This window comes from Neofelis nebulosa, chromosome X (assembly GCF_028018385.1).
Source record: "Neofelis nebulosa isolate mNeoNeb1 chromosome X, mNeoNeb1.pri, whole genome shotgun sequence".
Lineage (NCBI taxonomy): Eukaryota > Metazoa > Chordata > Mammalia > Carnivora > Felidae > Neofelis > Neofelis nebulosa.
The window spans coordinates 43,376,473-43,520,651 of record NC_080800.1 but is presented as its reverse complement, the minus strand read 5'-3'; the positions used below and the strand labels follow the sequence as shown (position 1 = coordinate 43,520,651).

The 144,179-nt window shown below is 41.0% G+C and overlaps 1 long non-coding RNA gene and 1 pseudogene across 5 annotated transcripts; both read right to left on the bottom strand.

Annotated features, from left to right (window-relative positions):
- Positions 1-36,598: 36,598 nt before the first annotated feature.
- Positions 36,599-127,391, bottom strand: LOC131502020 (uncharacterized). Of its 5 annotated transcripts, XR_009256958.1 has the most exons (6): positions 118,209-118,225; positions 45,675-45,786; positions 40,302-40,387; positions 39,718-39,820; positions 38,104-38,230; positions 36,599-36,724 (listed from the first exon to the last, which is right to left on the bottom strand). It is a non-coding gene; the product is annotated as an uncharacterized LOC131502020 (long non-coding RNA). The 5 variants fall into 5 exon arrangements; XR_009256960.1 differs by lacking the exons at positions 45,675-45,786; positions 118,209-118,225 and adding an exon at positions 127,367-127,391; XR_009256959.1 differs by lacking the exon at positions 45,675-45,786 and having other exon boundaries at positions 118,209-118,232.
- A 15,439-nt stretch (positions 127,392-142,830) lies between these two features.
- LOC131502019 (large ribosomal subunit protein eL32-like) lies at positions 142,831-143,473 on the bottom strand (annotated as a pseudogene).
- Between the last annotated feature and the right edge of the window lie 706 nt (positions 143,474-144,179).

Here is a 144,179-nt window from a genome sequence, read left to right as displayed (position 1 = left end):
CAGCAGAGAATCTCTTGCCACAGAGATCAAGGGACTAAGGAACAGTCACGAGGAGCTGAAAAGCGCTTTAAACGAAATGCAAAACAAAATGGAAACGACGACAGCTCGGATTGAAGAGGCAGAGGAGAGAATAGGTGAACTAGAAGATAAAGTTATGAAAAAGAGGAAGCTGAGAGAAAGAGAGATAAAGAATCCAGGAGTATGAGGGGAAAATTAGAGAACTAAGTGATACACTAAAAAGAAATAATATATGCATAATTGGTATCCCAGAGGAGGAAGAGAGAGGGAAAGGTGCTGAAGGGGTACTTGAAGAAATTATAGCTGAGAACTTCCCTGAACTGGGGAAGGAAAAAGGCATTGAAATCCAAGAGGCACAGAGAACTCCCTTCAGACGTCCCTTGAATCGATCTTCTGCATGACATACCATAGTGAAACTGGCAAAATACAAGGATAAAGAGAAAATTCTGAAAGCAGCAAGGGATAAACGTGCCCTCACATATAAAGGGAGACCTATAAGACTCGTGACTGATCTCTCTTTTGAAACTTGGCAGGCCAGAAAGGATTGGCACGATATCTTCAGTGTGCTAAACAGAAAAAATATGCAGCCGAGAATCCTTTATCCAGCAAGTCTGTCATTTAGAATAGAAGGAGAGATAAAGGTCTTCCCAAACAAATAAAAACTGAAGGAATTTGTCACCATTAAACCAGCCCTACAAGAGATCCTAAGGGGGATCCTGTGAGACAAAGTACCAGAGACATCACTACAAGCATAAAACATACAGACATCACAATGACTCTAAACCCATATCTTTCTATAATAACACTGAGTGTAAATGGATTAAATGTGCTAACCAAAAGACACAGGGTGGTATCAGAATGGATAAAAAAACAAGACCCATCTATTTGCTGTCTACAAGAGACTCATTTTAGACCTGAAGACACCTTTAGATTGAGAGTGAGGGGATGGAGAACTATTTATCATGCTACTGGAAGCCAAAAGAAAGCTAGAGTAGCCATACTTATATCAGACAAACTAGACTTTAAATTAAAGGCTGTAACAAGAGATGAAGAAGGGCATTATTTAATAATTACAGGGTCTATCCATCAGGAAGAGCTAACAATTATAAATGTCTATGCGCTGAATACTGGAGCCCCCAAATATATAAAACAATTACTCATAAACATAAGCAACCTTATTGATAAGAATGTGGTCATTGCAGGGGACTTTAACACCCCACTTACAGAAATGGATAGATCATCTAGACACACAGTCAATAAAGAAACAAGGGCCCTGAATGAGACATTGGATCAGATGGACTTGACAGATATATTTAGAACTCTGCATTCAAAGCAACAGAATATACTTTCTTCTCGAGTGCACATGGAACATTCTCCAAGATAGATCATATACTGGGTCACAAAACAGCCCTTCATAAGTTTACAAGAATTGAAATTATACCATGCATACTTTCAGACCACAATGCTATGAAGCTTGAAATCAACCACAGGAAAAAGTCTGGAAAACCTCCAAAAGCGTGGAGGTTAAAGAACACCCTACTAAAGAATGAGTGGGTCAACCAGGCAATTAGAGAAGAAATTAAAAAATATATGGAACCAAACGAAAATGAAAATACAACAATCCAAATGCTTTGGGATGCAGCAAAGGCAGTCCTGAGAGGAAAATACATTGCAATCCAGGCCTATCTCAAGAAACAAGAAAAATCCCAAATACAAAATCTAACAGCACACCTAAAGGAAATAGAAGCAGAACAGCAAAGGCAGCCTAAACCCAGCAGAAGAAGAGAAATAATAAAGATCAGAGCAGAAATAAACAATATAGAATCTGAAAAAACTGTAGAGCAGATCAACGAAACCAAGAGTTGGTTTTTTGAAAAAATAAACAAAATTGACAAACCTCTAGCCAGGCTTCTCAAAAAGAAAAGGGAGATGACCCAAATAGATAAAATCATGAATGAAAATGGAATTATTACAACCAATCCCTCAGAGATACAAACAATTATCAGGGAATACTATGAAAAATTATATGCCAACAAATTGGACAACCTTGAAGAAATGGACAAATTCCTAAACACCCACACTCTTCCCAAACTCAATCAGGAGGAAATCGAAAGCTTGAACAGACCCATAACCAGCGAAGAAATTGAATCGGTTATCAAAAATCTCCCAACAAATAAGAGTCCAGGACCAGATGGCTTCCCAGGGGAGTTCTACCAGACGTTTAAAGCAGAGATAATACCTATCCTTCTCAAGCTATTCCAAGAAATAGAAAGGGAAGGAAAACTTCCAGACTCATTCTATGAAGCCAGTATTCCTTTGATTCCTAAACCAGACAGAGACCCAGTAAAAAAAGAGAACTACAGGCCAATATCCCTGATGAATATGGATGCAAAAATTCTCAATAAGATACTAGCAAATCAAATTCAACAGCATATAAAAAGAATTATTCACCATGATCAAGTGGGATTCATTCCTGGGATGCAGAGCTGGTTCAACATTCACCAATCAATCAACGTGACACATCACATTAACATAAAAAAATAGAAGAACCATATGATCTTGTCAATCGATGCAGAAAAGGCCTTTGACAAAATCCAGCACCCTTTCTTAATAAAAACCCTTGAGAAAGTCGGGATAGAAGGAACATACTTAAAGATCATAAAAGCCATTTATGAAAAGCCCACAGCTAACATCATCCTCAACGGGGAAAAACGGAGAGCTTTTTCCCTGAGATCAGGAACACGACAGGGATGCCCACTCTCACCGCTGTTGTTTAACATAGTGTTGGAAGTGCTAGCATCAGCAATCAGACAACAAAAGGAAATCAAAGGCATCAAAATTGGCAAAGATGAAGTCAAGCTTTCGCTTTTTGCAGATGACATGATATTATACATGGAAAATCCGATAGACTCCACCAAAGTCTGCTAGAACTGATACATGAATTCAGCAAAGTTGCAGGATACAAAATCAATGTACAGAAATCAGTTGCATTCTTATACACTAACAATGAAGCAACAGAAAGACAAAGAAACTGATCCCATTCATAATTGCACCAAGAAGCATAAAATACCTAGGAATAAATCTAACCAAAGATGTCAAAGATCTGTATGCTGAAAACTATAGAAAGCTTATGAAGGTAATTGAAGAAGATATAAAGAAATGGAAACACATTCCCTGCTCATGGATTGGAAGAATAAATATTGTCAAAATGTCAATACTACCCAAAGCTATCTACACATCCAATGCAATCCCAATCAAAATTGCACCAGCATTCTTCTCGATACTAGAACAAGCAATCCTAAAATTCATATGGAACCACAAAAGGCCCTGAATAGCCAAAGTAATTTTGAAGAAGAAGACCAAAGCAGGAGGCATCACAATCCCAGACTTTAGCCTCTACTACAAAGCTGTCATCATCAAGACAGCATGGTATTGGCACAAAAACAGACACTTAGACCAATGGAATAGAATAGAAACCCCAGAACTAGACCCACAAACGTATGGCCAACTCATCTTTGACAAAGCAGGAAAGAACATCCAGTGGAAAAAAGACAGTCTCTTTAACAAATGGTGCTGGGAGAACTGGACAGCAACATGCAGAAGGTTGAAACTAGACCACTTTCTCACATCATTCACAAAAATAAACTTAAAATGGATAAAGGACCTGAATGTGAGACAGGAAACCATCAAAACCCTAGAGGAGAAAGCAGGAAAAGACCTCTCTGACCTCAGCCGTAGCAATCTCTTACTCGACACATCCCCAAAGGCAAGGGAATTAAAAGCAAAAGTGAATTACTGGGACCTTATGAAGATAAAAAGCTTCTGCCCAGCAAAGGAAACAACCAACAAAACTAAAAGGCAACCAACGGAATGGGAAAAGATATTTGCAAATGACATATCAGACAAAGGGCTAGTATCCAAAATCTGTAAAGAGCTCACCAAACTCCACACCCGAAAAACAAATAACCCAGTGAAGAAATGGGCAGAAATCATGAAAAGACACTTCTCTAAAGAAGACATCTGGATGGCCAACCGGCACATGAAAAGATGTTCAACGTCGCTCCTCATCAGGGAAATACAAATCAAAACCACACTCAGATATCACCTCACGCCAGTCAGAGTGGCCAAAATGAACAAATCAGGAGACTATAGATGCTGGAGAGGATGTGGAGAAACGGGAACCCTCTTGCACTGTTGGTGGGAATGCAAATTGGTGCAGCTGCTCTGGAAAGCAGTGTGGAGGTTCCTCAGAAAATTAAAAATAGACCTACCCTATGACCCAGCAATAGCACTGCTAGGAATTTATCCAAGGGATACAGGAGTACTGATGCATAGGGGCACTTGTACCCCAATGTTTATAGCAGCACTCTCAACAATAGCCAAATTATGGAAAGAGCCTAAATGCCCATCAACTGATGAATGGATAAAGAAATTGTGGTTTATATACACAATGGAGTACTACGTGGCAATGAGAAAGAATGAAATATGGCCTTTTGTAGCAACGTGGATGGAACTGGAGAGTGTGATGCTAAGTGAAATAAGCCATACAGAGAAAGACAGATACCATATGGTTTCACTCTTATGTGGATCCTGAGAAACTTAACAGAAACCCATGGGGAAGGGGAAGGAAAAAAAAAAAAGAGGTTAGAGTGGGAGAGAGCCAAAGCATAAGAGACTGTTAAAAACTGAGAACAAACTGAGGGTTGAAGGGGGGTGGGAGGGAGGGGAGGGTGGGTGATGGGTATTGAGGAGGGCATCTTTTGGGATGAGCACTGGTGTTGTATGGAAACCAATTTGACAATAAATTTCATATATTAAAAAATAAATAAATAAATAATACCATAAAAAAATAAACATTAAAAATATTTTTAAATTAAAAAAATTAAAAGTGATACAAAGAGCAAAGATTTTAAAAAGCAATACAAAGGGATACACTTCAAAAACACTACAGGTAAATAAAAATTCACTTCTTTTTTTCTTAAAGTTTATTTATTTAATTTGAGAGAGAAAGAGTGAACGAGCATGGGAAGGGCAGAGAGGGATAGAGTGGATCCCAAGATGTGGGGCTTGAATTCATGAACTGTGAGATCATGACCTTAGCTGAATCCAAGAGTTGGATGCTCAACCAACTGAGCCACCCAGGCACCTGGAAAAATTCTCTTCTTAAAAAAAGTTCAAGTAGCCCACAGGAGGGAAGAAAACAGAATACAAAACAAAAAAAAAAATAAAAAGAGATCAAACAAAACAAAAAATAAATTATATGTCAGGTGTAAGCCCTAACATCAATAATTATGTTAAAGTGTAATGTAATGATCAAAATGGTCAATATACCATTAATTGAAAGTAATACAGGATTAAAAAAAATATGTCCCAACTGTATAGTGTCTGTAATAAACTCACTTCAAATATACCAACATAGGAGTTTGAAAGTAAAAGGATTGTAAAAATATATTCCACGCAAATACTAAATAGGAGAAAGTATAAGTGGCTATACTAATATCAGATAAAGTACACTTTGGAGCAAAGAAAATTACAAGAGACTAAATATCCATGAGGCCATACTGATATAAATAAATGTTTGAATAAATTAATAAATGGGGAAAAGAAATAAAAGTCCCTTGCAGAAGAATTCCAAATAATTTATGTAGATACTCTGCTCTCATGGAGTATAAACTCTCCCTCCTCAACTATGGGTTGCACATAGTAACTTCTTTCCAAAGGGTATAGTTTGGAAAGAGTAAACAAGTAAAGCAGTGGAGAAACCTGACCAACACTACTTTGGCCAGGTGATCAAAGTCGACATTACCTACATGGTTGTAATCTTGATATGATGTCATGAGAATGGCACTTTACCTCTGGGATCTTCCTTGCTAAAACCCATAATCTCAGATTAGTCATAAGAAAAACAGGCAAATTCCAATAGAGAAGTCCTCTACAATATACCTGACCTCCACAAAACTGTTACAAGGTCACCAAAAACAAGGAATGCCTGAGAAGCTGTCACAAAGGAGATTAAGGAGACACAATGACTAAATGTAATTGTTTTTCTGTAACTGACGCTGGGGCAGAAAAAGGACATTAGGTAAAAACTAAGGGAATCTGAATAAAGTATGGACTTTAGATAATAGTAATGTATCAATATTGTTACATTCATTGTGACAAATGTGCCATGTTAATAATAGGGGAAACTGTACAAGAGATATATGGGGACTCTGTACTATCTGATCAAATTTTTTTGTCAATCTAAACTGTTCTAGAAAATTAAGTCTATTAATTAAAAATTTTTCAGATATATTACATAATTATATAAAGGTTAATATACCAGGAAGACATAGCAATCATAAATGTATATAAACCAAACAGTAGAGCCATAAAATTCATAAAGAGAAAACTAATAAAAAATAAATTCATAATGAAAGTTAAAGATTTTAACACATCGGGGCACCTGGGTGGCTCAGTGGGTTAAGCATCCGACTTAGGTTCAGGTCATGATCTCGTGATTCGTGAGTTTGAGCCCCACGTAGGGCTGTGTACTGAAAGCTCAGAGCCTGGAGCCTGCTTTGGATTCTGTGTCTCCCTCTCTCTCTGCCCCACCCCTGCTTGAGCTCTGTCTCTGTCTCTCAAAACTGAATAAATGTTAAAAAAAAAAAGATTTCAACAAATCACTCTGAACAACTGATAGAAAAACTACACAGAAAATCATCAAGGATATAGGAAGAATTCAAAGACATTATCAAACAACAGGATCCAACTGGCATTTATACAGTACTCCACCCAACAATAGAATTCATATTCCTTGCAAGCATTCACAGAACAGTTACCATGATAGACCATATCCTGAACCATTAAAAAAAAACTCAAAAATTTAAAAGAATTAATATCATACAGACTGTGTTCTCTCATCACAATAAAATCAAACTAGAAATCAGTAATGGAAAGATGATAGGAAAATTTCCAAACACTTGGAAACTTAAGAACACATTTCTGAATGATCCATGGATCAAGGAAGAACAAAAAAAATTTGCAAATGCAGAAAATGAAAGAAAATAAAAAGCACAACATATCAAAATTTGCAGGACACAGCTAAAGCAGTACTAAGAAAGGAATTTATATATTACTAAATGTTTACAGTAGAAAAGAGAAAAAGTCTCAAATCCATAACCTAAGCTCCTGCTTCAAAAAACCAAAGACTATCTGGGGTACCTTGGCTGGCTCAATCAGTTAAGCGTCCAAACCTGGCTTTCAGCTCAGGTCATGGTCTCATGGTTCGTGGGTTCAAGCCCTGCATCAGGCTCCATGCACTGACAGTGCAGAGCATGCTTGGGATTCTCTCTCTCTCTCTCTCTCTCTCTACCCATTCCCCGTTCACGCTGTCTCTGTCTCTCTCAAAATAAAAAAATAAACTTAAAAACAAAAACAAAAACTATCAAGTGAAGGAAGGAAATACTAAAGAGCAGAAATCAATAAAATTGAAAATGGGGTAACAATAGAGAAAATTAATGAAACACAAAGCTGATTGATTATTTGAAAAGATCAATAGAATTGACAAGCCTCTGGGGCCTGGGTGGTTCAGTTGGTTAAGCATCCGACTTCAGCTCAGGTCATGATCTTACGGTTCATGGGTTTGAGCCCTGCGTTGGGCTCTGTGCTGACAGCTCAGAACCTGGAGCTTGCTTCGGATTCTGTGTCTCCCTCTCTCTCTCTGCCCCTCCCCTGCTGGCTTGCTCTCTCTCTCTCTCTCTCTCTCTCTCTCTCAAAAATAAATAAAAACATTTAAAAATTTTTATTTTTAAACCTCTAGTAAGACTGACAAAGAAAAATAAGACACAAATTACCAGTATCAACAGTGAAGCAAACAATATCAACTGTAGACCCTTAAGAAATTTAAAAAATAATAGTAATAAGGGAAAACTAACAACTCTATACATATAAATATGACAATTTAAATAAAATGAACCAATTCCTCAAGAAGTAAAAACTACTACAACTCACCCAATATAAAATAGATAATTTGGACACAAGTATAACTTTAAGGAAACTGCATACGTAGCTATGAAAACTCCCCAATCAGAAATATCCAGGCCCAGATGGTTTCACTGAAGAATTCTACCAAGCATTTAAGGGAGAATTAACACCAATTTTACATAATCTCTTACAGAAAATAGAAGAGGAAGAATACTTTTCAAACCATTCTATGAAGCCACTGTTACATGATAATAAAATCAGCCACTGACAGTCCAAAAAGAAAATTACAGACCATATCCCTCATGAATACAGACACAGAAATCCTTAAGAAAATATTAGCAAATGAAATTCATCAAAACATACAAAAATTATACACCATGACCAAGTAGGCTTTACTTCAGGAATGCAGGACTGCCTGAAAATTTGAAAATCAATCAATGTAACCCACCATATCAACAGACTAGAGAAGAAAAATCGTATGGTCATATCAACTGATTCAGAAAAGTATTTGACAAAATTCAACACCCATTCACAATAAAGATTCTGTAAAAATTTGGAATACAGAGGAACTTCCTAAATTTTGTAAAGGACACCTACAAAATATCTACAGGTAACATATTTAATGATGACAGACGGAATGTTTTCCCCCTAAGGTTTGGTACAAGACAAGGATGTTCATTCTCACCACTGCTATTCAACATAGTACTGGAAGTTCTAACCAGTGCAGTAATGCAAGAAACAAAAATTAAAAGAAAAGAGATCAGAAAAAAATACATAAAACTGCCTCTATTTTCAGATGACATGATTATCTACGTAGAAAATCCCAAGGAATCTACAAAAACAAAAACTCCTACAAAGTATAAGTGAGCTCAGCAAGTTTGAAGGGTACAAGATCAATGCAAAAATGTCAATCACGTTTCTATATATTACCAACAAATATGTGGAAATCAAAATTAAAAGCACAATAATATTTGCAATTGTTCCAAAAAGTGAAATCTCAAGTCATATATCTGACAAAACATACATAGGATGCATATGTTGAAAATTTCCAAGTTCTGACAAAAGAAAGCATAGAAGATCTAAATAAATAGAGAAATATACTGTGTCCATGTGTTGGAAGACTCACCATATAAAGATGTCCATTCTTCCCAAATCTATATACAGCTTTAAAGCAGTTCCTATAGGGGCACCTGGGTGGTTCAGTCAGTTAAGTGTCTGACTTCGGCTCAGGTCATGATCTCACCAATTTGTGAGTTCGAGCTCCGCATCAGGCTCTGTGCACACAGCTCAGATCCTGGAGCCTGCTTTGGATTCTCTGTCTCCCTCTCTCTCTTCCCCTCCCCCACTCGTGCTTTGTCTCTGACTCAAAACTAAATAAACATTAAAAAACATTTTAAATAAAGAAGCTCCTATAAAAACTGCAGCAAGTTTTGTTTTTTTTGTTTTTTTGTTTTTTTGTTTTGTACAGATGTAGGCAAGGTTATTCTAAAACATAAGGGTGCCTGGGTGGCTCAGTCGGTTAAGCATCTGACTTCATGATTTCACAGTTCATGGGTTTGAACCCCTCATCAGGCTCTAAGGCTGACAGCTTGGAGCCTGGAGCCTGCTTCAGATTCTGTGTCTCTCTCTCTCTGTTTCTCTTCCCCTTCCCTGCTTGCACTCTCTCTCTCTCAAAAATAAATAAATAAACTTAAAATAAAATGTACATAAAAAGGCAAAAAAATAAAAATAAAAAACCTAGAATAGCTACAATATTGAAACAGAAGAATAATGTTTCAGGAATCACACTGCCTGATTTTAAGATTTCCTTTATACTGTAGTAATTAAGACTATGTGGTGTTTGTGGAGAGATAGACATATTAATGGAAAAAAATAGAGATCAATGACAGAGAATTGATCAATGATCAATGATGAGCAGTGTGAAAGAATTGAGAACCTAGAAATAGACCCACTCACGTGTAGCCAACTGATCTTTGACGAAATGCAAGAGCAATTCTACGGAAGAAGTCTAGTCTTTTCAACAAATGGTGCTGGAGCAGTTGAAAATCCATAGGCAGAAAAAAATGAACCTCTACCTAGACCTCAAATTTTATACAAAAAGTAACTCAAAATGGATCACAAATTTAAATTGAAAATTATAAAACTCTTTGCGGCACCTGGGTGGCTCAGTTGGTTGAACGACTGACTCTTGGTTTCAGCTCAGATCTTGACCTGACCTGAGCCAAAACCAACAGTCAGAAGCTCAACCGAGTCACCCAGGCACCCCAGGGAGATGTAAATTTAGATCATTATGAGATACCACCACACACCTTTTAGAACAGCTAAAATAAAAAATACAACACCAGTGCTGGTACAGATACAGAGAAACTAGATCTCTCATACATTACTGGTAGCAATTTACAGTCATTCTGGAAAATAATTTAGTAGCTTCTTAAACAACTAAATTACCATATGACCCAGTAAATCTCACTCCTAGGCATTCATCCTGGAAACTTATCAAATGAAATGAAAGAAAGTGAAAACTATGTCCACACAAAAATGTGCACTTGAGGGGTATATGGGTGGCTCAGTTAGGAAGCTGCCTCCTGATTTCAGCTCAGGTCAAGATCTCACAGTTCGTGGGATCGAGCCCCACGTCAGGCTCTATGCTGGCAACATGGATTTTCACTCTCCCTCTCTTTCTACCCCCCTACCCCCCCTCACGCTCTCTCTCTCTCAGAATAAATAAATTAACATTTTTTAAAATATGCACTTGAATGTTCATAGCAGCTTTATTTGGAAGAGCTAAATTTGGGAACAACCAAAATGTCCTTTAATAGGTGAAATGTTTAAACAAACTTTGGTATATCTATATGGTGGAATACTATTTAACAGTTAAAAGAAAGACTGTACACACAAGAATTTAGATGGATCTGAAGGTCATTATGCTGAGTGGGGGAAAAAAGCCAGTCTCAAAAGGTCACACACTGAATGATTCCATTTATATAACATTCTTTAAAAAAGTGTTTTTAATGGGGGCGCCTGGGTGGCTCAGTAGGTTGGGCGACCGACTTCGGCTCAGGTCATGACCTTGCGGTTTGTGGGTTTGAGCCCCGCATCCGGCTCTGTGCTGACAGCTCGGAGTCTGGAGCCTGCTTCGGATTCTGTGTCTCCTTCTATCTCTGCCCCTCCCCCACTTGTTCTCTGTCTCTCTCTATCAAACATAAATAAATGTAAATTAAATTTTTTTTTATTTTTTTTTAATGTTTGTTTATTTTTGAGAGAGAGAGAGAGAATGAGAAAGCCAGAGTGCCAGCAGGGGAAGGGCAGAGAGAGGGAGACAGAATCTGAAGCAGGCTCCAGGCTCTTAGCTGTCAGCACAGCGCCCCACGTGGGGCTTGAACTCAAAGAACTGTGAGATCGTGACCTGAGCCGAAGTCGGACGCTTAACCGACTGAGCCACCCAGGCGCCCCTATAACATACTTGAAGTGACAAAATTAGGAGATAGTGAACACATAAGTGGTTGCCAGGGGTTAGGAATGGTGGGTAGGGAGGGAATAGGCATGACTTATAGCGGGTAGCAGGGAGAGCTTCACGGAGATAGAACAGTCCTGTATCTTGATTGTGGCAGTGGTACACCAATCTACCTGTAATGAAATAATGTGGAGCTATGCACACACAGTGTTCCAATGCCAGTTTTCTTTTACATAAAATATTAAGTATTGGGGGAAACTGGGTATAAGGTTACACAAAACCAAAACCAAACCAAACCAAACCAAAAAAAAAAGGTACGTAAAACAATATAATCTCTTGAAAAAGAAATTTAAAATAAAAACAGGAGGAAACTTTATTGTCAGGACTAATTTTCTATTATATCATTTGCAACTAGAATATAAGGATTGTTCTTTTTTTCCCCTTATTGCAGAGCTTCCCAAGTGTCTCCACAAAGTGGTAACCCAAATGCTAAAGATTTCACCAGCAGTGACCAGGAGAAATGTCTGTTGGAAGAGAATGCCCTTGCACGTACAATGATTCTGGCATTTGAAAGATAGGTCAGTGAAGTTGGCCGGTTATTACTAATTTGTATTGATGCCCTACAAAGGGATAATGGAATTGAGGGCTGTTGGCAAGCAATTAATGGTGAAGTATAAGAGCCGGAGGATCTCGTTGATAGATTATAAAGATGCCCTTTTCTCCTTCACTAGAAAAGCATATACATCAGAAGAGCAGACTCAAGCCTTGATAGTAAGAGCCTCAAGATGATTAAATGCTCATCCCAGGCAAATCAATCATGCTAAAGTCAGAGCCCTAGCTGAAAAAAACCTGGGTCCTGAAAAATAGGTTGGAGACATCTGGATGGATACTCCTGAGATGTTGGCTACGTAAATTTCCCTGAACTCTGAAATTCCCCAAAATTGGAGAGGTATCCCACCCTTCCCTAGTAAGAGCCTGTACTTCTGTTATGCTGGAAGATGCCAAGGAGGCTTTGCCCCACAAAGAAAGTGGTTTCCTTTTCAGGAGCTGCCCCAATCTTTTCTCCTCGCTGCCAGGCTAATAGTTTGGATTAAGTTCTGGTATAACCCAACTGAAGACATGCTGGGCCTAATAAAGAAGGAAAGAGATTATGTACTGAAGCAACTGCAAGAATTAGCTAACATATAGTGGCAGGAGCCAGGTGAACAGCACTGGGATTGGAATTTTGAGGTACTTGACCAAGGCAGCTAGAGCATAACATTAAATAAGCAAGAATTTATCCATTTGAGGGTGCTTTCCCAAGAGGTGGATTTAACACCCTGGCAAGTACCCTAGCAGTGGGGCAAACTTACTGCTAGGGTGGCTCTTAGAAACCTGAATAGGCAAAGGCCCATGCTGAGTGAGATGCAAATGCTTGAGTTGCCTGGAGGATGGTAGAAGGAATACAGAGGCTGAAGGAACTGGACATGTTGAAATGAATATATCACAGGTATAAATATCACCAGAAGATCATGTTCCATGGGGTGAGGCAGAAACTCACTATTCACCAAAGCCATCAGAAATGTACTAGTAAGATGGCACCAGCATCACTAAGTTCAGCAATGGCTCTCACCTGCTGGCTAGGGCTGAGGGTAGGCAAGATGGCCCCAAGGTTGGGCTCATTGATGTCCATGGGAATCAGGGAGACTTGAATGTAAGAGGTACCATTATTTTATGTAATGCTACAATAAAAAGTAAAAAGTCTGCCAATTAAACCATACCATAATGTTTTCTTTGTGTGTGTGTGTGTGTGTATTACTTATTGAAATAATTATTTTAGGCTTATATAGACATAGTATCTTTTCATATGTCATTCTTATGATACATGAAAAACACAAGCAACATAAATTGCTTCAAGCTTTTCTAAAATTTCTTCACATCTATAACCTGACTATTCTGAATCACTTTTCTGCTCAGAGCTGAAAGCGTCCATGGTCTTCCACACAGTATAGCCCTCTGTGCCATCAAGATTGTCAATGACACAGAATTCCTTAAAAGAGTGACTGACTTACTGCCCAGGGGATTTTCTTCCAAATTGCTTCTGAGCAACAAGTTTTGACGTGAGTTTTCTTGCTTGGCTTGTGCAAATCAATCCTGTGGAACATATCACACTAATAAAACATAACAGAGTTTTAGCTGCTTGGATGTATCTCCCTTGCTTTGGACTCAAAGTATAAGTGTGAAATTTTAAATTGGTTTTAGATGAAATGCTTCTAATCAATAATTAGGATCCTTCAGCAAATTTGAATGACTGTGGGCTTAGTTTCTAATGATCTTATGAGTCAAGTAGATTTGTTTTAGATTCTTGCTGACTTGTTTCCTTATGGCTCTTTTGATATTCTTGTCTATAGTCCAATTTCATTTTAAGGTAAGTAATTTTATTCTGTTTGGTTTTTAACATTTTCATAAAACTTTTAAGTTTGCAAATTGGCTGAAAACGAGCATCTCCCCACAGCAGTTTATGCTTTTGTAACTACAGATTGTGTTCATTTTTCAACTATTTTATGTTACTGCTCTGGCATCAAAGCACTTTTTCGCTTTGTGAATTCTTAAAAATTAATTTAAAATATTTCAATAATTTTTGCATTGTGTATTTTTTCATATTCAATAAGTTTTCCATTTGCACAATTTTTATCAGTCTCTGATATTATTTTGCTACCATACGCTCTTCTTTCAGAATTGAGGATGTGAATATTCCAGGCTTTTCATTTGAACATTTAGTTTTTAAATCTGGTGTGGCGTTTTCTAAACTTTTTAAAAATTATATATTTGCATGTCTTTCTGAGTTTTGAGAGCTATTTGTATTTCTTTTAATTTTGGTATTTAATGTTTATTTTATTTTTTATTGAGATATTACTGACATGTACGACTGGGTAAGTTTAAGGTGTAAAACATCTTGATTTGATACATTTACATACTGCAATATGATTATCACCACAGCACATTAGTAACACCTCTACTATGTCCCATAATTATCATTTCTTTTTCATGGTGGGAATATTTAAGATCTAGTCTCTTAGTAAGTTTGATAATTATAATACACTATTGTTTTCTATAATCACTATACTGTGTATTATAATTCCAAGACTGTTCATCTACTATTGCTAGTTTATACCCTTAAACAACATCTCTCCTATTCCCCCACCCTCCACCCCCTGATAACCACCAGTCTACTCTGTTTTTACAAGGCTTTTTAAAATTCCACATATAAGTGAGATCATACAGTATTTATCTTTCTATGTCTGACTTACTTCACTTTAGCATAATGTCCTCATGGTCCATCCATGTTGTCACAAATGGCAGGATTTCCTTCTTTCTCATGGCTGAATAATATTCCATCACACACACACACACACACACACACACACACACACACCACATCTTCTCTATCCACTCTTCCCCTGATGAATACTTAAGTTGTTTCCATCTCTTGGCTATTGTGAATAATGCTGCAATAAACACGGGACTGAAAACTCTTTGGTATCCTGTTTTTCATTTCCTTTGGATAAATACCCAGAAGTAGAATTGCTGGACTATATGGCAGCTCTGTTTTTAATTTTTCAGGAATCCCCATACCATTTTCTGTAGTAGCTACACCAATTTACATTCCCACCAACTGGGCTCAAGGGTTCCCTTTTCTCCACATCCTTGCCAACACTTGCTGTTTCTTGTGTTTTTGATACTAGCCATTGTGACTTGTGTGAAGTGATTATGTCACTGTGGGTTTGGTTTGCATTTCCTTGGTGATTAGGTGTTAAGCATCTTTTCATGTACCCATTGGACATTTGGATATCTTTTTTGGAAAAATTCCTATTTAGTTCCTCTGCCCATTTTTTAATCGATTGCTTTTTCTCTTATTGAACTTTCAGTTATCTTTACATATTTTGGATATTAACTCCTTATCTGATATATGGTTTACAAATATTTTCTCCCATTCTACATGTTGCATTTTTTATATTTTAAATCTAATTTATTAAGTCAATTATTCCTGCTCTGTTTGGCAAATATTTCAGCTGCAAGTTCTTTTAAAATGCATGCCTCCTGCCAGTAGTTAACATTTTTGGTAACTTTTATGTATTCTTTATCGATGTTACAAAGTCAAAAGTTGAACTATTCATACCTCACGGATTTTGGCACACTTTTATCATCAGTCAGTACAGGTTATTATTCTCTTTTTTAATTTTATTTTTTTCTCCTTTACCTCAAATCCCTACTTTCATTCCCCTTTCTTCCCCACAGACTAGCACTCTAAGTGTATTTAAAATTTATCTTGACTAAACCTATTGTGGTGATTATTTCAAAATATGTATAGATCAAACCACCATGGTGTATACTTTAATGCTATCCAGTGATGTATGTTAATTATTTCACAATAAAACTGGAGGAAAATAATCTTGGATACATTTGTATCTTTAAATATATATAAGCATATATATATATATTTAAAGATACAAATGTATCAATATACAAATGTGTGTGTGTGTGTGTGTATATATATATATATATATAGTGGTGTTTGATGTCACAGCTTTTTAATGCATTTCTTCTCAAAAATCATTTTTCAAGCTTTAGTTTCTTTTCCAGACAGCAATATTCACTTCAGATATCTAGCTTTGTTATATTTTTGATTATATATATCACTTACGTCAATGCAGGTCTCACTCAGCATAATGTTCCTCAGCCCAGTGACATTATATTGCTACTATTTTCTTTGCTTTCAGAATTGACACTTTTATCTAATTGGGCCTGTTTCATATCATGAAAGGCCCATCTCAGAGTGTCAGGGGCAGGGATGAGGGCTCTTTCTGGGCAGAGAATGACTAATGAACTCTGCAGACTGGCTTGCCAGATAGCTCTCCTGACCCCTCTCTAGTGTGCCTTCCTATTAATGACAGAGTCTGGAAAGCAAAAAGCTCTATTTTCCTACTCCTTTGAAACAAGTAAATGAATGTAATTTAGGTTCTGTTAATCTGGTGTACTCAAATGAGAATTAACTTTGAAAATTTAGTCAAGTGGGGAGGAAGGTGGCCTGTCATATGGCCACCTCCGTTATGCTGCTCCGTTATGCTGCTATGAATCTGGAAAAAACAGATATGATGGCAGCTTCCTAATCTCAGGAGCACAGCAAAGGTAGCAGAGCCACCAGCTGTGGTGGTGAATTCTTGATCCCAGGATTGTGGCTATGGTGCTGTGATCCTGAATCTAGCTTTTGGGAAAGAAACTTCCTGATTCTCCAAGCTCCTGACTGGGGTGGCAGTCTTCCTGGTGGGACAGTTCATTTTGTTCTAGTAGTCATTCCTTGCAACTGAGCCTAGAGATTGCTCCTTCAACCCTTCTGAAGATTTTGTAGGCACATTACCCCCTGTGTTATCCATATCCTGTTAAAGGAACCAGAGTGATTTCTGCTATGGACAACCGAAACTTGACTAATACACACACTGATCAAAATAAAGTTCTTCTTATTAGAATGCTCTGTACTAGGGATATTAAGACTAGTGTCCCTTCAGACAATTATTCCCAAGTTGTTCTTATTATAGGAGTCCTCATTAAGGCACATCAGGTACACAGCCTACCTCCTCACCCACAGATCATAGATTTGTGACCAGATGAAAGGCACCTAGCATGTGTTGGCGGAGGAGCTCATTTCTCTGGGTAATTAGAACCCCTTGTCCTCAATGGAATTTGCTTTTAGGTTCTACATGTTCCCTCTCAGAATAAATGGACTTAATAAGGAAATGTCTCACTCTTTTTTGCCCAGGCCCCTGACACCAGAGGCTTAGGTCCAAACGGGAAAAAATGAAGGGAGAAGAGTAGGCTAGAGAGTCATCTTTAGCAGGCCATCAAAATAAAAAAAGCAAGAATTATAAGCTTCAAAGAGTTCCAGATGTGGGAAGCAGGCTCTGCCCTTCTCACTGGGACCACCTGGAGTTGCACCACGCTCCAAAGAGTCAACCTGCTGAGTGCCTTTGGGATGACTGAGGCAGCCTTCTCACCAGCCCTGTGCCCTGTTTTCCTTACATCCCCAACCCCCTCAGTGTCCCATTAATCAAAGAATGAATAAGGCACACTCATATGTAGAATGCTTGTATATGCAATGTTTCCAGACACTATCTAAAGGCCCAGTGGATTGCGGGTGGGGTTGGGGTGCTTGGGCAGCCCAAGGGAAAATATACAGAAGGCGATAGGCCAGCAGACAACTACACAAATGGTAGTTCCACCAAACTGCCCTTCCCCACCTCTGCATTCATATCATTCCCAGCTGTTTTATTACTTATCATTCTTCTTTTGAAGCTTCACTTGTGTGGGCTGCTATCCCTGTTTAACCTACATTCTGAGTTTTCTACCTTTTGGCTGCATGTCCTAGGCTCTTATTAACCACCTTCCTGTTAGCATTGTCTTTTCCAACTGATAAATTCTTAAATACCCCCTTGGGGGCCCAGTCCTCAGTCCTTCTGCCTGCACTCTTTCTTGTAAGGCAACCATGATAGGATGTGACCCAGCTCAGACTGAGGGTTTACTAAAGAATACCGCTACCATCACCCCAGGCATTTTTTTGGTCTAGTTTTCTGAAATGTATTTCAAAGTTGGAGAGTTTGGAAATGCAGAGTGTATTCCAAGGTCATGTTCCACAAGAATGATGACTAGAGAAGTCCCCAATACCTCTCTCTGTTGGCTAAAGTGATAATGCTCACTATTGTATGAGATAAACCCTGGCTTAACATAATAGAACTTTGTTGTTTTAGGTTTCTTTTTTTAATTTGAATATAGTTGACACACAATGCTACATTAGTTTCAGACATACAACATAGTGATTCAGCAACTCTATATGTGATGCTGTGCTCACCACAAGTGTAGCTACCATCTGTCACCATGCAACACAATTATAGTACCACTGACTATATTCCCTAGGCTGTGCCTTTTATTCCCATGGCTTATTCATTTCATAACTGGAAGCCTGTATCTCCCACTCCCCCTCACCTATCTTGCTCATCCCTCCACCCCTCCCCTCTGGCATCCATCAGTTTGCTCTCTGTATTTATAGCTCTGATTCTACTTTTTGTTTGTTTATTCATCTTGGTTTTTTTTTTTTTTAGATTCCACATATAAGTTAAATCATATGGTATTTGTCTTTTTCTGGTTTATTTCACTTAGCATACACTCTCTAGGTCCATCCATGTTGTTGCAAATGACAAGATCTCATCCTTTTTATGGCTGCATAATATTCCTGTGTGTGTGTGTGTGTGTGTGTGTACCACATCTTCTTTATCCATTCATCTAAACTAAGACAAGTTTAATTCTTGCTCCATAAATGCCATAGTGATGATGTTGTTGCCTGGTTGTGACCTATCTTGTGACCTCACTCTTCTCTACGGCCCCAGTGTTCCTTTCCATTTAGCTGGAAAATGGGGAAAGAGGTCATGGAGAAGGCACAGCCCCTTATTTGACCATGTAGTAACCCTCATATTGCACTAGCAAGTACGAGTTACCTGGATGGAGTTGGGGGTGGGATGGGGGCGCTGAGAACTGTAATCCTGAACTGGCCATGATTCCATGGCATGGAAAGAGAATATGAATCTTAGATGGCCACCAAGCCGTCTTGGCCACAGCCTCTGTATTCCTGAGTTAGCTTCTAAATAAATCACATCTGGGGGCACCTGGGTGGCTCAGTCGGTTGAGCGTCCGACTTCGGCTCAGGTCACAATCTCACGGTCCGTGAGTTCGAGCCCCGCATCGGGCTCTGGGCTGATGGCTCAGAGCCTGGAGCCTGCTTCCGATTCTGTGTCTCCCTCTCTCTCTGCCCCTCCCCCATTCATGCTCTGTCTCTCTGTCTCAAAAATAAATAAACGTTAAAAAAAAATTTTTTTTTAAAAAATAAATCACATCTGGAGATAAAATCTTTAATTTTATAAAAAGGCAGTGAGGCAAACAAAATTTCCTGAAAATAAATGAGAACTAAACCTTAATATCTGAAAATTGGCCCAAAAAATATAAAAGTGGACTTGAAAAGTTTTAAGATTTTTTCATGGTGCATAAAAATAGCACCCTCACTGTTCACCAACATTTAAATAATTGGACACAAAAGCTGAAGGGTAAAAATGATTAAAAGTCCTCCCCACCAAGTTCCTTTTTGGTATACAAATGTTTCAAATATTTTAAAACATTGGTATGAAGTAATTGTTGACTCTTTTTTTTTCATGGAATGCATACTCATCCCTTCTGAGAAGCTGCTCTTCCAGATCTGGCAAGACTATCCCCAGCAGAGGTCTACTCCTCCTGGGCAGCATCTCTGGGGAACATGAAGTCCAGCCCAGGTGGTCAGTTCCAAGAACAGTTCCAGAAGTTTGCAAGCTCACATTCAAGGGGACTCCATCTTGGTCTTCCCCATGTCACTCTAGCCTATGGTCTTCCAGCCAGGCACAGTAAATACCCTCCATCCCAACCCAACCAGTGAGTGGTAAAAACACTAGCTCTTTTCAAGCAACGATGTCCTTTCATTTACCAAGACTGTATATAAGCCCATGTGTGTTTCCCCGATCCATGGGCTCTGTTCTTTTCCATCTCTGCATCTTGAAAACAGAGTTTGTTCATTCCCATCAAACAGTGAGAATTGCACAATTAAATGAAGATTTCCTAGGGGAAGTTTGTCCCCACAGAATTTAACTTGAAAATCCCCATTAGACATTATTTCTTCTCCCAAATCTTTCTTTTCAGTCTCCAAGAATCAGACCCACCTCTTCCTGGTCACCTTGCACCATCTCCCAAACAGCTTGCCATTTTCCCTGGCTTCCTTCTCTCCCTCATGGATCTTGCCCAGGTCCTCTTGATCACTCCTCTTACTCTTTCAAGGAAGTTTAAGTCTATTCTAGCTTCTCCCTCCAAACTTGCACACTCTACCCCCTACTGAAAACTCCTCTTAGATTTGTGACAAGTCATTATATGGAGGTTAATGACTTTGTACCTAGGCACTCCCCCCAAAAAAATTCTTCTGTTAATGGGGCCTACACTCCTTAGAAAGTTGTGGGGTAGGATACTTTTCTTTGTTGCTATCTGTAAAACATAAACATACTGGTACTTTTCAGCTGATTTGTAGGGGAAACGCTATGTTTTGGGGCACTGTAACTGCAGAAACCATTCAACTGGACACTGTCAGGTATCAAGTGAGTAGGAAATACAAATTAAACACATGTAAAATGTAAAACACATACAACATACTTTTGCCAAAAGCTGGTCAATGTGTCTTACTCTTGTGAATGAAAATCACTGACTGACACTTGAAACCAATCAGTCCATAAGGGAATTCAAACCACTCCCCTGAATATTGGCCCAAATATTGTCCCCAGTAACTCCCCCAGTTATTAATCTATTCCAGCTATCAGAATCAGACAACTACACTGAAGTTCTATTAGATGAAGAAGTTGTATAGTCCATAAGGGAATTCAAACCACTCCCCTGAATATTGGCCCAAGTATTGTCCCCAATAACTCCCCCAGTTATTAATCTATTCCAGCTATCAGAATCAGACAACTACACTGAAGTTCTATTAGATGAAGAAGTTGTATAGTAGCACAAATTCATTTAAAAGTGGTTAATTTTAAAACTGGTTGGTAACTAACATAAAAAGACTATGGTCATGTACATTATAGAGCTAAGAATATGAAGGACTATGATGAAAGCAGCATGTTTGAGTTGGGCTGTGTAAAAAAAAAGATAAAAGAAAATAGCCTTGAAATAAGACACTGCCTCAAATAGGACTTCACCTAGGTGATTTCTAGCTCCTGAGTCTCCTCCGGATCCTGCAAAGTTCATGGAGTCCCAGACCTGGGACAGAAAGGACACAGAAACCAACCCTATAAAGGTGTGGGTTGGGACTGAACAACAGAGATTTCTGCAGTCATTTCCTTCCAGTCTAGGAAAACTGAAGGCCAGAAGAGCAGTCTTGAGAACTGACCTCCTTAAATTGTTCTAAAAACAGACAGGAGCTTGTTGGGAATGTCCTCCAATGAGAAAAAAAAAACAATAATAAAGTTGCCCCTGGGAAAGGAATTAGTTCTGTGCTAAAGCAGGCTCCTGTGGGCTCCTGAGAGCATACTGTGGGCATCTGTTTCTAACTCCACACTCCTTTCAAAGACATCATGTTGCTAGCTTGAAATCAGCCATAGTAGGAGTATTTACACCATGGAAATAGCCAAATGCTACAAATCAGGGTTTTTCTCCCCTGAGAGCTTTTTTACCAGCACACCACCACACGCGGGTACATGTTTATCTACGGAGACAGGCATTCCCCCATGCAAGCCCCTTTGAATGCATAGCACCTACCCACCCACTACCTGGAGTGGACATCTTATTTTGATATTTTCTATCTGCTCATCCCTACTTGTCTTCCCTTTGGTAGTAACACCCCTTGTTCTTTCCCTTGGCCCTGATTATTTATAAATTCCTGTTTTGCTTCATGGAGTTGCATTGGGCCCACTAAATCTATGTATGAAGGAAAATGGGACATAACTGTACAAATTAAATCCAAACCGACTGCTACATCAGAGCATTTTACTGCAGAACAAGGAAAGTTATGGATTTTCTCCCATAATCCTTGCAGCTACTCTAGGAGCTGGGTATTATCCCCCCAGTTTACACATGAAGACACTGAGACAGGCTTCCAAATAAATACCTAAAGGTCACATTGAGCCAGATCCCAAAGCAGAATTTGAATGCAAGTCCGTTTAACTCTAACTCCCATGTTCATAACCACTTCATTGCTCCATTCTTGACACATTTATCAGGCATCAGCACTGTGGAGGAAGATAGAAAGTGCTTGGGGACCTCCATCCTCCTTTGCCCAGCCTGTCTCATTATACTTCAGACAGCGTGTGGTGTGAGTGCAGAGGAAAAAGAGCCAGCTGACGCGTGGGATTGCCAAGCAACAGCTTATGAAACGAACTCAAACCATGGCAACCAAACACTGCGGACCCAGCAATAGCCTCATTTCATTTACAAGAGTAAGAGGAGGGCTTTGTCAACAACGGATGAGATAAATGAGAAGGTACAGACTACACAAGTACAAGGAATTATCATTATCCCCATCATCATTATTTTCAAAGCACACAATACCAAATAATCTATGAAAATGAGTCCTTGAAAAAAATAGAGAGTTAAATGCATCATTATGTCACATACAAACTACGTACATGTACATTTTTGTAAAATGTTTATCTCTGATATCCAAAATCTCAACTGATCACCCTTTACTAGAGTAATTCATTTCAGGGTGGTAAGGAGGACAAACACATGAATACCCCTCATTCAAAAATCAATTTATTTACAAAGCACCTCCTAGTTAATGCCTCACAATAACTGGGTGCTTGGTATTGTTTTTCCCACTCCACAGGCAGGGAAAAACATGACGTGGGGACTGCAAATGAGTGTTCATGGGGTGCACAGTTAATAAAGCACATATCCAGGACACCCTCCTGCAAAAATGTCATAAATCTTGGAACCCTCTGAGAATCTGATCACATCTGCAGCCCCTCCCCCTTGAAAAATGCACAAAAAACAACTTGTGCACAACAATTTGCCTGTAATTCAGTGGGACTCACGGTTCCTCCTGATGTACATCCATGGAGCCCAGCTGGAGGAACAATATTCATTTGTTTTTGACCATGATACACAGGGCTCTCAGGGCATCTCTTTTTTCTCCAGAGATTACATGAAGCTTCCCCAAAATACAGAGGGTTGTTAAGGTAGAAACCATGGAATGTTAGTAGTTGCAGGCAGAAGGAATTAGACATCACTGAGTGGTTAATTTCAATCCAAATTGTGGCACTCAAAATTCTACCCTGATATCATGCCTCACTCACCGCCTTGGTCAGGCACACATCCACCAGAAATGAGGAAAGCTGACATCTCTCAGTGAACAACTGATCCCAGAACAAGTGACTCTGTCTTTGTCTGGGTGTGTTTTGTTCACCTGTTGTGACCTAGACATTGTCACCTTGCTGTCAAGAAACCTCATGGTTATTCTAGTAATGGAAGGAATGGAGTCTTCACTTGATGGTGACTACCAAGCCGGTAGGGCAGTGTCTTTTTTCTCAGAGAACCTAAAGTGGTTTGCTGAGGGCCCATACCAGGTAAACTCTAAGTCTTTCACAATATAGGCCTTTGTCTATACCCCTCCCACCCTAGTAGCTGGTGATGGACCTTTTGTAACACTACAGACTCATTTCCTCTCTCAATCCTAAGGCCCAGACTAAAAGCTAATCGAGTGACCCTCTGGTCCTCCAGGCGATACCACCATGATGTTTGGAGATGAGAGAAAACCTAAATCCAGTGGGGAGAGAGGGAGAGAAACAGAAAGAGAGAGGGAGGGAGGGAGAGAAAAGGAAGAGGAGGGAGGGGGGAGAAGGAAGAAGAGGAAGAGAGAGAGAGAGAGAGAGAGAGAAAGTGGAGTATTTCTCCTTAAGTCTTCAATGGAGTCTGAAATGGGGCTTGGAGTCCCCTGGGTCTTGAATGTCATCAGTATCTTTCTGCCTCCATCTAAGCCCTCCCTTCAGTCTTTGGGATCTTTATCTAGTCTGGGATGGCTGGTAGTCCTTGGGACAGACTACATATTCTTCTATGCCTGTAGATAAGCCAGGTCCTTATCTCTTGGTATTCAAAAGACCTAAGATCCTACAACTCAAAAAGCCTTTCTTTCAGTCCTATTTTCTCTGTGTAAATTTCCTGAAGTCTCTTCTGAAACTCAAAAGCTGATCTTGGGCTCTTTGATTCTATTTGCATTTCTGCTAAAATAACTCTACCCTGGGGTAGAAGCCTTGGACCTGCTGTGAATGAGTACAAGGGCAAGCTAGAGCTAGGGGTGAAAAACAAAGGTTAATCATTCACAGTGTCACACTTTCACAAAAAGAAAGAGAAATAAATTTGCTAATAAAGAGAGGTGTTCAAAACCAAGGTAAATCCTAAAAGTGAACCTCTGCCTCTTTTGATTTCTCCCCCAAGAAGAAGCTCTGTGTGGAAATAGGAGATTTCAATCTTGTTTTTGCTCCCACTGGACATTCCATCTCCTATACACTAGCCATTATGATCTGGGAGGTATTGTCTTACATGTGCGTCATGTGCATTTGCTCATTTAAATCTATTAGTGGTATTATACCTCTAAGCAGATGAGGAAATGAGAATCAGAGAGAATGAGTAACTAGCTCTTCACACATAGCTAAGAATTTAAACTAGAATTTTTTTCTGCCAAGCTCCATGCTAATAATCACCACGGCCTAACAGTTTCTTTGACCTTGGTTTCTAACAGGGTTGAAGGGTGGGAAAGTGACAGCCCTGCACAGCCCCGAGGTTACAATGTGTCTGGAGCATGCAGGCCTCTTTGTGAGCTGGGCCTGGTTCCACTTGTCTATGATGTCCAAAACATTACAAGAATGAGAGGGGCCACATACTATTAGAAGGTAGTATCAGCCATCACTAATGATGTCCCTTTGGATATGCACCGGGTGTGCAGAAAGTAATTAATATAGCAGACTATATTAGCAGACTAAGACTATTGTCTTTAGAAAGCCTTGCTTTCAAGGCTGGCTCTTGGCTGGCATCTGAGAACTTGGCACTTAGAAACAGAATACTGGCTGCCTAAAGATGTCCACATCCTAATCCCTGGAACCTATAAATATGTTACTTTATATGGCAAAAAGGATTTTGCAGATGTGATTAAGGTTAAGGGCTTTGAGATGGGGAGATGATCTTGGACTATCTAGGTGAGTTTAATCTAATCACACAACTCCTTAAAAGTGGAGAACTTTTCCCAGTTGTGGCCAGATGGGATGATGGGCCAGAGAGACGTGACTTGAGAAGAATTCTACTCACTGTTCTAGCTTTGAAGATGGAGACAGGGCTCACAAGACAAGGAATGTGGTGGCCTCTAGAGTTGGGAACGGCCTTCAGTTTATGGCCCACAACAAAACAGGAGCCTCTGAACTGAATTTTGCCAGCAACCTGTGAGCAGGAATCAGACCCTCCCCTGGAGCCTCCAGAAGGAATGCAGCCATGCCCACACCTGGGTTTCAGCCTGGTGAGGCTGTGCTGGACTTCTGACCTCCAGAGCTCCAAGATAATAGTTTATATAGTGTAAGCCTCTAAGTTTGTGATGATTTGTCACAACAGCAATAGAAAATTAATACAGCACTTGACCTGTTCCCCAATTGATAAACGTGGCGTGGTGTGCCTAACCTGTTGGTGTAAATGTCATATATGCTGAACACCTGCTTTCCTTCTGAGAGTCTTGAATTTTGGTACATCCCAGGCAGAGGGTGTCTAGTGACCATTCCCCCAGTTAAAAAAAAAAAAACAAACAAACTCTTGGGCACTGAGTGAGCTTCCTTGGACAAAAACATTCCCTACTTGTCATGCACTTCCACTCCTGGGGGAAAGTGTGCTTGGTATACCCCCTCACAGAAGGGAGAGAGCATAAGGAAGCTTGTGCATGGATTCTTTAAGATCTCACCTGTGTCTTTTTTTTTCCTTGTTGACCTTATTGTATATCCTGTTGCTGTAATAAACCTTAGCTGTGAGTACAATCATACACTAAGTCCCTTGAGTCCTTCTACTGAATTCAGTGAATGTTTTGGGGCCCCTAGAAATTATGAGGGATGGCAGGCCACATTTTGAGTGGCCAGTGAGTTCCAAAGCGCTACAGTAGGTGTGATCTGAAGGCAGGCCTTTACATGCCATGTCTCACTTTGGGTTGGTGACTGGAGGCACCACTGGCATTCCTGTTGCTGGGCAACAGTGGTGTTTTCCAGAGCAGAGGAGGAGCAGGATCCAGATAGGAGGTGCCATGATCCTCCACCGAAGAGGCACACCTGCTCCCTCTGGTGGTCTGTGTCTTTCAATAGTTGTATCCAGAGATGGGGACTTGCCATTCAGCGATGGGTAGAGCAGATTTCATCGGAAGCTGCTGGCTGAGCCTACTGCTAGATGTAAAAGTTCAATTCCAATGGGCCTTCAGACCCAGAAATGTGGAGCAATTTCACTGTCAGAATATTGGAAGTATGTCCTGAGTGCAGATTTTTTTCAAGAAAGCATTTAGCTGAACAGTAAAATCTGGTGGTTACCTGCTTGATTGTCCGGTCCCTCTGAATAGAGACATGGAATGTGTCTATTCAGGCAGAATCCTCCTGGAGGGTAGTCAGAAACCGTACATGAAGCTGTAGTTTGGAATGAGGGAAGCTACCTCTCTTTTGATCTCTCTTAACAAGACAACCCCAAAACTGTACATCTTAGGCTTCTCCTGAGATTAGGTGCTCTAAGTATCAGTGAAAATTTACAGCTACCTAAGGAAAGCAGCCAGCTTAACTTGTCCCTTCATTCATATATTGAGGCACCAAGCTAGTGGCTGAAGCATACAGTGGTAGACCAGACAGACGTGGTCCCTGCCTGCCCCTAGGTAGTGTCCAGCCTATAGGAATCCTCCCATCTGGTATTACTGGATAATAAATATGGAACTTAGACAGACCTAGATTTCCAGTGGTGCCTGGACCATATCTACAACCTATTGCTAGACAGGAAGACACATGGGGAAGCATACATGCTCACTATCCTCTCCCCAGGGACAGAGCATCACCCCACCCCCACCCCTGCCCTATTCAGCCTCTTCTGAGTAGCCTTTCTAAATTTCTGGAATCCCTGCATTAAAAGTCCTGCCTAAGGTGGAAAGCAGAACTCAGTCTAGGGGAGAGGTGTGAGCCCTAGGCTCCACCAAATGCTCCCCATCAAGACTTTGGTCAGAAGTGGGGCACCTGGGAGGCTCAATTGGTTAAGCATCTGACTTCAGCTCAGGTCATGATCTCGTGGTCAGTGAGTTCGAGCTCCGCATCAGGCTCTGTGCTGACAACTCAGAGCCTGGAGCCTGTTTAAAAGGATTCTGTGCCTCCCTCTCTCTCTCCCTTCCCCTCATCACACTCTGTCGCTCTCTCAAAAATGAATAAACGTTAAAAAAAAAAGACTTTGGGTAAGAAGAAAGAAACAAGTGAGGAGCCAATTTTCCAGTGGAATCTATTCCCAGTGAAAATTGTACAGCATGGCTAGAGATATCGAGTCCTCACAAGCAGTTGAGGTAGATGTCCTAATGGCACAGTCATGAGGTTCACCTCAGCAGTGCCTGTGCTTAGAGTAGGTAGAATGTCATCAAGTTCTGTCTCACCTGTTGGAGATTTCCTGAGCTCTACCTAGTAGCCATTAACAAAAATACCTTTTCTGCTTAAAGAAGCTAGAATTGGTTCTGTTGCTTGTAACTAGGAAGTCTGATGGATAAAGGGAGGTCCAAAAACAAACAAGAGCCAATGTATTGTTTCTCTTTGACACTGTCAGGGCTGGGGGTCTGGATCTGAGAACAAAAATAAGTAAAGAGTAGAGGACTGTAAGTCTCATCTAGCTACTTATAAAGTCTCATCTGCCTATTTATAAAGTTTCTCATTTATTTAAATTATTTTTCTGTTTTGAAAGTCATAGGTTCACCACCCCACTAAGGCCTGAAGTCATACACTCACCTACAAAGAGGGTACTGGCATTGACATTCCTTCATGGCATATACTGACCACAAGATGGCGAAAGAGATTATCACATCAAGCCAGCCCATCTTCCTCCACACCATTATTACACTAGAGATAACATTTGCTGAGCACTTAATGTGTGTCAGGAACTGTTCCGAGGGCTCTAATGTGTTGTCACTTATAATCCTATGAAATAGTTGCCATTTCATATGTGAGGAAACTGAGGCACGGAGATATAGGTCTACCTGTCTCTAGCTCATATTTATGTATCATTTATCCATTATACCATCCAATATATCCATCCAATATACCATTTTCTATCATCTGTACACCTATATACCAATTTATCATCTATATCTTTTTATTTAAAGTTTTCTTTATTATAAAAGTAACACATACTCATGGTAAAAATACTCAAATGGTAATGGTTGGTTTAAAAAAATATTTATTATTTATTTTTGAGAGAGAAAGAATTTGAGTGGGGAAGGAGAAGACAGAGAGGGAGACACAGGATCTGAAGCAGGCTCCAGGCTTTGAGCTGTTAGCACAGAGCCAGACGCGGGGCTCGAACTCAGGAGAAACATGAGATCATGACGTGAGCCAAAGTCAGATGCTTAACTGAGTCACTCAGGTGTCCCATGATTGGTAAAAGTTTTTAAAGTCCTCTCTTCTCCCTGCTCATGATCCCAGTTCTACTGCCTAGTGATAACTACTGATAGTTTCTTCTGTACCTGTCCATAAATGTTCATAGAGATGAAAATTGGCTACTCTTTGATATTCATAGAAAATGAATATGCAAGTATATTTTATACATATATTCTACACACATATACACACAGGACCATATCCCACACACTGTTCTACAGCACACACCTCTGCTTGGCATTTCCTCTTGGCCATCAGATGCAGACTGGGATTACTCTTGCCTGAGGGCCTCATTTATGGGCCTTGGGTGTGACAGTGGCTGCACTCTCATGTGCACTAGAGAGCAAGTCAGCTGCACTGGAGCCCCCTGTGACAGTAAGCATTGGACAAGAAGGCTATTGATAAACTTCAGGGAATGGGGAGATGTGACACGGTGCAAGGGAAGTTTGTGTGTGGTTCTCAGGTAGGGCTGGACCTCACCTCTGGTGTATTTGGCCTCTAGCCCTGGTCCTAGAGAAAATTCAGATTTGCATACAACCAACATTCACAGTGTGCCTTTAAAACAGGCTTAGGTCTTTCCTTTACACACTGCATTTTTTTATCTTACTTAATCTGTGTGGAACCCCTTGTAAGGTAGGAATGATCTCCATTTTACAAGGAACAAGGCTGAAACTCAAGAAGGATCAACTACATGTTAAAGGTAGACACAGGACTTTTAAGGAGAACCAAGAGTCAAGTCAGTTCTTTTATTCTCTTCCAGAGCACTGTCCACTGCACTTCAGCAAAGGCTGCTGGGGAGAGAGTATCTTATACCCCATACAATATTCCTGGAGTACGGTCTTTGCATCCCCTTGTACAGCCCTGATCTTTCTCCCCTGTCCATCCCTTCATCCATGCAGCTTCCCCTAGTGCTGCAGGGCCGGGGACGGAGGAATAGTCAAGTCCAGAAAGGCTTCTGGGGCTGTGAAATTTCCCCTCAGAGGCCAGGTCCTGAGGAGCAATCAGAAACCATGATAGGCCATCATCTCCACAGCTGAGTCTGCCCCCAGCCCTGTCCCAGGCTCCCTCCCACCCCAGATCCTGCCCTCACAGATAAGGATGAAGCCCCAGGTCCATTCTGAGGGTGGGCCTGGACCCCACATCCGGAGAGGCAGAGCTCCCAAGGCTGCTGGGCCTGAAAAGACACATCCCTTTGATATCTTATTGGTGCTTTGCAGAATCTATGCCTGCTCCTCACCTCCTTCTCAGGCTCCCAAAGCTGTGGGTAAAATGAGGGTTTGGCAGCTGTCCTTCTGACCCAGAAGACACCGAGCCTGAGCCCCCCAGGGGGCAGCAGGCACAACAAGGCTAGGACTACTGCTGGCACCTCCCTACAGTTAAGAAAGGGGCCTTAGCTATAGGACACTACCCCAAGATCCTCAGGTCTGGCAGAGTCCCAGGTTGGCAGAGGTGGGAGTCGGGGGAGGGAAGCAGCTTCAGTAGGAGAGCTGCCAACAGGAGATGAGGGGGTGGGGAGGGCTTGAGGGCCTCAGAGAGCTCCTGCACTAAGAGCTGCTGGCAGTGGAAAGTGGCCACAGGTGCTGGTCCCAGGGAGTCAGGAGGATGCTCAGAAGTAGATAGCCAGTGTTTGAAGATCAAGGGAGAGCATGTTCTAGGAAGAATCCGTTTCCTGAGTCCCGTGATGGCTGGCTTTGGCCCAGTATACACTGCCTGGCTATGGGGCTGTGCTGCCTGAATATACCCTAGCAGTGCTCACCTTGGTTAGCACTGGACATCTCCCTTCAGCCCAGCCCCTTCCTTCGGGGAGGAGGTAGTGCCTAGGCCTCCTGGGGTTAGCAGCAGGAGTTGGCTAAGGAGTCTTTAAGAAGGACAGGATGCCTGGTTCCCATCAGGTTGCCTCTGTGCTGGCTCTCCCAGGGTACAGGGAGAGTTAACACCCCTCATGTGAAGTAGACAGACAAGGGGGTGCCATATTGTCCATGCTCTGGGTTTTTTCCCACACACCAGACACAATGGCAAGAGGGGAAAAAACCACTACAGCTGAGGCCCTCAGAGCTGCCCTGGTGCCTAATCTTCCTAAGCCAACTCTTGCTTCAATTCCTTGAAGCACCCCAGCATCCTTCCAATAAATCCCTGCCCTTGTGTCCTGCAATGAAACACTCAAACTGGTTCCCTGCTGTCATGAGGTACTTAGTTTAGGGGGCCCTTCCCATCCAGCTGGCACCTCTCTCCTGCCCCCAGATGACAGGCATGGAAACTGAATATAGTGTCCAAGTTGTACTAGATTTCCTCACATCTACAGCAATCCAGTACCAGGTGATGGACTGGGAGGGATAAACACCTCAAGGAAGGACTGGAATCAGTGCTAGGTTATCCTAAAAGCCAACTAAGCCAGTGCTTACTTAAGTCACCACCAGGGAAGCCCCACCACCCCCACAATGAGAAAGAGATCATTAGAAACATTTTGATACTTGTATTTGATATTCAAAGAAACATTGTATCATGGGAAAATATAAACATTTTACCATCAATTTTTATCACAAAATACATATGGCAAATGGGAAGGAGGACACTCCATAGTCTTTTCAGGGCTCAGACAGACCCTCAAAGGATCTTAATGTGGCCCTGGCAGAATGTCTCCATTATCTGTTCCTCAGGCCCAGTTGCACCTTGGCCAAGGAAGGGAAGCAAATAAGAGCTACTGTTTCTCCTACTAGGGGCTCCTACTGTGTGTACCCCTGAACACAAGATGGTTGCAAAGTAAGTAACCACAAGCTTCTCTTTAAAAATAGTTTTTCAGGGGCGCCTGGGTGGCTCAGTTGGTTAATCATCCAACTCTTGATTTCCGTTCAGGTCATGATCTCAAGGGAGCCCCACGTGGAGCTCTGCACTGGGCATGGAGCCTGCTTCAGAGTCTCTCTCTCACTCTCCCTCTCCTCCGATCACATGTGCAAAATCTCTCTATCTCTCTCAAATAAATAAATAAATAAATAAGCTTTTCCAATCTAGTAACAGATCTTTATCATTTTAGAAAAAGATATAGTCATGGTCAAAATTGAAAAATCATAGAAAGGTATAAAGGGAAAAGTAGAAATTCCCTCTCTGCTTTCTTTTTTTATCATTTTTTTCAATATATGAAGTTTATTGTCAAATTGGTTTCCATACCACACCCAGTGCTCATCCCAAAAGGTGCCCTCCTCAATACCCATCACCCACCCTGCCCTCCCTCCCACCCCCCATCAACCCTCAGTTTGTTCTCAGTTTTTAACAGTCTCTTATGCTTTGGCTCTCTTCCACTCTGACCTCTTTTTTTTTTTCTTCCCCTCCCCCAAGGGTTTCTGTTAAGTTTCTCAGGATCCACATAAGAGTGAAACCATATGGTATCTGTCTTTCTCTCTATGGCTTATTTCACTTAGCATAACACTCTCCAGTTCCATCCATGTTGCTACAAAGGGCCATATTTCATTCTTTCTCATTGCCACGTAGTATTCCATTGTGTATATAAACCACAATTTCTTTATCCATTCATCAGTTGATGGACATTTAGGCTCTTTCCGTAATTTGGCTATTGTTGAGAGTGCTGCTATAAACATTGGGGTACAAGTGCCCCTATGCATGAGTACTCCTGTATCCCTTGGGTAAATTCCTAGCAGTGCTATTGCTGGGTCATAGGGTAGGTCTATTTTTAATTTTTTGAGGAAACTCCACACTGTTTTCCAGAGTGGCTGCACCAATTTGCATTCCCACCAACAGTGCAAGAGGGTTCCCCCTCTCTGCTTTCTAATCTTACCTCTTCTTCTTTTTTTTTTTTTAATTTTTTTTTCAACGTTTTTTATTTATTTTTGGGACAGAGAGAGACAGAGCATGAACGGGGGAGGGGCAGAGACAGAGGGAGACACAGAATCGGAAACAGGCTCCAGGCTCCGAGCCATCAGCCCAGAGCCTGACGCGGGGCTCGAACTCACGGACCGCGAGATCGTGACCTGGCTGAAGTCGGACGCTTAACCGACTGCGCCACCCAGGCGCCCCAGCCTCTTCTTCTATTCAGATAGAAATTTCTCCTTGAGCCCTCCAATATTAGCCTTTCCACGTTATTGTGGAAATGTGTCCCTGTACATATCCAAAGCCAACCCCTCCATTTGTGTTCAGATCCCATCCCTATGGCCTTACTAAGGTGTTCCATCCTCTCCTATGCCATTCTCACCAGCACACAAACATGCTTTAATATCAATCAAAAAATAATCCCCCTTCCTTGACCTCATGCCAGCCTCTTAGCTAAATTTCCATTTCCCTCTTTCGTGCATTGAAACTCCTCAAAAAACATTTTCTATAATCACCACCTCTACTTGCTCACCTCCCATTTCACCTTGATCCTCTTCAATCAGGCTTTTCTCCTCCTGAGCAAGTGGATCTTATCAAGGTCTCTGGTGACACATATCTTGCCAGATTAAGAATTTCTTATAGCCTCTTTGCATGACCCCTCACCATCATTTTAAATTGTTGACTGCTTATTATTTCTTTCAATACTTCATTTCCTTTAGATGTTCTTGATACCACAACTCACCTAGTTTCTTCCTACCTCTCTGGTGGTCCTTTTTCTTAATCCTTTTATAGGCTCTTCCTTATGTGGAAAGCCCCAGGACTCTGCCTGTGGCTCTCTTCTCTGTATATAATCTCTCCCTAGGTGAGTTCCTGTGGGCCCATGGCTTCAAATGCTATCTATATCCTTAATGAATTTCAAATTTATACCTCTCTCTTAAATTCATTATGTCCAAATGCCTACTGACAACAGGACAATAGGCAATAAGTTACCTCACATTTTAAAGAGATGGGAATAATGTATTTCCTCATTCTGCTTGTCTAAGCAGTCTACATAATGACAGGATTAGTAGAAATTTGAAAGTCCCTTAAAGAGTCTATTGGAAATAAAATACCTAAGTTGCAAGATGTCAACCTAATGGGGGCTGGTATGAAATAAATCTTCCCTACTCTGAGTTGGAGGGGAGGTTATGTTACCCACCTCATTTAAAATCAAATGAATTGAGATTTAAGAGAAACACTAAAAGACATTTAGAATATGTTTAAGAAAGGAAGACTGGCATCTCACCAGCTGTATGCTCTGAGCTATAGGAAATCACAGACCCATCCTAGTGCTGCAACCAGAATGGAGTCTGACGACCAAGTTTTAGAGCCTGAAGTATATCCCCTGGAGACTGATGCTTGGTTTTTGCCTGGAGAAATTTCAAAGAGAAAGTCTTATAGAGCAGCCTAGGAGAGCTGGGAGAAAACAAATCACAGCATAGGGACATGCTCTACTACCACTATATGGCATGGAAAGAATGAATATAGTTTCCTATAGGCCACGTGGATGCTGAGGAAGGCAACAGAACTTGAGCCACTGCCCAAGGGTCCTTGCCTTGTCAGGACAAGGGGACCACAGCACTAAAATAAATGGAGGACAGGAACACAAAGTTAGGCAGTGCACATCACCTACATTCAACAGTGAATACACATTCTTTTCAAGCACATATGTAATTTTTACAAAAATTGACCATATTCTGGGCTGTAAAACACGACAAATTTCTAAAAATTGAAATATACAGTGTAAAGCCTCTGACTGAATAATTACACTGAAAAGAATATGTATTCCGTTGTTGAGTACAGAGTTCTATATATTTCCATTAGGTAAAATTTGTTAATCACGATGTGCAAATCTTTCATATCACTCCTTACTGATTTTTGTCTGTTTTCTCTTCTACTGATTTCTCCTTGGGGTTCTACCAATTTTTCCATTATGCTCTGAAGACATGCTATTAGGTTCATATTTAAAATTGTTAAATATTCCTAAAAAAATAAAAAAATTGTTAAATATTCCTGATGAATTTTTCTACATGAAATATCCCTTATTTTGTAGTAATGCTTATTTATCTGAAAGCTTATTTTAGCTATTTTGTGCAGAATATCTTTTGCCCATACTTTTACTTTCAAATTTTCTGAATTCTTATGTTTTAGCTGTGTCTCTTATAAATAGCTGTATCAGTTACTTGTGCTGCATAACAAAAAGAAAATGTTCAAATGTTTAAAGGTTAAGGAATACACTTAAAAGTAGTCCATAGTTCAAAGAAATCAGAATGAGAATAAGAAAATATGCTAAGTTGAATAACAAAAATACTATATATCAAAACTTGAGATGAAACAAAAGCCCTATTTAGAAAATGTTATAATTTAAAAGTGTATATTAAAAAGGCTAGGGGAGCCTGGGTGGCTCAGTTGGTTAAGTGTCCAACTTCAGCTCAGGTCATGATCTTGTGGTTCATGTGTTCAAGCCCTGCGTTGGGGCTGTGCTGACAGCTGGGAGCTTGGAGCCTGCTTCAGATTCTGTGTCTCCCTCCCCTGCCAGCACTCTGTCTCTCAACAATAAATAAACGTTAAAAAAATGTTTTTAAAGGCTAAAAATTAGTGAGCTAAACATTTATTTCAAGGAGGTAGAAAAAGAAGACCAAATTAAACAGAAAAAGAAGAAAAATAATAAAAGTGAGAGATAAAATTAACAAAATATAAAACAAAAATAGAATAGGATCAGCATAGTCAAAAGTTGGTTTATTTTTAAAAAACTAATAATGGTGGTAAACTTCCAGTGAGACTGGTTAATAATGCAAGAGGGAAGGCACAAATTATCAGTACTAAGAACTAAAATGTCAGTATCACAGATCCTGCAGACATTAAGAGAATAATGAGAGAATATTATGGACAACTCTGTAATGAAAATTTAGGTAACATGGCCAAAGCCCTATAAAAATAAAACTTACCCAAACTGACTAGAGAATAGAAAATATTAAATCATTAATTTCAAACTTTCCTAAAAAATGAACTCCAAGCCCAGATGGCTTCACTAACAAATTCTATCAAACATTTAAGAAATAATTCCAAAGTTAGATGAACTCTATAAGAAAACAGAAAAAGAGGATATATACCTCAACTCATTTTTGAAGCCAGAATAAGAAAATATCAAAGCCCAAGATAGAGAGTACATAAAAAAATGTATGAGCCAATCTCACTTGTGAACAAAGATACAAACATCCTAAACAAAACATCAGAAAGAGGAATACAACAATACATAAAAAGGAGAATATATCATGACTCAAACTGTGTTTAGTCTAGGAATACCACATTAACAGATTAATGGAAAAACCTCATAAGATCACCTCAGTAGATGTAGAGTAAGTGTGTGATAATAACATTCAACAAACATTCATGGTAAGTACTCTTAGCAAACTAGGAATAAAAAGAAACTTCCTTAATCTAATAGAAGAGATCTAATTTTTAAAAATCTATATAGTACTTTAAAAAAAAATAGGGCACCTGGATGGCTCAGTCAGTTAAGTGTCCAACTCCTGATTTTGGCTCAGGTCACAATCTCACAGTTTGTGAGATCTAGCCCCATGTTGGGCTCTGCACAGTTGTGCAGAGCCTGCTTGGGATTCTCTCTCTCCTTCTCTGCCCGTCTCCTGCTCATGCTCTGTCTCTCTCAAAATAAATAAATAAACTTTAAAAAAATAAAAAAATAAAAAATCTATAGCATACATCACAGTGAAATGTTGAGAGATCAGGGATACACAAGGATGTCTATTATCATCACTTCTATCCAACTTAAAAGGATGTGGCTAATGTCATAAGGTAAGGACAAGAACTACAAGGTAGAAAGATTCAAAAGAAACAATACCGTCATTATTTGCACGTGGTATGACTGTGTATGTAGAAAATCCAAAAGGATGTAGAGATACACTATTAGAATAAGTTTAGCAAAGTTGCCAGACAAAATCATTACACAAGAATAAACAGCACTTCTATAGACCAGCTCTAAATAGGATAAAGAGTTTTTTAAGAACCACTTATAATAGTATCACATTCCTAGAAACAGATTTAACAAAAGATATGCATGACTTCTTCTGAGCAAACTTTATTAAGGCTTTATTGAGAGAACTTAAGCCAAATTATCAACATAACAAAGCATATGTATGTCTTCAGCTTGTCTTCTTTTGAACATATGACTGTGCATCACCTAAAACATAAACGTAAGAATTGGGTACATCACTTAGGAGAACTTTACTTAGACAAGAATAAAGGTACATAAAGGACACTACAGCTTTGGTTTTATAAGATGAAACTAAAACCAGAACCTTAATCACGGCACAGACCTCTATGCTAATGTACATTTTCAGGCATATAAGCACCAACTTTTTAAATACATCACTCTTTTTGATGGTATGAAGAAACACAGATTTCTCAAACCCAGAACAGATCAAATCCCACTAGTCTATTTAAAGATAATTTTAGGTAGTGAGAAAAAGCTGTCTGATTTCAGTTAAAATAAAATCAACCAAGCAGAAACTCCAAGAAGCAAAGCAAACAAGCAAGTAAACCCAGTATCACTGAAATTCATTCATTTGAAATAGTCTTCTAATTATCTATATTAGCTAAAATAATAATGTCACTGGGACATGTGGGTGGCTCAGTGGGTTAAGCATCCACCTTCAGCTCAGGTCATGATCTCGTGGTTCGTGAGTTCGAGCCCAGCATCGGGCTCTCTGCTGTCAGCATGCAGCCTGCTTTGGATCCTCTGTCCCCTTCTCTCTCTGCCCCTCCCCCCACTCAAAAAGAAATAAAAACCTTTAAAAATAATTAAAAATTAAAATGATGATGTCATGCTTGGAACCATTTTAACTAAAGAGAAGGCAAAGAACATTATACCATTTGGTTTGTCTCTTTTGTGCAAAAATATTTCATTGATTCAGTTCAACTTTTCTATGGTCTATTTATAGTAAAGTGACCATTTCTTCCATTGGCACCTATTGTCCTGGTGTAAGCAGTCAACAGCACTCCCTTAAACTCTCAAGAGTGTCCTGGTTTGGATGATAAAAATTACACAGTCACACTAGTTATATAAGCCACTACCATCATAGATGACATTACAAGATGCAGGCAAATATTACCATTTCTTAGCCTCACTCACTATTTAAAAAACAAATAAGCCAACCTATAAAAGCCAAAACAAAGAGATCCATATCATTTTTTGGTGTCTAAAAGATAAAGTGATTGTTGAGAAATAGTTCAGGCAAATTAAACGAAAATCAATACTACTGTGTTGTTTAGATATCCATTTGGTACTGGGGTATGTTAAATAATTTATGTAAGTATATGACCACTTGCATTAGGTTTCAAAGGACTTCTATTCCAAAGTAATAATACTTCCATGTTTTATAATTCAACAACACGCCTTTGAGTTAACTCATTTTTTCCTTCTGATACTGTCTCTGAATCAAGCATTTGGTGTCTAAGCTACTTTTCAAATAATCTTTGTGTTCGTGATTTGTTACAAAGGTATAATAATATTGTAGAAAAGAACAACCCCATGACTGGCATTCTTAATGAAGAACTTACATGCTTCTGGAATTTTAGCAGGTGCTGGATTAGGTGGAGTCTTCCTTTCTCACCTCAGGGCAATCTACATGCTCAGCTCCAGTCTCTTCCAGACCCATTCCTTGGGTTTCACTTTCCAGTTCAGGTTCTTATATAAATAAACAGAATTATTAATGTAAGCAGCAAACCATAAATTAATATTATTAAATAAAGCTCTGTAAGTCAGTAGTGTAAAAAGTGTGATGTATAAGAATGCAGTAAGCATTAAAAAGTTTTTCTGCTAGAAAATGGGAGTTATGTTTCTTATATATTACCTCCTCTATGAAGTGTTTCTTTTTCCAAAACTGTTTAAGATAACTTAGTTATCACCTTTGTAACCTATATACACTTATATTATTGCACTTATTCCACTAGATCAGCCATTTGTTTACCTGAATTTCTGACAAGATTGTGAGTACAAGACAGAAATCATTCTCTCGTTTATATTTTTATCTTCAGCATCGAGTACATGATCTGCCACCAAGCAGGCCCCAATAAATGAGTGAAAAAAAGTCATCACAAATAAAAAGATGAGAGAAACCCAACCTGAAGAACATTTTACAAAACAAATGGCCTGGACTCCAGAAATTGTCAATCAGGAAAGACAAAGAAAGACTGAAGTACACTTCTAGGATAAAGGAGTCCAAAGAGAGGTGACAACTAAATACAATGGGTGGTTTTGGGTTGGATCCTGGATCAGGAAAAAATAATGGTATAAAGGATATTACTAAGCCAGCTGACAAAACTGGACATTACTAGGCAACAGACCACATATTAGATAATAATTTTTTCTTAACGTTAAAGTTCCTCAATCTGATCATTGTACTGGGGTTATGTAAAACAATATCCTTGTTTCTAGGAAACAGATACTGAATTACTTTGAGTACAGAGTTGAAATTTAATCTCAAGTGGTTTAACAATAATAATATGTGTATTATTATCTAAGGAAGGGTGATATGTGGCACAAGGTGAGCATAGCAATGTGTGAATCAAGGTGTCTGAGGCTCCTATCAAAAGTACACTGTACTTTTCTTGTAACTTTTCTGTAAGCTTTAAATCTTTTCTAAGTACAAAAGTTTTTAAAAAAGGAATATATGACAACTAGATTATGGTTCAGGAAGACAAAAATATTGAAGACTTTAACAGCAACTAGGAAAGGCTTTCACATTTTTGTTTCTCTGTATTATGATTTTTAAAAATTACAATCTAAGAGTTAGCCAAAGTGTATCTAGGTCTGCTTAAACATTTGATGCCACAACTTAAGAAGCCCAGAAAACAGCATTCAAAAAAGGCCAACTTTAACTAGTGACATAGTGTACAATTCTGTCTAAATTTAATGTTGTTTCCTTGCTTTGCTAATATAGAGCATTGGCAAGAATTGTACTTTCCAAGCATGCCAAACAATTTAAAATATGGGATGGTAAAATGCTGAAAGAAAGAAAACTTATCACAGAGAAGGACTGCAGTCAGCTGCAAACTATACCTTTCCCTTACCAAACAAGTTTCCAGCCAATTTTCAAGGAACCCTTTATCTATTCCTATTACTAATATAACATCATAAATGAAATACAACATGTTTCTTCGTCCCCTCTTCACCTTGAGCCACAGGTGCTCCTTCTTTCTCTTGCCCAGTCTCAATATCTGGATTCTCAGTTGGTAGTTCCTTTTGTTGTCATGTTTTTTCACCTGGTTGTTTAGCCTTAGGGGAGGATAGGTGCAAATAAAGAGTATTGATATTAATACTATAATGACAGAAGGCACAAATACACATACTACATGGAGGTAGTCAATCACAAGTCTGAAGTTTTTCCTATACTCTTCTCTGTAAGTATTCAATAAAATTACTCTTTATATATAGAAAATACTCCAAGGAGTTATCTGCAAGGACTAATAATTCTGGAAACCTTTTTAATCTTTTCTGAGATGTGTGTTGTTTGTTTTTTCATAAGCACAATAGGGAAGTCATAGAGAGGATTCCTGGACTCCTATCAATTTACACACCCAGGCAACACCAGAATGTAAGTCTTTTTCCTCAATGTTTCTTTCCTGGATTCATTTTTCATCCATTTTAAGCAAGAAAGTCCTTTAAACAACATACTATACTGGTTCAACAACTTTTTTTGATAGTTTTTCCTAAAAAATTATTTCTGCCAATAGAAGTAAAACATTAAAGCACTCACAACCACAGGTTCTTCCTGCTTAGAAGACTTTTTTCCATCTCCCTTTCCTCTAGATCTTGATCTTACTCATGCACTCATATTTCACACTGAAAATAGAAAATCGTTAAATATACACCACATCTTCTTTATCCATTCATCAGCTGATGCACATTTGGGCTCTTTCCATAATTTGGCTATTGTTGATAGCACTGCTATAAACATTGGGGTGCATGTATATACAATGGAATACTACTCAGTGATCAAAAAGAATGAAACTATTTTTTGCAATAACGTGGATTGAACTAGAGTGTATTATGCTAAGCGAAAACAGTTCGAGAAAGACAAATGTCATAGGATTTCACTCATATGTGGAATTTAAGAAACAACAGATGAACACAGGGTAAGAGAAGGAAAAATAAGATAAAAACAGAGAGGGAGAGGGAAGCAAACCATAAGAGACTCTTAAATAGAGAACAAACTGAGGGGTGCTGGAGGGGAGGTGGGGAAGGATGGGTTAAATGGGTGAGGGGCATCAAGGAGGGTACTTTTAGGGATGAGCACTAGGTGTCATATGTAAGAGATGAGTCACTGGGTTCTACTCCTGAAACTAAGACTATACTGTATGCTAATGAACTTGAATTTAAATTAAAAAATAATAATAAATAAAAAAGAAAAAATCATTGACTGAAGAATGTAATAAAATAATAATTATACTGTAATATTTTTATGGCCAACTGCTAATTATAAATTCTTTTTTATATTTGTTGAGATTTCCAAAATAAATCTTGAACTCATAACAACTGCCTATTTTCCAATCACATCAAATGAGGCTATTTGCAAAACCTTTGTTTCACAGCAATTTGGCAGACAACGGACCTTCAAGTACTTGAAAAAACATACAACTTTCCTAAAAAGATTTCATTTCACAACTGGACTCTCCACTATGAAGAGATTTTGTAATATACAGTCTTGTCTAGCTCTCCACGTACCATTCTCAATTCCATGCTCTGTTGGCAGTTTCAGGTGCCCCCAGGACTCAGATGCCTCCAATAGCACCCCTTAGACAACTCCATTTTCATCTGGCACTCTCCCTTTCCCAGCCCCACGACCAGGACATGGGCTATGGTGGGCCATACCTCTGAGGATGACGATGACTTCATGGACTTACTCCCCGGAGGCCAGGAACCACACTGCCCTTACCCACCTAAAGGCAAATAGCAACCTCTTCACATTCACTCAAACTTAAATTCCTGGGCGGACTAATCTGCAGACCTGCTGATTCTCAGCGAGAAAAAATCTACATGGTAAGCCTCGACATGCTCAGCTCAGCACCCAGAACACGCTGCACATGCTCTCACGCCAACCACCACGGAGAAAGTTCTGGGCAGTGGGCATGTGCACTGCATCCTGCAAGCCACATGGGAAGGGCTTCCCTGCCCCTCACTGGGGCTTCACCAAAAATTCCCCAAATCTGCCCTCCGTCGGCAGTTCCTGGCGCCTCCAAGACCGATACCTCAAATAACATCGTCAAGACTCGCCCCATCTTCATCTGACCCCCTTTCTCACCCGCCCATTGCCCTCCCTTGTCTCAGCCCCCCTCTAACAAAGACAAAAGCCATGGCAGCCACAACACCTGTAAAGAGAAAGGTGACCTTCCTCCTCAGCAACAAGAAACGGCCACCCTGACCTGCCTGAAGCCCGCTGGCTCTTTCCTCACTCACATTTAAGCTCCTGGGAGAACGATCAAGTCTCAGAGAGAAAGACTCCAGGCGGTAGGACGCGACCCCAACAGCTCAGCACTCAGAACACACTGCACACGTTCCATACCAATAATGGCTGGAAAGGCGCACAGCATTGGACATGCGCACTACCTTCGCACGTACCACGTGGTTATGACTCCCGCACCCTTCATTCATGCCCACACCGACAATTCCCAAATCCACCCTTTGTGAGTTCCTGGTGCCTCTAGGACCCAGATACCTCAGAATTTGCCCCAAGCCTTGCCCCCTCTTCATGCGACCCCCTCCCCTCCACAGCTCACCGTCCTCACTAGTTCTGGCCCCGCCACTGTGACATGAGCTATGGTGGCCGCAACGCCTATGAGGGCAAAGACCTCAAGGACCTTCCTCCTCAGAGGCCAGGAACTATATGGCCTGACCCACCCAAAGCCCACTGGCTCTCTCCTCACACTCACACTTAAACTTCTGGGCAGACTCATCTGCCTACCAATTGGTAAAAGACGTACCAAGTGAACTTAGCGAGAAAGAATCCAGATGATAGGACGCGATCCGCACAGTGCTGCACACGGAACGCTTTGCACACGACCCAAGTCAGGGGCTGATGGGAAACTGCTGGGCACTGGGCATGCGCATGCTGTGTGGGCGGGGCTTTCTCATTCCTTCATCCTTGACCCCACTGAGGATTCCTGAGTCTGCACTTTGTCAAAAGTACCTGGTGTCTCTGGCATCCAGATACTTCAAATAACATCCCCAAGACTAACCCCATTTTCATCTGAGCCCTCTGTAGTCCACCATCCTCCCTTGTCCTGACCCCACCACAACAAGGGCTGTGGCAGCCACAAGCCCTGTGAGGAGAAAGATGTGATGGCCTTAAGGAACTTCCTCCCCAGAGGACACAGATCTCACCGCCTAAACCCATCTGAGTCCTGCTGGCTCCCTCTCACATTCAAGCATTCACACCTATTCACACTTACAGTTGCTGAGAGACAGCAGGGAGCCTGCTGGAGAATCAGAAAGGGAATGAAAATGGTTAGATACCATCTTCTGTTGCCACCCAAACACAACCTCTGTGGGGTCAACTTCACCAGCCAATCCCAAGATTTGGACATATGTGTAGTAACACCTGTGTGTATGCACAGTGATGTATATATCGAATAGGCTGTAGATCCAGCCTTCCCCATCCAAGCAGAGATTCTGCCATGCCTGAAGCAGGACATTGTTTCCTAGTTATGGAAGACCTGTCCTTCCCTTCTCCACCCCCAAAATCTTTCAGTCCTTCTGTCTAGGACTGTTCCCAGCCCTGCATTTCACCTGCCAATTGGACCTTCAAGTTTTCTTCTCAGTGCAGCTGCCCCAGTTGCCCTCAAGAGTCTTTAGTCTCCTTAGAGATGTGTGAGAGCTTTTAGGCTCTGAAAGTCTACAAAGCCATTTCAAGCATGAAAGGAATCCAGAAAAATATAAAGAAAAGGACTGATAAATTCAAATATATAAGCTTTGAAACTTGCATACATCCTGTAACCTAAAACTTCTACTTCTAAAACTTTATGTTAAGGAAACTGTCTTGGAGGAGCCTGTGTTAAACATCTGACTTCAGCTCAGGTCATGATCTCATGCTTTGTGAATTAGAGTCCCCCCCCAACGTGTGAGCTCAAGCCCTGCTCGAAGTGAGCCCCACTTCTCTCTTTCTCTCTCTCTCCCTCTCCCTACCCCTTGCTCACTTCCCCCCCCCTCAAAAAAAAGGGAAACTGTCTTGGATGTGAACAAAGATTTAGATACATGGGATTTCCAAAGCAGCTTAATTTATAAAAGAATGGTCACAGACTTACTATATAAGTAAACTGCAACACATTTGAAAATGAAATGTGGCCGCCCATCACAAACCAATGCTGAATAATGTTTGCTGTCACAGTTGTGCTGCTCACACTGAGTTATAAACTTGAAACAGCTGGTTATGTAGCACTGTGTATGTGCAGCATGATCCCAAAAGAAGAGGGAGACTTTAGAAAAGTTCACCTCTTCCTCCTGTCAGACAGTAAATATGCTTTGTTTCCCTGGAAAACAAGCCAGCACATTCCAGGACTACAAAGACACAGGGTTACTCCAAGGGTAACACAGCATATAAAATACAGTCCTCAGGGTTGTAGGTCTCCTGCATCTGGTGAGCCTCCAAAGCCTTCACCATCACCTAGATGGACTGGTCCTCCACTGTCAGGGAAAGAGCGAGAGTAGAGGAGAGAAGGGGGTGGACAGCGGACTATTGCCCCTGATTTTAGCAAACAAAGGTAAGTACCTACAAGACAGAAAGGAATTTGACCTTGCCCTGCCCTACCTCCACCCCCAACCAGAAACCCTTGCTGTCTTGCATTCCTAGACCCTGCAGGTTACCTTTAGAGAAGCACAGGTTCTTTGAGAGTTAGAAAGATCCCCTGTGGCAGAAGTAGAATTACCACATCCCTCCCTCTCTTTTTCCCTCACTCCCTTTCTTTCACCCTCCCTGTCTCATACAGACAAGATATAGAGGCAATTTAGAGCCAAGTGTAAAGAACATGTAATTCTTCTTTGATCAGGAAGGGAATTAGGGATAACCACTTTTAATATCTAATCAAGAACTGTTCCTACAACTCAGATCTTTATGTGTATGAAATAAAGATTTATCGATAAGGACTGAGGTCTCATACTCTTCAGTCAGCATAAACTGTGGGATCTGACCTCAGGCTCATGTTTCTCCTCAGGTGAGCTCTTTTATTGGCTCTTAGTCATTTCCTGTTATCTCTTGGAAAGGTTATCTGCTGCCCAGCTGTCTCCCTGACCTTGGTGCTTTGTCTGTTGGCAGCAGCTGTGTTCTCTGGGTAGGATCAAGTTTCTTCAGGACACTGGGAAGATGGGGTCCCGTCCGTGTGAGAGGTTAGAGTCTAAACTGAAAAAAAAATCCAATTTTCTTAGTGCAACAAGCCTTCTGGGTAACCTCATCCTCAGGCAGCATTAGCACAGAGCAACCACTATGACCACGGACAATCAGGTACTCCCAAACCTTTGTGTCATTGTGAAGACTGTAGATATCATTTCATTTTATTTGTTTTATAGCACAAGTAATATATGCTCCTTAAAAATAATTCAGCCACTAAGAATTGCTCAGTCCCACTGTCATGTCATTATTATTTAAATCCCAGCATGAGGTCATCTTAATTCTGGGTAGAATTAACATCTGGAAGTAATAGCATTGTCACTAGGACCACTGAGAGGAGCCACAAGGCATCCCTTTCTGCCCTTCCTGTCCCTCTCCTCCCCTCCCTCACCATAGCAGAGGGAAAAGAGACTTTTTGGGCAGGGTGGGTGATGGGTATTGAGGAGGGCACCTTTTGGGATGAGCACTGGGTGTTGTATGGAAACCAATTTGACAGTAAATTTCATATATTAAAAAATAAATAAATAAATAAATAAATAAATAAATAAAAAAGAAAAGAGACTTTTTGTCCACCCATTTACCATTGTTGGAGATGATAATCAAGAGTGGGGACTAGCAACTGTGCCCAGTCTGGAGTGGCGCAGGTGTCAAGGTCCAACCCCAGGCCAAGGCTGAGGGGGTGCATGGGCCAAATGTGAGCCCTGTTCAGACGGTCCAGAAACCCAATAGGAGAAATGTGGTATATGCTACCTGGGTCAGCTGTGAGCAGGATGTACAGACACAAAGCTATGATGAAGCTGTGATGAGGTGCCACCTATGGCGGTACAGTGAGTGGGATGATGACCCAGCCTGTTTCCAATACCTGGAGGAGGGAAAGATTCAGGGTCACACACTGACCACAAGTGTGTACTTCAGAGGGAGATAATGGTGGTGGGGAGTGGTCTGTTCTTCCCTGTCTGGCCTTCTTCTGGCCAGGGTACTGCCCCTGGTGGTCTGAATATGGGCCAGACCTGGGAGTTACTGCCCACCACCCTAATGTGCAATTGGGAGAAACCCAAACAGCTAGCCTTGGAGAGAGAGAGAAAGAGAGCAATAGAAGGCGTAGCTAGGATGTATGAGGGATGTTTGTGTTGAGCCCCAACAGCTTATGTAACCCATCCCCACCTTCTTAGATGAGGGAAAGGAAGCAGGTTTAAAGATTCATGAGAAACTCCCGATACTCTCAACATATTATAATTAGTAATGCACTAAGCATCCTTTCCCAGAAATCTCCCTTCTGGAATTCATCCTAAAGGTATATTCATCCAAGTAGACTGCTGTATATACACAACAGTTGTAAGAATTCAAAAGTACTTATGTGTCCAGTAATGTACTTGCTCATGTGAACTGCAGTAAAACTAGACAATGGAAGTTTTGCAGTCATTGAAGAATTAGATAAATTAACATATATTGATATATATTGGTGTCCATTAATTAAGGTTAAATAATACCCAAAAAAGCATAGAACACTACAGTATGATTTTGTTTATTAAAAAAAATTAATGTTTATTTATTTTTGAGAGAGACAGAGCACAAGTGGAGGAGGGGCATAGAGAGAGGGAGACACAGAATGAATCTGAAGCAAGCTCCAGGCTCTGAGCTGTCAGCACAGAGCCCAACTCGAGGCTCAAACACATGGACTGTGAGATCATGACCTGATCCGAAGATGGATGCTTAACTGACTGAGCCACCCAGGCGCCCTTGATTCTATTTATTTTAAACAGACACATGGGTATATTTTATGTTGATTATTCCTCATCTTTGTACTATTATAAGAAAAATTGGAATGAATATCTTATTTTTGCACTGTAGCACATTTTTCTTATATTTTCTTACAATGTATTCCCGAAAACTGAATTGCTGGATGAAAGGAAAGTTGGGCTTTAAAGGTTTTTAATTTGTATTGCTAGATGATTCTAAGATATGAGAAAACATTTTACACTCCAGTCAGTTTGTGTAACCTTACCTAACCTTACACCTAAGGAGCTAGAAAAAGAACAACAAACAAAGCCTAAAGCCAGCAGAAGGAAGGAAGTAATAAGGATTAGAATGGAAATAAGTGATATGTAAACTTAAAAAAAAACGATAGTACAGATTAATGAAACCAGGAGCTGGTTCTTGAAAAAAAATTAATAAAATTGATAAACCTCTATCCAGCATTATCAACAAGAAAAGAGAACGGACCCAAATAAATAAAATCACAAATGAGACAGGAGAAATAACAACCAACACCACAGAAATACAAATAATTACATGAGAATATTATGAAAAACTATATGTCAACAAATTGGGTAAAAGGGAAGATATGGATAAATTCTTAGGAACATATAAACTACCAAAACTGAAACAGGAAGAAAGAGAAAGCTTTAAAAGACCAATAACCAGCAATGAAATTGAATCAGAAATAAAAAATTCCTAACAAAAGTCCAGGGCCAGATGGCTTCACAGGTGAATTCTACCAAATATTTAAAGAGTGAATACCTATTCTTGGAGAGAAGTTAAGATGGCAGAACAACATGGAGACCATGAGCTTGACTTATCCCTGAAATGCAGCTAGATCAGCACCAAAACATTTTTTTAATATGAAATTTATTGTCAAATTGGTTTCCATACAACACCCAGTGCTCATCCCAACGGGTGCCCTCCTCAATGCCCATTACCCACTTTCCCCTCCCTCCCACCCCCATCAACCCTCAGTTTATTGTCAGTTTTTAAGAGTCTCTTATGGTTTGGCTCCCTCCCTCTCTAACTTTTTTTTTCCTTCCCTTCCCCCATGGTCTTCTGTTAATTTTCTCAGTATCCACATAAGAGTGAAAACATATGGTATCTGTCTTTCTCTGTATGACTTATTTTACTTAGCAAAACACTCTCCAGTTCTATCCACATTGCTACAAAAGGCCATATTTCATTCTTTCTCATTGCCAAGTAGTATTCCATTGTGTATATAAACCACAATTTCTTTACCCATTCATCAGTTGATGGACATTTAGGCTCTTTCCATAATTTGGCTATTGTTGTAAGTGCTGCTATAAACCTTGAGGTATAAGTGCCCTTATGCATCAGCACCAAAACATTTTGAACACCTAGGAAATCGATCTGAGGATTAGCACAACAATCTGCATAACTTGAGCCACAGAACTTGGCAGGTACATGGTGCAGAGAGGTGAACTGAGGGAGAGAAAAACCACGGAGGGTAGGGAGCTGTTTTTGTGGAGAGAGAATGGAAAAAGAGAAAGGGGGAGAGTGCAGCTCATCAGGATTGTGGAAGAAAAGCACTCCCCCTGAAAGCAGCTAGAGAGAAAGAGTGAAAACACTCGAAGGGGACTGAACAAGAAATATGTTCCCCAAAACCACTGACAGGAAGAAAGGAGAGGGTTTCAATAACACCAGGATTCTATAAACAGTGGAGTGCAGAGTCTGAAGTTTCAGAGCTCAGTGCCTGGCAGTGCTCTGGTGAGGAAGTAGGGTGAATCCCCAGGAGCAAGCAGTGGGGTCTGAGGGGTCCATGTGCTACATGGGGAAAAGCAGTTCCCCTGCTTGGAGTGCACTTGGTAGAGGCCATATGGCCTCCCCACAGGCAAAGGTCCCAGAGGACCTTGGAGAGCAGCCACGTTTGCTGGTATTGAGACAAAGACACCAGAGTGTGGTGAAACCTGGCACCCGCTGTGTGATGTGATTTGCCATAATCTCTGAACCTCTGCCACTGCACGAGCTTGCACAAACATTTTCTGCAGAAAGGCAGCACCCAGCAATTGCTCAGTGAGATCCTATCCAAGAGAGTCAGCACAGGTCCAAGTCACAGGGGTCTCTGAAGTGTGGGGTTTTGAAACACAGCCCCATCTGAGATAAAACTCTGGAGGGAGGTGCTGCCTGGCAGGCGAACAGCTTGGACACAGACAGAGTAGAAGCAGGGAGTGAACAGAGGCCTGAGACAAAGGAGGGGTGCTTGATTGTAGGTCAGTGAGAGCGTGAAGTTCCTGTGCCAGAGACTAGGGAGCTGGAGCTGCCATGCATGCACATGCACAACACACTGATACACCTCAGTAAGCTAAGCAGCACCATGTAGTTACACCAAGCCCCGCCCAACTGCACCCTCCAAGCACATTGCCTAGAAGACCAGCACAAGCCACTCCACCTGCTTAGTGCACAGACTATAGAGGGCCTCATAGTTTCAGTTCTAGGGGAAAATGAATGTAACTTCTTTCAGGTTTAAATTTTTGCTGATTAATTTATTTATTCACTTTCTTTGCTTCTATTTCTGCTTAAATTGTTTTCTTTTTCTACCCTCTCTTGGATACAGAAAATTTTATTTTTCTTACTTTACTTTTTATTTTTTTATTCTACTTAATTTTCTTTATTTTCTTTTATTCTATTTTATTATATAATTTTTTTAATTTTTAATTTTTTCTTACTTTTTTCCCTTTTCTTTCTGTTATCTCTCTATTCTCTCAAGCTTCTCTCAACAAGCAGACCAAAACACACCTAGAATCTAGCTTCATTTATTGGATTTTTTGTTTTAATTTTTTAATTTTTACTTTTTATTTTATTATTTTTTTCTTCCTCCAAAATGACAAAATGAAGGAATTCACCCCAAATAAAGAACAGGAAGAAATGACAGCCAGTGGCTTAATCAACACCGATATAAGTAAGATGTATGAACTAGAATTTAGAATCATGATAATAAGAATACTATCTGGGGTTGAAAAAAGCATAGAATCCCTTTCTGAGGAGATGAAATAAATAAAATCTAGTCAGATGAAATTAAAAATGCTATAACCGAGATGTAATCTTGAATAGATGTCACGATGGCAAGGATGGACAAAGCAGAGCAGTGAATTAGTGATATAGAAGATAAAATTATGGAGAATAATGAAGCAGGAAAAAAGGAGGAAAACAAAGGCAAAAGATCATGATACAAGACTTAGAAAAATTAGTGATTTATTAAAAAGGAATAACATCTGAATCATAGGAGTCCCAGAAGATGAAGAAAGAGAAAAAGGGACAGAGGTTTATGTGAGCAAATTATAGTGGAAACTTCCCTAATCTTGGGAAAGACACAGACATCAAAATCCAAAAAGCACAGAGAATTCCAATTAGATTCAACAAAAACTGACCATCATCAAGGCATACCATGGTCAAATTCATGAAATACACAGGCAAGGAAAGAATTATGAAAGCAGAAAGGGAAAAAAAGTCCTTAACCTATAAGGGAAGACAGATCAGGTTCGCAGCAGACATACCCACAGAAACCTGGCAGGCTAGAAAGGAATGGCAGGATGTATTCAACATTCTGAATCAGAAAAATATGCAGCCAAGAATTCCTTATCCATAAAGGCTGTCATTCAAAATAGAAGGAGAGATAACGAGATTCCCAGACAAACAAAAAGTAAAAGAGTTCATGACCACTAAACTAGCCTTGCAAGAAATCTCAAGGGAGACTCTTTGAGTGAAGAAAAGATGAAACAAAACAAAAAGACCAAAAGCAACAAAGACTGTAAAGGACCAGAGAATATCACCAGAAACTCCAACTCTACAGGCAACACAATGGCACTAAATTCATTTAGTACTTTAGTCTTTTAGTACTAAAATCTTTTAGTACTCAGTCTAAATGTCAATTGACTAAATTCTCTAATCAAAAGACATAGGGTATCATAATAGATAAGAAAACAAGACCCATCTATATGCTGCTTATAAGAGACTCATTCTAGACCTAAAGACACCTGCAGATTGAAAGTAAGGGTATGGGGAACCATTTATCATGCTAATGGTCATCAAAAGAAAGCTGGAGTAGCCATAATTCTATCAGGTAAACTAAATTTTAAAATCAAGGCTGTAACAAGAGATGAAGAAGGGCATTATAGCATAATTAAGGGGACTATCCATGAAGAAAAATCTAAAAATTATAAATATTTATGCCCCCAATGTGGAACACCAAATACATAAATCAATTAATCACAAACATAAACTCATTGATAATAATACCATACTAGTAGGGGACTTCAACACCCCACTTACAACAATGGACAGATCATCTATGCAGAAAATCGACAAGGAAAAAATGCCTGTGTGTGACACACTGGACCAGATGGACTTAACATATATATTCAGAACATTTCATCCTAAAGCAGCAGAATATACATTCTTCTCAAGTGCACATGGAACATTTTCCAGAATAGATCACATACTGGGTCATAAATGAGCCCTCAACAAGTACAAAAATAGCAAGATCATACCTTGTATATTTTCAGACCACAACACTATGAAACTCGACATCAACCATAAGAAAAAATTTGGAAAGACCATAAATACTTGGAGATTAAAGAATATTCCACTAAAGAATGAATGGGCTAACCAAGAAATCAAAGAGGAAATTAAAACGTACATGGAAGCCAAGGAAAATGAAAACACGACAGCCAAAAACCTCTGGGATGCAGCAAAGGCAATCATAAGAGGGAAGTACATAGCTATCCAGACATTCCTAAATAAGGAAGAAAGGTCTCAAATACACAATGTAACCTAACACCGAAAAGAGCTGGAAAAAGAACAGCAAATAAAGCCCAATACCAGCAGAAGAAGGGAAATAATAAAAATTAGGGCAGAAATAAATGATATTGAAATTTAAAAAAACGCAGTAGAACAGATCAATGAAACCAGGAGCTGGTTCCTTGAAGGAATTAACAAAATTGATAAACCTCTACCCATATTGATCAAAAAGAAAAAGGAAAGGACCCAAATAAATAATATAAAAAATGAAAGAGGAGAGATCACAACCAACACCACAGAAATACAAACAATAATAAGAGAATGTGATGAGCAATTATATGCCAACAAATTAGGCAATCTGAAAGAAATGGACAAATTCATAGAAACATATAAACTACAAAAACTGAAACAGGAAGAAATAGAAAATTTGAACAGACCCATAACCAATAAATAAATTGAATCAGTAATCAAAAATCTCCCAAAAAACAAGAGTCCAGGGTTGGATGGCTTTCAGGGGAATTCTACCAAATATTTCAAAAAGAGTTAACACCTATTCTTTTGAAGCTGTTCCAAAAAATAGAAATGGAAGGAAAACTTCCAAACTCATTCTATGAGGCTAGAATTACCTTGATTCCAAAACCAAAGACCCCACTAAAAAGGAGAACTACAGACCAATTTCCCTGATGAACAAGGATGCAAAAATTCTCAAAAAGATACTTGCAAATTGGATCCAACAAAACATTAAAAGAATTAATCACCACAATTAAAGGGGATTTATTCCTGGGATACAGGGCTGGTTCAATTTCCTCAAATCAATCAATGTGTTACATCACATTAATAGAACAAAGGATAAGAACCACATGATCCTCTCAATAGACACAGAAAAAGCATTTGACAAAATACAGCATCCTTTCTTGACAAAACCCCTCAAGAAAGTTGGGATAGAAGGATCATACCTCAAGATCATAAAGGCCATATACAAAAGATGCACAGCTAATATCATCCTCAATGGGGAAAAACTGAGAATTTTCCCCCTAAGGTCAAGAACAAGACAGGGATGTCCACTCTCACCACTGTTATTCAACATAGTATTCGAAGTCCTAGCCTCAGCAATCAGAAAACACAAAGAAATAAAAGGCATCCAAAACAGCAGGGAGGCAATCAAACTTTCACTCTTTGCAGATGACATGATACTCTATGTGGAAAACCCAAAAGACTCCACCAAAAAACTGCTAGAACTGATACATGAATTCAGCAAGTTGCAGGATATAAAATCAATGCACAGAAATCAGTTGCATTTCTATACACCAATAATGAAGCAGCAGAAAGAAAAATCAAGGAATCAATCCCATTTACAATTTGCACCAAAAACCATAAAATACCTAGGAATTAACCAAACCAAAGAGGTGGAAAATCTGTATAGTAAAAACTATAGAAAGCTTATGAAAGAAATTGAAAAGGCACAAAAAAATGGAAAATATTCCATGCTCATGTATCGGAAGAACAAATATTTTTAAATGTCGATACTACCCAAAGTGGTCTACGTATTCAATGCCATCCATATCAAAATAACACCAGCATTCCTCACAGAACTAAAACAAACAATCCTAAAATTTGTATGGAACCAGAAAAGACCCTGAATAGCCAAAGCAATCCTGAAAAAGAAAACCAAAGCTTTCTCGACTTCAAGCTGTATCATAAAGCTGTTATCATCAAGACAGTATGGTACTAGCACAAAAACAGACACATAGATCAATGGAACAGAATTGAGAACCCAGAATTGGACTCAGAAATTTATGGCCAACTAATCTTTGACAAAGCAAGAAAGAACATCCAATGGAAAAAAGACAGTCTCTTCAGCAAATGGTGTTGGGAAAACCGGACAGTGACATGCAGAAGAATGAACCTGTACCACTTTCTTACACCATATAGAAAAATAAACTCAAAATGGATGAGTGACCTAAATGTAAGAAAGGAAGCCATCAAAATCCTAGAGGAGAAAATAGGCAACAACCTCTTTCACCACGGCAACAGCAACTTCATACTTGAGATGTCTCCAGAGGCAGGGGAAACAAAAGCAACTATTGGGACCTCTTCAAGATAAAAAGCTTCTACACAGTGAAGGAAACAATCAGCAAAACTAAAAGGCAACTGACAGAATGGGGGAAGATATTTGCAAATGACATATCAGATAAAGGGTTAGTATCCAAAATCTATAAAGCACTTACCAAACTCAACACCCAAAAAACAAATAATCCAGTGAAGAAATGGGCAAAAGACATGAATAGACACTTCTCCAAAGAAGACATCCAGATGGCTGACACATGAAAAAAATGCTCAACATCACTCATCATCAGGGAAATACAAATCAAAACCACAATGAGATACCACCTTACACCCATCAGAATGGCTAAAATTAAAACTCAGGCAACAACACATGTAGGTGAGGATGTGGAGAAAGAGGAACCCTTTTGCATTCCTGGTGGGAATGCAAACTAGTGCAGTCACTCTGGAAAACAGTATAGAGGTTCCTCAAAAAATTAAAAATATAACTACCCTACGACCCAGCAATTGCACTACTAGGTATTTATCTGAGGGATACAGGTATGCTGTTTTGAAGGGGCACATGCACCTCAATGTTTATAGCAGCACTATCAACAATAGCCAAAGTATGGAAACAGCCCAAAGGTCCATCGACGGATGAATGGATAAAGAAGACGTGAGATATGTGTGTGTGTATATATATATAAACACACACATACACACACACACACACACAGTGGAGTATTACTCGGCAATCAAACAGAATGAAACTTGCCATTTGCAACTACATGGATGGAACTAGAGGGTATTATGCTAAGCAAAATTAGTCCGTCAGAGAAAGACAAATATAATATGACTTCATTCATATGAGGACTTTAAGACCCAGAACAGATGAACACAGGGAAGGGAAGCAAAACTAATATAAAAACAGGGAGAGGGACAAAACATAAGAGACTCTTAAATATGGAGAACAAACAGAGGGTTACTGGAGCGGTTGTGGGAAGGGGGATGGGCTAAATGGGTAAGGGGCATTAAGGAATCTACTCCTGAAATCATTGTTGCACTATATGCTAACTAACTTGTATGTAAATTTAAAAAATAAATAAATAATAAAATTTTTAAAAAGAAGTGAGGCTTTGAAATTTTTGAGAGTCTGTTTCCCAGATTTTTACCTGAGGTGTTTGAAAGTCTATGGTCAAGAGTAATGTCTTTGAAATCTTTGAGGGGCTAGGTTCCACAATCTACATCTGAGACACTTAGGGAGTCTGTGCTCAGGGTTGAGTTCTCTGAATTCTTTGAAGATCTACCCCAAGGTTTCAGCCTGACATAATTATGGGACTGAGATCAAAGTCTCAGGTTTCTGAACTTTCTGAGAGTCTGTGGCTCAGGGTCTGAGTCAGAGAGATTTGGGTGTCTGTGTTCACAGTTTGAGATCTCTGAAGACTTTGAGATATGTCCCAAGTGTTTCTTTTTATGTTTTGTCTTATGCGGGGGGGGGGGGGATGAGAACGAGTGGGGGAGGGACAGAGAGAGAGGGAGACAGAGGATCCAACGTGGGCTCTGAGCTGACAGCAGAGAGCCAGATGCAGGGCTCGAACCCACAAGCCATGAGATCATGAACTGAGAAGTCAGGCACTTAACCAACTGAGCCACCCAGGTGCCCCAAGGTTTAATCTGATTAATGTAGAGTGAGTGTTCAGGGTTTAAGGTCTGTGAATAGTTTGAGGGTCTGTATTTCAAGGCATGAAGTCTCTGAAATTTTAGAAGGTCTGTGTCCCAAGTTTGGGTCTAAGGTATTCGAGGTCTTAGTTCAAGAAATAAAGTTTTTAAACTTTCTGAGGGTATGTATTCAAAATTTTTGTCTGAGTTGTTTAAACGTCCACATTTAGGTTATAAGGTATATGTTTGAAAGTTTGAACCTGAGGTAGGATTCTGTGCTCAAGTTTGCTGAATTCCTTCAGGGTCTGCTCCAACATTTAAAGTGTATGTATGTATGTATGTATGTATGTATGTATGTATGTATGTATTTGGAGAGAGGGAGGGAGGGGAAAAGAGAGAGATAGAATCCCAAGCAACAACACTGAGCCTGATGTGGGGCTCAAACTCATGAACCATGAGATCATGACCTGAGCCAAAACCAAGATCCAAATGCTTAACTGAGCCAGGCACCCCTGTTCCAACAATTAAATATGAGGTAACTAGGAATTTGTGTACTAGGTGTGAGGTCCCTCAACTGTTTTTAAGTCTGTGCCTCAAGGTTTAACTCTGAGGTTTTGGAGGTCTCTGTCGGTGACAGATGTCTCTGAAAACAATAGAATTGTTTTCAATAGAATTCTGTTTCCAAAGATTTAAGTCTGTGGTGTTCAGGGGTCTGTGTTTGGCATGTGAAGTCTTTGAACTTTTAGAGGATCTGGATTCCAAGTTTTGAATATGAGGTATTTGAGGTCTGTTTTCAGAGTGTGAAGTCTGTGATATTTTAGAGGCTGTGTCCCAAGGACTTAGTCGGAGTTATTTGGGGGTCCGTAGCCAAGGTATGATGTCTCTGAAATTTTGAGAGTCTCTGTCCTAAGGATTGATTCTGAGGGGGTTGGAAGTCTGTTCTGGGTGTGACTTCTCTAAACGCTTTAAGGTCTGTGACTCCAGGTTTTGACTCTAAAGTATTTGGTGCTCTGTGTTCACAGGGTGAGGTCTCTGAAGTCTTTAAAAATTTGTTGTAAGGTTTAAACCTAAAGTCACTGTGGATCTGTGTTCAGAGTGTGAGGCTTCTCATATCTTTTGGTGTCTTCATTTTAATGTTTGAGTCTGAGGTATTTGGGGGTCTCTGTTCAGAGTGAGAGGTCTCTAAAACCTAGAGGGGTCTGTTTCCAAAGGCTTAAGTTTCATGTATTTGGAGGTCTGCATTCATGGCATGAGGTCTCTATACTTTCCAAGGATCTATATCCCAAAGATTAAGCCTGAGTTATTTATAGGTCTGTATTCAGAGTTTGAAGCCTCTGAGATTTTCAGCTTGTGTTCTGAGGGTTTAGTCTTAGCAATTAGGAGACTTGTTTTCAGGGTGTGTGATTGTTGAACTTTTAGAATGTTGAGTCCCACATTTCTGTCTGAGGTATTAGGGGGTCTGTATTCAAGAAGTGAGGTCCATGAATTCTTTGCAAGTCTTTCTTCCAAGTTTTTTGCCTGAGGTGTTTGTGAAGTCTGTGTTTAGGGTATGAGGTCTCTGATCTAAGAGCATATATTCCATGTTTTGAGTCAGGTATTTAGAGGTGTGTGCTCATGTTCTCCGAAAATTTTCAGGGTCAGTCCAAAGGTTTGAGTTTGAAGTAACTGCTGGTTTGTGTTCAGGATATGAGGTCTCTGAAATTTTTCAGGGTCTACAGCATAAGGTTTGAATCTGAGGTAATTGAGGGTCTGTGATAAAGTTGTAAAGTCTTTGAAATTTTAAGCTTGGATCCCAAGTTTCAGAGGTATTTTTGCTCTGTGTTCAAAGAGTAAGGTCCTTGAAGTCTTTTAAGTTCTGAGCTCCAAGTTTTTTGTCTGAGTTGATTAGATGCCTCTGTTCAGGATGTGAGGTCTCTGAACTCTGAGAATCTATGTTCAAAAGTTTAAACCTGGGGGCACCTGGGTGGTTCAGTCAGTTGGGTGTCTGACTCTTGGTTTCAGCTCAGGTCATGATCTCACAGTTTGTGAGTTCAAGCCCCACATCGTGCTCTGCACTGACGATGTAGAGCCTGCTTGGAATTCTCTATTCCTCTCTCTCTCTCTGCCCCTCCCCTGCTCACGTTCTTTCTCACAAAATAAATAAACTTTTAAAAAAGGGTTTAAATCTGAGGTATTTGGAGGTCTGTGTTCATGGGTGTGCCTGAAGTCTTTGAGGGTCTGTGTCAAGGTTTGAAACAGGGGTTCTGGGAGTCTGTGGCCAGGGAATAAGAGGTGTCTGTATTTATTAACTGTCTGTGCTCCAAGGTTTTATCTGAAGTATTTTGGGGTCTGTGATCTGGGTGTGTGGTCTCTCTGTGCTGTAAAGATGTTAGTGTGAAAGTCTGATTTTGTTCTATGGGGCTGTGAGTTCAGAGTTGAAGGTTGTGAACCATTGTGATGATCTGCGTTCATAGGTTTCAGTCTGATGTTACAGGGGATCTGGGTTTGTGCATTAGGGATTTGTGGTTGGAGTATGAGGACTCTGAAATTTCTGGGTGTATTTGATATGAATTTTGAATCTGAGCTTCTGGAGTCTATATTCAGGGTGTGAAAGTCCTGATCTGTGAAGGTCTACATTGCCAGGTCAGGGTCTTAAGTGTTTGGTGGTACATGTTCAGTGAGTGAGGTATCTGACTCTTTGAAGATCCTTTTTTTCATAGGATTGATTCTGAGGTATTCGTGCATCTATATTTTGAGAGTAAGAGTTTGAAGACTTTGAGGGTCTATGATAATGAAATTGATGTATTGGCATGTCTGTGTTTAGAGTTGTAGTTCTATGAAATCTTTAAGGGTCTATGTTCCAAGATCTGAGGTCTTTCTTGTCTGTTTTCTGGGTGTAATACTCATAAATCTTGTAGGGCCTGTATTCTAATGTTTATATGACATATATATATATATATATATTTTTTTTTAAGGAGTAAGTTTTCTGAACCCGTTGAAGGTCTGTGACCCAAGGTTGGAGACTCGGGTATTTGTAAGATTGTATGCTGGGTAGGAGTTCCGGAAGATGGCGGCGTAGGAGGACGCTGGGCTCACCGCGCGTCCTGCTGATCACTTAGATTCCACCTACACCTGCCTAAAGAACCCAGAAAACCGCCAGAGGATTAGCAGAACGGAGTCTCCGGAGCCAAGCGCAGACGAGAGGCCCACGGAAGAGGGTAGGAAGGGCGGCGAGGCGGTGCGCGCTCCACGGACTGGCGGGAGGGAGCTGGGGCGGAGGGGCGGCTCGCCAGCCAAGCAGAGCCCCCGAGTCGGGCTGGCAAAAGCGGAGGGGCCGGACGGACTGTGTTCCGACAGCAAGCGCGACTTAGCGTCTGGGAGGTCATAAGTTAACAGCTCTGCTCAGAAAGCGGGAAGGCTGGAGGACAAAGGGAGGGAGAGCTGCTAGGCCCCCGGACGGCAGAGCTCAGCTTGGCGGGGAACAAAGGCGCTCGCCAGCGCCATCTCCCCCGCCCATCCCCCAGCCAAAATCCCAAAGAGAACCAGTTCCTGCCAGGGAACTTGCTCGCTCCGCGCAAACACCCAACTCTGTGCTTCTGCGGAGCCAAACCTCCGGCAGCGGATCTGACTCCCTCCCGCTGCCACAGGGCCCCTCCTGAAGTGGATCACCTAAGGAGAAGCGAGCTAAGCCTGCCCCTCCCGCCCCGTGCACCTTGCCTACCCACCCCAGCTAATACGCCAGCTCCCCAGCACCACAAGCCTGGCAGTGTGCAAGTAGACCAGACGGGCCACACCACCCCACAGTGAATCCCGCCCCTAGGAGAGGGGAAGAGAAGGCACACACCAGTCTGACTGTGGCCCCAGCGGTGGGCCGGGGGCAGACATCAGGTCGGACTGCGGCCCCGCCCACCAACTCCAGTTATACACCACAGCACGGGGGAAGTGCCCTGCAGGTCCTCAGCGCTCCAGGGACTATCCAAAATGACCAAACGGAAGAATTCCCCTCAGAAGAATCTCCAGGAAATAACAACAGCTAATGAACTGATCAAAAAGGATTTAAATAATATAACAGAAAGTGAATTTAGAATAATAGTCATAAAATTAATCGCTGGGCTTGAAAACAGTATACAGGACAGCAGAGAATCTCTTGCCACAGAGATCAAGGGACTAAGGAACAGTCACGAGGAGCTGAAAAACGCTTTAAACGAAATGCAAAACAAAATGGAAACCACGACGGCTCGGATTGAAGAGGCAGAGGAGAGAATAGGTGAACTAGAAGATAAAGTTATGGAAAAAGAGGAAGCTGAGAGAAAGAGAGATAAAGAATCCAGGAGTATGAGGGGAAAATTAGAGAACTAAGTGATACACTAAAAAGAAATAATATACACATAATTGGTATCCCAGAGGAGGAAGAGAGAGGGAAAGGTGCTGAAGGGGTACTTGAAGAAATTATAGCTGAGAACTTCCCTGAACTGGGGAAGGAAAAAGGCATTGAAATCCAAGAGGCACAGAGAACTCCCTTCAGACGTAACTTGAATCGATCTTCTGCACGACATATCATAGTGAAACTGGCAAAATACAAGGATAAAGAGAAAATTCTGAAAGCAGCAAGGGATAAACGTGCCCTCACATATAAAGGGAGACCTATTAGAGTCGTGACTGATCTCTCTTTTGAAACTTGGCAGGCCAGAAAGGCTTGGCACGATATCTTCAGTGTGCTAAACAGAAAAAATATGCAGCCGAGAATCCTTTATCCAGCAAGTCTGTCATTTAGAATAGAAGGAGAGATAAAGGTCTTCCCAAACAAACAAAAACTGAAGGAATTTGTCACCATGAAACCAGCCCTACAAGAGATCCTAAGGGGGATCCTGTGAGACAAAGTACCAGAGTCATCACTACAAGCATAAAAAAATACAGACATCACAATGACTCTAAACCTGTATCTTTCTATAATAACACTGAATGTAAATGGATTAAATGCGCCAACCAAAAGACATAGGGTATCAGAATGGATAAAAAAACAAGACCCATCTATTTGCTGTCTACAAGAGACTCATTTTAGATCTGAGTACACCTTTAGATTGAGAGTGAGGGGATGGAGAACTATTTATCATGCTACTGGAAGCCAAAAGAAAGCTGGAGTAGCCATACTTATATCAGACAAACTAGACTTTAAATTAAAGGCTGTAACAAGAGATGAAGATGGGCATTATATAATAATTACAGGGTCTATCCATCAGGAAGAGCTAACAATTATAAATGTCTATGCGCCAAATACCGGAGCCCCCAGATATATAAAACAGTTACTCATAAACATAAGCAACCTTATTGATAAGAATGTGGTCATTGCAGGGGACTTTAACACCCCACTTACAGAAATGGATAGATCATCTAGACACACAGTCAATAAAGAAACAAGGGCCCTGAATGAGACATTGGATCAGATGGACTTGACAGATCTATTTAGAACTCTGCATCCCAAAGCAACAGAATATACTTTCTTCTCGAGTGCACATGGAACATTCTCCAAGATAGATCATATACTGGGTCACAAAACAGCCCTTCATAAGTTTACAAGAATTGAAATTATACCATGCATACTTTCAGACCACAATGCTATGAAGCTTGAAATCAACCACAGGAAAAAGTCTGGAAAACCTCCAAAAGCATGGAGGTTAAAGAACACCCTACTAACGAATGAGTGGGTCAACCAGGCAATTAGAGAAGAAATTAAAAAATATATGGAAACAAACGAAAATGAAAATACAACAATCCAAACGCTTTGGGACGCAGCGAAGGCAGTCCTGAGAGGAAAATGCATTGCAATCCAGGCCTATCTCAAGAAACAAGAAAAATCCCAAATACAAAATCTAACAGCACACCTAAAGGAAATAGAAGCAGAACAGCAAAGGCAGCCTAAACCCAGCAGAAGAAGAGAAATAATAAAGATCAGAGCAGAAATAAACAATATAGAATCTAAAAAAACTGTAGAGCAGATCAACGAAACCAAGAGTTGGTTTTTTGAAAAAATAAACAAAATTGACAAACCTCTAGCCAGGCTTCTCAAAAAGAAAAGGGAGATGACCCAAATAGATAAAATCATGAATGAAAATGGAATGATTACAACCAATCCCTCAGAGATACAAACAATTATCAGGGACTACTATGAAAAATTATATGCCAACAAATTGGACAACCTTGAAGAAATGGACAAATTCCTAAACACCCAGACCCTGATTTTAATCAGAAACATCTAAAGCCTGAGTTCTGTTAGAGAAGGTTTGTTCCCCCAAGTCACAGAGAATTCAGGATCATACACCCCATCCCCAGCACCAGGGCACCTGGTATCAGAGGCACCAAGATTTTGCAGAATTGCTAATTTATCAGGGATTAGGTACACCACTCTCCCTCTTTAGGGCTTTGGCCAGGTCTTCATTAAGACCAGAGCCTGGACTAGAATTCAAAGGTTCCTCCAGCCCTAACAGAAGAAATACTGCAGCCATGTATTGGGCATCAGGACAGACGGGGACTCTGAAACCAGGCCTATTTGGGAAAGTTTACTTTGCTATTTTCTGACCCTATGATTTTGAAGAAGTTACTTATTTTCCAAGCCTCAGTTTTCCCCTCTGTAGAACAGAGATTACATGAACTAATGCACATAAAGCAATGGCTAGCACATAACAAGCACTTTTAAAATGGTAACCAATATACTTTTTTAAATTAATTGAAGAAACATTCAGGGATACATTTACTCCAGAAAGTCTCTCCCACTTGATCCATATAAGAATTTTCCTTTCCTACCTGATTCCTAGTCTCACCAATGAACCACATTGCTTTGGTGCTGCCTCTGGGAGCCCAAAATAAATATTCTTGCCTGGTGACGAATGACTCTCCAGTCTGTAATAATTCATCCCACTGCACAGCTCAAGCAGATTAAACCTCTGTAAAACTACTTTCCTCCTGTCACTCATGTGCTCCCAATACTCCAAACTTTTCTGTGGGGCTTCTGGGGTCTTCTAGGATCTGGCTTTTTCTCTCTCCACATTCTATGAATTGTTAAAGATTCAGTTCAGTTTTTACTTACTCTTTAAAGCTTTATTGAGCTTTTATTGGACTTGTCTATGAATTCTCATGACACTCCAAGTCAACACCATAACATAGTGCCTTGTCATTGTCACTTTAAATGCCATAGTAATCACTCCCATTCTAGATTTTTAAGCTTTTTAAGGATAGGAACCATGTCCTACAAATCTATATGCCCTTATTCTAACCAGTAAAGAACTGAGCACCTAGAAAATGGGTAATTGTGCTTTCATTTGTTGAGTAATTGGTTGTTTTTCCCTCTCTTGCCTCAATGATATAATCTGTAAAATACCAGTAATGTGAATAAATTCTTCTTCTAACTTTGTGTTCAATAACAGCATTTTTTAAAAAGCCCTAAACTTTTACCTGAATGTGAGACCTGAAATCATAAAACTCCTAGAAGTAATCTCTTTGACATCAGCTATAGAAACATTTTTCTAGATATGTCTCTTTTGGCAAGGGAAACAAAAGCAAAATTAAACTACTAGGATTACACCAAAATAAAAAGGTTTTGCACAGTGAAAGAGACCATCAACAAAACAAAAAAACAACCCACTGAATGGGAGAAGACATTTGCAAATGACATATCTGAGAAGGGGTTAATGTCCAAAATAAAGAACTTATACAACTCAACACCCAAAAAACAAATAATCCAATTTAAAAATGGGCAGAGGAAATGAACATTTTCCCAAAGATATACAGATGGCCAACATCACTAATCATAAGGGAAATGCAAATAAATCAAAACCATAACGAGATATCACCTCACACCTGTCAGAATGGCTAAAATCAAAAATACAAGACAGGGCGCCTGGGTAGCTCAGTCGGTTAAGCGTCTGACTTCAGCTCACTCAGGTCATGATCTCGCAGTTCGTGAGTTCGAGCCCCACATTGGGCTCTGTGCTGACAGCTCAGAGCTTGGAGCCTGCTTCGGATTCTGTGTCTCCCTCTCTCTCTGCCCCTCCCCTGCTCACGGTCTGTCTCTCTCTGTCTCTCACTAATAAATAAATGTTTTAAAAAATTTAAAAATACAAGGAATAAGTGTTGGGGAGGATGTGGAGAAAAAGGAACCCTGTGCACTGTTGCTATTGGCGGGAATGCAAACTGGTGCAGCCACCATGGAAAACAGTATGGAGGTTCCTCAAAAACTTAAAAGTATAATTACCATATGATCCAGTAATTCCACTATTGGCTATTTACCCAAAGAAAATAAAATACCAATTCGAAAAGATATATGCACCCTTATGTTTACTGCAGCATTATTTACCATAGCCAAGATACAGAAGCAACCCATTTGTCCATCAATTGATGAATGAATGGATAAAGAGGACATATCTCTCATATATATATATATATGAGAGAGAGAGAGAGAGGAATATTACTGACTCATTAAAAAAATGAACTATTGCCATTTGCAATAACATAGATGGATCTAGAGGGTATAATACTAAGTGAAATAACTCAGAGAAAGACACATACCATATAATTTCATCATACGTGGAATTTAAGAAACAAAACAAACAAACAAAGAAAAAAAGAGACAAACGAAAAACAGACTCTTAACTATAGAGAACAAACTGGTGGTTGACAGGGGAAGGGGGATGGGTGAAAGAGGTAAAGGAGATTAAGACTACACTTACCATAATGAGCACTGAATAATGTATAGAATTATTGAATCACTATATTGTACACTTGAAACAAATATAACACTATATGTTAATTATACTTGAATAAAAAAATAAAAATTAAAAAATGTTTAAGAGCCCTAAGCTTTTATCAGAAAAAGGTAATCTTAGCCATTGGCATAAATTGGAAGATCATGTTCTGAGCTACAATGTTGATGATTTCATAATACTTCTTATCTTTTTAGATACTCCAGAAAACTAAGACTTAGTGTTTCTCCCTCCACCAAAACTAAGAAATATCATAACCTCTGAGATGAGACATCACATCACCCAGGTGGGGAGGCAACCTCAGGAAGCGCCCCAAGAATTCAGTACAAAAAATTTCAGGTTTAATATTTTGCTAATGGGACATCATTGTTTTTCACACAATAAGCAATGTAATGATGAATTCCATCTGCAGGGGGGACTGCCCCTCTTCTCAAACCATTTTTTTTAATATAATTTATTGTCAAGTTAGTTAACATACAGTGTATACTGTGTGCTCTTGATTTGGGGGGTAGATTCCCGTGATTCATCGTTTACATACAACACCCAGTGCTCATCCCAACAAGTGCCCTCCTCAATGCCCATCACCCATTTTCCCCTCTCCCTTGGACCCCATCAACCCTCAGTTTGTTCTCTGTATTTAATAATTTCTTATGGGTTTGCCTCCCTTTCTGTTTGAAACTATTTTTTCCCCTTCCCTTCCCTCATGGTCTTCTGCTAAGTTTCTCAAGTCCCACATATGAGTGAAAACTATGATATCTGTCTTTCTCTGACTGACTTATTTCACATAGCATAATACCCTCCAGTTCCATCCACATTGTTACAAATGGCAGGATTTCATTCTTTCTCATTGCCAAGTAGTATTCCATTGTATACATAAACCACATCTTCTTTACCATTCATCAGTTGATGGACATTTGGGCTCTTTTCATGATTTGGTTATTGTTGAAAGCATGGCTACAAACATTGGGGTACATGTGACCCCTATGAATCAGAACTTCTGTATCCTTTGGGTAAATTCCTAGTAGTGCTATTGCTGGGTGGTAGGGTAATTCTATTTTTAATTTTTTGAGGAACCTCCACACTGTTTTCCAAAGTGGCTGCACCAGTTTGCATTCCCACCAACAGTGTAAGAGGGTTCCTGTTTCTCCACATCCTCACCAACATCTCTTGTTTCCTGAGTTGTTAATTTTAGCCACTCTGACTGGTGTGAGATGGTATCTCAATGTGGTTTTGATTTGTATTTCCCTGATAATGAGTGATATTGAGCATCTTTTCATGTGTCTGTTGGCCACCTGGATGTCTTCTTTGAAAAAGTGTCTATTCATGTATTCTGCCCATTTCTTCATTGGATTATTTGTTTTTTGGGTGTTGAGTTTGGTAAGTTCTTTATAGATTTTGGATACTAACCCTTTATCCAATATGTCATCTGTAAATATCTTCTCCCATTCTGTCTCAAACTATTTCAAATGGAGCACTATGCTGCCTCCTTGTAGTCTTGATGTAAGAGATTGGAATTCCTTCCTGGAGTTTGAGGACACTTGTTTAAAAAAGGAAAGAGAGAAAAGAATAAAAAGCACCTTTCTTCCTCAGTGGCCCATGCCTCTATCATTGGCTTGGACACAGAGCAAGTATTTTCAAAGTCTTCACTACTGAGGGTTGAGAGAGGAGGACTGGAGATGGAGACAGAAGACATTGAGGGAAGGTGAAGAAAGCCAGAAGAACATAATTCCCTTCGTTAAATTTAACCCAAAAAGGCCCCACAACCTCAGTCTATTTCTATCTAATCATGAGAAATTTCTATGCTTATCACAAGAAAAATATCAAACAAACCAAAATTGAGGGATGTTCTACAAAATACCTGACCACCAATGTTCAAAATTGTCAAGGTCACGAATGACAAGGAAAGACTGTCACAGACTAGGAGGAAACTGAAGACACATGACATGACTAAGGCAACAAACGCAGTGTGGAATCCTGGAATAGAAAAAGTACTTCAGTGGAAATACTGATGAAATATGAATAAATTTTGTAGTTTAGTTAATAGTATTGTATCAAAGCTAATGCCTTTTGATAAATATCCTATGGTTATATAAGATGTTACCATAAGGGGAAGCTGGGTGAAGGGCATATGAGAACTACTGTGCCATTTTCAAAATCCCTTTGTAAGTCTAAAATTATCTCAAGATAAAAAGTTAAAAAGGGGAGCCTGAGACACACTGTCCCCAGTGTCAAAAAGACAAAGACTTCCCTCCAGACACCCTCCTTCCTGCCAGCTTCTCACTTCATCTGAGAACTCATCAGTGACTCTTAAATGCCTCTAGTTTCAGTAACAGCAAACCGGTTTGGCAATCTGAAGAAATGAGCTGTTTAGACCTGCATTTTCCAAATCATTGAAACAAACTCCTTTGGAAGGCAATATTTCTAGAACAGTAGCATCCATATCTGTGTCTTGTTATACAGAGAGCATGGAAAACACCACTTAATTCTTAATTGCCCATAAATATAAGTATAAACATCTGCTTGTGTGCAGTATATACATAAAAGAGCTCTTGGGGCTGGTACATGGGCTTGTGTGCAGTATGTAAATAAAAGAGCTCTTGGGGCTAGTACATGGGGAGAGCTAATTGTAGTGTTGGGTATTTTGGTTCTGTTTGGCTGACCTGAGCTGTCTCCTCACCCCTGTCAGGCTGCCCCAGTGGTCTTTCAGAGGGAGAAATGGTCACATCAGATGAGTGACTTTGAGGAGAGGTGGCACCTTGGGGGGGGTGTCTTGTACCCCAAGACATCCTTGCAAACCACTAGAATACAAGTTGCTTCCACCACTCTCTGGGTTTTCTGAGTTGATGTTTTCATTGTCATCATCATGATCATCATAATCAGTGGTCTGGGTAGCGACTAGGGCCCACCCTACAGAGGGCATGTTTTCACAAAAGAGAGACAGTGATACGGCAGCACTGAGAGCCAGAAGAGTCTATGATACAAGTACCACCTGATATGTTTGTGCATCACTGAAATTCGGGGATCACTGGGGCCAAGTCCTCACTGGGTAAAGGAACCAGAACACCATGATGATCCCTGTAGGCTGTCACATTGGCACCCACATATACCACCTACAATTAGGCCCTGTGCCACATTTCTTTCTGGGACTTTGTAGATTTATTTGTCTCTAAAAAGAAGGGCTGAGGGACGCCTGGGTGGCTCAGTCGGTTAAGCCTCCGACTTCAGCTCAGGTCACGATCTCGCGGTCCGTGAGTTCGAGCCCCGCGTCGGGCTCTGGGCTGATGGCTCAGAGCCTGGAGCCTGCTTCCGATTCTGTGTCTCCCTCTCTCTCTGCCCCTCCCCCATTCATGCTCTGTCTCTCTCTGTCTCAAAAATAAATAAACATTAAAAAAGAAAAAGAAGGGCTGAATACTCAGTCTTGAGGGCCACTTCCACTTCTAATGTCCTAGGAGTCAGCTCTTTGAGATATGATTTTTAATTTTATGTGAAATCCTCCAAAGCCAACAAAGAATAATTTATCACCACTGCATGGAGCAAATCTTAGCTTTATCAACCAGACGTGATCCTTTCTATTCAAAGTGCATTACCCCAGATTGCAAGAGGGCACAGCTTGAAGAATTTTACGTTGGGAGAAAACTGTCAGTGTAGATCAACAATATGAATGGCTCTCTGTGCACCAAACCAATGGGCAACTCCAAGACCTCTTCCTGAGGAAGCATATATAAGCTGTCAGCCTTGGGTCCCCATCCAGGGAAGGGTAGCTGGTGTCTATTCAGTGAGCCCCAGAAAGAAATGTACCTGAGCTGGAGACTTTGAGGAATGCTTGAAGGAATTCCATTGATTCTTTTTCTCCCCTCCATAGGAGTTTTGACTTGCTTCATCATGATTCCATGTGTAGCCCAAAGCCAGATAAAGAAATACAGAAATTCTACCATAAAAGCTCTTCAACCTACATATCCAAACTGAGTAAAACCAAAGAGTGTCTCTGGGGCCTCAAGGGAGCTCCAGAGAGAAGAGGTCAAGCAGGACCTCAGCAGACAAATTCACTGAGGTCTACAGCACAGGCGCGGGAGGGGGTGCCCCCTACCCCCACCCCACTGACAGGCACCAGACCAAGAGAGCTTGGGGCTATACTTTTCACAACCATCAGGCTAAATGACACCTTTGCCTGGCTTCAAGACCACCATATTACTACCCCACATCTTCATGTGACCTTGAGGCGAGGGATGGAGTGCAAAGGGTGTGGGATTTGGATACAGAGAGACCCAGGATTGCATTTTAACTCTGTCATTTATGAGCTGTTGCACTCTTCAGGTTAGTGAACAGCACTGTGACTCAGTCTCCTCATTAAAATGAAGATAATAGTTTCACTCTGCCACAAGGTTATTGGGAGGATTAGAGATAATGTGCAGAAAGATCCCGATAACGGTGCTTAGGACACGGTAGTCATGGCAACCAATCAATGCTAGCTGTTTTTCTCTATTCCAAATGAAAGAAGCCAGACACAAAAGGCCACATATTCCATTTATATGAAATGTCTGGAATGGGCAAATCCATAGAGATAGAAAGTAGATTAGTGGTTGCCAGGAGCTGGGGAGTGGGGAGGGGGGCATAGAGAGTGACTGCTAATCCATATAGGCTTTCTTTGGGGGGTAATAAAAATGTTCTACAATTATATAGTGGTGATGGTTGTGCAACATAATGAGTATAATAAAAATCACTAAGTTTTAAACATTTAAAAGGGTAAATTTTATGGTATGTGAATTATATCTTAAGAATTTTTAGAAATAAATTTTCTGTTCCTCAGTTTATGAATATAAATAGAAATGAGTATTTCTAAAATGGGGATAATACTAGTACCTACCTCACAGGGTTTTTGTGAAGATTAAATGAGTTAATTTATTTATAATATTTAGACTAATGCTGACACACTATAAAAGCTCAATAAACGTCAGCTACAATAATCATTACTGTTATTGTCATTGTCATGCTCATCATCATTTTTATCACAGGTATCAGAGTCTGGGAGTCAAAATCAGTGGGGTTTGAGTCAAATAGACCCAGTTTAAAGTCTGACTTCACACTTATGAACATACAAATTAAAGGTTAGTGGTGTAGCCATACAGACTTTCTTGATTAAAATCCCAGCTCCAGGGGCACCTGAGTGGCTCAGTCAGTTAAGCGTCCAACCTCAGCTCAGGTCATGATCTCACAGTTCATGGGTTTGAGCCCTGCATTGGGTTCTGTGCTGACAGCTCAGAGCCTGGAGGCTGCTTCTGATTCTGTGTCTCCCTCTCTCTTTCCCCCTCCCCCACTTGTACTCTGTCTCTCTCTCTCTCTCTTTCTCTCTCAAAAATAAATATTAAAAAATTTTTAATAATAAAAAAATAAAAATAAAAATAAATAATAAAATCCCAGCTCCACACATTTATCAGTTGTGTGATTTTAAGCAATTTTTAACCCTTCTGTGCCCAACTTTCTTCATCTATAAAATAGGGGGAATAATAGTTCATACCTAATAAGCTTAAGTGATGTGTCCACTAGGATGCTTTTGGCTTTAAGTTTCAGAAACCTGACTCAATTTACCTTAAACCAGATAGATGGGAAAGAAAAAAATGACATAAAAGAGAAAATAATGATGGAGAAAACAATACAAATCAAGAGGGGAAGGAGAAGGAAAAAGAAAGGAGACAGAAAAAAAAGAGAGGGAGACATTTATTCTCCCTAGCCATTAGTTTGGGGATATTTCTCAGAGACCTCTCTGCCCAAATTTTCCTCCTGGGTTTCTAAAATTGTTATTCCAATTTTTTTAGTGTAAACTGCTTCAAACATTTTTGGTAATAGGCAGGAACTAAAAATAATACTACATGCCCTTTATATGCTTGCTATGATGTCTGCTTTCTAGGGGTATAAATCTCATTGAGAATATTCTGCAAAATATTTTAATAATGTAACATTTGCACCCAGTCAGTGGTGTCATTCAGAATGGCATTTTGAATAGACCAATATGATGTCAATACACACCTAAAAGGCAGTTAATACAGCAGAGAACCAGGAGCCAAAGCCTTGAATTGGAGATGAGTTTCCATCACCAACTGCTCTGGGCCCCTCATAACCTTGTCTAGATTGAAATTCCCCATCACCAAAATGAAAAATAAAAGCAGAGTGCACTCTCTGGGTGGTAGCCTAAGAAGGGAAGAGCATCTGACCACCACACTTATGATTATAGAATCAAAAGATTGGATGAGTCTTTAGTAAAGATGAATTCATTTTCTGGATTTCCAGATGGAGGCCCTGAGACTCAAGGAGAGGAAGCCCTTTCAAGGTCAGACCAGCTGGGCTTCAGTAGGGTTGAACCTATGTTCCAACCTTATGTTCTACCATGACATGACATAGACTGATAAGTTTGTCTCTCTTTCCCTCCTTCTGTCTGTTACAGCAACTGATCAATATAGATAGATACCTTTATAAATAATTAAATCTTTATATATAAATACATAAGTACACATGTTGAGAGAAGACAATCACCTGGAGATAATATACCAATTCTGTGTCCCAATGATAAATTCACAAATATTTGTATAGCCTTTATTTTTTTAAGTTTATTATTTTATTTTTGAGAGAGAGAGCATGCAAACAGGGGAGATCATGACCTGAGCCAAAACCAAGAGTCCAATGCCTAACCGAGTGAGCCACCCAGGTGCCCCTCCCTGTATGACTTTTAATGTAGAGATTGGTACTTATCTAAAATTGGAAGTTCAAGGTTCTAACTGCTTTCTTTTTGGCCTGATTTGGCAAGGATCAGATTAGCAAATCAGAGTGAAAGGGAGGTGGGAATGTGAGTATTCATTGACCTATGAATTTTCGAAGCAAGATCAAGGGCTTCTATCAAGCCTAGAAATTATTTCTTTTAAAATGCCAGAAGGAAGGTGTGCTAGTCCAGGCTCCAGTAAACACCGACACACATACCATTTTGAAGAGCCCATGAAACCTACACAATTATAGTAAGAGAGAAGCATTTCTTTGCATTCCCTTTGGCCACTGCGTGATTCCCATTCAGCCACCAGGAAGATGAAAATCAGTGGCTGACTATGAGCTCACAACATTGGGTGTGGTGGCTTCCACAGAAGTATTTGCTACTATAATTTTTATATCTCATTTTACCTCATGAAGACTGGTGTGGTAGGAATTTAAATTAGTCTAGCTTTCCTATCTATCACACATTCAAAACTTTGATAAATATTTAATAAAACTTTTATAATTCTCAGTGACATGGTGAATAGCCTTTGGCCTTTAAATCAAATGGCAGAAAAAATTTCTTCTGGCAGAAAAAATAACGATTCCATTTCTATTCCTAGATTGGTTATTATACAGTCACCTGAAGTCATGATATCAGATGTTCTGCTGGCCAGAACAAATTGCCAGTAACTGCTTGAATGATCAAAAGAAAGCACTGCCTCTTATTCCCCATTTTCCCCGCAGTGAATAATAGTTGTAACCCCACAGTTCTACTGGCTCTAATTTCTTCCTTCCTTCCTTCCTTGCTTCCTTCCTTCCTTCCTCCCTTCCTTCCTTAGTACTATCTGTTCAGTAAGAATATACATGAAAAAAAGAATATACATGCATTTCATTATGAGGGAGACAGAGAGCTTACCAAATTAAAACATTTATCAAATCATGTTTCCCAAGCAACCTGAGCTTTTAGTCTGCCCTTCCCCTTTCTCACATCTTGAAATGGCCAGAAATTGGTTCTCCCTACAGCATGCTGTGCAAATGGACCAGCCCAATGAGCTTTTATTTCCCTTGGGAATGGAGTCACCATACCCACAGTTTCTCTGGGAAGTTGTTCCACTGCCTATACTTTCTCTTCTGCTATGGACTGAATTCTGTCCCCCCACCCAACCCAAACACACATTGAAGCCCTAACCCCCAGTGTGACTATATTTGGAGATATGGCCTTCAAGGAGGTAATTAAGGTTAAATAAGGTCCAATATATCAGCACCCTTCAAAGGAGAGACACCAAAACACAAGAGGGGTGCCTGGGTAGCTCAGTAGGTTGAGCATCCAACTCTTAATCTCAGCTCAGGTCATGATCTCACAGTTTGTGGGATCAAGCCCCACATTAGGCTCTGTGCTGACTGTGTGGTGCCTGCTTGGGACTCTCTCTCCCTCTCTCTCCGCCTGTCTCTCTCTCTTTCTCTCTCTCTCTGTCAATATAAATAAACTTTAGAAAAAAACACAAGAAACAAGTGTTGGCAAGGATGTGGAGGAAAAAGATCCCTCATGCACTGTTGGTGGGAATGTAAACTGGTGCAGCCACTGTGGAAAAAAGTATGGAGGTTCCTCAAAAAATTAAAAATAGAACCACCATATGATCCAGTAATTTCACTACTGGGTATTTACCCAAAGAATATTAAAACACTAATTAAAAAAGATATACGCACCCCTATGTTTACTGAAGCATTTTTTTAAATTTTTTTAATGTTTTATTTATTTTTGAGACAGAGAGAGACAGAGCATGAACGGGGGAGGGTCAGAGAGAGGGAGACACAGAATCTGAAACAGGCTCCAGGCTCTGAGCTGTCAGCACAGAGCCTGACGCGGGGCTCGAACTCACAGACCGCAAGATCGTGACCCGAGCCGAAGTCGGCCGCTTAACCGACTGAGCCACCCAGGCGCCCCAAAGCATTTTTTACAATAGCCACATTATTGAAGCAGCCCCAGTGTCCGTCAATAGATGAATGGACAAATGAATAAAGAAAATGTTATATATACATATATATAATATTTCTCAGCCATAAAAAAGAATGAAATCTTGCCATTTGGAATGACGTGGATGGATCTAGAGAGTATAATGCTAAGCGAAGTAAGTCAGTCAGAGAAAGACAAATATCATATGATTTCACATACATGTGGAATCTAAGAAACAATACAAACAGGCAAAGGGAAAAAAGACACAAACCAAAAAACAGACTCTTAACTGAGAACAAACTGAGGCTTACCAGAGGGGTGGTAGGTGGGGGAATGGATGAAATAGGTGATAGGGATTAAGGAGTGCACTTATAGTGATGAGCACTGAGTAAAGTATGGAATTGTTGAATCACTATATTGTACATCTGAAACTAATGTAACACTGTATGTTAACTATACTGGAATGAAAATTTTAAAAACTAAAATTAGAAACAAAAAAACAAAGAGGGGCGCCTGGGTGGCTCAGTGGGTTAAGCGGCTGACTTCGGTTCAGGTCATGATCTTGTGGTCCATGGGTTCGAGCCCTGGGTTGGGCTCTGTGCTGATAGCTCGGAGCCTGGAGCCTGTTTCAGATTCTGTGTCTCCCTCTCTCTCTGCACTTTCCCCACTCGCTCTCTCTCTCTCTCTCAAAAATAAATAAACATTAAAGTAAAATAAATAAATAATAAAAATAGACAATAAATAAATATTTAAAAAAACAAAGAAGAGACACAAGAGATCACACTGTCCCTCTCTTTCTGCCCATCCCCCCACCCACATCCACTCCAGCAACCCTCAGTTTGTTCTCTATAGTTCAGAGTATCTTATGGTTTGCCTGTCCCTCTGCTTTTATCTTATTTTTTATCTTATTTTTTCCTTCCCTTCCCCTATGTTCACCTGTTTTGTATTTCTCGAATCCCACATATGAGTGAAATCATATCACGTTTGTCTATGACTGACTTATTTCACTTAGCATAATACACTATAGTTCCATCCACACTGTTGCAAATGGCAATATTTCATTCATTTTGATTGCCGAGTAATATTCTATTGTGTATGTATGTATGTATGTATGTATGTATGTATGTATGTATGTGTTGTGTGTGTGTGTGTACGTGTGTGTGTGCACACACACACACATCTTCTTTTTTATTGTTTTAATGTTTATTTATTTTTGAGAGGAAAAACACACAGCATGAGCAAAGGAGAGGCAGAGAGACAGGGAGACACAGAATCCCAAACAGGCTCCAGCCTCTGAGCTGTCAGCACAGAGCTCGACACGGGGCTTAAACTCATGAACCGCGAGATCATGACCTAAGCCAAAGTGGGTCGCTCAACCAGTGAGCCACCCAGGTGCCCTTCACATGTTCTTTTTCTTTTTTTTATTAAAAAAAATTTTTTAATGTTTATTCATTTTTGAGACAATGTGAGAGACAGAGTGCAAGCAGCGGAGGGGCAGACAGAGGGAGACACAGAATCTGAAGTGGGCTCCAGGCTCTGAGTGGTCAGCCCAGAGCCAAACACGGGGCTTGAACTCACGAACCGTGAGATCATGACCTGAGCCGAAGTCAGATGCTTAACCAACTGAGTCACTCAGGCGCCCCCACATGTTCTTTTTCTAAGTTTATTTATTTACTTTGAGAGAGAGGGGGAGGGAGGGAGAGACAGTCCCAAGCAAACTCTGCGCTGTCGGCTAGGAGCTTGATGTGGGGCTTCAACTCATGAACCATGAGATCGTGACCTGAGCCAAAACCAAGAGTCAAACAATCAACCAATTGAGCCACCCAGGTGGCCCCACATCTTCTTTATCCATTCATCAGTCTATGAACATTTGGGCTCTAATTTGGCTATTGTTGCTAGCGCTGTGATAAACATTGGGGTGCATGTGCCCCTTCGAATCAGCATTTTTTGTATCCTTTGGATAAATACCTACTAATGCAATTGCTGGGTCATATGGTAGTTTTATTTTTAATTTTTTGAAGAACTTCCATACTCTTCTCCAGAGTGGCTGCACCAGTTGCATTCCCACCAATAGTACCAAAGGATTTCCCTTTCTCCACATCCACGGCAGCATCTGTTGTTTCTTGAGTCGTTAATTTTAGCCATTCTGACACGTGTGAGGTAGTATCTCACCGTGGTTTGGATTTGTATTTCCCTAATGATGAGTTTATCCAAACATCTTAATTATATTTTGGAAACTCATCCAGGGATTAAAGATGGCAAAGTGGATAATAGCTGTATTTACTGCTTATTACGAAGCATAAATTTGCTCCATTAAAAGTACTGAATGGGAGCATGTCCAGGCTGAGTAGTGCTCAGAGTCCTGTGTGAGAAAACAAGCTAGGCATTCTGTTGACCTCTCTTGGACAGAGGCCTGACTGGTAAGTTCCTCTGAGATGGATGGACTGAATCCAGTATTATCCAAATATCAGATGGGATCATTCTGGGAAGTAGGCCCTTTAGCTCTGCGAGGGAGAAGAGGTTGAACTCACTGTCAAAACTTGCACACATTCCACTCCCTCTTCCTTCAAAGGAAACTTCAGAGGTGAGATAGGAGGTACCAAAATGGCTTCCAGCAAAAGGGAGGGCACAAATATCCCCAGCATCTGTGGCATTGACAATGAGCCTCTGTGACACTGACAGCAGCCCAGCTCTTTTTTTCTTGGTTTTGGCTGTGAGTCCTCATAGGCATAAATCACTGCTACTTGGGTCCACTGTGTATTTTAGCACTTTCAGATGCTATGTATTTCAAATGATCTTCTTCCAGTGATGAGGGGTAGGGTAAGTGACTGTTTATAGGACAGAATCTGTGAAGAGGTTCTCTCTGGTGCGTGCACACACACACACACACACACACACACACAGCCCTGCAGGCAAAGATACAAAGCTGTCCATGTGAGCCAGCAGGGCTTTGTTCTTATTTGTCCCTTTAAAGTATATGAACTTAGTATTATCACTTTTCCTTTCCATTTGCTTCTAAGTCCTAGGATGGGGAGAGAATCATAAATACATCTATCTTTCTTTCTATCTATCTACCTATCTATCTATCTATCTATCTATGAAAGCTGGTAATAGATTTTTTTCTTCCATTTCAATTGATAGATACAATGAATAGAAAGGAAAATAATGTTAATTCTATTTCATCAAAAGAAATATAAGACACTTTTGGTCAAAGAAGAAAATTAGGGGCGCCTGGGTGGCTCAGTTGGTTGAGCATCTGACTTCAGCTCAGGTCATGATTTCATGTTTCATGGGTTCAAGCCCCGCGTCAGACTCTGTGCTGACAGCTCAGAGCCTGGAATCTGCTTCGGATTCTCTGCCTCTCTCTCTCTCTCTGTCTCTCTCTATGAATCTCTCTCTCTCTCAAAAATGAATAAACTTTTTTAATTTAAAAAAAAAGAAGAAGCAAATTATCAGCTACTGCTTAGCACTGTGTGGTAATTGGAAATTTGTGTTCCTGGGGAGATGTAATTACCACTACTGCTATTGTGCTTCAGGCCAGACCTTTCCAAGAGAACATTTAAAGATCTATGTGTTTATTCTGCCCCCACGTGAAGAGGTCTACAGATGCCTCCCATGTAATGCATTACAGTTGGTAACTCCATCATGTGCAATCTGGGCATGGGGTGGAACCATCCATGTGCAGGTGCCCGCTCAGCCCAGAGCTGGAGAGAGAGACCAGATGGCTACTGAGAAGCTTCCTGCCTCTCCTGATGCTCTAAATATACCCAGATGGAAATGCACTAGCAAACATGCATGCTAGTTTCTCTGGACATATCCATTAATGAATAATTGTCCTTCCTTCAGACAGTGTATTTGTTTCCTGTGGCTGCTGTAACAAATGAACAAATTGTTGTTTGGTGTCGTAAAAGAACAGAAATGTATTCTCTCACAGTCCTGGAGGTCAGAGGTCTGAAATCAAGGTGTCAACAGGGTCATGCTCCCTCTGAAGACTGTAGGGGAGAATCCTTCCTTGCCTCTTCCAGTTTCAAGTGGTCCAAGACATTCCTTGGCTTGTAGCAACATAACTCCAATCTCTACCTCCATGTTCATGAGGCTTTCTCCTCTGTGTCTCTGTGTCTCAAACCCCCTTCTCCTTTATCTCATAAGGGACATCAATCATTGGGTTTAGGGCCCACCCTAAGTGCAAGATGATCTCAACTTAATAACCTCCACAAAGTCCCTGTTAACCTTAAAAATAAAACCACCAGCTGTCTTACCAGCAAAAATGGGTTTATTCAGGAATAGCAGAGAATTACAATCTGCCTCAAGCAAGCAACAGCAGAACCATAGGCAAGTCTGAAGAACAAAGTAAAGGAACAATTTCTTTAATGTTTATTTATTTTTGAGAGAGAAAGAGAGAGAGTACGAGCAGGCCAAGGGCAGGGAGAGATGGAGACACAGAATCTGAAACAGGCTCCAGGCTCTGAGCTGTCAGCATAGAACCCAATGCAGGGCTCGAACTCACAAACTGTGAGATTGTGACCTGAGCTGAAGTTGGATGCCCAACTCACTGAGCCACCCTGGCGCCCAGAGGAACACTTTTTTATATAGACAATGGGGGAGTTGGAAAGGCTGTTATTACCAAAAAGGCCATTGTAACAAACTGGTAGTTCAAAATGTAGTGGCCTTTCATTGGTGAGTTGTGGCAGTTTCTCATTGGATGGACTGTTGCCAAGGGAGGAGGAAAGCTTTTCTTCTTCCTGCTGCAGTGGTAAAGTAATATCCACATGCAAGTTGCATCTCTTCCTGTTGGGTCTGCAGTTGATAAATGGTAGGGCACGAGAATTCCCTTTGCTGGCCTCCCAGACTCCATTCTAAACAAGATTTCTTTTTATTGATTTTCACAACCCTATGTCCACATAAGTTCACCTGCACAGAAATGGGGGGTTGGAACTTGGACATATCTTTTGCAGGTACACAATTCAACCCACTACAGGCAGCACATACAAGATTTCTTGTGGCACGTTGACTCATTACAAATTGCAGCCATCCCATGGGGGCACCTGGGTGGCTCAGTTGGTTAAGTGTCCAACTTTGGCTCAGGTCACGATCTCACAGCTTGTGAGTTTGGACCCCACGTTAAGCTCTGTGCTGACACCTCAGAGCCTAGAGCCTGCTTTGGATTCTGGGTCTCCCTCTCTTCCTGCCCTTCCCCTGCTCATGCTCTGTCTGTCTCTCTCTCTCAAGAATAAACATTTAAAAAAAATTTTTTAAGAACAACACATTGCAGCCATCACAAGGGCACTTTTTTATTTTTTTAATTTTTTTTGTGCCTCAGGGACTAGGACCAAAGACAGGAACTGCAATGAAAACATGGGCCATGCTCAGGGGTTTTGACTTAGAAGCAGGTCAAAAAAGAGAATTTATAAGACTCAGCTATCTGAGCACTATGCTGGACTGGAAACTCTACACTTGCTTCCATTCAATCCTATAAAATAGGGATTGCTGGGGCGTATGGGTGGCTCAGTCAGTTAAGTGTCTGACTTGGGCTCCGGTCATGATCTTGCAGTTTGTGGGTTCCAGTACCAGATCGGGCTCTCCACTGACAGCTCAGAGCGTGGAGCCTGCTTCAGATTCTGTGTCTCCCTCTCTCTCTGCCCCTCCCCCCACTTGCTTGCTCGCTCTCTCTCCCCCTCTCTCTCTCTAAAAAATAAACATTTAAAAAATCTTTTTTGAAATAAAAACAATAAGGATTGCTCTGGCCAGACTGTAGACAAGGATACTAAGGCTCAAAATAGCCCACCCAAGTTCTGCCAGCAATCTGTGGACAGTCTCAAGTCAGAGACTGGGTCTGTCTGCCCCATACAGCCTCACGTACAGCGCAGTCTCAGAGTCAACACATTGAGAGCTGGTGAGAAGAACAGCGTCATTACTCAGATATACAGTTGGCTTTAGGTAGATACAGAATAGATGGAGCGATATGGCAACACTGGAAGAACTCTGGGTAAGACCCAGAACATTTCCTCCCTGAGCTGCCCTACCAACTTGTCAGTGCCTGCTTTTTGCTATAGGGAACAATGCCTTCTGATTACTAAATACGGATTAGGATTTAAAGGAAAATCTCCTAGGGAATGGTAGCACCTGCTTTGAAATACACTGAAAGTAGACTAGATCCTTTCCAGAAGCAAATTTGATCAGAAGAAGGAAAAATAGAAGAGAGCAAGGGCTCACTGTGGGAACCCCTGAAGAAGGAGGTCAGGGAAAACTTGAAAATCAGAAATTGCCAAGTTCAGTTTGCCTAAAGCCACCAGATTGTGCTGTCTGATGAATTAGGGGCAGGCATCTGGCAGCTAGGTGACTCTGGGTCAATCGGGTCCTCTCTTTGCTTCAGGTTCCTCTCTATAAAGTGGTGCTGAACATTTCTGCATATCAGGGATCTAAAATGGCTTCTCTGAAACTGTTTGATGCTGGCTTGGGAAATGTTTTGGTTTTCTTTGTGTTTTTTTTTTAATTTTTTTTAATGTTTATTTTCGAGGAGGGGAGGGGCAAAGAGAGAGGGAGACATAGAATCCGAAGCAGGCTCTAAGCTGTCAGCACAGAGCCCAATGCGGGGCTCGAACTCACAAACCGCGAAATCATGACCTGAACTGAAGTCAGAGGGTTAACCAACTGAGGCACCCAGGCGCCCCTGGGTTGGGCAATGTTTTACATGCAAATACAAGCCATTCAAGTTAAGCCACCAAAAAGACAGAAGAGGAGAACATTTTTTTTTTTACAACAAACCATTTTCTTTTTTATTTTCCTTTACTGAGATATAAGTCACATAAAATCTGCTATTTTAAAGTGCACGATTCAGGGGCTCCTGGGTGGCTCAGTTGGTTAAGCGTCCGACTTCGGCTCAGGTCATGATCTTACTGCTCGTGGGTTCAAGCCCTGAGTCTGGCTCTGTGCTGATAGCTGGAAGCCTGGAGCCTGCTTCTCAGATTCTGTGTCTCCCTCTCTCTCTGCCCCTCCCCTGCTTATGCTCTGTCTCTCTCTCTCTCTCTCAAAAATAAATAAAGATTAAGAAAAATAAATAAAGTGCATGATTCAGTGGGTTTTAGTATATGTATTATGTTGTGCAACCATTGATACTATATAATTCCAAAACATTTCCGTCAGAGAAGGGAACATTTTTGAAAAAAGAATTTGTAAATATCTTGTCTACATAGAAAAGTGATGCATTGAGGAGGGCACTTGTTGGGATGAGCACTGGGTTTGTATGTAAGCGATGACTCACAGGAATGTACCCCCAAAACCAAGAGCACACTGTATACACTGTATGTTAGCCAACTTGAAAGTAAATTTAAAAAATTAAAAATTTTTAAATTTTAAAAAAGAAAGAAAAGTGATGAGCAAGGTGTACAGAAGAGAAGACAACATCAATTCCAAGAAATAAATCAACATATTCTTAAGGCAGAGTGAAAAAATCAGAGCAATACAGTTAAAGCCCCAGCACAAAAACATGTGAGACAATATTGATAAACCACTCCCTGACAAGAAAATAACTATACTTGAAAGAACAGGAAGAAACCTAACAGAACCAGGCAAAAGCAGACAGGCTAAGATAAAGCAAGAGGGATTGCAGTTGGATATGTGGAAGAACTTCCTGACCATCATAGGGATAAAATGTTGCTCCAGGGAGGCATGGAATGCATTGCCCTGAGATATTCAGAAACATGGTACATATTTCTACTTGTTTGCCTAATTGCATACTAGAACAAGTTGTTTCTTCCTCAGAATCTTTTAAGAGCAAAAATATCCTTTAATATATATTTGAGCTCCCCAAAATGTCTCTATTAACCCATATTTGTTTTTAACTGTTTTACACAATAACTGGTATTATCTTCCCAGTGTTAGAAGAATAATTATAATTATTATTCTATAGAAATGTTCACTAATATTTATATCCCATTTCTTAGGTACCACATGCTTTCCACATATGAAAGCTCATAACCACCTGTAAGGTCATGAGACTGAGATGCAGTGTGTTCAAGCTGTCTATCTCTGTCATGTGGCTAATCAACGGTATGACAGGGGCTCCAGGCAAGTTTGGCTGATTTCAAGACCAGGCTCCTTCGACTACACTAAACTGCCTGACATGTCAAGGTTTACATTTACAGGTTATGTCCCTCAAGCATTCTGGAAGCTCCTGGAGGGCAGAAGCTCTGCATGTGACTTCTGTCTTTCCAACCTCTGCCCCTCCTTCACATCTAACCATCCAGCCAATCTGGTTGACTCTTCTGCCTCCTAAATACAGCTGACCCTCAAACAACATGGGTTTGAGCTGCACACGTCCACTTATACGTGGACTTTTTAAAATAAATACAGTACTATAAATGTATTTTCTCCTCTTTATGAGTTTCTTAACATCTGCTTTTCTGTAGCTTCCTTCATTATATGAATGTGGTATATAATATATATAACATACAAAATATGTGTTTATGTTGTTAATAAGGCTTCCAGTCAACAGTAGGCTATTAGTAGTTAAGTTTGGGGGGAGCCAAAAGTTATAAGTAAATTTTCAACTGCATGGGGGGGGGCTGGCACCCCTAACCCCTTTGTTGTTTAAGGGTCAACTGTATATATATATATATTTTTTAACGTTTATTTATTTTTGAAACAGAGACAGACAGAGCATGAACGGGGGAGGGGCAGAGAGAGAGGGAGACACAGAATCGGAAGCAGGCTCCAGGCTCTGAGCCATCAGCCCAGAGCCCCACGCGGGGCTCGAACTCACGGACCGCGAGATCGTGACCTGAGCTGAATTCGGACGCTTAACCGACTGAGCCACCCAGGCGCCCCTGTATATATATTTTTAAAGTTTATTTATTTAATTTGAGAGAGAGAGAACAAGCAGTGGAGGGGCAGAGAGAGGGAGAGAGAGAATCCCAAGCAGGATCTGCACTGTCAGCATGGAGCCCGATGCAGGGCTTGAACCCACGAACCATGAGATCATGACCTGAGCCGAAATCAAGAGTTGGACGCTTAACCGACTGAGCCATCAAGGTACCCTGGGTTAACTGTATATATTGAAGATGCTAATTTCTCTCCATCTTTAACTTCACTACCTTCTAGCCAGCCACCACCATCCTTCAAAGGGGAAATAAAGACCACTAACTTCATTTCTCTGCCTCTTACGCTTGCCTTTCCACAGTCATCTTTCCACATTGCAGCTAGAGACCGCTTTCTAAAAGGCAAATCTGATCAGATTCACTCTTTCCTATAACTCTTCAATGGCTTTGCATTGCCTCTATACTCATAATGCAGTTCCAGGCCTGTGCACTGCTGTTACCTCCACCTGGAATGGCATTGCCCACCTTCTTCACCAGGCTCACCCCACCTCTTGTGTCTAGTCCTCCTGAGTCCGTCTTAGATGCCACCTTCTCACCCTCCTTGATTGCCCAAGACTACATTTGGGATTCCTTCTCTATACTCTAATAGTACCCTGTGTGGTCACACTGTGTCACACACATGGCTGTTGATTTGTTTTCTCTGTGACATGACTAAAAGTTGTTCAAAGGCAATGACCACAAAATTTTCATAAATGATCCTCAGCAGATACTCACAAGTCATATGTTCCCAATAACTCTATGAATAGAAAAATGTATGGTAAGGGCCTAGACTCAAAATCAGTGCTTAATAAATGCTCACTACCTAAATTAATACATTGGTGAGACTGTGTAGGATATGCTCCATATTAATCGAGGATTTTATTCTCCCTAGGCATTTAAACCTCACTTCAGACAGAACAGAAGTTCTCAGAAATAGAGGACGGGGAGTGTTATTCCTTTACATGCAGGAGAAGAATGTCCCATGGTCACTAGATAATTCTTGTTGTTTGTGTCCAAAGCTGCTTTCCTTGAACAATTCAGGCTTTTGGTTAGTTGCCATTAACAAACATGCTAACCCCATGTGACAATAGATTAATTTGGGTTTAAGGTTATGAATACAAAGCAAGGGGTTTCAGGATACAACATGCACTTTAATGATGTCACAGCACAAAGATGAGGATGATCACTTAATTTGGTTTCTCTGGTCAGTTCTCACAAAGGAAAAAAAAATTCTCCCTTAGGATGTCAATGCCTTTCCAGGCATCTTCTCCTTCTGTTTTGCTTTTCTCTGGCCCCTCTTGATCCATGGGGAGGTGAACATTTATATGTAAAGACACATAGTTGACATTGTTGGCAATGGTGGAGCTAGGCAGAGGACAAGCAGTGCTTTTATATTTTTTTTTCTTCTTTTAGCTTTATTGCATGTTGTAAGGAAAAAAGGTTTACTAAGGGTTTACATTCTACTTCTTTTTTCTACACAAGAATAAATCTTTGAAGGCTACATGAATAACAGTTTTAGGAACTTCATGCATATTTTAGAGATTATAGTAAGATGTTGAAGTAGTGCTTTCAAAGGGAAATACAAAACCAGAAGACGACCAAGAATCCAGCATAGCTGTCCAAATGCCCTCTAAGGGACATGCTAATTGGTAGACTAACTTGTCTGACCAACTGCTAATTTGGTATGCTAATTGGTCTTACCCTCAGTGTTCTCCTATGCCCTCCCTGGTCCTGCATTGAAAACTCTGGGCTCTTAGAAATTAGCAAGGTCAGGGGCTCCTGGGTGGTTTAGTCGGTTGAGCATCCAGCTCTTGATTTCAGCTCAGGTCATGATCTCACAGTTTCGTGAGTTCAAGCCCCGCATCAGGCTCTGTGCTGACAGCGCAGAGCCTGCTTGGGTTTCTCCTTCTGTCTCTGCCCTTCCCCTGCTCAAACTCTCTCTGCTTCTCTCAAAATAAATAAACAAACTTTAAAAAAAGAATTAGTGAGGTCATTAGAATGGAAAGAGGAGATCCAATAATAGGGAAAGGGGTGACTTCAAATATAGCAGCAAAAGCATGAGGAAAAGATAGTATTTGTAGGAATCAGTAATGACAAAAAGTTGTTGAAATACACAAGCAAAATGCTAGGGGACCAAACTTCTTTACATTCTGAAAGTCTTATTAGTTCTTCAAGCAAAAGAAATCAAGCCAGTTGCCTTTTTTTTTCCTTTTACAAATTATGTGAGGGGCACCTGGGTGGCTCAGTTGGCTAAGTATCCAACTCTTGATTTCAGCTCAGGTCATGATCTCACAGTTAATGGGTATGAGCCTTGAGTCAGGCTCTGTGCTGTCAGCATGGAGCTTGCTTGGGATTCTCTCTCCCTCTCTCTCTCTCTGCCCCTCCTCTGTTCTCTCTCTCTCTGTGTCTCAAAATAAATTTAAAAAACTTTAAAAAAAACAAATTATGTGAGAAACTGTTATCCTTTTATGATGCTTTCTCGAGGGAGAAAAATAAAAGCCACCACTTTCATTGGTTTCTGTAGCCCTAATCCAGCTAGAGGAACAATATGGCAAAGCTACGTAGAGAGCACAGAAAATGCAATGGCAATGATTTAAGAAATGGAGATTGTGTAGGCAAGACAAGACTGAAATGATCCGTGAGCAGCTATCTTTCCCCCAACTTTTTAGTGTGAAGGACATTTAACATAGTGAGTATTCAAGATGAAGGAGAAGCTGAGCTTATGGAATACTTTCCACTGAAGGCTTAATTAAGGATCTCTACTGGTAGGTATAAATAAGAAGGAAAAAAATATTGAAAAGCATTTTTCCACATCTGCACTCTGTCTAATCAGTTACATTAGTGCAATTTAATTAATGACACAATGAGTGTCACTGGCCTCCAAATTTGGTAGCATAATACATTCAGCATCATCAACTTTCAGCCACTGTTGGCAATGGGATACAAGAATCATGAAAATGAAACATTCCCATACACCCTAAGTCATATTCATAACTGAAACTTGAAAGACTTTTCCTTTTTACCCTAAGTCAACTCTGTGACTGGAGAATCCTGGAAGGAGGAATGGGCAGCCACTCATAACAATGATTTGGGCCCAACAGTCTCCCACTCAAGCTCATCTCTCACCTGGCTGGAGCCACGGTGTTTGTGTTTCTAAACATCAGGAGTCTGAGTCTTTCCATCCCTCTGTGTCAAAAAGACCACTGATAAAGCAGTTCCACAGGAAAATGATCAGTAACTCCTATCTAAAGCAAATAATTTGTAGCAAACTGCTTTTCACACTCTTCAGACACAGGGGAATCTAAAAATGATCTTAATGACAAGAATCATATTTTAGCACAGCCTGGTTAAACATAAGTCTAAAAACTTCTGAATAGACTCTTTTAGATCCTTCTCAGGATCAGGGTTTCCACACTGCACAACTCCAAGGAGTATGATTATGCTGCAGTCCATGTGAATAGCACCCCCTAGGGTTGTACAGTTCACAACCTGTAAGGGCCACATCTGACAGCCCCTTCCAGACCTCTCTGGTGAAAGAATGATGCTGACCAACCTGCTATGGTGATTTCAAAAGAGAACAATTTGAACAAGAGTAGATGCCTTCTAGATAAGAGGGCTTGTCAGATAGCCAATGAAGATGATGGGCAGCATTTACAAGCCCTCTTCAACCTTTAGGGATTTTTAACAGCATTTTTCATCATCTTTGAGGTTTTCAAATCAATCTTTCAGAAATGGACCTACACTGCACCTAAGACAAGTTAAAATTTACCACTGCCAAAACCACCCATGATGGTACTATCATGCACATCATTACATTTGTCCAAACCCATAGGATGTTCAACACCAACAGTGAACCTTAATGTGAACAGCGGACTTCAGGTGATAATGTGTTAATGTAGGTTTCTCAATGTAATAAATGCAGGTTTCTCAATAGAACAAACTCTAGTGGTGGATTTGGATAGTGCAAGGAGAGGCTGTGCACGTGTAGGAGCAGGGGGTATATGGGGAACTCTCTGCACTAGTCTAGAAAATAAGGTCTAGGGGCTCCTGGCTGGCTCAGTCAGAAGAGCACATGACTCACGATCTTGGGGTTGTGAGTTTGAGCCCCACGTGGGGTGTAGAGATTACTTAAATAAATAAAACTTTTTAAAAATAAGGTCTAAAATGTTTTTTTTTAAATTACCACTGGCCTCAACCAATGTTCTGTATCAGGCACTGTGTGGTGTTTTTCCCCTTCAAAACTTATTGAATGGCGAACCACTTTTTTTAAATTTTTTAAATTTTTTTTTAATTTATTTTTGAGAAAGAGAGACAGAGAATACAAGCAGGGGAGGGGCAGAAAGAGGGGGAGACACAGAATCTGAAGCAGGCTCCAGGTTCCGAGCTGTCAGCACAGAGCCCTACGCGGGGCTTGAACCTACAAACCCCGTGAGATCATGACCTGAGCTGAAGTCAGACGCTCAACCGACTGAGCCACCCAAGCGCCCCAAACAACAAACCACTTTTAATCACAGATATCTCATTTGTGCATTGTGTTAAATTTTTAAGTTGATTTTGCATTTACTGTGTAATTTGATCTTCCCAGCAAGGGTTAGTGGTGCTCACAGGAGGTAGCTTAAGCATTACTAGTCCTGAATGACAGGGGATGATGCTAGAACCAAGCAGGCAAGGGACTTCTCTGTGGCTTCAAAGTCAGTTGGCACAGAGCTCCCATGCTGACCACATTTCCTCCTGCTGATCTAGTGCACTTCCCTCTTCATAATACTACCACCAAACCCGGCCAAACACAGCATCCAAATAAGATTTTAGCTGGGCAGAAAAGAGGCATACACATGTTTTAGAATATCAAGCCACATGCCAAACCAATGCTATTCTCCTGGAAAGAAAAGAACTAACACTCCTATATTTCTGCCATTGTACAGTAAAGGATAACTCAGCAGGTCTGAGTTGTGCACCCCCTGAAAACCCCAAGGAAATGTTTGACCCTTGTTCAGCTCCTTGGAGAGAACCTCTAAGCCTTTGGAATATCCTGCTTGTTAAGAGTATCTTTGATCTGAGGCCTTGGCCACACCAAATAGTTTATGACAACAGTGTGGTTTATGGTGGAGGCCTTGGGCCATATGGTATCAGTTTGACCTCTGGGGGGGGTGCTGGGGACTGAGCAGCTAAGGTCAATCACATGGGCATCCCATGACTACATGACTGGCCCACACCAAGGCTCCGGTGAGCTTTCCTAGTTGACAATACTAATACTCCACGCATGTTGTCACATGTCATTGCTGAGAGAACTAATCACTGTTCATATGACTCCACTGGGAGAAAAAATCTAGAAGCTCACACCTGGTCTTTTCTGAAGTCTGTCCTATTGTTGTAGACTCTAAGTCTAAAGTTCTCTCTTGGCCAGCAAGAGAGCAGGACACAGGATGAAAAGCGAGAGATGGCTAATGTCCGGGAAAAGACAAGACCCCCAAATAAGGGTCCTTGCCCTGTATTTATTAAGATCAGAAGGCTTACAAACAGGATAGGCATGCACAAAGAGACAATGAATCGGTGAATATTAACTCACGGGCATGAGAGAAAAGGGGGTTTTAAAGATATACGGTGTTTAGGGTTTGGGTCAATATAAAACAAAATCCTTGTGCCAGGCAGATGAGCAGATGGTTGTTAATAGCAGACAGGAGGCGCCGTGTCTGTTTATCTTAGCTAACCTAGGGGATAAGGCAGATAGGGAGAATAACCTCAGGGTTAACAAGGCACCTTTTCTTTTGCTAATCAGCTCCACTCTGGGCAGCATCACCCACAGTGCAGCATAGCAGTCTACAGCCCTATTTACCTGCTTACCTAATTTGGTCCTTCCTTCCTGTGAAAGCAGCTTTCTGCTATAGTACTAAATTGGGGGGTGTTTTTACCCTGAATGCATAATCTTGCTTACCTCATATACCTTTACATTGTGACCTTTGCGGGCCCCCCCCCCTGTATTCTGGGTGCCTTTGCACCTCCTGCTCTATTGTGGGGTCCTAATCTTGTTTACCCAAACTTGGGTGTGAGCATTCTATGGCTTTGTACTTCTTTATGCCTTGTTAATCCATTGGTGTAAGCCCAGGGAATTTCTAAGCTTATTCCCCACATCCTATGAGTCTTTTTCCATTGCTGATTTTAATCTATATCTTTTCACTATAATAATCCACAACCACGAGTATAATAGCTTTGCTGAGTTCCGTGATTCCTTATAATGAATCACTGAACCTAAGAGTGGTCTTATCGATTCCCAAATACAACTGTCATTATGACCAAGGCTACTTATAAATCCAGACTGTCATTTGCTTGTCAAAACTTCAGATATTCACACACTCACTCCTGCCCCCACCATTCATACAAATCCAGTAATCTAGGACATACCCTTTATCCAGCGTTCACACTGAAGAGCTCAGAGTATCTGTCTTCTCACTGTGCCCCATGTGCCCATGTCTCCCTTTCCCTTCCACAACCCCCCTGCAGCCTTCCCAAGAGGCATCACTGTCTCGCCAGTTAATCATGGACCTGTTTCCTGTGGCAGCCTGGCCAAGACAAGGAGACAATATCACTATTAAGAAGCTAACAAGCAAACACCCCTTCACACCTACAGTTTCAGAAGAATGGTTCTAAGAGGGGCACTGGCCTCCTTGGCTACTGATGACCTGTGGACAGATGATCTGCAGTCTCATTAGCCCCCTTCCCAGCTACAGTACATTCTGGTGACCATCTGTTTCATTAACTCCTAGAGCGCAGTCTGGGACCTTTAGGGAGCATGCCTCATTCCAGAGTTGGCCTTCTTCCTCACTAGATTGGCTATTAAACCTTTTCTGTCTCTCTTCCCAGCGCTGGCTTCTTAATATTTATGGTCTTCCCCTCTTCGTAAGCACCCAAATATTATCACTTGTAAATGTTAATTCTGACGTGTTTTGTTTACCAACCGGTCATTGAGATGTTACATCTGAGTGTCCTGGCCAGACCCTGGGGCTGATCTTCTTCTGGTTTATTTCATGGTGCTGACATGCCTCCTGAGTTTGGTCTCCTTTCATCTGAGATTGCAAAGCATATTGGCCTGGTTTCCCACTGCTTGTGTCCTCAAAGAGCCCTCAGTCTGGAGGACCTAAGATGGGAATTGGCATATGTTTACACACTTGTGAAGAGAGAAAAGAACCAAAATGTAAAGGATCTTGAGATTCTGCTTCACAACCATCCCATGAGGCTGGCATGTTTAGCTTAATATTTTTAGTTTTTTTAATGTTTTTATTTATTTTTGAGACAGAGAGAGACAGAGCATGAGCAGGGGAGGGGCAGAGAGAGAAGGAGACACAGAATCTGAAACAGGCTCCAGGCTCTGAGCTGTCAGCACAGAGCCCAACACGGGGCTCGAACTCACAGACTATGAAATCATTACCTGAGCTGAAGTCAGACGCTTAACTGACTGAGCCACCAAGGTGCCCCTATCCTAATATTTTTAGAAGGGCAAGCCCCAAGACTCAGGTTAAATAACTTGCACCACGTGACACATATTGTAAATGACAGAGCTGGGATTCAAACACAGATTCCATGTGCTCCAATGCCAGACTATTTCTGATCTGCACTATTGCCTCTCACTGTGAACTAACTTACATGGGATTCTCCATCTAACCATATGGCCTAGTGAAGGAGGAAAATAGATTCTGGGTCCAGGTGACCCTAGGGTTTTAGACCTCTCCCTCCTACGGTGGCCCTTAAGGACTTTCCTAGGAAACAGCCAATCAGCATCTCCTTTGCAGCCCCACAGCAATTTTCTCACATTGTACTACTGTCACAAAGATGTATATCAGGCTCACCTGGTATCAGATTTCTCGACAGGTTGGGCCTTGATTTATTCATTTTAGTGTCTTCAGCTCCTGGCATTATGCCCACACACTGTAGACACTCAAATAATGAATCTAACTAACAATGAACTAACTTGAATTACCCCTAGAATGCTCCAGAAGCAGGTGTAACTGTGATAGATGATTCAAGAATTTTGGGAACTAGTAGAGTTTTAGAGGTTCTCATCCAAGGTTAGCCAGCTGTTTGGGGCACTTTAATTTCTTTGAGCCTTGGTTTTCTCATCTATAAATTCTCATCTCAGAGTGTTGTCATGAGAATTAAAGGGAGGAAGAAGCTATATAAATCACCCAGTGCAATGTCCAGCACACATTGGGTACTCAATCAAGTGAGTACTCCTTTTCTCCCACCTTCACTCTGAATGCTAACTTGGGGGGTGCCCTTGGAGGGTAGAAGTCCTTTAGAATCCCAGTAATTCCAGGTATTTAGAGGTTCCTTGGGTCTCTGTTATCCTTTGGCTATAAGGTCAGTAGCCTGAAGCCATTAATGATTCACTTTTCAGTCTTAATAAACTAATAGATCCCCCACCACTCAAATTCTCTAGTAACACAAACAAAGGAACAATTTCTTCCATGGATTTGAGAGATGCCAACATGCAAACTGGATAGCTCAGGTCCAACTGCACACTTTGTTTTCCTCCTTCATGGCAGGATGGATTTTGGCCTGAATCATCTGAATAACTGCCTTTGCCCCCAAGTTGAAGTTGCCTAAAACACATCTTTCATTTTGTGTATATAGACAGTACACAAAAAGACATTATTTTAACCTCCTGGTGGGGGGGGGGGATAAAAAACAGAGAATCTAAGACAATATCACACCGTTCCTCCAGAGTAAATCTGAAAGATGGTCTCCAGGTCTCCAATCTTTCCATCTTCTCAGCACATAATGGAAGTAGTGAGTGCTGCTAAAAGTATCTAGGTTTTAAATAGAAATAAAAAGGTTTGCAGTTGTGCATTTCTTCCCTTTTGCATAAAGAAAACAATGGTGCTGATGTAATAAGTTAATCACATGGTAAGAATTTTTATGGTGCCCATTCCCCAAATGTCAGATATGCTCATGTTTTAAAACCTTAGCATTTTGTACTTAGATAAAACAGAAAAACAAAACGGTCAGAACCGCTGTTTTTCTTTGCCAAGTGAGAGTGATGTGACTGAGAAGTCATAAGTTCATTCATTCATTCATTCATTCAAGTTTCTCAGACTCCTCCTCTCCACAGGGTGCTATGCTCTCCCAGGCTCCAATCAGGCAAGCTTCCTGGAGGAGGTAATGCAGTGAGGCTCCCTGAGGGGACTAGTGCTGATGGGGTAAAGTAGCTGAGGGGAAAGAAATGGAAATGACAATACCTGGCCTGCCTAAGTCACAAGAATTATTTTAAGAATTATGTGAGATAACGTAGAAGGCACTACTTTAAAAACAGTGGACTAGGGGCGCCTGGGTGGCTCAGTCGGTTAAGCGTCCAACTCTTGATTTCAGCTCAGGCCATGATCTCACGGTTCGTGAGTTCAAGCCCCATATCGGGCTTTGTGCTCGCAGTGTGGAGCCTGCTTGGGATTATCTATCTCTCTCTCTCTCTCTCTCTCTCTCTCTCTCTCTCTCTCTCTCTCTCCCTCCCTCCCTCCCTCCCTCATAAATAAATAAATGAATAAATAAATAAATAAATAAAATAGTGGACTATACAAACATGTTAACACAATCCAATAAGGAAGGAGAAACAAGATTGAGATCAGCATAAAGCTGTAAATACTATGCACCAAATTCACAGATGAGACACAGGTCTTCCATGAGGCTGCAGAGCAAAAAGTCACTCCATGCCTTTGTAGCTGGAAAATAAATCTTGTCAGAGCTGGGGCTACAGTGAACACTTCCATTTGTCCTCATCTTTTACCCTTTGGGTCAAATGGCTAGAGAATCCCTATTTGTGCATGTTAGCTACTAATTTTGTATAGGAGGCTACAGGAAGGAAATGGAAGTCTGCAAGTTATCTGCAGAATTCAGTCAACAGCTGAATGTCTCTCACCCCATCCTGAGTAACTGGAAGAATTCTCAGCACACCAAATTCTGTTCTAACCTAAGGTACTGATTGCTCTTGATGGGAGGGTATTTCCTAATTCTGAAGTCCTGTGGAAAGAACTAAACACCAAGCTAGGAGGTAGGAGACCTCAGATCCATTCTTACTCTGGGACTCTAAATAAGTCCCTAAAATTACCTCTGGTGGGATCAACCCTCCAGTATGTAAAATGGGGGGAAAATACCCATACCTACTTGCCTCAGCAAATAATAGAGTTATAGTGAAAACATCAGGATAACACATGTTAACACAAATGACTAAAGTGCTACACAAATGCAAAGTATTTTCTTAAGGCCCTATAGTAGCTGTTTTAGGGCAGAATAACACATGTGATTATCAGTCAAACAAAATTCCAAAACAAAAATCTAACAGGTGCTCTAGAGATGGTAAAGAACCAGGACAGGATCCCTTCACTGCAGGACAGGCATCAAGTTGCAGAGAACAATGAGCAAGCCCAAACAAGCTCACACACAACAGGAGCATCCAGTGATTAAGGCTAAATGCTCAGTCCCCAACTTAGGAAATGCAGAATTTCAGAGGAAAGGGAAATGGTCAGTCAGGTCAGGGGTAAATGGCAAGGCAAGAAGTAGAGAAAAAAGCCACTCCCAGTAAGAGACAGCATGTCAGCCCACAATAGGAGAACTAAAGTTCTCCAAGGCCACATTTCATGGATGTACCACAGATGTTTGCTGGGTGACTAAGCAGATAAAAGTGTGGCATGAGTAAGGGGAAGGGGTGAAACAGCATACTGGGTGGTCTTTCTGGCAGGTGCCAGGAGTGTTTAGTCCTTGATAAGTTACTACAGCTTATGATGGCTTTATCTTTAGGCAAGTGAGTGGCTATTGCTATAGAGGCAGGAATGCACTCATGGACAGTGTCAGGACAACTCTTCTTAGGCTGTTCTAGCCTTAAACAAAGACTCATGGAACTAGCTGGCTCAGTCAGAAGAACATATGACTCTTGATCTCAGGGTCGTGAGTTCAAGCCCCACAATGGGTGTAGAGATTACTAAAAAAAAAATAAAGAAAGAAAGAAAATTTTTTTAAAAAGGCTTTCTAGGTGCCTGGTGGCTCAATCAGTTAAGCATCCAAGTTTGGCTCAGGTCATGATTTCACGGCTCATGAGTTCGAGCCCCACGTCGGAGCCTGGAGCCTGCTTCGGATTCTGTGTCTCCCTCTCTCTCTGCCCCTCCCCCACTCATGCTCTGTCTCTCTCAGTCTCTCAAAAATAAATTAACGTTTTGGGGCGCCTGGGTGGCGCAGTCGGTTAAGCGTCCGACTTCAGCCAGGTCACGATCTCGCGGTCTGTGAGTTCGAGCCCCGCGTCAGGCTCTGGGCTGATGGCTCGGAGCCTGGAGCCTGTTTCCGATTCTGTGTCTCCCTCTCTCTCTGCCCCTCCCCGTTCATGCTCTGTCTCTCTCTGTCCCAAAAATAAATAAAAAACGTTGAAAAAAAAATTTAAAAAAAAAAAATAAATTAACGTTTTTTTTAAAAAAGGCTCTCAAGCCTCCAAGGACAAAAGAGATCTTAGTCACCAGTGGGACAGAGATCTGCATCAGCAGGTACAGCTGAGGCATGGACACAACTATAGGAAAAAGCCTTTCTGAATGCAAGTCTTTGTTATATTTGCTGTGTTTTGTCTATTAATTTACCTGAATTGTAGTAGGTTCAACAAGAGTAGTAAGATAGGTGGGACTTTGGGACAGTGTGAAGAGCTCAGTGGACTCACACCCCAGTTACAAAGAAAATCGATAAAAATATAAAACACAACCATTTACATTTCTGGAAAGCAGGGCGCCTGGGTGGCTCAGTCAGTTAAGCACATGACTCTTGATTTCGGCTCAGGTCATGATCTCACAGTTCATGAGTTTGAGCCCCATGTTGGGCTCTGCACTGGCAGCTTGGAACCTGGCTGGGATTCTCTGTCTCCCTCTCTCTCTGCCCCTCCCCTGCTCACACTTTTTTTCCTCTCCCTCTCTCTCTCAAAATAAATAAACATTAAAAAAATATTTTAAAGTTCTAGAAAGCAAATGATCTAAGATAACACAGCAAATTGAGAAGCATTTATTCAAGAAAAATCTAATAAATAAAATCTAATAAATTTAGAACATCAGGAGTCTGTGGCATTTGCACTGGAACCCCCTTTCCTACCTCCCCTTTAAACTCTCCCTGCCATTGGAGCGCCTGCGTGGCTCAGTCGGTTAAGCATCCGACTTCAGCTTAGGTCATGATCTCACAGTTCGTGGGTTCAAGCCCCACATTGGGCTCTGTGCTGATGGCTCAGAGCCTGAAGCCTGCTTCAGATTCTGTCTCACTTTCTCTCTGCTCCTCCCCTGCTCATGCTCTGTCTCTCTCAAAAAAATAAAATAAACATTAAAAAAATTTAAACTCTCCCTGCCAGCTCCATGTTACAGAAGCTCTAACTCCTAGAAAGTGCATCCAAGAAGATGGGGGCTCCTTTTACCCACCACTCCCAGTTTTAGGGCTATAGTTTCACCCCAAAAAGGGTGGGTCACAGGCATCTCTCATCTGCCTCCACCATCCATCCACCAGCTCCGTATTATAGAAGCTCTATTTCATGGCAGAGATCAGGGCTTCCTTCCCCCTCCCACTTCCACTCAGTGATGAGAAATGAGAAGGCAAGCTGACACTCCCCAAACCCCCTAACCACCCTAGGCAGGATATATATGACACTCCTCAGGCATTCCCAGCTGCCCAAGAACAAAGGAAAGGGAAAAACCAATGGTTAACTGAGAGTGATCACAGTCATACAGGACATGAGTCTCCATCAGTTTACAAATGTCTTCGTAAATTACAAGAAAACAGCAATCTTATCAATAGCCTAATCTCCAAAAACCTATAGACTCAGTTTCCTGGAGCCCCAACATCACCCTCCCCTCCATAGTGATGTAGAGGACAAAGGTGAGAAGGAAATGGTAGGTAAAATCAAATTTCCTTGGAGCTCCTGGGTGGCTCAGTCTGTTGGGTGACCAACTCTTGATCTCGGTTCAGGTCATGATCCCATGGTTTGTGGGATTGAGCCCTGCAGTGGGCTCTGTGCTGACAGGGAGGAACCTGCTTGGTATTCTGTCTCTCCCTCTCTGCCCCTCCCCCACTCATGCTCATGCTCATGCTCTCCCTCTCTCTCAAAATAAATAAATAAACTTAAAAAAAATAAATTTCTGGGGCACCTAGAAGGCTCAGTTAAGCATCCGACTTTGGCTCAGGTCATGATCTTGTGGTTCGTGAGTTCAAGCCCCATGTCAGGCTCTGTGCTGACAGCTCAGAGCCTAGAGCCTGCTTCGGATTCTGTGCCTCCCTCTCTCTTTGCCGCTGCCCTGCTCTTGCTCTTTCTCTTTCTCACTCTCTCTCAAAAATAAATAAACATTAGGGGCACCTGGGTGGCTTAGTCAGTTGGGCCTCCCACTTCAGCTCAGGTCATGAATTCGCAGTTCGTGGGTTTGAGCCCCACGTCGGGCTCTGTGCTGACAGTTCAGAGCCTGGAGCCTGCTTTGGAGTCTGTGTCTCCCTCTCTCTCTGTTCCTCCCCCACTCACTCAGTCTCAGTCTCAATCTCTCTCTCTCTCTCTCTCTCTCTCTCTCTCTCTCTTTTTCTCTCTCTCTCTCTCTCTAATAAATATTTTAAAAACTAAAAATAAATAAACATTAAAAAAATAATTAAAAAATTAAATTTCCTTATAACCTGCAGCCCATTGACAAATACCTGAGGCAAATACAGAGTATAACATTTCTCCAGGAACACCCTACTGTCTTTTTTTTTTTAATGTTTATTTATATTTGAGAAAGAACCAGCAGGGAAGGGGCAGAGAGAGATGGAGACAGAATCTGAAGCAGGCTCCAGGCTCTGAGCTGTCAGCACAGAGCCCAGTGCAGGGCCCAGTGCACGGCTAGAACTCACAAACCTTGAGATCATGACCTGAGCTGAAGTCGGATGCTTAACCCACTGAGCCACCCAGGCACTCCACCCCCTACTGTCTTACTGTAAATGCCATACTAGAGGGAAAACAACCTTAGCTTGACAATAGCAAGGCCTCCAGTATTTCATGAGTCCTCCTTAGCATATGAAAGTCCTTCTGGAGGCCTCCTTTTTGCCTTTACCTCATCCAACTCCATAGAATATAACCAGTCACTCTTCCTAACTCCAGTGCAGCTCTTTCTGCCCATGGGTCCTGTCCCCGTGCTTTAATAAAATCACCTTTTTGCACCAAAGACATCTTCAAGAATTCTTTCTTGGCCATCAGCTACAGCCTCCCCCCCAACACTCCCAAACCCCACCAATGGTGTGGAGGAGGCTGTACCCCAAATGAGGCAATACTGGAGGTCCAATAGCAACCCCCACCCTCAGATCCTACTCATAGTGGTGGGGTTTTGGGGTGATGGTGGGGCTCAAGGAGTTCAGAGCTGATGGCCAAGAAAGCATTCTTGAAGATGTCTTTGGTGCAAAAAGGTGATTTTATCAAAGCACAGGGACAGGACCCATGGGCAGAAAGACCTGCACTAGGTTGTGAGGAGTGGCTAGTTATATATCCGCAGGTTGGGAGGGGTTTAGGGATAGATTAAGTCTCTAAGGAATCTTGGAAGCCAGATTTCCAGGACCTTGAGGGGCTAGCTGTTCTTAGGAAAACAAGTCATTTATTACCATTTAGTAAAACCTCAGTCATGAGACCCTTCAGATATATATCAGGGGGCCATAAGCTTGGAGTATGATTGCCAGCATATGTCTTGGGGGAGTTGAGATAAAGGAAATTTCCAAAGGAATTTTTATATGTTACAGTAGACTTACAGGACCCTGGGAGGTTGGGATAATGTTAAACCAAGATTCCCTTTTGCCCCTAGAAAAGTGTCATCATCAAGGCAGCCAAGCTCCTAGAGGGAGGTCACTTTGCCAGTTTCAAGGACTTGTTAATGGGCTATAGGCAGTAAGGGAATTTAATTTTTTTATTTGCCTTAGTTTCCCACATCACCATGGCAAGCACTTAAACCCCTTTCCTTTGTTCTTGGGTAGCCAGGAGTGTGCGAGGAATACCACATATTCCAGGAGGTGCCCTTAGCCTGTACTTTGTCCTCAGCTTGCTTGTGCTCCCTCATCAATATGGTGGTGGTTCTATGTGGGGAGAGGCAAGCAGAAAAGTTAGGAGCTACAGTCCCATTCAGCTTCTACTTTCAGGACACAGGTGTCACTCCAGGAGAAACAGGCCACCATCCCTGTCCCCAGCCCTATCTTCAGTGTAAGAGCACAGAATTTCTACTCAAGGGGAGAGGCAAGTCTAGAGGACTGATAGCTCCATAGCCCTGCTGAGGGGCTGATTTTAATTAGAACAGAGTGTGGTGTATAGGAAGCTAGAAAATCTACCCTAAAATATGCCTTTTAGTATATTAGGCTTGTATATTTTGAGCTGCCTATTTTGAGAAACAGCAGACACATGGAAGGTCTGGAAACAGAGTAGAAGTTATCCTTTGGTGAGGGACATTTACATTTATAAAGAAAATCTCTATTTGTAAGGGTGTCTCTCTGTGTTAGGAAGAGAAGGATGACTCTAAATCACAAGAGACTCATCAGTGGAGAAGGCACTGACTTAAATCTGCATAACAAACCATATCCTTGTTTACCATGATTTTCCTGGCCTCCCTACACCTTTCTTTCATCTTTAATTGATGATGGTATTTAGGCCTAAATTCTAAGCCATCTCTGGGAGTTACTCAATTTTCCCTGGGTATCTCCCAGGTATACCTGAGGTATACATGTTAATAAACTTCTGTTTGTTTTTCTCTTGTTTATCTGTCTCTTTCTTAATGTTCATTTATTTTTTTTTAATTTTTTTAATGTTTATTTATTATTGACAGAGAGAGAGCATGAGCAGGGGAAGGGCCGAGAGACGGGGAGACACACAATGTGAAGCAGGCTCCAGGCTCCAAGCTGTCAGCACAGAGCCCGATGTGGGGCTTGAACTCATGAACTGTGAGATCATGACCTGAGCCGAAGTCGGACGCCCAACCGACTGACCCACCCAGGTGCCCCAATGTTCATTTATTTTTGAGAGAGACACACACAGTGTGAGTGGGGGAGAAACAGAGAGAGAAGGAGACACAAAATACAAAGCAAGAACTCCAGGCTCTGAGCTGTCAGCACAGAGCCCAACACAGGGCTCAAATTCACAAACCGTGAGATCATGACCTGAGCCGAAGTTGGACATTCAACAGACTGAACCACCCAGGCACCCCTAAATGTATTTTATGATGGGGGACTTAACGAAGATTTTAAAGGGTGGAATGAAAATATTTTCCTCCCCAGTAGGAGTAACTCCTATCTTCAGGTGTAGTCAAAAACAGTAACAATCTTACTGTCAGACAATTGAGAGAAGGCTAATAGTTTCATGAAACCAGTACCAAAAGACAAAACAGCAAATCACCCAGAAGTTTAACAGTAAGAACCAGGGAAATGGACAGCTCAAAAGTACCCTGTTAAGACCATACTTCTCCCTGGATGTCAGGAGGCTGTGTACATTTGGCAGACTGCACCCACTAAAAAGCAACTGCAGCATGCACTTGAGAACTACTAGTCTCTACTAGAACACATGGCAAAAAGCATCCCCCACATCACTCACAGATCCATCAGCAAAGAGGAGGAAAAAGTTTTCCTCAATCTTCTTAGAGTCCCTGGTGGGATCTGAAAATTAGACTGACAAAGACAAATTAACAGAAGAAACACAAATGTATTTAATATAAGTTTTACATGACACAGGGCCTTCATAAGGAAATGAAAATCCAAAGAAATTATTAAACCTGAGTACTTTTATGCACAGTACTTGATGAAAAGAGATGAAAAGGGAACAGCCATGGAAGAACATGGTAGGTCAAGGAGTATGGGGTAAGTGTAGTAAACTGGGGGAAAATTAGTGCTGCAGGACTTTTTACCTTCATACCTTGGATTCATTGTCTCACCGCTGCGAAGAATGAAGAGGTGGACACAGAATGAACAGCAGTCAAAGTTTATTAGAGCGTAAGATTAGAAAGGAAGAACAGTAGGAAAGCTCTCTTTACAGAGAGGGGGCATTGGAAAGTGAATGCCCTTAGCTATAGGTAAGGGTCCTTGTTTTATAAGGTTCTGGTCAGCCCTCACCTACACTTCCCCCTTGTTCCTTCTCAGGTCCCATCCCTATTGGCTTCATAGCTCTAGGTGCTGGGTTGTCCATTCCTGATTGGCTCCTTTCCATTGTATGAGGGGTGGTCTATGGTCATACTATTCCTTGCAGAGCATATGTTTGATGGTCTACTTATTTCTAGTCAGGTCTTTTGTTCCTGAAGAGAACCTGAGGTGGAGTAGGTGGTGTCTGTGACATTCTTAAGAGGGACCTTACACTTGAGGGGGTTTGCCGTGGTCAGAGGCTCCCAGCATTGTTCCAAAATATGTGTTTTTCCCCACCCAGTTACCTCTGGTCCTAACCTTTCCCTCTCTGCCTATTTTATGCTATCTTTTCCCTATCATATTAGCAAGGCTTGTTCAGATTCTTCTCAACATCCCTTTGTCTTCAGGGATAAGGATGATACTTTCCTCTGAGTACAGGGCAGGCACCTCTCACATGAGAGTCTTATGACCTGCTTCAGGGGAAAAATATATGGGGAAGGTCAGAGTGACCTTCCTGCTTCTCCCATTTTCTCAAATTCCTTCAATTTCAAATATTCTGTTGGGAAAATAAATAAAGTTTTACACCATAAGATGGCCGATGGGACTAAAACAAGCTCTGGTCTCTAGCTTAGAGACCCCTCTTCGGGTTCTTCTTGCCCTGTTTGCCAAGTGTGCGAAAACCCGCCACAGATATGGAAGCTGACAACTATAAAATACCCTTCCCCCCTTCATTCGGAGCTCAGATCTTTGGAGAAACGGTCTCCTCTGAGCCCACCAGTGTTAAATACATCTCCGATCCACCAAGATCTCCGAGTTCCACTTGGTTTTTCCACCAGCATTCCAGCCTGGTTCCATAACAATTCAACATGCTAAGGTACCACTTTGGAGTAGCATGTCCTGATCCCCATCACTGGTTCAAGGAACATAAGCACAACCTCTAAATAATCATTGATTGAATATTAAGCCACATTGACCTGGGGTAACTTCTAGGAAGCTAGGCTTAAAAATAAAAACAAGGGGGAAAAAACTGAGCATTGACATGAGAGACTGCATACTGTAAGGAAAATATACTTTATAGAATTAGTCCAGGCAAGACATTAAACAAATAATCTAAAAGAAAACAACACCACAAAAAAGCCTCAGAGGGATTGTGAAGCTCATTAGAATCCATAGTTGTTATGATATGTTATCTGAAATGCCTACTGCTCAACAGAAAGTTATGAGACATGCAAAGAAACAGGAGAGTGTGATTCTTACACAGTTTTTTTTTTAAAACAGGAAGCAGAAACCAACTTAAGGGGACCCAGATGTGGGAGTCAGCAGACAAAGACTGCAAAGTAGCTATTATAAATATGTTCACAGGGGCACCTAGGTGGCTCAGTTGGTTGAGCATCCAATTTCAGCTCAGGTCATGATCTCATGATCCATGAGTTCGAGCCCTGAGTCTTCATCAAATAAAGAACATCAATTAAGAGAGAAATTACTTTTAAAAATTGAAATTCTGGAGTTGAAAAGTAAAAAACTGAAATTTTAAAAAATCACCAGAGGGGCTCAAAGTAGATTTGAACAGGCAGAAAAAAAAAGAATTAGTGAACTTGAGGATAGATCATTTTAGATTATTCAATCTGAAGAACAGGAATGATAAAGGGATGAGGAAAAATGAGCATAGCTCACAGACCTATGGGATACAATGAAGTACACCAATATATATATAATGGAGGTATCAGAAGGAGAGGAAAGGGAGAAATGAACAGAAAAATTATTTGGAGAAATAACCACTGGGGGCACACGGGTGGCTCAGTAAGTCGAATATCTGACTCTTGGTTTCAGCTAGGATCATGGTCCCTGGGTGACAGGATCGAGCCCTGCATCAGGCTCCATGCTCAGCATGGAGCCTGCTTGAGGTTCTCTTTCTCTCTCTCCCTCTGCCCCTCTTCTCAGCTTGTGCACTCTCTCCCTCTCTCTAAAATTAAAAAAAGATTAAAGAAAAAAGAAATAACCACTGAAAATTTCCTAAATAGGTAACAAACCATTAATCTACAAATCCAAAAACCTCAACAGACTACATGTAAAAAATGCAAAGAAATCCCTACCCAGACATAGCATAATAAAAATGTTGACAGCCAAAGACAAAGAGAAAATCTTGAAAGCAGCAAAAGAAAAATAAATGCACTCCATTCTCTTGAAACTGCATTATTTCTCACTGATCTCAATTCATCAAATCTTGGGTAGCTCTGAAGCTGGGGCTCCACACTAGCTGAAATATATGAATTTACTCCTGGATCGTGTTTTGTAGTCCCTTCTGAGATAGCATCTGCTATGGACATGCTAGAGTTTTGCTGCAGCCCTTCCACCAATTGCTGCCGCCCTTCCACCAATTGCTGCCGCCCTTCCACCAATTGCTGCCCTTTATGGTAACTTGGCCCTTTATGTAACTTGGAGCAAGTTACTTATTAGCCTCTATGAGCTCACTTTCCAAATCTCTAAATGGACTTCACATCCCCACTTTATTATTATTGTAAGAATTAGAAACAATATATGTGCTGTGTCCTGACTATGAGAGTTACTGCAGAAATGATGCTAGATGATCTTGGAAAAGAGTGGTTAATATGTGGTCAAGTTTTATGTGATGATCCAGGAGATGAATGCCAACAGAGAAAATGCCAACCTTAGGAAGTGCAGGAGCACAGGAGTACAAACCACTGATTAAGTGAGCACCACACATTCATGGCCTCCAAAGGCATAGCAGCACCTAGAGGCATGGGTTGTGATAATTTATTCATAACAATGGCTTTTGGCACTGCTTTGCTCTGGCCCAGGCACTATACTTAGGTCCTCCATTGGTGTAAATAAGCCATCTCCATACCTTCTCAATAAACCTAGCTGATATAATGATGTTTTACAAGTAAAAATGACACTGAAGTTCAGAAGCATGAATTAACCTACATAAAGTCACATAAGACATAATAGGCAAAGCTAGACTGTAAGTTCAGAGCACTTTACTGGCAAAAAAGAGCTCTTTCCCCATACCCTGCTGCCACTTGGATTCATTCATTCATTTATCCTGTATATATTGAATACCTCCTGGATGACAAACATTTGGGCTATCAGGACTAGACTTTGCATTCATTTGGACATTTTCATGTAACATTAGGCTTTGGCTTTAGCTAGGTATTATGTGTGTTGATTTTTCTCTTGGTTCAGTTTGGGTTATACCCCTAGGAATCATTAGCACACAATCTTCCAAGGAGCAGAACTCAAATTGCTTCTTGGTTGTCTGGGACCCACTCTTGAGTTAACCTCCTAAGATGGCAGAGCTTCCAGTATTAAATGGTAGGTGAAGTTCTCAGAGCAGCCTTTCACATGGATTGAACCCAAAGACTATACTGTGGGGTAGCATTCAGGGCCTCAGAGGGGTTCCGTGCCCCTCCAAAGGGTGAATTCTCCCATTTTGGGTCAGTGTTTTTCATAATTCAGCAAAGAAAAATATGTGAGACACATAGGAAAGCCCTTAGGTAAATACTGGGTCCTATCTAGATTCATTCTTACTTTACTAGATGTAGGCCCTCAAAGAGTTCAGAGACTTCACACACTTATCAAAGACACCCAAATCCCTCAACTTAAACACTAGGACAGACCTTAAGAGTTCAGAGACATCACACCTTGAAAACATAACTCCAAACATATCAGATTCAAACCTTGGGATAAACACTTATAGAATTCAAAGACCTCATGCCAACAAGACAGACCCCCAACTACCTAAGACTCAAACCTGAGGACATAAACCCTCAATGAATTCACAGACCTCATACCCTGAACACAAGCACCTACATATCTCAGAGTAAAATATTGGGAAACAGAACACTACAGAGGGCAGAGATATCATACCTTGAAAACTGACCCCCAAATAACTCAGACTCAAACCTTGGAACAGGCTATCAAAAGATTTAGAAATCCCATACCTTGAACAAGACCCCAAATATCTCAGACTCAAAGTTTAGGATACACACTTTCAAGGAGTTCAAAGACCTCAGACCTTGAAGACGATCCCAAAAATCTCAGATTAATATTGAAAACAAAAAGGCAGGGCGCCTGGGTGGCTCAGTCGGTTAAGTGTCCGACTTCGGCCCAGGTCATGATCTTGCAGTTCGTGAATTCAGGCCCTGAATCGGGCTCTGTGCTGACAGCTCAGAGCCTGGAGCCTATTTCAGATTCTGTGTCTCCCTCTCTCTCTGGCCCTTCCCCTCTCAAGCTCTGTCTCTCTCACTCTCTCTCTCTCTCAAAAATAAATAAACATTTTTTTAAAAATTAAAAAAAAATAAAAATTTAAAAAATTTAAAAAAGAAAGAAAACAAAAAGGCAATTAAAGGGTTCAAAGACCACACATTCTGAACTCAGGCCCCAAATAGTTCAAACCCAACTTGAGACACAGAACCTCTAGAAGTTCAGAGGTCTCACACCTAATACTCAAACACTGAAAAAAAGATCACCAAAGCATTTAGGGAACACAAACCCTGAACTCAGACTTCCAAATATATCACACTCAATCTTGAGGACAAACATGCTCAGAGTTCAGAGATTTTACATACTAAATGAAGAACCTGAAATATTTCAGACACAAAACAACAGAAAGTTTTAGACCTCACACCAAGAACATGAACTTCCAAACACCTCAGACTCAATATTTGAGACACAGACCATCAAAGACTTCAGAGACCTCACATCCTCAACAACAACAAAAATACCCAAACACCCTACATCGAAACTTTGTCACAGATCCTCAAGATTGGATATCTCAAACCCTGAACGTAGACTGCAAACACCTCAGACTAAAACCATAGGACACAGACCAACAATGCATTCAGAGACCTTACACCAGTAACAAATAGGACTCCACATACTTCAGACTCAAACACTGAGAAACACACTTACTGATTTCAGAGATCCTACATTAACCCATGTCTTTTGTTTTCTGTATTCTTATGATTTGACATCTGTATTCTTATGATTTGCTGACCCTGGAGGGACTGCCTCTCCCAAGGTTAGTCAAGTCCTAGAAACAGTAAACAACTTGCCTGAAAGAGCACTTTTCAAATATAAATGAACCAATCCACAGCCCATACCCCAGGCTCTCACACCGCAGACCACTATTCCTCTGCCCTAATCACCCAGGGCCAGGTACCAGACAACCAGAGACAGCCCCTATAAACAGAGTCCACTAAAACTATTCAAATTAGCCAAATCCAAAACTAATTACCCTGCCTAGCCTACTCCTTTCAGTGAAAACCACAATAAAAACTCTTGCTCACAATTTCCTCATCTCTCTGCCTCCTGACTAACCCTGGTGCTTCCCCATGTGGCACTGAATAGTTCAGCATTCCATCTTCTCTTGGGATATGTAAGTATAAAAAATTATCTCCTCAATAACAGTCATTTCCTGGTTTGTTGGCCTTACCATACCTGAATAATAACAAAACATGTATTAAAACAGAACTCATACCCTGACCAGATTTCACCAAATACATAAACCTCAAAACCTGATACATAGACCTCCAAAGAGTTCAGAGAGTTCTAACTCTAAATATTGATCCTGAAATATCCCTGAATCAAACCATAGGGTGGACCCTGGAAGGCCTCACATTTGAACACAGTTCCCAAATATCTCTGAATTAATTCATGCAACACAGACCCTAGAAGAGTTCAGAAAATCCCAACCCTGGATGCAGACTCAGAATACCTCAGATTCAAAACTTAGAAAATAGACTCTTAAAAGACTCTTAAATACAGAGAACAAACTGAGGGTTGATGGGGGGAGGTGGGGAGAGGGTAAAATGGGTGATGGGCATTGAGGAGGGCACTCTTTAAGATGAACACTGGGTGTTGTATATAAGCAATGAATCACAGGAATCTACCCCTGAAACCAAGAGCACACTGTATACACTGTATGTTAGCCAATTTGACAATAAATTACACCTAAAAAAAAAAAAAGAAAATAGACTCAAATACTTTAGATAACCCACATCCTCAACCTGGATCGCCAAATACCTCAGATGCAAACCTTGGAACAGATCCTTAAGGAGTTTATTTACCATGTACCATGAATTAAGATCCTCCTGTTAACTAAGTTTCAAGCCTTGGGAAACACATCCTCAAAGAATTTAGGGAACTCAAGCCCTGAACACAGACATCTAAATACCTTATAGTTAAACCTTGGAACACAGACCATCAAAGCATTTAGAAACCTTGCAACCTGAAAAAAATAAATAAATACCTCAGATTCAAACCTTGGGAGAAAGCCTCAAAGAGTTCAGAGACTTCAACCCTGAACAAAGACCCCCAGATGCCTCAGACTCAAACCTTGGAACACAGAACCTTGTGCAGCTCAGGGACTTCACATCTAGAACAGAAACCTCAAATATATCAGACTCAAACCTTGGAAGAGAGCCTCCAAGTGTTTAGAGACCTCACTCCCTGAAAGCAGACCCCAAATACCTCAAACTCACACTTGGAACACAGACCTCAAGGCACCTGAGTGGCTCAGTTGGTTGAGCGTCCGACTTTGGCTCAGATCATGATCTCATGGTTCATGAGTTCGAGCCCCAAGTCGGGTTCTGTGCTGACAGCTCAGAGCCTGAAGCCTGCTTTGGATTCTGTGCCTCCCCCCATCTCTCTCTCTCTCTCTCTGCCCCTCCCCTGTTTGTATTCTCTCTCTCAAAAAAATAAAAAATAAAATAAAATAAAATAACATAACACAACATAACATAACATAACATAAAATTTCAGAGACCTCACACCTTGAACACAGACCCACAGATACCTCAGATCCAAACCTTGTGACACAAACCCTCAAATATTCAAAGATTTCACACAATGAACACACATGCTCAAGTACCTGAACTCCCACAATGGAACAGAGCCTCAAGAATTTGGAGACAGGAGGCCCTGAACACAGATTCTCAATTGCCTCAGACTCATATCTTGAAACACAGACCTTCAAAGATTTCAGACAGCACACAACCTGAACACAAACCCCACATACCTCAGATTCAAACTTTGGAGCACAGATACTGGGTGAGTTCAAGGACCTCACACTCTGACGTCAGACACCAAATACCTCACAACCAAATTTGGACAGACTCTAAAAGTTCTAAGACTTCAAGGGTGCTTAGGTGGCTCAGTCAGTTAAGCGTCTGACTTTGGCTCAGGTCATGATCTCATGGTTTTGGGTTCAAGGTTGGCATTGGGCTCTGTGCTGAAAAAAAATTTAATAAAAAATAAAAGTTCTAAGACTTCAGACCCTGAACCTAGACCTCCCAAATAAATCAGCCATAAATCATGGAACACTGACTAAAGAATTTCAGTGACCGCATACACTGAATCCAAGCCTAATTATCTCAGATTCAAACCTTGGAACACAGACAATGAAAGCACTTTAAAATCTCACATCCTAAAAAAAAATAAATAAATAAAATAAAATAAAATAAATAAAATAAAATAAAATAAAATAAAATAAAATCTCACATCCTGAAAAAGATTCTGAATACCTCAGAGTTATACCTTGGGACACAAACCCTCAAAGATTTCAGAGACTCCACACCTGAATACAGACCAAAAATACATAATACACAAACCTTGCAATATAGACCCTATGAAAGTGCTGACTAGCAGCATTACTCACAAGAACCAAAAACCAGCGGCTGGGGAAGGGGTAAATCGGGAATTAGTGTTCAATGGGTATAAAGTTTCAGTTTGGGAAGATGGAAAAGTTCTGGAGACCTGTTGCTCAACAGTGTGAATATCCTTAGTGAACTGTACACTTAAAAACGGTTGAGGGGCACCTGGGTGGCTCAGTCGGTTAAACATCCGACTTCGGCTCAGGTCATGATCTCATGGCTCATGAGTTCAAGCTGATAGCTCAGAGCCTGGAGCCTTCTTCAGATTCTGTGTCTCCCTCTATCTCTGCCTCTCCCCTGCTCACGCTCTGCCTCTCACTCTTTCAAAAATAAATAAACATTATTTTTTTTCAAATAGTTAAGATGATAAATCCTATGTTATGTGTATTTTACCACAATTTAAAATATAGGGAGTGGGGATATTAACTGGATTATCTATCTGCATAGTATCTGCTCAATTGTTTACATTGGACCAACCTGTAGCTTCTCCTGAGTACACCTGTCAAATTGCTTAGCTACCTTTGTTCTCATTGCCCGTGGAATGAGAGTTAGAAATTGCAAGGACACTAATGCGATTGTGGAAGATCGTCTGTGTTACTGTCCCCTTCCTTAAAGGTAAAGAACAGTAAGTAGTGACAATGCGTAGACAGAGACACAAGGATAAGCATTTGTGGAAAATAGAGGATCTTAAATGATAGAATCTCTCCAGTTTAACAAAAAGAGCCACGGGGACATACCATTTCTATCATTTCTTCAATTGAACTCAAATTCCCTTCTGTATATGATCAAAATATATTAAGTTACATATATAAATACCCAGAAATAATTACAATAATTGTTGTAATTATAATATTAATTACCATTGGAATTCACACATATATAGCATTTTACAATATTCAAAGCATTTTTGTGTGACTTTAGTTCATTTAATTCTTGCAACTCTAACAAGAAGAAAAGACTGAGCCAAACAACTTCTGGCTTAGGATCAGTGCTCATGTGGACATATCTGGCTCCTGGGGTCATCAGCTCTGCCTTGTGACCTCCAAAACATTGACCTCTGGTAACTGCCTGATATGTCCTAATCTTCCATCTGCTCTTCTTGACACAGACGCCTTACACATTTGATTTACAGTCATGAGTCCTATAATCTATGATCTGTCACAAGGTTTTGCAAAATTTACTTAATAATCCATCTGGAGTCCATCTACTACCCTCAGGCCTTTATCATCTTTCATTGTACCACTATAAAATCCCCCCAATAGTCTTTTTATCTCCATTTTAGTCCCTTGAATTAGTCAGCTTAATGGTGATAAAAAAGATGGTTCAAAGTGTTTAAATTGAAAGACTTGAATTAACGGACCATGCAAACCTTTAAACTTTAAACCCTTAAACTCGGTTGAAGGTTTTAACAGAGTTAAAGGAAGTTAAGGGTGCTGAGACACCTGGGGAGTAGCAACAGGGAGAAGCCATTACCATCCCTTGAGGTGAAGGGGCATGGGGAAGAAGAAGTATTACTGGAATCCGTGAGAATTCAAGCAGAAGAGGTGCCAGTGGACAGGAGCTATGGATGCAGGTAGAAAACCAGAGTCATTGACAGATGCACAGCCAGGGAGGGAGAGAGTTAGAGGGGCAGAATGGACAGATAAATACCTACAAACTATCTAACCACACTCTAATCTGCTGGTGCCCACTTCTTCCCACCCACACCTACACACATGCATTGTCCAAAATCAAGCAGAAGTTAGAGGATATGGTGCTTGTAAAACATCTTCAAATTCATTTACAATCCCCTCATCAAGGGGTGGAGTCTAATTCTCCTCCACTTAAATATTTTTTGTTTATTTTAATCTATTTCTTTATTAGCTTTGCAATTAACAAAGGAAAAAAGGGTAATGACATAAAGAGCAATAAAAAATCTGTGACCTGTTGGTTTGGGATATGTACTTTAAGACTAGAATTGTTTTTATTCTTCATATAAAATGGTGAATATTATAAAACTGTAGAAATCAAACACAAGCTGTTTTTCTTTCATTAAATATTGGGTCTTTTCTCCTGAAAACATGTAGGTCCCAAAGATACTGATATCAAGTTTACAAAATATCATACATTGATTCTGTTACCCCATTTATACAAAATTGCAAACAACTCTGTCTACATACATGTAGACTCAGAGTCACATATCTGGGATTGTATTCAGCAAAGTATAAAACAATGGTTTTCTTGGGAATGCAAGCTGGTGCAGCCACTCTGGAAAACAGTATGGAGGTTCCTCAAAAAACTAAAAATAGAACTACCCTACAACCCAGCAATTGCACTACTAGGCATTTATCCAAGGGATACAGGTGTGCTGTTTTTTGTTTTGTTTTGTTTTAATTTTTTTTTCAACATTTTTTATTTATTTTTGGGACAGAGAGAGACAGAGCATGAACGGGGGAGGGGCAGAGAGAGAGGGAGACACAGAATCGGAAACAGGCTCCAGGCTCCGAGCCATCAGCCCAGAGCCTGACGCGGGGCTCGAACTCACAGACCGCGAGATCGTGACCTGGCTGAAGTCGGACGCTTAACCGACTGCGCCACCCAGGCGCCCCCAGGTGTGCTGTTTTGAAGGGACACATGCACCCCCATGTTAATAGCAGCACTATCAACAATAGCCAAAGTATGGAAAGAGCCCAAATGTCCATCGATGGATCAATGGATAAAGAAAATGTGTATATACATACATACATACATACATACATACATACATACACACACAATGGAGTATTACTCGGCAATCAAAAAGAATGAAATCTTGCCATTTGCAACTACGTGGATGGAACTGGAGGGTATTATGCTAAGTGAAATTAGTCAGAGAAAGACAAAAATCATATGACTTCACTCATATGAGGACTTTAAGAGACAAAACAGATGAACATAAGGGAAGGGAAACAAAAATAATATAAAAACAGGGACGGGGACAAAACAGAAGAGACTCATAAATATGAAGAACAAACTGAGGGTTACTGGAGGGGTTGTGGGAGGGGGTATGGGCTAAATGGGTAAGGGGCACTAAGGAATCTACTCCTGAAATCATTGTTGTACTATATGCTAACTAATTTGCATGTAAATTTTAAAAAATAATAAATAAATAAATAAATAAATAAATAAATAAATAAATAATTTGAAAAATGGAATCTCCCAAAAATCCAGCATGGAAATAACCATGCACTTAATTTCTCAATAAATACTACTTGTCTGAAACTTGAAATGTATCCTGAACCATTGTTGTTAACTCAAAAGAGCAAGGAAAATGGGTGAAAAGTGTTCTTTTTCACTTTAGTATCTCCAGTTTGGGAATGGTTAGTAAGAAAAAGGCATCAAAAATAACAGCTTTAAAAATACCAAAATTTAATTCAATAAAATGAGCTTGCCAACGTAGCTGACCTAATACCCTAGGTAGCATAATGCCAGAGAGATGACAATAAGCTTTTATAACATAAGGATGTGTTTAAGGAAAAGGAAGAACCTCAGGCAGGAAGTAACTTATAGACTCTTAAAATCCCATCTGTTAAAAAGATTTTGACACTTGTTAACATGCTACAGAAGACTTTAGTCAGAACTATTGCAATAGGTATATCAATCAGGGAGGAAAAACTTTCCCTCTACTCTCTTAGCTTCAGTGCTTGGGAGACTGCAAATTAAACTGACAGTGAACAGTAGCAGAATATGCCATCTCAAAATATGCTATGTTGGCATAAGAATTCTTTTAAGCTGAAGACAAGTGAGAAGAAGCAGATACAAAAAAAGCTCTCTGCCCTCCCTCTGTCTACAAGTAGAACATAAATTTGTAAAGATGTTCCCCCTCTCCTCTCTATGAGGAAGGACAGAAGTTAATCACCAGAGACAACTCTAGACTTAACAGCCCAGAGAGAGCACCAGAAAAATCAACATAGCAAACATTTCTAACTAGCCCTTATCTTCCATTAGTTCTTCCATATATTTACCTTCTCATAATTTGCCACCCTTACAGACTCAAAGTCCTTTTCCTTTATCTTGTCACGCCTCTAAAAAATGTGTTGTTCTCTTGTCAAGATGCCATATAAGCCCAAGTTCAAACCACCCCTTTGAGTTAATCATCAATGAGTGTTCTCCCATGTGTATTTCAAATGTACACATTAATAAACTTCTATTTGTTTTTCTCTTGTTAGTATGTCTTTTGTCAGTCTAATTTGCAGAGCCCCAGCCAATGAACCCAGGATGAGTAGAAGAAACAGATTTTGTTTTCCTCTCCTACAACAGATTATCAAAAGTAAAACAGATTTTTATTCTTGTGTGTACATCACAGAAAAATATGACTTAAGGAGGCATTTAAAATTTGGGGCTTATACACCATCTTGATAGGGGAAGGGTGCAGGATAAGGGTACTTACAGAAAAACAAGTGACTTTTTGGAAAGATAATAGGCCCTTAGGAGAACAGATAGGAGATATGGTAGTTTTATGACACCTGTTCAGGCATCCTGTGGAGACTTCTCATCTCCATTGATAAGAGCCAATCATCCCTGGTTGCTCCCAAGAAGGGGATTTATGACAGTTGAGTTCTTTTGGGAGGCTCTGCTTTTAGGCAGATAAGAGATTTCAGGAACTCAGATGCCTTCCTCTCAAAACAATTTTTATGCCACAGTAGCTTATTCTGGACCCCTTCAACTGTGTCGAGACTATCACCATAGAGGAGAGATATTGGGCTCAACTCCAAATATAACAAGGACAAGTGAAGATTTATAACCAGTGAGCCAAATGAGGGGTCAGTAGATGGAAAATTACTCAAAGGAAACATCATGGGTAGGGGGATTCTTGCTAAACTAACTCAACAGGATTCTTATTGAAAGAAAGCCAGAATGATCGGATATCAAGAGGGGGGATTCTCAGGGCACTCAGCTGACTCAGTTGGTAGAGCATGCAACTCTTGATCTCAGGGTTGTAAGTTCAAACCCCATGATGGGTATAGAGATTACTTAAAAATAAAATCTTTAAAAAAAGAGGATTCTCTCTAAACTAACTTAGCAGGATTCTTGTTGCACCTGGACTAAGCAAACTGAAGACAGGGCCCAAAGACAAGGCCTAGTTGAAAAGAGGTCTCAGAGGAGCCTGACTAAAGTTTGGTCAAGGACAGACAGAGTCTTTGTCACTTGTGAGCTCAAACTGAAGCTGACCATAGTATTTATTGGGTGTCATCTGAACACCAACGGTACTCTGTGACCATTGCCTAAATAGAGCCAAAGACACAAATGTGGCTTTTGAGCCTTCTGGCTTTATATTTGAGTTTCATGTTGCTTTTCCTGCTCTACTCACAAAAAAAGAAAGGAGAAATGTCATCTAACCAAAAATGACCCAGGTAACCTAAGATATGGGAGAAAATATTTACAAATCCTATATCTGATAAGAGGTTCATATCCAAAATATATAAAGAACTCCTACAACTTAATAACAAAAACCAAACAACCCAATGTAAAAATGGGCAGAAGAACAGATGTTTTTTTCAAGGAAGATATCCAAACAGCCAAGAGGTACATGCAAAGATGCTCAATATGAGTCATCAGGGAAATGCAAATCAAAACCAATGACCTATCACTTCATACCTGTTAGAATGGCTATCATCAAGATGAGATAACAAGTGTTTGCAAGGATGTGGCAAAAAGGGAACCCTCATGCACTGTTAGTGGGAATGCAAATTGGTACAGCCACTGTGAAAAATAGAATGCAGGTTCCTCAGAAAATTAAAAATAGAACTACTGTGGGGTGCCTGGGTGGCTCAGTTGGTTAAGCGTCCAACTTTGGCTCTGCACTGGGCTCTGTGCTGACAGCTCAGAGCCTGGAGCCTGCTTCAAATTCTGTGTCTCCCTCTCTCTCTGCCCCTCCCCCACTCACGCCCTGTCTCTCTCTTTCTCAAAATGAATAAACATTAAAAAAAATAGAACAACTATATGATCCAGCAATCCCACTCCTAGGTGTATATCTGAAGGAAATGAAAACAGGACGTTGAAAAGATATCTGCACCTCCATGTTCATTGCAACATTATTCATAATAACCAATATATGGAAACAACCCAAGTGGCCATCAACAGATGAATGGATAAAAAAGATATGTTATATATATATATACACACACACAATGGAATATCATTCAGCCATGAGAAAGAAGAAAATCCTGCCATTTGCAACAACATGGATGGACCTTCAGGACATTATGCTAAGTGAGGTAAGTCAGAGAAAAGACAAGTACTCTATGATCTCAGTTATACGTGGAATCTAAAAAAGCCAAACTCATAGGAACAGAGAGTAGAATGGTGGTTACCAGGGCTGGGGTTGGGGGGAAGCGGGGAGAAATTGGTCAAAGGGTACAAAGCTGCAATTATGTAGGATAAATAAGTTCTGGAGATCTAATGCACTACATAGTGATTATAGTCAACAATACTTCATTATATACTTCAAATTACCAAGAGACTGGATCTTAAATGTTGCCACCACAAAAAAAAATGATAATTATGTGACATCATAGAGGCATTAGCTAATGTTACAGTAGTAATCACATTGCAATATATAAATGTACCAAATCAACACATTGCACATTTTAAACATATAATTATATGTCAATTATATCTCATTTAAAAAATGACTCAATGAGTATACATAAACATTCCTTCAAATCCCATAAATCATAATATTTCTGTGGGAATTCTATTATAGAAGGAAATATAAAGATAATTTTATAATAAAAAAATTTTTCATAAAAAAAGAGAATAAAGATTCTTGGCTATGATAGGGATCAGGACACAATACCCCAAAATATGGTACCTTGGCATATTGAATACTTCAAGCTGAAGGAGTTTGAAAAAAAAGCAGCAAAAGCACCTTCCCTCATCCTTCTCTCCTAAAGCAGGTCATAAGACTCTCATGTGAGAGGTGCCCTCCTGTACCCAGAGGAAAGGAGCATCCTTATATCTAAAGACAAAGGATGCTGAGAAGAATCTGAAAGAACAGGCCTTGCTAAGTTTCCCTCAGTTTACTACACTTAACTTTATACTCCTTGCCTATCATATTCCTCTACAACAGTCTACTTCTTATCAAACCTAGCATAAAAATACTCAAGTATGTTAGGTCAGGCCTCATTAAGGCCCCCATGCCACATAAAACATACATCAAACAGATGTTTATGCTTTTCTCCTGTTAATCTGTCTTTGTCCATTTAATTTTCAGACCTAGCTAGGGACCCTAAGAGGGTCAAGGAAAACTTTTTCGTCCCTTGTAGCTCTATCCAAAAACTTTTTCAGCAAAATGTTCTAGCAGGAATGGAATTTTGGCTCCCATTTCCTGACCAAACCATTTGTCATGATAAGCCATTCCTAGCTCTCTTGTCTTTTATGTTTCTCCCACATTCCCTGCCCCCTCACCATGCTTACCCATATTCCCATTCCTCCTCTCACCTTACTATCCCCTCTAGGGGCCCCGCCTACATAATTTGGTCCCTCTATTCTGGCAGGTGGTTCATGAAGTTCTGACCATTCCTTTCGACTCACCAGACAAAACTGCAGACATTAAAATGATGAGGAAAAAGGTGTGCAAAGGAAAAACTGTTCTGAGGGAAAACTTTACAAGGAGTACAGAGTTATTTTAAAAATAAAAGCAGGGGCACCTGGGTGGCTCAGTTTGTTAAGCATCTGACTTCGGCTCAGGTCATGATCTCACAGTTCATGGGTTTGAGCCCCGCATCAGGCTCTGTGCTGACAGCTCAGAGCCTGGAGCCTGCTTCAGATTCTGTGTCTCCTTCTCTCTCTGCCCCTCCCCCACTTGTGCTCTGTCTCTCTGTATCAAATATAAATAAATCTAATTTTTAAAAAAAAAAAAAGAGGCAAGACATTAGTCACAGAATCTGAAAAAAAGCAAATTTTAAATCCCCCTCCAAAATTATAAAATGATAAACAAAAGCACCGAATAATGATTTCTGGAGCCTGCTTCAGATTCTGTGCTTCCCTCACTCTCTACCCCTCCCCGACTCACACTCTCCCTCCCTCTTTCTCTCTCTCTCAAAAAATAAACATTAAAAATAAAAGCCAACATAGAAATAAACCAAATCTCTCATCATCTTTCTCTCCCCACCCCACCCATACAGCTCAAAGCTGTCCAAAGGTTTTCAAAACCCTCATAAAGAACAACTTCAGAGAAGACATGGTTCAGTGAAAAGGTCTGTAACCACAGGAACTGGAAGTAGCTAGAATCAGCTGATAGGAATCCTAAAGCCATTAGGATCAAATATGCAGACACGGGATCTTCACACATTAAGGATTTAGAGAATCTGAAATGAAACCTTTTTCACTCTGAAAAAAAACCACTGCATCTCCTACTGATCATATTGCAAGTCCAACCAAATAGATTAACCTTTAATGGCTTTCGTACTCTTCCTAAATTCCTCCTCTTTTAATTTCTCTGCTCTTGACCCCTCCAATCACCTTGCCAAAGCTCCTTATAGAGAAATATTTGTGTTTCAATGGAAAACTCTGTATCAGGGTTATCAGATTCTAGCCCTAGTCATTGTCTTTGAGCTATTTCGCAATTCTTTGTAAGCTGTAGGTAACTGATATATACGGAAATTCTGTCCTGTTGGCAGTAATTGAAATTAGCTTCATCCCCTCTGTGGCAAAATGATTTTTGTGGACCTTTGCAACTTGTCTCAATGTTCCTTTACTTCATATAAATCTGTGCAGTTTTGACCTTTCCTTTGAACCAATTATAAAATCTGCCTGGTTCTCTCATATCACAGAAGTGACAAAGACTCTCCTTGACCAAACTTTGGTCAAGCTTCCCTGAGCCCTCTTCTCAGCTAGGCCTTGACATCCTTGGGGGACCTGCATAGCCCAGTTGTAGCAAAAATTCTAAATCATTTTAGCGAGAATCTCCCCAGCCTTGATATCCCATCCTCCTGGCCTTCTTTCAGCAAGAATCCCATTAGCTCAATTTAGTAAGATCTCCCTACCTTTGATGTCTCCTCTCAGTAATTCTCCATTCACTGATCCCCTCATTCTGCTCCTAGGCTATAAATCCCCAGCTTCCTTTGTTGTATTTAGAATTGAGCTCACTTCTACATTGAGGTCTCTTTTTCCCTAATGTAATAGTTCCTGAATAAAGTCTGTTTTTACTGCTTTAACTACTGTAAGGTTCTGGTTCTCTTTAATAGGAGTTAAATTATTTCCCTAACATGTGTTGACTTTTACATCTGTATGAGAGTAATGATTTTACCTTTCTCTGAAAATTATATTTCAACAGCCTTCTCCTGCTCTCACCAAAGCATATGAAAGAGAGATTTAGCGGGGCGCCTGGGTGGCTCAGTCGGTTAAGTGACAGACTTCGGCCCAGGTCATGATCTCGCAGTCCGTGAGTTCGAGCCCCGCGTCGGGCTCTGTGCTGACAGCTCAGAGCCTGGAGCCTGTTTCAGATTCTGTGTCTCCCTCTCTCTGACTCTCCCCTGTTCATGCTTTGTCTCTCTCTGTCTCAAAAATAAATAAACGTTAAAAAAAATTTAAAAAAAAAAAAGAAAGAGAGATTTTGCCACCCCAAAATATGCCTCTCTGGAATAAGGATTATTTTAACTTAAAGGCAATCAAAACCCAGCAGATTCAGGAAAAGCTCTTTACCTCTTCCTCAACTGCCTAAATTTACATTGGATAGTGGGCCTGTACTAGGAAGAGAGCTATTACAAGAGATACCTTTTACCAAAGAAACTTATCTACATAACAAGACAATGTTCTCCAACCATCTTCTCTCACCTTCCTGTGAATGGCCTTTTTCTCCTTTGCATCCCCAGACACCTACCTCTTTCCTTAACTCAAAATGTTACATAAGCCTAATGACCTGGCTGCCCTTTGGGTCTCATATTTTTATGGGGTTCCTATACTTAAGAAATCTGGGTTTTTTTCCTGTTAATCTGTCTTATGTCAACTTAATTATTAGTCCAGGCAAGAAACCTAGAAAGGAATAAGGAGAAATTTTTCCTCCCCTACACTTATCTGTCACTCTTTCAAAAGAAAATTGATTGCACCTATATCTCTTCCAGAAAATCTTTATAAATGTGTTCTTTCAGTGTCAAACCACTTCATATGTGATGAATGTGTGATGTGTTGCCTTGTTCTTAGGAGGATTCATTATCCCAAATTAGACTGAGTTCCCAAGAATTCAGAGTCATGTGTTCCTTTGAAATTCCCAGACAAGGACCTTGCACAAGACTAGTGGACGTAAGGTTTGCAGTGATGTCCTCCTGAGGTGTCAGTCTGACAGCCACCTCGACCAAAGTGGAAGGCAAGAATCATGCAAGCAAAACAATGGATCTCAGAAATATCCATTAACACAGCCCATCCTCCAAAGCTGAACAATTTCATTGCCCTGGGCCTTCATTCAGATTTGGAGTTCCAACCCCCCCACACCACCTTCTAACAAGCTTGTATGTCTAGTTCCTTCCTATAGCACATTTGAAGCCATGACCTGCAAATGGGATCTTAGAAACACGCATGATGACAGAAGGGTCAGGAACAACTGCAGTGTCACTGAGGGAAGAGATTTGAAAAGGGGTGAATCAAATCAAATGAACCACGATATTGCTGGCCAGTTTTTTTTTTTAAAGAGAGATGTCTACTGAAAAAAGTTTGGAACTGTGTATAACATTCTCTGCTAAATGTAGGACAAGGTATAATATATTGTTGGTACATGTAGTTTATGTATGTGAAGTATTGTATATATTGCCTCTCCTCCATTTTTAAGGATGCTAGATAGATTTTGTATTACTGAAAAACAAAGAATACAACCAAATTATTGTTTGGTTAATATTTTCATGATATCAGGGCACTTGGGTGGCTCAGTTGGTTAAGTGTCCGACTTCGGCTCAGGTCATGATCTCACAGTTCGTGGGTTCAGGCCCCACCTTGGGCTCCATGCTGACAGCTTGGAACCTGGAACCTGCTTTGGATTCTGTGTCTCCCTCTCTTTCTGCCCCTCCCCTGCTTGTGCTCTGTCCGTCTCTCACACTCTCAAAAATAAACATTAAAATAATTAAATATTATCATGATATCATTATCTGCCAATTTACCTGCATTCCATTCTAATGATGGAAGAAACACTGGTCTTCAGAAAAAAACAGGTGCTGAAGACCTATCTTGCATGCAGGTCCTATTGCTAGACTTCAACCACTTGTGATTTGTCTAACCCCAATATGAATATGGGGTTCATATTGTGGTAGAGCCCCTCCCTAAGGAATGTGGTAGAGGCCTTTCCATAACAAAGGAAGGCAATGTTCAGCGTGGCCCAATCAACTCCCATACACATATGCATAGCTCTGACTTGACTCTGTAACTTTGTGTCCAATCAGACTATATCTGTCACCATATATAGGAGACAAAGAAGTAGAAATTGCATAAAAGGCTATACCTTGCTGCACTCAGGGCTTAGCCTTTTTGGGCTAAGCCTTAACCCACTGAGCCCATGCCAGCACAAATGAAGACGCTTCCTGGACAAAGAAAGCCTGGGTGTCCCATCTCTCTGTGTGAGAATCCTGCTATAATATGACAGTAGACCTTTTCCTCCTCTGAGCAGGCCTTGTAGCAAGCTCAACTTTGGACATCCCTAACTGGTCTAAGCTCCTCCCATAAAAGCAAACTTGCTCAAAAATCAGGGGTTTATCATAAGCCTGTTGTAAGCAGAAGGAGTTAGAGGTTTCCAGAAAAAGATAATATACAGCTTTTGTAACACAAGAGAAGTCATTTTGCATGATCTATACCCTACTTGTCCAAGTACACTTCTTGCAGAACTTCCTAGGAAGTATCAGAATTACAAAGAAATGCAAAACCTCAGTAGTTAAGAATTTTAAGGGAACAAAGAGAATGTAAAAACTTACAAGTCTCTAGCCTAACCATATCAGAAACTAAATCAGTGATAAAAACTCCTAGTGCTGTTTCAAAAGTAAGCAAGACCCTGCATTCCTTACCTGAAATAAGGAGCCCAAGACACCATCCAGTTTATACTGGCTCTCAGAGCATGTAAATGTGGGCATAAAGTTGCACAGGCATAAGTAGAAAACATGCCTACACCTGCATCCTATGTTATGTTAATGAGGCTTATGCTACTCCTAGGGCAAAGACTTTAAATATTATAATAAAGCAAAGGTAACTGTCCAACAGGGGAAAGGGCTTGCTCATTGTGATTTCATGAATCCTGAAAGTCTCATTCAAATATGATAATCTTCCTCCTCAGAAGAAAAGAAATAGTGGCCATCTCAAACTATCATGTGTACAATTGTTGCAGGATAGTTGAGCATAACGGTTAAGAAAGAATTCTTGAGATGTTTTGCCATGCAACTTAGTAAGTTTATTTAAGTAGGATGGGAAAAGAACCAATAGGCAGAAAGAGCTACACTTTTGTTGTATGAAGCTTGTGGTTATATGCTTCATGCTCAAGGGGGAGAGAACATGCAGGGAGTATTAGATCATAAAGGTTTTCTTCAAACTTCTACTCATAAAACTACTTTCACAAGATTTCTCTGGTGCTTACCATTCAGTTTGATGTTAACTATTGGTGAGATTTACAGGCATTCATGAGATCCTTTAGGAATGCAGCAACCAGCATGTATTTGATCCTTATCGGAACTATGCAGACTATAGGTCAGCCTTCCAGGCTAAAAGTGAACATTTTTCTGCTTCTATCCCTCATCACAATGATAGGCATTGATGTTGCCAAGATGGCTGGTTAATGTTTCCAGAGACCATCTCCAGACATTTTTTGTTTTCTCTGTGAAATTATTCACAATAGTAAAGATAAAGTGGTTCAAATTTTACAAAAATATTGGTAAGGAAATTTCACTCCAGAAAGATGGCCAAATCGGGTGCCTGGGTGGCTCAGTCGGTTAAGCCTCTGACTTCAGCTCAGGTCATGATCTCACAGTTGGTGTGTCAGGCTCTATGCTGAGAGCTCAGAGCCTGGAGCCTGTCTTTGGATTCTGTGTCTCCCTCTTTCTCCCTCCCCTGCGCACGCTCTCTCTCTCTCTCAAAAATAAATAAAACATTAAAAAATTTAAATAAAAGAAAGATGGCCAAATCTTGCCCTGTCATTATCATAACCAAGGAAAAGCTATGAAGAAAAGCAAAACTCAGAACACTTGCCTCAAAAACCATTTGAACATTTGCAAATGGGTTTTACTCACTTGTTCTGTAGGGGAGGAAAAATAATTTTCCCTCTGCTCTTCTAGATTCTTGACTGAGACCTCCCTGTAATAAAAGAAAGACTAATAAGAGAAAAACAAACAGAAGTTTAATAATATGTATGCCTCACATATACATTGGAGATACCCAGAAAAACAGTAAAATTTCCCAAAATGGTCCAACCCACCAGCTTAAATTCCATCTTCAGCTAATGACAAAAGAAAGGTGTTGGGAGGGAGCAGTTATGGAAGGTTACCAGGAAAAATACAGTAAGGATTATTATGCAGATTTAAGTCAGGCATAGTCTCTAATGATGAGCTTCTTAAATTGTAGTCATCATTTTCTTCCTGTAAGGGAGACACCCTTACAAATGGAGATTTCCTTTACAAATCTAAATTTCCCTTACAAAAAAGTAACTTCAACTCTGCTTTCAGAGATTCCTCTGTGTCTTCTTTTTCTTAAAAAAATCAATTCAAAATAATCTTCATGCCAAAGAGGCATATTTTAGGGTGGCATATTCTGCTACCCTTCAGCCCAAAAACAAAATTTTGAAAAACACTGAAGGGGATTAGAATATGCCACCCCAAAATCTGCCACTTTGGCATAAAAATTATTTTGAGCTGAAGGCAATTGAGAATTAACAGATGTAGAAAGAATTTCTCACAGAGTTTCCACTATCTGACTCAAAGCAGCAACTTCTGGGAAATGAGGCTGCCATAAATTCCCTCTTCAGATTTCCTCCCAGGAGAGAGACCAAGAATAAACCTAGCATAAATTCCCTTTCCTAAGAAGTTTCATGGCCATGAAGAAGAGGGAAAGACCACTTGCATCTGCATAAAACAAACATCACAAACTTTCTTATATCCCATTTATTCTCCTAACGCCCATTTGTCATTCCTAAAGAAACCTATTTGTTCTTCTTATAAGAGCCTTTTTCCCTCTCCCTTTCCCTACTAAATTAGGTATGTAAACCTCCCAATTCTAATCACCCTTCTGAGTTACTTATCAATAAGCACTTCTGCATGTATATACACTGCACATGTAAAAAAAAAAAAAACCACTGGTTTTTCTCTTGCTAATCTGTCTTTTGTTAGCTTAATTCACAAGCCCCATTCAATGAATATATAAGGGTAGAGGAAAAGTTTTCCATCCCTACAACACTTTAGTAATGGTTTGTTAGTTTTATGCTTGGATGGAAGTCTTCCCCTGATAAAAAGCTAATACTATGTTGCCAAAACAAACAAACAGACAAATACTAATAATAGATAGATTTTGGTTTTCCCACCTGGATAATATATTCATTACTCGCTAGTGCTAAAGAATCTCACCTTAGGGGCACCTGGGTAGCTCAGTCGGCTGAGCGGCCGACTTCGGCTCAGGTCATGATCTCGCAGCTCACGAGTTCAAGCCCCGTGTCGGGCTCTGTGCTGACAGCTTGGAGCCTGGAGCCTGTTCCAGACTCTGTGTCTCCCTCTCTCTGCCCCTAACCCACTTGCATTCTGTCTCTGTCTCTCTCAAAAATAAATAAACATTAAAAATTTAAAAAAAAAAAAAGAATCTCACTTTATAGGTGAAATACTTAAGAAACTGTGTAAGGCACTTCATTAAGGTAAAAACTTCCTTGTCCATACTGACCTGTAAAACTATGTCAGAATTGAATGAAGTAATGATCTTTTAAAAATCAAAATCATCAAAATTTCTACAAAAGATTAATGTGCCCTGACTTGAAATCTAACCATTAGCTGTAACGATAATGCAATCCTCATCTCAAAATCCTCAGAGGTCCTCATATGAAATGATTCCAGGAGGACCCATAAGCTTATCAAATATTGTCAAAAATGACATCATATGCTCACCGGGTGCAAGCTTCACTCTTAAAGAGAAAACCCCAGATACACCTTTACATGATTTGTTTTGGGGAGACTGGGATTACTGAGAAGAGACAGACACCAGTGAAACTCCACCTTAGAACTACATTGGAAAGGACCCTTTCAGGTCCTTTGAACTGTAAGTACTGCATTTAAACTCCCGGGTATGCACTCATAAGTACATGAAAGGCAGTATCAGCGATACCATAAACAATACATTTGTGCCTCTTCAGTGTGCAGCCCTGAGATGTTCTTGGTATAATCAGATGGATTTCCTATGTTTGCCACATTAAAATATGCCCCACACTTTGGGTATAGTCATTCAGTCTTTCCAAGCATTCAAAACTGAACTTCCCTGTGCTCTCATTTTATTAATATTTTGATATTCCCTTACCAGGAAGTATGCAAGACACTTTCACTGATTGGTGCAAGGATTTATACTCTGGCTAGGAGTTCCTGAACTAGATCATGTTATCCATAATTTATACCAGACTCTGGCTCAAACAGCAAAAGAAATAGCTCAAGCATTAGAAGTATAATAGATGAGCATAAATTTACCAAACAGAAATTTTATTTGCTCGCCAACCTAAGTGGAGTCTGGGCAATAGGTAACACATCTTATTGTACCAAATAAATACCTTAGGAGAAGCTGAACAATCAATTAACTAAAAACCCACTTGTGTAGCTAATGTTGACCTAATTAATCCTTGTAATTGCTCTCCTGGTTGGGTTTAGGCAAACTAAGAAATTGGACATGCAGTGGATTCCAACTTTACTTACTATTGTCCTTAGGCTTTTTGCTCTCCTTCACCATCTAACAGCCAGGTTCTTAAATGCTGCTGTATAGTCATGATCCCAAAGCAATGGTTAACTCATAATCAGCATCAGAAGGAACCTGGCTGGGTGCTGAGTGACTGAGAGGGGTAGTTGAAGAAGACAGTGACAGATGTAGCACAAACACAGCCTATCACGCATTGCCCAGAGTTAAATTCCCAAGGTCATCTGGGAATCCATAAACATCTAAACTCGTTTTCCTTAAGGAGCCAGGCTGCTGTCCAAGGGCCAATTGACCATTTGCTGGTTGCCAGCTCACCCAACAAGAGGAAAGCAATGTTCACCATTTCCAAATATGGCTGTGGTTTTCCTTCTTTCCTCTCTCATCTTTCTTGTAGATAAACCCAAAGTTAGATAAAATCAATCTATTATTAGTGTTTTGCATCCAAGCAAATCAGTGTGATAATAATTAACAATATGTCTCTGGGTTATTATTTTGTTGCCAGATGGATGGGGGAGATCCCTGGGCCCTGAGGCCTTCATCCAGCTCATCCCTGGGATATCATCAAAGGCTCTTGGTCTTGTAAGAAAGAATGCAAGACCAGACACAATGGTTGAGTGGTGCAAGTGGGAAAGTCTATTAAAATGAATTAAGGAAAGAGGAGCTAAGGTGGCAGAGCAATAGGAGGACTTCCTATGCTTGCCCCTCATCCCTTGAACACAGCTAGATAAATATCAAATCATTCTGAACACCCAAGAAATCAATAGGAATGCTGAGAGAACAAACTGCAAAACTAGAGGGAGAAAAGAAGCCACATTGTGGAAGGTAAGAGGTGCTGAGGCATGACTCCGGGGAGAAAAGAACTGTGGGTGCTGCAGAGGGAAGGGAGCTTTGATCTCAGTGAAAGGAGAGAGAGAGAGAGAAACAGAGAGAAAACAGTGCACAGGGGATTGCACAAGAGAACATTTCCCCAAAACCACTGACTGGGAAAATTAAAGCGGCTGATTATCATTTTTACAAGCAACAGAGCACAAAGTGTGAAGATTTAGAAGTCTGCACCACTGCTGGGTGGAGCCTGGGGGGCACAGTGGTGCTCCGGTAGGAAAGGAGGATGGAGTCCCAGGAGCAGAAAGCATGATTTGAGGATCCCCTGAGTCGCACTGGGAGAGACAGTTCTCCTTCTTGGAGTGCATTTGGGAGAGGTGACAAAGCCTCTTGGTGTGGGGGTGTAGCGGGGAAGAGCAGGCAAGCACCAATGTGATGCCTCATTTGTTAGCGTAGGAACAGAGACACCCACTGGGAGCAGCAAACCTTGGTGCCAGCTTTTCGATGGTCCTTACCATAAACTCAAGGACCCTGTACAATCGTGCAACTGCTTTTCTGGGGCAAACCAGCAGCATGATGAGACCCTCACCCAGAGGACCAGCGTGGGTCTGTGCTGCACCAGGTCCCTAAAATTTGTAGTTTTGAAACCCAACCATGAACCTGAGATAAAACACAGGAGTACTGTGCCACCCGGCAGGCACCAGACACAGAAAGGGTGAAGGCAGGGATCTGATAGAAGCTGTAGACACAACAGGGGAGATTGTTTGCTCTTCTCTGAGGGCTTCCTGAATAGCAGCAGGCACGAACTCCACACTCTGGGGACAAGAGAGTGCGGTGAGGCCATTCCTATGCCCGCCCCCTCTGCCTCCCCCCCATCAGCACTGACAGACATCAGTGAGCAACACATCACCCCCAGTGGAGGCTGGAGCCACTTACACCAAGTTCCAACCCCCTGTGCCTTTCATGTGCATCTTTACTAGGGCAAGTCCACATGAGAAGCAGTGCAGCAGGATCCTTGCCCACAAGACCAGCACCAACCCTGTACATGCACCAAGTCCGCTGACCATAGAGCGCTGCAGAGCTTCAGCTCTAGCAGAAATAAGATCAGGCTTCATTTAACAACCAGACCAAAGCACACCTAGTTAAAATGCCACACACAGGACAAGGTCCAAACACTTCCCACTGCAGGCAAGGAGAAACTCTGCAGAGCACTGACCAACCAAAACAAAAGTGCACACTCTGAAGCACTTCCTGAAGCAACAGGCCCTGGACGGTGTAGGACCTCTTCTTACTCTCAGGAGCAGCCATTACTCTCAGGAGCAGGAAATGGAACAGGCTTTCCTAACGCACACATGCGCGCGCACACACACACACACACACACACACACACACACAGACATACATACACACAAAACAGTGACCTAGACAAAATTACAAGATGGAAGAATTCACCCCAGTAGAACAAGAAGACATCATGGCCAGAGATCTAATCAAAACAGATATAAGTGATGTGCCTGAACCACGATTTCAATTTTTTTAATGTTTTTATTTATATTTGAGAGAGAGAGAGGGAGACACAGAATCTGAAGCAGGCTTCAGGCTCTGAGATGTCAGCACAGAGCCCAACGCGGGGCTGGATCCCATGAACCATCAGATCATGGCTTGAGCCAACGTCAGATGATTAACCAACTGAGCCACCCAGGTGCCCCGTCTGAACTACAATTTAAAACAACAATCATTTGGGGCACCTGGGTGGTTCAGTTGGTTAACTGTCTGACTTCGGCTCAGGTCATGATCTCACTCTTCATGGGTTCGGGGTCCCCATCGAGCTCTGTGCTGACAGCTCAGAGCCTGGAGCCTGTTTCACATTCTGTGTCTCCCTCCCCATCCCTGGTTCTCACTGCCTCTCTCTCTCTCAAAAATAAATAAACATTAAAAATTTTTAAATAAAAAAATAAAACAATCATAAGGATACAAGCTGGGCTTAAAGGCATAGAGAATCCCTTTCTGCAGAGATAAAAGAGTATTTATTACTTGGGGATGGGATATCTTAGGCTCACAGTTTCATGCCTCTTCTCCAATATTTGGTCAGGATCTCTGGCTTTCTGTGTGTTGGGCCTATGTGGTTTGATCCAGTTTCTTGTAGCTTTGTTTTTGCAGCTGCCAGGACAGGCCTCTAACTTTCCCTACAGCTTGCCATGACTCCCCCTTTGTCAGCCTCCAAGCATCCTGTTAAAACCTAACCAACTGCTTACTCTAGCACTTTGACACATTACCTAACCTCTATCAGCCTCAGTTTCCTTATCTTGAAAAATGGGAACATACAACACACACCTAGAGAAAACTGAGTGAGATCACCAAAGTTCCAGTGCCCAGCACTGCATCCTGCACAGGTGCAGAAAAGCTGCCTTCCCAGGTGAAGTTGATGATGAAGGTGTTCAATTAGGCACTCAAGAAGTGTCACAAGTAGAAAGGAACTTACGTGAAATGCTTAGTGGAATCCTAATCAATCAATTAACCATTGTGTGTGTTAAGCTCCCGTGCTGGGGAAGATATGAAAGGACAGACAAGATCCCTTTCTTTAAAGAAACAATATGAGTTGTGGAGATATAATACACATGAACCAATACTTCAAGAATATGGCCATGGTGGAACTTAACAATATGAATAAACTGCGGAAGGGCAAAGGAGGGTGACAATACTTAATGCAAGAAGGCATGAAGGTGTGGAAGAGCAGAGACAGACTGACCAGATAATCCTTCTGGTGCCCAACAGAGTTACTCAAGATGATGTTACAGGTCAGTACCCTAGGTTGAAACGTTGAATGATATAAGCACTTTGTGCCTCAGTTTCCTCACCTATAAAATAAGAATTACAATACCCACTTCAGAAAGTTATGTACTTTATATGTGGTAATTGGTGAGAAGCACTTCACAAATCCAAAGCAGGAAATTTATTTATAGTAGTTGTTATCGTGATTTTTGTTCACTGTAGTTGACATTGCCTTTCTATTCTTCATTCTCTCATATCCCCTCTTACAACCATGCTGGAAAACACCCACTTTACTCCCAATTTCATAAACATTTCTTGCTCTTTCTGGCTTGTACTTTTATTTACTCTGAATGTACCCTATCTCCCTCCCCACCCCCACCCCCAAACACACGCAGAACTCATCCGCCACTGCCTTTCTCAGTTTCAAGGTCTAGATTAAATTAGGAAAGTATTTCCAGAGTCATTCAATGCACACTTTTTTGTCTTTATACAGCACTCTTCACAGACAGCAGTGTGTCATAATTGCTTTTGTAGGCAAAAGTCTCTAATTGGCTTATGAGGCAAGCACACTATTAGCCTCTGAGTTTCCTAAGGCCAGCCAAAACAAAGCACAGAGTAGTCTAGCTAGACCCCCAAAATCAGGAATTCTTGATTCGGTTTCTCGAGGATAAAGGCCAAGTAGCTCCCCTTGCTGTTCCAGAGTCCACTTGGCTTCTGCACTGCGGGTAGGCCATAAGAGGAACCCATCTAGGAATGAGAACCAGTCATCTGACAATCTGTATTAATTGTGACTCCTTCAGCATTTTGAACAGTAAACATTTTTGGTTACTGAAACACCTGACAATAGTAATTCATAATTCCTGGATTATATGTGTTTTGGTGTGCACGTGCACACATGCATGTGTGTAAGTTTAAATGCCACAAATCTGGGGCACCTGGGTGACTCAGTCGTTAAGCATCTGACTACAGCTCAGGTCATGGTGTCACAGTTGGTGAGTTCAAGTCCTGCATCGGGTGAGCACGAGCCCGCTTCTGGTGAGCTCCAGCCCAGCTTCAGGTAAAAAAAACACAAGCCCCAGGTAAGCCAGCTTCCCTCCCTCCCTCTCTTTTTTTCTCCCTTCCTCTCACTCTCTCTCTCACTTGTTCCCGCTCTCTCTCTCAAAATAAAATAAAAAATAAAATAAAATAAAATAAAATAAAATAAAAGCCACAAATCTTATATTGGGTGGCTTCCTGCATGTCTTTCAAGTTTTCAAAACCTGAACTAACCAGAGCATATTCAGCTTGATCCTGGGCTGATGTAAGAGAGCTTTCATTGTGTGGGAATGTATGGAGATTATTTTTTAATAAAAGCCTAGTGTTCCCTTTGGATGAATTCCTTAATCTCACAGTGAAATATTGCATGTGTCACTTTTGATTTATTGTTTCTTTAAACTTTGCGCATGTATTAGTTTCATTAAAGATAGTCTGCTTATCTTTTCCATGTCCACCTCCTTAAAGGTGACGAAGGGCTCAGTCGAGCCTCTGGTGCCGCCTGTAGAGTCCCCTTCCTCTCTGCCGAGCCATGTCAGCTGCTGCCCTTCCACTTTTTCTATGGAGTTTATGAAAACATATTAAATCTAATAACTTTGGTTACAGTGTCCGGGCAGCAGCGATGGTGAATAGCTTATCTTACTGACAAATGAGCTTCTTGAAGATCGACCCTTACCTTGAGCAGTGGGAAAGAAAAACAGGATAATCCAAAAGACTACTGTACGTGCAGTCACAGGAACCTAGAGCCATCTGGTTGGGACAAAAATAAATCAGCGATGAAGGCTGCGTGAACCTCCAGGGACTTGGGCAACCAACTCAACATTAGTCGCACTGAAGAGCAGAGGAGACTGGCAGCAGAGATGGTGGAAACAACTCTAATTAACACACATGGAGCAAAGGACTTTTAGAAGAAAATGCCTTGTATTGCCTGAGGCTAAAAACCAGACAGTAACTTGAAAGTCTCCCAGCTTGATAAAGGCAAATCAAAGCATGTACTGATTGGAGGATAAGCTCTTTTCTGGTACAGAAACACAACAAAACAGAAAATAGAAATGTCATTTAATTGGCATTTAACAAACCAGAGGGCTCCGCTGAGCAAAAATTATTCAGCTGCCTTGTGTTAAGATGCTCCTTTCTGAGAATTCTGTGTGGAGTTACGTTTTTACATATGCTTAGGGTTCTAGATTTAGCAAATCACAGTTATGCAATATTTGGGACACAGTTATGCTAAAAATTGTTTGTTGTTTATCTGAAATTCAAATTTCACAGGGTATCCTATATTTTATCTGGCAACACTACTGTGAAAATAAACGAAAACCACCCAAATGAGAACAAAAACAGGCAATTTATTCAGAGCTTGCTGTAGCAAGAGAGTCAGCTGTCATCAGTTATGTTTGGTAGAGATTCAAAGGCAGGCAGGGGAGTGGGAAAGTTTTATAGTTAAAAAAAAAAAGAAAGACTTCAGGTATGCCCTGTGGAAATAAATGAAGACAGACCAAATGAGAAAAGCAAAGGCCATTTATTCTGAGCTTGTGATAGCAAAGGTGTCAGACACTGTCACTTGCTTTTTGGCAGGGACTCAAAGGCAGACAGAGAGGGAAAGCTTTATAGTAAAGAAAGGAAAGGCTTTAGGTGTGCCCTGATTGGAGGCCACTGGCATGGGGAGGCAGGCTAACTAGAAGCAGGGCATCCTGGGTGATTAGTTAGGGGAGCATATTTAGCCTTCTCCCATTGGTGCTTATTTGGAAGCAGGGACAAAAATGAAGGTGGCTTGGGGTGCCTGGGTGGCTCAGTCGGTTAAGTGGCTGACTTCAGCTCAGGTCATAATCTCATGGTTCATGGGTTCAAGCCCCACGTTGGGCTCTGTGCTGACAGCTCAGAGCCTGGAGCCCGTTTCAGATTCTGTGTCTCCCTCTCTCTTTCCCTCCCCCCCACCCCCGCTCATGCTCTGTCTCTCTCAAAAATAAATAAATATTTTAAAAAATAAAGGAGGCTTGCCAGTTATTAATCCAGTCCTGGCCATTTGGGGCTGGTTGTTACAGAAGTTATTGTTTAGTTTCCTGGATTGTCACTAGAGATAGCAACCTGACTTCCTGCAAATCTGATCTATAGCAGACTGGCTTCCTGGGTTATTTATTGTTGATAAGGGGCTGGTTTCCTTCGCAGGTTGCTACAGATTGTGGGGCAAAGTTCTGTTTGTATATGTGTCTGGTCATTGTCCATTTGCATATTAAGTCTCTCAGGTCTGACTGGAGGCTGTTGGCAGGAAAAGCTGGAGGTGGGCTAATAAGAAGCAGGGTATCTTGTTAAAGTTTATTTATTTATTTTGAGAGAGAGAGAGTGCGTGAGCAAGGAAGAGCAGAGAGAGAGAAAGAGAGAATCCCAAGCAGGCTCTGCACTGTCAGCATGGAGCCAGACACGGGGCTCGAACTCAACAAACCATGAGATCACGACCTGAGCCGAAATCAAGAGTCGGACACTCAACCTACTGAGCCACCCAGGCACCCCAAGAAGCAGGTCATCTTATGTGATTGGCTTGTGAAGCAGATTTGGCTTTCTCTGGTGAGTGCTGAGTTGAAAGCTGGAGTCAAAAACAGGGAAGCTGGCAGCCGTTGATGAAATCCTGATGGTTTGGGACCAATTGCAGCAGAGGTTGTAGTTTGACCTGCCTAGCAGGTTGCAACAGAGATGGTCATTTGGCAAAGGACCTGCATAGACATTTCTCTAAAGAAGATACACAAATGACCAACAAGCACATGAAGAGGTGCCCAACATCCTTAGTAATCAGGGGAAATGCAAATAAAAACCACGAGATACCACTTCATATCCACTAGGATGGCAGTAATTTAAAACACAGATAATAACAAGTGTCAACAAAAGAGGTAGAAAAATGGGAACCCTCATAAATTGCTGGTGGGAATGTAAAATGGTGCAGCTGCAGTAGAAAACAGTTTAGCAGAGCAGTTCCTCAAAAATTTGAACACAGAACTGCCATTTGACCCAGAATCCCACTCTCTGGTATATACCCAGGACAAATGAAAACATATGTCTGCACAAAAGACTTGTACATGAATGTTCACAGCAGCATTATTCACAGTCACCAAAAATGGAAATAGACTAAACATCCATCAGCCAACGAATGGATAAACAACATGTGGTATATCAATGCAATAAAATATTATTCAGCCATAATGAAGTACTAATATACGGTACAACATGGTTGAACCTTGAAAACGTTATGCAAAGTGAAGGAAGCCAGACACAAAAGGCTACATAGTGTACAATCCTGTTTATATGAAATGGTCAAAAGAAGCAAATCCATAGAGACAGAAAATATGTTAGTGGTTACCAGGGCCTGGGAGGAGGTGGGAATAGGGAATGACTGCTAATGGGTACACAGTTTCTTTGGGAAATGATGAAAATGTTCTAGAATCAGTTAGTAGTGATTGTTGTACAACTCTGTGAATATACTAAAAAACACTGAATTGTACAGTTTTTAAAATGCTATGATTCTAAATTTAGGAGTTATGTTTTCTTCTTTCCCTTCTGCTTTTATTCTCTCTATGCACTTGGAAAATATAAATTGTCATAGCCTCTTGTTAGTTTAAATCACATGAGGTAGACCTAGAAGTTCCTAAACTCTCTTCCTTTAGCTCTCTCTGTTTCACCATCTATAAATATTTAGCCTGTGTTTGATTTCTCTCAAGCAGGGCCTTCCAAAAGTGTCTGATCCATCAATCTCCAATTAGCTGGTTGACTTTAAGATGGTAAGAGCTTCATGTTTTACCTTTCTCACTGCCACAAAAGTCTACTGATAATATACGTTCTAACCAGCCATCCCCAACCCCAGAAACACATTCAAATAACCTGTGAAATAAGTTTTGAATGTTGATGCCTGAAGCCCAGACCCAGCTGGATTGGTATAAGGTGGACTTGAAAATTGATATTTTTAAAAGTTCTCTAGAAAATTCCAGTGGTCAGAGTTGATGAAAACTGAAATAAAAAATAATTATTTGTAAATTTTAGATTTATTAATTATATTTCTATCAAGCAATATAGTTATAAAGTTCTAAAAGTCTAGTGATACTTTCTAAGACTTTTAAAAACACAGTTCTTTGTTCTGCCCTTATCCATCCTTCATTCTCATTCCCCAGAGGCAACCACATTCAACCCTTTTAACTATTTCCTTAAATTATTTACCTCTATTTATCGGTGGTGTTATTATACTGATATTTCTTATTTATTTCCTTATTTTTTATTTTTTTATTTTTTTTAATATATGAAATTTATTGTCAAATTGGTTTCCATACAACACCCAGTGCTCATCCCAAAAGGTGCCCTCCTCAATACCCATCACCCACCCTACCCTCCCTCCCACCCCCCATCAACCCTCAGTTTGTTCTCAGTTTTTAACAGTCTCTTATGCTTTGGCTCTCTCCCACTCTAACCTCTTTTTTTTTTTCCTTCCCCTCCCCCATGGGTTTCTGTTAAGTTTCTCAGGATCCACATAAGAGTGAAACCATATGGTATCTGTCTTTCTCTGTATGGCTTATTTCACTTAGCATCACACTCTCCAGTTCCATCCACGTGGCTACAAAAGGCCATATTTCATTCTTTCTCATTGCCACGTAGTATTCCATTGTGTATATAAACCACAATTTCTTTATCCATTCATCAGCTGATGGACATTTAGGCTCTTTCCATAATTTGGCTATTGTTGAGAGTGCTGCTATAAACATTGGGGTACAAGTGCCCCTATGCATCAGTATTCCTGTATCCCTTGGATAAATTCCTAGCAGTGCTATTGCTGGGTCTTAGGGTAGGTCTATTTTTAATTTTCTGAGAAACCTCCACACTGCTTTCCAGAGCGGCTGCACCAATTTGCATTCCCACCAACAGTGCAAGAGGGTTCCCGTTTCTCCACATCGTCTCCAACATCTATAGTCTCCTGATTTGTTCATTTTGGGCCACTCTGACTGGCGTGAGGTGATATCTGAGTGTGGTTTTGATTTGTATTTCCCTGATAAGGAGCGACGTTGAACATCTTTCCATGTGCCTGTTGGCCATCCGGATGTCTTCTTTAGAGAAGTGTCTATTCATGATTTCTGCCCATTTCTTCACTGGGTTATTTGTTTTTCAGGTGTGGAGTTTGGTGAGCTCTTTATAGATTTTGGATACTAGCCCTTTGTCCGATATGTCATTTGCAAATATCTTTTCCCATTCCGTTGGTTGCCTTTTAGTTTTGTTGGTTGTTTCCTTTGCTGGGCAGAAGCTTTTTATCTTCATAAGGTCCCAGTAATTCACTTTTGCTTTTAATTCCCTTGCCTTTGGGGATGTGTCAAGTAAGAGATTGCTACGGCTGAGGTCAGAGAGGTCTTTTCCTGCTTTCTCCTCTAAGGTTTTGATGGTTTCCTGTCTCACATTCAGGTCCTTTATCCATTTTGAGTTTATTTTTGAGAATGGTGTGAGAAAGTGGTCTAGTTTCAACCTTCTGCATGTTGCTGTCCAGTTTTCCCAGCACCATTTGTTAAAGAGACTGTCTTTTTTTCCATTGGACGTTCTTTCCTGCTTTGTCAAAGATGAGTTGGCCATACGTTTGTGGGTCTAGTTCTGGGGTTTCTATTCTATTCCATTGGTCTATGTGTCTGTTTTTGTGCCAATACCATGCTGTCTTGATGATGACAGCTTTGTAGTAGAGGCTAAAGTCTGGGATTGTGATGCCTCCTGCTTTGGTCTTCTTCAAAATTACTTTGGCTATTCGGGGCCTTTTGTGGTTCCATATGAATTTTAGGATTGCTTGTTCTAGTTTCGAGAAGAATGCTGGTGCAATTTTGATTGGGATTGCATTGACTGTGTAGATAGCTTTGGGTAGTATTGACATTTTGACAATATTTATTCTTCCAATCCATGAGCAGGGAATGTCTTTCCATTTCTTTAAATCTTCTTCAATTACCTTCATAAGCTTTCTATAGTTTTCAGCATACAGATCTTTTACATCTTTGGTTAGATTTATTCCTAGGTATTTTATGCTTCTTGGTGCAATTGTGAATGGGATCAGTTTCTTTATTTGTCTTTCTGTTGCGTCATTGTTAGTGTATAAGAATGCAACTGATTTCTGTACATTGATTTTGTATCCTGCAACTTTGCTGAATTCATGTATCAGTTCTAGCAGACTTTTGGTGGAGTCTATCGGATTTTCCATGTATAATATCATGTCATCTGCAAAGAGCGAAAGCTTGACTTCATCTTTGCCAATTTTGATGCCTTTGATTTCCTTTTGTTGTCTAATTGCTGATGCTAGAACTTCCAGCACTATGTTAAACAACAGCGGTGAGAGTGGGCATCCCTGTCGTGTTCCTGATCTCAGGGAAAAAGTTCTCCGTTTTTCCCCGTTGAGGATGATGTTAGCTGTGGGCTTTTCATAAATGGCTTTTATGATCTTTAAGTATGTTCCTTCTATCTCGACTTTCTCAAGGGTTTTTATTAAGAAAGGGTGCTGGATTTTGTCAAAGGCCTTTTCTGCATTGATTGACAGGATCATATGGTTCTTATCTTTTCTTTTATTAATGTCATGTATCACATTGATTGATTTGAAAATGTTGAACCACCCCTGAAGCCCAGGAATGAATCCCACTTGATCATGGTGAATAATTCTTTTTATATGCTGTTGAATTCGATTTGCTAGTATCTTATTGAGAATTTTTGCATCCATATTCATCAGGGATATTGGCCTGTAGTTCTCTTTTTTTACTGGGTCTCTGTCTGGTTTAGGAATCAAAGGAATACTGGCTTCATAGAATGAGTCTGGAAGTTTTCCTTCCCTTTCTATTTCTTGGAATAGCTTGAGAAGGATAGGTATTATCTCTGCTTTAAACGTCTGGTAGAACTCCCCTGGGAAGCCATCTGGTCCTGGACTCTTATTTGTTGGGAGATTTTTGATAACCGATTCAATTTCTTCGCTGGTTATGGGTCTGTTCAAGCTTTCTATTTCCTCCTGATTGAGTTGTGGAAGCGTGTGGGTGTTTAGGAATTTGTCCATTTCTTCCAGGTTGTCCAGTTTGTTGGCATATAATTTTTCATAGTATTCCCTGATAATTGTTTGTATCTCTGAGGGATTGGTTGTAATCATTCCATTTTCATTCATGATTTTATCTATTTGGGTCATCTCCCTTTTCTTTTTGAGAAGCCTGCCTAGAGGTTTGTCAATTTTGTTTATTTTTTCAAAAAACCAACTCTTGGTTTCGTTGATCTGCTCTACAGTTTTTTCAGATTCTATATTGTTTATTTCTGCTCTGATCTTTATTATTTCTCTTCTTCTGCTGGGTTTAGGCTGCCTTTGCTGTTCTGCTTCTATTTCCTTTAGGTGTGCTGTTAGATTTTGTATTTGGGATTTTTCTTGTTGCTTGAGATAGGCCTGGATTGCAATGTATTTTCTTCTCAGGACTGCCTTTGCTGCGTCCCAAAGCATTTGGATTGTTGCATTTTCATTTTCGTTTGGTTCCATATATTTTTTAATTTCTTCTCTAATTGCCTGGTTGACCCACTCATTCTTTAGTAGGGTGTTCTTTAACCTCCATGCTTTTGGAAGTTTTCCAGACTTTTTCCTGTGGTTGATTTCAAGCTTCATAGCATTGTGGTCTGAAAGTATGCATGGTATAATTTCAATTCTTGTAAACTTATGAAGGGCTGTTTTGTGACCTAGTATATGATCTATCTTGGAGAATGTTCCATGTGCACTCGAGAAGAAAGTATATTCTGTTGCTTTGGGATGCAGAGTTCTAAATAGATCTGTCAAGTCCATCTGATCCAATGTCTCATTCAGGGCCCTTGTTTCTTTATTGACTGTGTGTCTAGATGATCTATCCATTTCTGTAAGTGGGGTGTTAAAGGCCCCTGCAATTACCACATTCTTATCAATAAGGTTGCTTATGTTTGTGAGTAATTGTTTTATATATTTGGGGGCTCTGGTATTCGGTGCATAGACATTTAAAATTGTTAGCTCTTCCTGATGGATAGACCCTGTAATTATTATATAATGCCCATCTTCATCTCTTGTTACAGCCTTTAATTTAATTTAATTTAAAGTTTGGGGCGCCTGGGTGGCGCAGTCGGTTAAGCATCCGACTTCAGCCAGGTCACGATCTCGCGGTCCGTGAGTTCGAGCCCCGCGTCAGGCTCTGGGCTGATGGCTCGGAGCCTGGAGCCTGTTTCCGATTCTGTGTCTCCCTCTCTCTCTGCCCCTCCCCCGTTCATGCTCTGTCTCTCTCTGTCCCAAAAATAAATAAAAAACGCTGAAAAAAATTTAAAAAAAAAATAAAAAATAAAGTCTAGTTTGTCTGATATAAGTATGGCTACTCCAGCTTTCTTTTGGCTTCCAGTAGCATGATAAATAGTTCTCCATCCCCTCACTCTCAATCTAAAGGTGTACTCAGGTCTAAAATGAGTCTCTTGTAGACAGCAAATAGATGGGTCTTGTTTTTTTTATCCATTCTGATACCCTGTGTCTTTTGGTTGGCGCATTTAATCCATTTACATTCAGTGTTATTATAGAAAGATATGGGTTTAGAGTCATTGTGATGTCTGTATGTTTTATGCTTGTAGTGATGTCTCTGGTACTTTGTCTCACAGGATCCCCCTTAGGATCTCTTGTAGGGCTGGTTTCGTGGTGACAAATTCCTTCAGTTTTTGTTTGTTTGGGAAGACCTTTATCTCTCCTTCTATTCTAAATGATAGACTTGCTGGATAAAGGATTCTCGGCTGCATATTTTTTCTGTTTAGCACACTGAAGATATCGTGCCAAGCCTTTCTGGCCTGCCAAGTTTCAAAGGAGAGATCAGTCACGAGTCTTATAGGTCTCCCTTTACATGTGAGGGCACGTTTATCCCTTGCTGCTTTCAGAATTTTCTCTTTATCCTTGTATTTTGCCAGTTTCACTATGATATGTCGTGCAGAAGATCGATTCAAGTTACATCGGAAGGGAGTTCTCTGTGCCTCTTGGATTTCAATGCCTTTTTCCTTCCCCAGTTCAGGGAAGTTCTCAGCTATAATTTCTTCAAGTACCCCTTCAGCACCTTTCCCTCTCTCTTCCTCCTCTGGGATACCAATTATGCATATATTATTTCTTTTTAGTGTATCACTTAGTTCTCTAATTTTCCCCTCATACTCCTGGATTCTTTATCTCTCTTTCTCTCAGCTTCCTCTTTTTCCATAACTTTATCTTCTAGTTCACCTATTCTCTCCTCTGCCTCTTCAATCCGAGCTGTCGTCGTTTCCATTTTGTTTTGCATTTCGTTTAAAGCGCTCTTCAGCTCCTTGTGACTGTTCCTTAGTCCCTTGATCTCTGTGGCAAGAGATTCTCTGCTGTCCTCTATACTGTTTTCAAGCCCAGCGATTAATTTTATGACTATTATTATAAATTCACTTTCTGTTATATTATTTAAATCCTTTTTGATCAGTTCATTAGCTGTTGTTATTTCCTGGAGATTCTTCTGAGGGGAATTCTTCCGTTTGGTCATTTTGGATAGTCCCTGGAGTGGTGAGGACCTGCAGGGCACTTCCCCTGTGCTGTGGTGTATAACTGGAGTTGGCGGGCGGGGCCGCAGTCTGACCTGATGTCTGCCCCCAGCCCACCGCTGGGGCCACAGTCAGACTGGTGTGTGCCTTCTCTTCCCCTCTCCTAGGGGCGGGATTCACTGTGGGGTGGCGTGGCCCGTCTGGGCTACTTGCACACTGCCAGGCTTGTGGTGCTGGGGATCTAGTGTATTAGCTGGGGTGGGTAGGCAAGGTGCACGGGGGCAGGAGGGGCAGGCTTAGCTCGCTTCTCCTTAGGTGATCCACTTCAGGAGGGGCCCTGTGGCAGCGGGAGGGAGTCAGATCCTCTGCCGGAGGTTTGACTCCGCAGAAGCACAGAGTTGGGTGTTTGCGCGGAGCGAGCAAGTTCCCTGGCAGGAACTGGTTCCCTTTGGGATTTTGGCTGGGGGATGGGCGGGGGAGATGGCGCTGGCGAGCGCCTTTGTTCCCCACCAAACTGAGCTCTGTCGTCCGGGGGCTTAGCAGCTCTCCCTCCCTTTGTCCTCCAGCCTTCCCGCTTTCTGAGCAGAGCTGTTAACTTATGACCTCCCAGACGCTAAGTCACGCTTGGTCTCGGAACACACTCCGTCCGGCCCCTCCACTTTTGCCAGCCAGACTCGGGGGCTCTGCTTGGCCAGGGAGCCGCCCCTCCGCCCCGGCTCCCTCCCGCCAGTCCGTGGAGCGTGCACCGCCTCGCCGCCCCTCCTACCCTCTTCCGTTGGCCTCTCGTCTGCGCTTGGCTCCAGAGACTCCGTTCTGCTAATCCTCTGGCGGTTTTCTGGGTTATTTAGGCAGTATTAGGTGGAATCTAAGTGATCAGCAGGACCCGCGGTGAGCCCAGCGTCCTCCTACGCTGCCATCTTCCCTCTCTCTTAATTTTTTAAATGTTTATTTATTTTTGACAGACAGAGCATGAGTAGGGGAGGGGCAGACAGATATAGAGACAGAATCTGAAGCAGGCTCCAGGCTCTGAGCTGTCAGCACAGAGCCCAACGTGGGGCTTGAACTCATGAGCCGTGACATCATGACCTGAACTGATGTCAGATGCTGAAATGACTGAGCCACCCAGGCATCCCCAACTGTTGTTTTTAATGTTTGTTTATTTTTGAGAAAGATAGTACAAGCAGGGAAGGGGTAGAGAGAGAGGGAGACAGAGGATCCAAAGCAGGCTCCATGCCGACAGCAGTGAGCCCTGCATGGGGCTCGAATCCACAAACCGGGAGATCATGACCTGAGCTGAAGTCGGACACTCAACCGAGCCACCCAGGTGCTCCCACACCCAACTGGTTTTTCACAAAGATGTGAAAAGAATCGAATGGATCCAATGGAGGAAGGATAGCCTTTTCAACAAATGGTGCTGGAGCAGTTGGATAGCCATAAGCAAAAAAAAAAAAAAAAAAAAAAAAAAAAAAAAAAAAATAGGAACCTTGACTTAAACCTCAAACTTTGTACAATTAACTGAAAATGGGTAATGGAGTTAATGTAAAATGTGAAACTGGCTTTAGAAACAAAACATAGGGAAAAAAATCTTTAGGATCTAGGACTCAGTAAAGAGTTCTTAGGTTTGACACCAAGAGCACAATCCTTAAAAGGAAAAGTGGATGAACTGGACTTTAGCAAAATTAAAGACATTTGTTCCATTGACCCTGTCAAAAAGATGCAAAGACAAGTTACCAACTGGGGGGAAATATTTGCCAGCCCCGTATCTGACAAAGGCCTTATATCTAGGATATACAAAAAAACTCTAAGAGCACAACAATAAAAAAGCAAATAATCCAACTAGAGACTGGGCAAAAGACAGGAACATACATTTCACCAAGGAGACATGGATGGCAAATAAGTATCTGAAAAGATGGTCAACATGACTGGCCATTACAGAAATGTAAATTAAGACCACGATGTGATATCACTAAGCACCTATTAGTTGAAATAAATAAATAGTGATAAATACCAAATGCTGGTGAGGACACAGAGAAGTGGAATCTCCATACATTGCTGGTGTGAATGTAGGATGGTTTAGCCAGTCTGAAGAAGGGTTCATGGTAAAGTGAATACAAAGATGAAACATGAGGATGTTCTTCGGTGGTAATGGACCAGTTCTGGAGCTTTATTGTGGCAGTGGCATAAAACTACACACACACACACACACACACACACACACACACACACACACACAAATGCAGTTTTTTTAATGGTAAACACTGAATGAGGTATATAGTCTAATTAACAGTAATGCATCAGTGTCAGTTTCCTAGTGTTGATATTATACTGCAGCTATGTAAGATGTCACCACTGGGAGAAGATGGGTAAGGATGAAGTTGTACTATTTTTGCAATATCCTGCAAGTCTATAATTATTTCAAAACAAAAAAAAATTAAGAAATATATCCCCCAAAAGAAGTCTGCCCCTTCTGACCATTAGGCTGGGCCTCCTGTGACCTAAGCTGGCCAATCCACATCAACCTCCTTCTTAGGCATAGTATTTGGATAAAAAGAAGTCACATTACACAAATCAGCCAACCAGAGTCCTCTTGGAGAACTTTTTTTGTCTACCAAGGAAGATAACATGGGGGAACCCTGATAATGTTATTTGAATCCCTAGATCCAGCTGTGCCTCAAAGCATAGAACCTGCATTTCCCAATTGTGCAAGCCAATAATTCCTCTAAAAACATTGATGTATGATAGGGAGAATCCAAAAGGACAGTAGTCATAATAATTACTAACTATAGTTTTTACCTTGTTTCTATTTCCTTCTATCTAAGTCACTCTGAGTCTTTGAAAACATAGGATAAAAACTGAGCTACATCCATTGAAGGGCTTAGATGGAAGTAATAATGGTGCAGTTAACATCGATGTAATGTTTGGGTATACAAATTTTCTGTGAGTACCTGAAATTATACCATAAAATAATCTACCTTCTCTGTGCAGATAAATGGTCCCTTTGCCAATCAAATTCATTTCTGTTTAAGCTGAATGCAATAAGCATATAACATGAGGAGGCAGATATGGAAGATCATAGTCAGAAGTTAAGTCTACTTTCCTATGTATCAAGGAAGAGAATTTTAGAGAAATATAAACCATATCTGAATCAAGTAAAAAGTGTCCAACTAGAGAAAAGTATCCATATGGAAAACTGTTATCTCGTGGCAACAAGGCAGCCTCAGTTGCCTAGGTGACTCCCACAGGAAGATGTTAGCCATGTGGCTTTCTTTATAACCTGGCAGGATAGGCTATTATCTCCAGGGTCTGGCATCAGGAGCTCCAGATAAATGGGCCCTTGTTTGCCATCTTCCAGGACATGGCAACATAAGTTCAATTGAGACAAGCCATAACCTAAAAGCACACTCACTGAACCCTTCTCATAAGGGAGCTGGCTCATCTTCAGATGTGCAGACAGGATGGATGTAACACCCAGGAGCTATGGGAACAAATGACAGAGGGCAGTACAGGTCAGTAGTTAGGTGAGTTGAGTGAGGTGGCAGAGGAAGATCCAGTTTAAGTGCCAAAAATTCTGGCTAGCTCTCAGCATATGCTGGCAGAGTATCAAAGAGCAGGCTACATATAAGTGGTGATTCTTGGAAGCCTAAGCAAGTTGTCAGTCACCTCAGGTGCATCTTACAACAGGGGGCAAAACTGTGGGCACTGGACTGGCTATGGAAGCCAAAACTTGATTCCATGGTTAGTCAGTGGGGAAAGGTATTAGGACATACAGGAAAGAGATAAGCACAGATCTCTAATCCGGGATTATCCAGGGTAGGGTATACATCATTGTGGCAGATACCCAAGCTGAAGAAATAAGACAGAAGCCCAGTTCTGTGAAATGGGCTATAAAGACCCAGAAATCAATTTATAAGTAAGCAGAGCCCAATGTTGAGCTCCCAGAATGTTAAAACAGAGCTCCTGAAATTTTCACTGAGAACAGATATCATTTGTAGAGAATAAGGCAAGATTTAGCCTCTAGGTGGAAATTGAGGGGCCCATTTAGGAAAAAAAAAAAAAGGATAATAGTAACTGGGAACCCAGCTGGAAATGTCACCGCTACCATTGTGAAACTTCCCTCAGTTCTATGTATGCCACTATTAGAGCTGGATTTTGTTTTTAGCAAAGGGTTATCCCATTCCTTATAAGAAAATTTTCTAGGGGCTCCTGGGTGGCTCAGTCAGTTGAGCATCCAACTTCGGCTCAAGTCATGATCTCACAGTTCATGGGTTCGAGCCCCACCTTGGGCTCTGTGCTGACAGCTCGGAGCCTGGAGCCTGCTTTGGATTGTGTGTTTCCCTCTGTCTCTGCCCTTCTCCTGCTCGTTCTCTCTCTCTCTCCCTCTCTCTCTCTCTCTCTCTCTTTCAAAAATAAACATTTAAAAAAAGAAAATTTTCCATTAGTATATATGTCATAATTTAAATGTTTATCAGCCATTTATACCTTAGTATGAATTTGCTTACATTTTTCCTTCTGGAGAGCAGGTTTTGATAGAAATTGGAAGAAATTATAGCAGTCTTACTGAGGGGCTAAGAGCCAGCCACTGTGCTATGCACTAGGGATATAAAGATGAGGCAAAGCACATGTGCTTCATCTCTGAATAATTTTATAATCTTCTATACTAAATGTGGGAAGGAAGCCACTAAAGGGAAAAATAGGTGCAAGAGGAAAGTTGGGTTGATTATAAACAAATATTTTCTTATTTTCCAGTGTTTCCAAATAGGGATGTGTCGAGTAAGAGATTGCTACAGCTGAGGTCAGAGAGGTCTTTTCCTGCTTTCTCCTCTAGGGTTTTGATGGTTTCCTGTCTCACATTCAGGTCCTTTATCCATTTTGAGTTTATTTTTGTGAATGGTGTGAGAAAGTGGTCTAGTTTCTTTTTTTTTTTTAATTTTTTTTTTCAATGTTTTTTATTTATTTTTTGGGACAGAGAGAGACAGAGCATGAACGGGGGAGGGGCAGAGAGAGAGGGAGACACAGAATCGGAAACAGGCTCCAGGCTCCGAGCCATCAGCCCAGAGCTTGACGCGGGGCTCGAACTCACGGACCGCGAGATCGTGACCTGGCTGAAGTCGGACGCTTAACCGACTGCGCCACCCAGGCGCCCCAAAGTGGTCTAGTTTCAATCTTCTGCATGTTGCTGTCCAGTTCTCCCAGCACCATTTGTTAAAGAGACTGTCTTTTTTCCATTGGATGTTCTTTCCTGCTTTGTCAACGATGAGTTGGCCATACGTTTGTGGGTCTAGTTCTGGGGTTTCTATTCTATTCCATTGGTCTATGTGTCTGTTTTTGTGCCATTCCAATGTTTCCAAATAGGACTCATTTTTCCATGGAAATCCCACAAATGATCCTTGCCATCTTTCCACAGCCCTTAGCCCAACATCCTAATTCTTCAAATAGCATCAGGGCTTCTTGGTCCCTGCTTAAAATCAGGAGGAGAGATGCTGGAAGATCATTTTGTTCCATACACCTTGATTTATTGACAAGGAAATCCCAGCCCAAAGAGATAAAGCAACTGGAAGAAATCATAAAGAGTTCAAGACAGAAGTTCATGGATTCCCCAAAGCCTTGCATCAAAACCCTTTCAACTGCATCATAGCATCTCTTAACAATAGGTCAGGAAAACTACAAATCGCAGAGAAACCCCACATCACTTGTTTTACAATGTCCACTACATAAACTTCAAACCCTTGGGCCTGGCTTTCAAAGCCTTCCACTCTCTTTGGTCTACATAACTGCACTACTTGATCTTCCATTACTCATCTACTTCAATTATTTGACTCTTATATCACCTGTGCTTTCCTATTTCCATCCCCTCGTTCATGCCATCCTCTCCACCAGATGCCCTACTACTGCCATCTCCATATAAAGAATTCCTACCAGTTCTTCAGTGCTGTCCCATTCGCAAAGTCATCTACAATCTCACCCGCCAGAAAAGATCGCTAACTATTTTTGTGTTTGTGCCATTCCAATGGCTCTTACCACATACTACTGTAACTGCCTTATCTGTCCGAATGAAACACAGGGACTCTGATGTATATCTGGAACCCTTCCAGAATTCCCAGCACAGTAAATTCTGCGCATGATAAATAAACAAATAAATGAATAGAATAGAATAGAATAGAATAGAATAGAATAGAATAGAATAGAATAGAATAGAATAGAACAGAACTAACTTGAATTCATGTCATTGACCAAAAGGTGGAGACCAAATCACAGCAATGCTGTTCCAAAGCCTCGCCTCGCTGGGGCAGACTAGATAGGCCAGAGAAGGAAAAACTAGAAGGAGACTGCCGAGGGACCAATTAAGGGACCTGTGATTATTATGGAGTGAGGAAATAAAAGTAGAGATCCAGATGGTAGAACTGGACCTGGACAGGAAACAGCAAACTGGAAACACATTGCAAGCCAAGACATGGGGCCTGGAGGAGATGAAGAATAAAGCTTTAATATGGGAGACTAAACATGGAGGTATCCTAGACACAAACAAGCACACAGCGATTGCCAAATTGTTTTGTGGTTTTCTCCTTCTTGTTTTTTTTTTCAGTTTTATGGTTTTATTAACACAAATATAATATGCACATAAGCTGTCTATTCATTTTCTTTGCTGTACAGCCTAGCATTGGGCTTGGTGACTCTGATGGCCAACTGGGCTGCTCTTTCCACAATGGCTTTGCCTCTTCTTGAAGGAGACATTGTGAGCAGTCTCAGCACAGTAAGATTTGTTGCATATCAGCAGCACTTCAAGCTCCTTGACATTGTGGACTAGAAACTTCCAGAAGCCACTGGACAACATAGTCTTTGTTTTCTTGTTGGTCCCATAACCAATATTGGGCATCAAGATCTGGCCCTTGAATCTTCTGTGCACCCTATTGTCAATGCCTCTGGTTTCTGCCAGTTGCACATAATTTTCACATATTGGTCTGACTGGTGCTAAATGAAATTCTTGGTCCTCTTTTTAATGCTCTTGGGCTTCACAAGGGTTCTAAGGGTGGCCATGATGCTGAGTAGGAGATAGCTGCCACCTCCACAGGCAGCATGGAGGAAGAGACTGATTTTCTCTTTTTTTTAATGCATTTATTTATTTTGAGAGGGGTGGTAGGAGCAGAGAGAGAGGGAGAGAGATAATCCCAAGCAGGCTCCACACTGCCAGCACAGAGCCCAGCTCAGGGCTCGAACTCACGAACTGTGAGATCGTAACCTGAGCCGAAACCAAGAGTCAGACGTTTAACCAACTGAGCCAACTAGGCACCCCTGCTTTTCTCCTTCTTGGTGAAAGTTGTGAGCTTAGTTACTAATCATTCTTTTTTTTTTTAATTTTGTTGGAAGGTTCTGTAAGTCTCTGAAGCACAGAAATGCAGGCTGTGTCCCCGGGAACCCTGCCCTGTACCTCCCCTCTGCCCCCACCCATGCTCTGTGGAGACATCTCAGGGCCACCAGGGTTGTCAAGGGGCATCCTAGGCAGGGTTCTGGAGCTCCAGCTAACCTCCCTTCAAACACTGAATTTCAATTTATCTTGTATTTTGGGTTTGCCTTAAGATATATCTTGAAAAAAAGAATTTGCTGTTTTAAAGGTGTTTTATATGACCCAGTAATTCCATCCCTTTCATTCAAGAGAAATGAAAATAGATGTCCACACAAAAGTCTGTGCACAAATGTGCATAGCAGCCTATTAATAATAGCCAAAAGGTAGACGTAAGCCAAATGTCCATCAACCGATGAATGAATGGATAAACAAAATGTGGTTTACCAATGCAATGGAATATTATTCATCCTTAAAAAGGAATGAAGTCCTGATACATGCTAAAAAGCCAGTGAATCTTGAAAGCATTATGCTACATGAGAGAAACCAGTCACAAAAATCACATATTGTATAATTTCACTTAAATGAAATGTCCAGAATAGGCAAATCCATAGAGACAGAAAATAGATTAGTGGCT